General features: G+C 29.6%; 12 protein-coding genes and 1 pseudogene across 18 annotated transcripts; 9 read left to right on the top strand and 4 right to left on the bottom strand.

The window, feature by feature from the left end:
• The first annotated feature begins 6,305 nt into the window (after positions 1–6,305).
• LOC114182708 (paired amphipathic helix protein Sin3-like 2) lies at positions 6,306–8,303 on the top strand. Its single transcript, XM_028069640.2, has 5 exons — positions 6,306–6,455; positions 6,795–6,974; positions 7,073–7,232; positions 7,332–7,430; positions 7,931–8,303. The coding sequence occupies exons 1-5, from the start codon at positions 6,445–6,447 to the stop codon at positions 8,051–8,053; spliced, it is 573 nt and encodes a 190-aa protein (XP_027925441.2). The 5' UTR covers positions 6,306–6,444; the 3' UTR covers positions 8,054–8,303.
• Positions 8,304–11,326: 3,023 nt separating this feature from the next.
• Positions 11,327–14,369, top strand: LOC114182742 (ABC transporter B family member 18-like). Its single transcript, XM_028069676.2, has 6 exons — positions 11,327–11,502; positions 11,804–11,941; positions 12,018–12,174; positions 12,371–12,472; positions 12,571–13,014; positions 14,042–14,369. Exons 1-6 carry the CDS (start codon positions 11,492–11,494, stop codon positions 14,231–14,233), a joined length of 1,044 nt encoding a protein of 347 aa, XP_027925477.2. The 5' UTR covers positions 11,327–11,491; the 3' UTR covers positions 14,234–14,369.
• An 11,740-nt stretch (positions 14,370–26,109) lies between these two features.
• On the top strand, positions 26,110–35,887 carry SNL2 (SIN3-like 2). 2 transcript variants are annotated; one of them, XM_028066534.2, is made up of 23 exons: positions 26,110–26,451; positions 26,576–26,663; positions 27,200–27,415; positions 27,526–27,706; positions 27,780–27,878; positions 27,985–28,158; positions 28,243–28,525; positions 29,259–29,395; positions 29,842–29,917; positions 30,014–30,043; positions 30,265–30,458; positions 30,551–30,705; positions 30,915–31,042; positions 31,173–31,427; positions 32,256–32,924; positions 33,025–33,107; positions 33,276–33,896; positions 33,977–34,074; positions 34,161–34,299; positions 34,376–34,528; positions 34,640–34,803; positions 34,972–35,083; positions 35,420–35,887. In XM_028066534.2, the coding sequence occupies exons 2-23, from the start codon at positions 26,578–26,580 to the stop codon at positions 35,555–35,557; spliced, it is 4,191 nt and encodes a 1,396-aa protein (XP_027922335.2). In that variant the 5' UTR covers positions 26,110–26,451; positions 26,576–26,577; the 3' UTR covers positions 35,558–35,887. The 2 variants fall into 2 exon arrangements, with proteins under 2 accessions (XP_027922335.2, XP_027922334.2); XM_028066533.2 differs by having other exon boundaries at positions 26,111–26,451; positions 27,985–28,161.
• A 1,571-nt stretch (positions 35,888–37,458) lies between these two features.
• LOC114181489 (uncharacterized) lies at positions 37,459–40,236 on the top strand. The gene is made up of 3 exons (XM_028067959.2): positions 37,459–37,649; positions 38,040–38,106; positions 39,159–40,236. The coding sequence occupies exons 1-3, from the start codon at positions 37,470–37,472 to the stop codon at positions 39,974–39,976; spliced, it is 1,065 nt and encodes a 354-aa protein (XP_027923760.1). The 5' UTR covers positions 37,459–37,469; the 3' UTR covers positions 39,977–40,236.
• Positions 40,237–44,110: 3,874 nt separating this feature from the next.
• Positions 44,111–45,505, top strand: LOC114180251 (putative galacturonosyltransferase-like 10 pseudogene; annotated as a pseudogene).
• Positions 45,506–48,790: 3,285 nt separating this feature from the next.
• Positions 48,791–52,798, bottom strand: LOC114182468 (seed maturation-like protein). The gene is made up of 5 exons (XM_028069343.2): positions 52,318–52,798; positions 50,825–51,095; positions 49,946–50,044; positions 49,573–49,787; positions 48,791–48,998 (listed from the first exon to the last, which is right to left on the bottom strand). The coding sequence occupies exons 1-5, from the start codon at positions 52,722–52,724 to the stop codon at positions 48,923–48,925; spliced, it is 1,068 nt and encodes a 355-aa protein (XP_027925144.1). The 5' UTR covers positions 52,725–52,798; the 3' UTR covers positions 48,791–48,922.
• A 9,408-nt stretch (positions 52,799–62,206) lies between these two features.
• Positions 62,207–68,864, top strand: GMII (golgi alpha-mannosidase II). Its single transcript, XM_028066628.2, has 4 exons — positions 62,207–63,011; positions 64,262–64,411; positions 64,740–64,772; positions 65,658–68,864. The coding sequence occupies exons 1-4, from the start codon at positions 62,469–62,471 to the stop codon at positions 68,391–68,393; spliced, it is 3,462 nt and encodes a 1,153-aa protein (XP_027922429.1). The 5' UTR covers positions 62,207–62,468; the 3' UTR covers positions 68,394–68,864.
• A 2,866-nt stretch (positions 68,865–71,730) lies between these two features.
• On the bottom strand, positions 71,731–77,828 carry LOC114180377 (uncharacterized). 2 transcript variants are annotated; one of them, XR_014994225.1, is made up of 15 exons: positions 77,515–77,828; positions 77,308–77,405; positions 76,541–76,641; positions 76,359–76,437; positions 76,189–76,249; positions 76,063–76,109; positions 75,646–75,738; positions 75,403–75,493; positions 74,079–74,127; positions 73,661–73,777; positions 73,424–73,571; positions 72,759–72,851; positions 72,618–72,704; positions 72,399–72,441; positions 71,731–72,119 (listed from the first exon to the last, which is right to left on the bottom strand). XR_014994225.1 is itself a non-coding variant. In XM_028066685.2 (15 exons), the coding sequence occupies exons 1-15, from the start codon at positions 77,567–77,569 to the stop codon at positions 72,019–72,021; spliced, it is 1,245 nt and encodes a 414-aa protein (XP_027922486.1). In that variant the 5' UTR covers positions 77,570–77,823; the 3' UTR covers positions 71,731–72,018. The 2 variants fall into 2 exon arrangements, 1 of the variants encoding a protein (XP_027922486.1); XM_028066685.2 differs by having other exon boundaries at positions 72,618–72,686; positions 77,515–77,823.
• Positions 77,829–89,629: 11,801 nt separating this feature from the next.
• Positions 89,630–100,305, top strand: LOC114182155 (Major facilitator superfamily protein). 5 transcript variants are annotated; one of them, XM_028068939.2, is made up of 6 exons: positions 89,630–89,739; positions 89,932–90,019; positions 95,479–96,155; positions 96,635–96,852; positions 98,536–99,050; positions 99,351–100,305. In XM_028068939.2, the coding sequence occupies exons 3-6, from the start codon at positions 96,101–96,103 to the stop codon at positions 100,183–100,185; spliced, it is 1,623 nt and encodes a 540-aa protein (XP_027924740.1). In that variant the 5' UTR covers positions 89,630–89,739; positions 89,932–90,019; positions 95,479–96,100; the 3' UTR covers positions 100,186–100,305. The 5 variants fall into 5 exon arrangements, with proteins under 5 accessions (XP_027924740.1, XP_085528851.1, XP_085528850.1 ...); XM_085672725.1 differs by having other exon boundaries at positions 95,486–96,155; XM_085672723.1 differs by having other exon boundaries at positions 89,648–89,792.
• Positions 100,306–102,564: 2,259 nt separating this feature from the next.
• On the top strand, positions 102,565–105,831 carry LOC114180908 (GDSL esterase/lipase At3g27950-like). Its single transcript, XM_028067203.2, has 5 exons — positions 102,565–102,823; positions 103,776–103,976; positions 104,114–104,286; positions 104,552–104,822; positions 105,569–105,831. The coding sequence occupies exons 1-5, from the start codon at positions 102,565–102,567 to the stop codon at positions 105,829–105,831; spliced, it is 1,167 nt and encodes a 388-aa protein (XP_027923004.2).
• A 7,529-nt stretch (positions 105,832–113,360) lies between these two features.
• On the bottom strand, positions 113,361–114,783 carry LOC114181253 (uncharacterized). Its single transcript, XM_028067658.2, has 2 exons — positions 114,416–114,783; positions 113,361–114,013 (listed from the first exon to the last, which is right to left on the bottom strand). The coding sequence occupies exons 1-2, from the start codon at positions 114,519–114,521 to the stop codon at positions 113,802–113,804; spliced, it is 318 nt and encodes a 105-aa protein (XP_027923459.1). The 5' UTR covers positions 114,522–114,783; the 3' UTR covers positions 113,361–113,801.
• A 2,630-nt stretch (positions 114,784–117,413) lies between these two features.
• LOC114180330 (uncharacterized) lies at positions 117,414–120,459 on the top strand. The gene is made up of 4 exons (XM_028066625.2): positions 117,414–117,755; positions 117,880–117,978; positions 119,777–120,113; positions 120,236–120,459. Exons 1-4 carry the CDS (start codon positions 117,607–117,609, stop codon positions 120,308–120,310), a joined length of 660 nt encoding a protein of 219 aa, XP_027922426.2. The 5' UTR covers positions 117,414–117,606; the 3' UTR covers positions 120,311–120,459.
• A 5,984-nt stretch (positions 120,460–126,443) lies between these two features.
• Positions 126,444–128,423, bottom strand: LOC114181683 (cytochrome P450 82A4-like). Its single transcript, XM_028068205.2, has 2 exons — positions 127,394–128,423; positions 126,444–127,243 (listed from the first exon to the last, which is right to left on the bottom strand). The coding sequence occupies exons 1-2, from the start codon at positions 128,324–128,326 to the stop codon at positions 126,614–126,616; spliced, it is 1,563 nt and encodes a 520-aa protein (XP_027924006.2). The 5' UTR covers positions 128,327–128,423; the 3' UTR covers positions 126,444–126,613.
• Positions 128,424–137,620: the final 9,197 nt, after the last annotated feature.

A 137,620-nucleotide genomic window follows, 5' to 3' on the forward strand; every position in this document is an offset into this window, starting at 1 on the left:
TTGGAATACTTAACACCTCACATGCTAGTCTACATAGATTTGGATAGCATTCTTGTCGATCCTTCCAATAGCTAAAACATCTAACTTTGGAAAATACTTTGGCTCAAGTGGTGTTTTAGTGAGATACATATCCAATTCAAACTTGCCAGTTACATTCACATTTTAGCTTACATAATTGATATATTCCTATAACAAAATAATGCAAAAATAAAAATTGGTTAAAATAAGGATAAGATACTAATAAATAACAAAATTAGTTAGGAATAATGACTAACTTATATTATATGGATTAATCTCTTGGTCTTCTTCCATGTTCAAATGTTCTTCTGTTAAACAAGTGAGTTGAGAACGTGATGCATTAGATGAATTTGACCTCACACTAACATATTCTTCCAAAAGTTTGTACATCTTTCCTTTTATATGATTAAGCTTTTCATCACAATTGAAAGGATCAAGCTTTTAATAATAGAATCAGAGCGCTTCAAGTTTCATCTGTGGGCCAAGAATCATGGCGATTGAATGAATGGTTATATTCACTCTAATACTTGTCAAATTTATCCATCATCCTTTTTGTCATTCTTTCATTAAGGGGTCATCACTTCTTAGAGTATTCGTTAACAACCACTCAATTTTCCATACTTTCATAAGATATTCATCAGAGGTCGGATAATATGTGTCTGAAATCAAATTGGTTATCTTATAAAATGGCCTTAAAAATTCTCACATCCTCTCATCTTTTTTCCACTCGTCAATTGTTGAAAAATGTTTAAAGTTTCTATCACGTATAGTGAAACATCCAAAAGCTCAATGATACTTAAGACCACTTTCAAGCATCAGAAAAGTAGAATTCCATATAGTAGGTATAGCTAACCTTAAGTTCACTTTAGTATCAATACCCCTTACTTGAACAACACATTCTATAAATATTAGTTTTCTTGCCCTTGACCCTTTCACATATTTAATGCTTCTCTAATTTTGTGCAAAGCAACTTCGGCCACTTTTAAACCCTCTTGAACTATCAAATTCAAGATATGAGCACAATACCTCACATGAAAAAATTCACCCTCACACAATAAGTTATTTTGATTAATTATTCACCCAATTTAGAGACCAATTATAATTTTTTATTCATAATAGTGACTATTTTAGTAACCAATAAGTTTTTATTTTGTAAATTGGTATCTAAATTTGTCATTATAGTGACTAACAACTTTTGGTCACTAAAATTAGTTGTTAATGAAGCATTTTCTTACAGTGAAAAGCCTCCACGATGAAAACCATAACCTCCACTACAAACCCACTCCACCTTCGTTTGTGTGTCATCGTTCCGTCAAAGAGGTTCGTCGTCACCGCTAAAGAAGTTCTCTAGGACCTCTACTCGCTACCGTTGAAGCCCACTTTTTGAGCACCTCCTTTCTTTGTCAACACTCAATGTTGAACTAGTAAGTGATTTCTTCGCTTTTTTTATGTGTGTTTTTTGTTAAGTGTGTGTCTTCCTTGCGTTCTTTGTTGGTAAAATTTGCTTTTTCTTATCATTCGTGTACAAGTACTGTTGCATTGTTATGTGATTGTGTAGCTTTTCAAAACGTGTCTAGAGTTGCATCCTCCTCCATTGTTTCTCACGTTTCACATTCCTAGGTTCTATTATTATCTTCAAAAATTATTTTTAATATGAGCCTATAGTTTTGTAGTATGTGTATGTCTTTTTATTTTTTGTATGTTGGATACGTGATTAATTATATATTTAAATATATTGATTTATTTTGTTTGATTTGAGATTTTTTGTTGCATTGAATTAGTCTTAGTTTCCCATTTGAGATTTAATACAAAAACTATTTATTGTCTTCAAGTTTTTTGAAGAAATTGCATTTCTTAAAAACTAATATAAAAGGAGACAGTACTAATAATTTATAATTATTTAATCTTAAATTGTCTGGTTGGACAATTTAAGAAGATTCATCATTTTTTCATAGTTTATTAGTGTGTATATTCAAATATATATATATATATATATATATATATATATATATATATATATATGAATATACATGTCTTAAAATTTATGAATATTTATCAACTCTATTTTGTGTTGATCTTTGGGTACATATTTGATTGTGATTAATAATCATTTTCATTTCTTATAACCTGAAGACCAATATAAAATGCTAGAAAAATTTTGTAAAATTTAATATATATTTATATCACTAGTGCAGAAATGGTATATTACAACAAGATATTACAATACTTACACGCAAATCGATATAGCACAGTGCGCAGTGACATTTTTGAAAATACTGAGATATTTATTACATCGGTTATCAAGAAAACCGATGTAACACTAATTTTTTTCAAGAAAAGAAATTGAAAAATCATATTTTTGCATAGGTTTAAACAATACTACATCGGTTCTAGCTGTTAACCGATGTAGTACCCTGATAAATTGTAGTCAGCATGGTTTCCCCCTCATTTCTTGTTTTCTTCTTCGTGCTTCATTGTGCGCTTCTTCTTCCTCTGCTCCACTCCACCATTGAAACGTGAACTGCTCCTCCGCATTGAGGTTCTTCTCTCGCCGTCCAAGCAGCCCTTGCCACCATCATTCGTTCAACCACCGTAAACCCTTGTTCATGCAACCACCGTCACTCACGCAACCCTTCGTTCGGCCACGCCGCTTCTCTGGTTTGGAACTCTGCTTCCATCGCATGGCCACGCCGCTGGAGCTCCGTCCGTCGTTTCGCCTCTTGTAGTCAGACCAGTCGCGCCTCTTGTCGTCGCTTCTTTGAGGTTGTGGTTTGGTCAGAGCGTCGTGCCCCTTGTCGTCGCTGCTTGCCCTCGCGCAACCGCTCTCCCTCCACCACAGCACCATGTCGTCGAGGGGTCTCCTACGTTGTTTGTGGCCTCACGCTGCCACTTGGTGTGGACTTTTTGGGAGGAGGTTTTTCGTGAAAAACCCCGCTGCCGCGACTTATCCCTGCATCCATTTGTTGTTGTCGCCCTCTGTTGGGTTGTTCAGGGCTGTGTAAGTGTTGCTTTACTTGCATTTGGTGGTCTGAAGGTTCAAACACTCTCACACTAGGCAAAAAAATTCATTTGCTATAACGGTTAGTTTTTTAAAATTTTATATAATTTTAATTTCTTATATTTATTGATATTAAATTTAAATCTTAATTGAATATCTAATTAAGATTGTATTTGGTACTGTGTACTTACGATTATTATTGAACGTGTTGGTTGAGTCCGAAGGTGTTCGACCCTCGGTAATGTTTTTAGAAATTAGTTTAAGTATTTTTCAATCAATGATTTAAAGATGTTTTTCAATCATTAAGAAAATCATTCTTATAAACTTCAATTGTTTATTTGGACAGTTGGGAAATATTGAATGCCTGTATGAACGAGCTTTTTATGTTGTGTAGTAATGGATCGAAATTGGGTGCATGCTAGTCGGATCACTGATGTGTATGAGAATGGGGTTGAAGAGTTTCTTCAATTTGCTCAACGAAATGCAACACTCGTGAATGAAAAATATTATTGTCCTTGTGTTAATTGTTTAAATGTTAGACGACAATAATTGAGTTGATAAAAAAAAATGAATCTTCTTTATATTCCTGTACATATGACTTTTGTATTGGGACAAAGAAATGTCACACTTAAAAACTTAGACGTGGAAGAAGATTTATAAAGAGTTCATTTTTCATGATTTTAATTCCGTAAACAACTCAAAAAAATATAAAACTTGGAAAAAAAAAATCATACATTTACCTCACCAAAAGGGAACTTCCCTCGATCTAACACGCACCAAAGTGCAAAATGTCTAAATTTAATATCTAATATTTTTTTATTTTAATATACTGCAAATTAATTTTTTAGACACTCAACTTATTATAATTTATCCGGCATATGACTTTTCAACTAATTATTAGGAAAATTAATAATCATACTATATATAATTCCGAAATGATTGATATATAAAAAAATTACGAACTAAAACTGCCAAACGATTTTTTTAATATATTCTAATTATATAGCGTTAAAAAATTATGAAGATTCCATTTTAATCTTTCAGATTATTAGATATAAGATCTCTGTCACGTTTTAGATTGTCAACATAATTCATGTTGAACCTGGAAAATTCATTTAAGATGATAAAATCGTTCAATCATTTTATATAAAGAAACCCAATTATTTTTTATGACTTAGAAAATCATATTAGTTCTTATTTTCGCAATCTTAGAAATTAAAATAAAATTGAATCACAGATCAAAGTAAGTTTCATTTAATCGTTATAACGGATATATATAATGATATTCATCAATAAACCAAAATATATTAGTAATTACAACAACTAAAATGCTTATTTTCTAATATATTTTTTTGGTTACAAATTATTTTCCAAATAAATACCAAAACGTATAGTTAAATCATAATTGATAATTAATAAAGATTAAAGGAAGTTTTGATTTCAACTTTGTTTCTTAGCAATTATCTCGACTCTTTATATATATATATATATATATATATATATATATATATATATATATATATATATATATATATATATAAAATTAAATGTCTCAGGGTCATTATATTTTATTAGCCAAATTGTTAAAATAGTCTAATTAAGACAAATCTTAATCTGATGATGGACCAAATTAGAAATGTTGAAACTTAAGAAAAAGTAATTGACAAACATGGCATAAAAGGTTTTGATCTCCACTTGTAAGCACATACACGTATTTATGTTTTCTTTCCCTTCATCTTCATCAGAAGAGACAATCAAGAAAAACCTAAGGTACTCTAGGGTCAGAAGATCGAATACCATCCGGTACAAGAAAATTCTCAATTAAAAATCAATTTTCGTTACAAAAAATAGTTAACCATTATAGTGACCAATTTAGATACCAATTTACAAAATTAAAAATTATTTGTTACTAAAATAGTCATTATTATAAGTAAAAAATGATAATTGGTCATTGTATTGGTCACTTTTTAATTAGAGACAAATTTAGAAACTAAGTCATTTTGGTATCCAGAACTTAAATAGCTAACTTTTAGTAACCAATCTTCTTTGGTAGCTAAAACCATGATAACTAATTTTAAAGACCAATTTAGTGACCAATTATAATTTTTTTTTATAATAGTGACTATTTTACTAACCATTAATTTTTAGTTTTTTAAATTAGTATCTAAATTGATATTTATAGTTACTAATTATTAATGATCACTATTTAAAAGTTTTCTTGTAGTGTTTGATCTGTAGTGTTACGTATGGTCAATCAGGTTTTGGGAATTGCTCAATTAATTTAAGGATTTAACGGTTTTTCATCTTTTATAAAGTAATAGCATATTTTCACTCTCAATTCAACTCCTTCTCCCTCTTTTTTACTATTTGATTAGTTAATATTCGATAAGTCTTTAAAGTATTTAGAATATTTACAAATAACCCTAAACTATATATAAAAGGGTTTAATTTAACCATGATCTTGTAAAGTTTAAATAAGGGTTGTTTGGTGTTTATTTATGATAATCTGAAACAATTAGAACACAAACAATTTCTATAAATCCAACAAACACAATTAAAAAGAAATACGAGATAAGTAAAGTATTCTTTTAACCTATAACATATTATTAATGGTTAAATATTGTTTTAGATCATGTTGGAGTCCCACATCGACTAGAGATAAGGAAGTTCCCCATCGACTAAGAGATAAGGTCAATTCACAATATATAAGTGGGTGCAATCCTCACCTTACAAGCCAGTTTTGTGGGGTTGTTTTAGACTTAAAATCCACTTCTAATATGGTATCAGAGTCAAGTTAAAACCTATCCTAGCGAGATTTCTTGGACATTATGTTCCACCCACAATCGGGCCGCTAATGGACCACCCACAAGGAAGTTCTAAATCGACTAAAAGATAAGGTCAATTCATAATATATAAGTGGGTGTAATCCTCATCTTACAAGTCGGTTTTGTAAGGTTGAGTTAGACTTAAAACTCACTTCTAACCGTCCCTGAATGTCAGATATCAGATAGAAAACGTGTGTTTAACACGTACAAAAAAAAAATCAATGTAAATTTGTTAAAAAGACTCTATTCATCCATTTTTAAAGTTTACTTCTAAAATTTGAGAACCAAAATATATCAAAATTTAAGACACAAACAAATTTTAATTTCACATCAAAATTTCAAAAAGACATATATAATTAATATTAACATTAACTATAATTATTAATGTTAACTTATTTTACACATCAGCATCCAAGAAGAAAACAAAATAACGTATAGAAAACGTGTGGATTCGGCTTGAACAGTAAATGACCCACAGGATGAAGTGGTCCAGATAAGACACCCCACTCTTCCAGCAACGTTAAAACAAGCTAACACACACTCAGCTGTTCCATTCTCCTTCCATCACCACTTTTCTTTGCCCCATTTTCTTCTGCATCTGCTATGGCTAACGGGTTTGTTTTTTTTTCACTTTTGCATGCTGCTCTTCAATTCTTGTGTGTTTAATTTCACTGAAATTTACTTTGATTTATGGGTTATCTCATGAAATCATATAGCTTTTCATAGAAATAATGGATTCGTTATAGTAATGTTGTTAGGGCTAAACAATTTGATCTTTTCTGGAAAAGTGAATTTCTGCTATACCCTTTATAGAATCTGAACATTGATTCATTGAACTGAGGAACATTTGATGTGTTGCAGTTATTAGCTTGCTATATATACATACATACCATTGTTGATATTTAGGGTATTTGAAATCGTATATATACGTATTTGTTTTTGTGTGCATGAAGCTGTGGAAACAAACGAGGTCTTAAAAGTGGCAATGGAGGTCCTGTTCGTAGGTCTCAGAAGCCGGTGGCCACTGTGAACGATGCCATTTGGTTTGTGAGTGAACTCAAACACGAGTTTCGAAACCAAAAGGAGAAGTTTCGCTTGTTCCATCAGTTCTTGGTCGATTACAGGGATGATAGGTGAATTTCTTCTGATTAAGCACATTTTAATTATACTGCGTTATGTTATGGGTTTGAAAACGTGAGCTTTTTCTCAATTTGTTATGTGATTTTTTCAGTATCAGCTATGCTACTCTTGTGGGGAAGGTGAAGGAGCTTTTGAGAGGGCACAACAAATTGATTATGGGTTTTAACTATTTCATAGAGAAGGACTTTTGGATTGAACTTGACGACGAGACTGCACCACATGATGAAGAGCAGTTCATGAACAAGATAAAGGTGAAGGAACTTTTCATGCAGTAACTTGTTTTTTTTTTTTTTTTCTACTGATATTGTTGATTTGCAAACCCTAATTGATAGAACTATTGCTTTCGACAGAACCGATTCCAAGATGATGAGCTTGCTTGCAACTTAATCTTGGACACTATATCAAAGTACAAGGAAGGGCTAAAGGACATTACTGAGGTTTCACGTGAGGTAATTCATATGTTTTTGCCATTTTTAGTTTTTTTGTTATGATTCTTTTTTGTTTAATTAGTCGGATGGTACCCAATTTTGTTCAGATGTGTCACTTTGGTATCCGCTTTTAAAAATGTGTCAATCTAGTCCTAACTTTTGAAAAAACGTCTTAATCAAGTCCCTTTCAAACAAAAATGATTAAAACCGTTTACTCAATTCATGACTTTTACCACTAAATTTGAATATAAATATCAATAATTGATTTTGTAAGTCATTTTAGATATCAATACCGTTAACGCAGTTATTAATTTTTTTCTGAGAAGGACCTAATTGAGGCATCTTTTCAAAAGTTATGACTCAATTGACATTTTCGTAAAAACGGGTACCAAACTGACATATATAAATTAAAATGGGTATCATCTGACCAATTAAACCATTCTTTTTCCATTTCGCGTCAAAACATTTTTTGTTAATTGTTTACTCTCTCTTTTCTTACAAAGTATATGTATAATTTGTAGCTTGCCATCTACATTGAGGGCAATGAAGATCTGGTGGAGGATTTCACTAGACTCTTAGAGCGTCATGGTTGTGGAGATGTTGTTGATGAGGATGAAGGTGGAAATCCAGCAGACAACATTTGATCAAGTGGAGTTGAAGGAGATATGAATTGTTTTTATGTTGCATGTTTAATAATATATACTTTCTTGTTGGACGCTGATTACAGCGGTAATAATAATTTTGCCGTGCAATTTTTTCGACAAAAATTGCAAACATTATGACATAATGTTTCTGGCAAAAATTACAGACTTATTTAGTTTGGGATGATATCTCTAAAAATAGCTCTATTTATATAATATTTCTATGTTGATTTCTTGGTTATGCTTAAGTGAATGGTCGCTTGAGAATCGATTTGGATGAAGTATATATATTTGTTTCCTAATGCATTTGCATGATAACATTTGAATCAAGGTTCATAAATATCATTTTCAAACTAATATTTATAGCTCCTATTGCCTTTTCTACCAACTTCATGTGTAGGGTTTTTTCTGTCTCTATTTTTTATTGTGTATTTTGGAGGAGCAGAATAAGTTTATGACTATTGTTTTAGTCTCATGTGCATCTTCTTTAGAATCTTTTCAATCTTGGATGGATCTTTAATTATTGGCTGTCATGTTTTGTAAGGTTTCGATGCCAAGTTTTTGCATCATTTTGTATAGGTTATTGTTCTTTTTGTAAAAGGGTTAGAGCTCCCCATAAGTGTTATTCTTTAATTTATTCATTTTTTGCTGAAAAAAAAAATGAGAAACACACAAAGAAAGATTCCATTGCAAAATTAAACATGTGGCATCTATATTTTGTTAGTCGTCAATTGATCTCGAGTGTTTTAGCGTTTTCTCTGATATTATGAAATTGTTTTATCTTTAGTGTAGTTGCCATAGATTTTGAAAAACTCTATATGTAATGTATTTCCTTCCACCTTGGAAATGTAATTACACTTCATGAATAATATTCATTTTTCTCAAACTCCTTTCAACTCTTTTTCTCTCTTCTCTATTCTTCTCGTCAAATGCTTCTTTCTCAGACCTTATTAGTTGTTCTTATTTTTTGCTTTCATCTGTCTTGATCATAGGGATAATCTCTGTTAACGTCAAGTGATTTTTTTTAAGGTAGAGTATATGGTTTCTAGCGCAATTGTTTCATATCGTTTATTGACAAGTAAAATGATAGTAGTTTAGTACGTATGTATGAGAGAAAAAAGCTCGTCATATGTGGATATTGGACTCTGATAATTTTATATCAATATTAAAGTTATATTTGATTTGACTATATTATTTCGACCCATTTAAAATTAAGTTCAGATTTTCTGTTAATTTTTTTTATTACACTAATATGGTATATTAAAAAAGATTTTAACATATTTTAAAACATCAAAATAATTATTCACCGGTATATTTCGAAGATTAGGCAAAAGAATAGTAAAAAAAATTATTAGAAAATCAAATTTCTTTAAAATTATTAATAAAAAAGTCTCTGTTTTTGTAATGTTAACACCTAGCACATTTGACACACTTGAACAATTTTTTTTATATAGAAAAAACAAATATATTAAATAGAAGTAATTGGATTATCAACCCATAAAGTAATACATGAGAAAAAAAATATATATAACTTGTTCCATCCATATGTTATTGCGATTGTCATTGAACTACAAAAAACCAAATTTTACTTGCAGTTCATATCCGATAGTAATTTCAAAAGCTATATCAAAAGAATCCACCATAGCATAGTTCCAAATTTTTCATCATAGGCTTTGTGATTTTTGATTCAGCATCTAAAAGATAACCTACAACAATGAATAAAACACAACCAGGACACTGGTATTTTGACACCATCCTTTTTTGTATTACCATTTGATATTATCTCTTGTAACTATTTATTTTCTCTTTTTTCTAAAAATATAAAAATCAACTTTTGTTAAAACTATTTTACCATTATACAAGTTGTCAAATGGTCGTCAAATAATATCAAACAACCTTTTTTCTTATAATGAACAGTTCCTAAAATCACTGTAATTTATGTGTTGATCGAGTAACAATGGTGTTCTAGATTTTAGAAGAAAAAAAATGAGGATAAGTATGTTTTACTCATTTATTAAGCTAATCATAATTTATTTGTCTTTGAAGAGCATATGATATGTTTTCTTATTATGAAGGCAAAATATAAACTTTATACATCAACCGTAACTTATATTTATTAAACCCTAAAAATTAGCCGAGTATTGTTGGAAAATGAATAGATTTAATTATTTCAAACTTTTATTTTGTGTTTATTAGCTGGCAACTGGTTATTTAAACTAATATTAATTGCATTAAATGTTTTTCTGTTTTCGAGTTAAATGGACTTCAATTATTCTTAAATGCTTTTTTGACACTATTAAGCAATACACAAATTGTCAACTCCGTTTCACACGAACATTTATGATTTATTAATATCTTTATGATTTATTAATATATTTTTATTGTTTTATGAGTTATTAATATCTTTTTATTGTTTTATGTCTTTACTGTATAAATGGCTAAACATGAATTTTGTCTTTATCTTAACTTTTATATATTTTTATTTTCAAATTTAAAAAATGAATGAATATAATTCTCTCAACTAGTTGGTGTTAACTTCTTTTTATGTACTACACACTATTTCATGCTAACATATGAACACACATTTCAAACGATGTAAACAATTAAAATGTCAATTCGATGTTTGACACGTCAACAAAATCTAATGCAATTAGGTTAGCATATATTCAATCAATATTTTTGGGTGTGAAATTTTTGCTTTAATTATTCTTTTTGTCAACTTTTTCATCGAAAAAATGTCAAGTTGATCTTCTAGTTTTTTTTAGTTTCAATTTGGTCTCGATGTTTTAAAAATTAATGCAATTTAGTTATTTTCATTAAATTTCATAAAAACCTAACATTAGGATCACGTCAGTTACACTACCAAAGCAAACCATCTTTATTCACAACTTCAATTTTGATACAAAAACATTGATTTGATTCAGAAAATTTAACGAAAAATGATCAAATTACATTATCATTTTTTAAAAAATCGAGATCAAATTGAGACAAAAAAAACTTAAGGACTAACTTCATATTTTTAAACGAAAATAGGAATAAAAAAATAATCCCAAAATTTGTATATAAACTAGTAAGAACATTGTATTACTTTACTGTTATATAGTTTATTCTCATGCTTGAGAGTTTGTATAAACACAAAATTAAAAACATAATTTTTTTTTTCTAATATTGTTCATACTATTATTTTAAATTATTTTAAATTTTATTTTAAAAATATATAGTATGGGCCGGGCTTGGTAAGTAGTAGTAGTAGTAGTATTTGACCCGAACACATGGATGAAGTGGCTCAGACAACAACAACAATAATTTCTGACAACATAAATTGACACTTTGCCCTATTTTGGACAAAACCTTAAAACACAGTACTTCACTGTTCCGTGCTCCTTTCTGTCACCAAATTAATTCCTTTCTGAAATTGCGTGTCTGCCCTATTTTCTGAAGATGGAACAAGGGTCTGTTTCTTCTCTCCTGTGCTCTTCAATTCTGGTTTATCATCACTTAACTCAGAATTATGCTTGATTTAGCTTAAATTGACTTATGATTGTTCTTCAATTCTGCTCAAGTTGTATGTGTGTGAATTCTAACAAACAAGTAATAATGAATCAGTGGATAATTTTGATTTAAGTTTGGAATACCGATTCATGTGGCCTCTATAGTTTGGAAGTTGATTCATTGATAGAACTCTTGATATGGTTGTTAAGATTCTACGTGTCTAAGAGTGAATGTGTTTGTGTTTTGTGCATGAAACTACAGACAAAACCAAAGCACTCCTCAGAGACCTTCCATGGATGATGCCTTGTATTTTCTGAATAGAGTCAAAGAAGTGTTTCGGGACGAAAAGGAGAAGTATGACATGTTGATTCGGATCCTGAAAGATTACAAGGAAGAAAGGTAGATTCTCTCTTTGTATGTGATGATTTTGAAAAGTGAAGTCTTCTCTGATATTTATTTCTCTTGCTTCTTTCAGGATTACCCCTGCTGTTGTGGCTGCGAGGATGAAGGAGTTACTCAGAGGCCACCACAGTTTGATTTTGAGATTCAACAAGTTCTTGCCAAAGGAGCATGAGATCAAACTCAAGCACGAACCTCGTCCAGAATTAGTCCGTTTAGTTGACAACATAAAGGTGAATTATCAGATTATCATATGTTGTTGCTTATTTATGTTTTCTCGTATCTCTCTGTCCATGTCCGTATCCGTATCCAGGTTTTATAGCATACGTATCGTATCGTATCCGTATCGTATCTGTGTATCATATATCATATATCATATGAACGGTTAGTTTTTAGTTGTGATATTGATAGGTTTAGTGCTTTCAATAGGAACGATTCAAAAATGAGGAGGGTTCTTACGAATCATTCGTGATGAGTATTACAACCTACAAACTAGACCATCGAAAGACAACTTGTGATCTTCATGATGAGGTAAGTGTGTTGTCCTTTCAAAGGGCACCCTTTTTATTGTTCTCTAGAAAAGATATACTTTTGTTGAATCTCTTTAATGTTTACTCTCTTTTCTCTAGATTGGTGTCCTTTTAAAGGACCACCAAGATTTGCTTGCGGAGTTCAGGAGATTAATCCCTAATTATGATGCAATTGACTATGACGAGAGTGTTCATGATGAAAAGCCAAGACCGAAGTGCAAGCAAACTTGTTTAGGTTGTTTTACCGTACTGTTGTTTTGTACAATAATGTGGTCACTGATATTTGTTTACTTTGTCTGGTCTCATGATGAGATAACAAAGAAAACAAAGATATGTTCGTTTTGCTTCCTAGGTTTGGTTCTCATCACCTTGGTCGCTAACATGTTCCACAAACCCTATAACGTTGTTTGCGTGAGAGAGTATTTAACTAAAAGGGTGAGAGGGAGAATGCTTTCGAAGATTCTTGCCATTGGAGATGGATGGTTCTTTCAGAAGGAAACTTTCAAATGTGATCTTTGCCATAGATCTGCCGAAGAAAGTGTGGTATGTTTTGATTATTACTTTGAGCTAATTTCTTTGTGCATTATTGCATGCATGTCATGAATGTTATATTTAAGGAACAAAAAGTTGCATATATTAATGTGAAAATACAATAAAACAATGTAATCTATGCGTTATTTGGGTGAAAATCTGCATACAATATAATACTTAGAAATCTAACAATCATATATATATGTCTGGTAGATTTACTTTCAAGCAAGTAAATTGTACAAATGATGTTTCCCTTTTTGATTATGTTATAATTAAGAAAGTTTCCTTCATTACTTATTCATTTTAGCATAAATGGATCACTTATAATGACATTTTTCTTTGAATTAAATATGTGTTTATTGTTTAAATTTGAACGTGAAGTTAGAATTGACGTTGAATAAACACGGCACTTTTTAATTCAAGAGCGTGAAATTTTTTTGTGTTAAACAGCTTTTTAAGATGACACATTACATTTTAAATGTTACCAAATAATCGATGATGTTGGTTTAAAAATATTATATTCATTCATTTTTTAAGTTTATAAACAAAATATATCAAAATTTAAAGGGTTAAATATGTTTTTGATCCATAAATTTTTAGTGAAAATTAGAATTAGTCCTTCCTCGAAACTTTGGTCCAATTTAGTCTTTCAACTTCAGAATTATGTGAATTTAGTCCTTTCAAGCAAAATTTGTTAAGTTTATTTAACGTTTCAAATGTATTTCATGATAGCATTTGAAATACTTACATCATTTGACACATTTTTGCTTCAATTAGCTAAGAAACTATCATGAAATACATTTGAAACATCAAATAAACTTAAAAAAATTTGGTTTAAAGGATTAAATTCACACAATATTAAAGTTGAGGAATTAAATTGGATCAAAGTTTCAAAGAGTGATTAATTCCTACTAATTCTAATTTTCATAGAAAGTTGACGGACCAAAAACAAATACCAGTATCACTATTTGTAATAGCGACTCTTACAAGTATTTCTCTTTTCCACTTTAACTTATATATGTGTTATTTCATGCTACAGGTTAAGCCTTTCAATGGAGAGAAAATGAGTTTAGTGGTTCAAACAATTTGTGCAATGGGAATAGGTTTCAGTGTGGGTCTTATGTTTTCATGGAAAGCAGCCATTGCAGTGATAGTTGTTCAACTTGTTATCGTTGTTTGCTTCTACAAAAGAGATGTCCTCAAGAACATGATGAAGGTCCATGATGATTGAAAACAGTGAGAATCATCACAAACATATTTGAAATTTGGCAATAAATTGTAGAAACCTTTTCAATTTTTGTGAGATTGACTTTTTTCATGTTTGAATCCTATGTTTAGTTATATGCTTGCTGAATGATGAATCCTAATTACTAGATCATGAAAGTCTTATTATTTATTACTATTTATTTTGAGTGTGATTAATGATTTGATTATTCATGACAATATATATAAGTTATTTTAGTTAAAAACCATTTTCAATGTGTTAAAAGTGTTTGTTATGTTGATTTGTGTTAAAAAAATATTTATTTTAAAACAAAACTACTGATAAATCGCAATCTATCAAAACATTAATTTTATATATACACGGGAAAATCATATTTTTCTTTGAACAATGGAAATAAGAAACGAAAAGCAGTGGAAAAATAGCGAAACCGTGGACCCAGGTGGGAAAGCAAATATCATTTTCTTTTGTTGATTTTTTTGTCATAAACTTTGTTTTTCTTTCTAAAAACCACAAATACATTTTATCCAGCAGTAATTAATTCTTATTTTAGAACGTGAAATATTCATAAATAATAATTATTTTTATGTAATTAAAATCAATAACAAAAAAATATTTTTTAATGTATAAATTGTATTTAAATTTTATAATTAATACTTTTAAATTGAGAAATTGATTTTTAAATTCAAATTCCATGAAGTTTAAAAAAAAAGCTTTAGTTCGAAATATAAGCAGAATAGCTTTAAATAATTGAAAAAAGTTATTTTTGTATTCACTAAATATGAACACATTATGTGAAATTCATTTCTTAACATGAGAAGATAAAAAAGATGGACATATTGCAAAACTAGAAGTTATATATATATATATATATATATATATATATATGTGAAAACAAATTTTCATATGCTTCCCTTTCAACTAAACACAGTCTCTTCTTTCTATTAATACAAGTTCAGTCTTCCTTTTTCACTCAATCTTGATCCTCTCTTTTCTCGTCTAAATCTTTATCTCTTCTTGAATCACATGGCATATTTGGGTTTGTGGTGAAGCTCTCTTCAAATCTATCCAAATAATTTCTTTCTTTGAGTAAATTGATATTCTGACCTCCACTTTCTTTTTCTGTTCTGGGATTTTAGTTCCGCTTTGATCATGATTAGAACCATAGTTCTTTTCTGTGTTCTTAGGTTTTGGTTCCTTTAGTTTGAATTGGGGTTTTACAACTTAAAAATTATCCTAGGGTTTCTTCATTGTTTCAATCTTTGTATACGTTTGAGGTGAAGAAAGTTATTTTTTTTCGATGGAATTAAATTGTCTTACATGTTATAATTTGATAGATTGAATTGCTTGAATTGTTGTATTTTAATGTGTTGAATTGATGAATACATGAGAAATTTTAGTATTTTGTGGTTCTGGTTTTTTTATGTTGAGGACAGATGAAAATTAGCTATTCTAGTTTAAGCGAAAATTTTTAACTTAAGCGAAAGTCCTTTCACTTAAGCAAGAGAAATCTAGCGCAAACGAAAATAACCAAAATTTCACTTTGCTCTCTATTTGAATTTTAGCTCAAGCGATAATTTTTAGCATAAGCAAGAGCCATTGTCACTTAAGCGTGAATCTTTAGTTTAGGCGATGAAGCCAGTGAAACTCTTTTTGTTTTTTTTTTTATTTTAGCTCAAACGAGAATCTTTAGCTTAAGTGAAAGCCCTTCTTAAAAATTTAATTTTAGTGATTTATTGCATTTAGGAAATGCAATCCTCAATTCCATCAAATCAAATTTTTTTACACATATTTGTTGTTTATATTTTATCATGAATGATTCTCAATTTCTAATAGAATAAAATTGAATTGGCTATGAATCTATACAACTCACATTGAAATTCATTTTTTTCTACATAATTATTGTTGTTTTCATTCAATCTCTTTTGTTTGGATTTTACAATGATAACTATAATTTTCTTAAGCTTTCTCATATGTGAATTTTAATACCACAATACAACATTTCAAAAACAATTAATGTGTTCAATTATACCATTTATGAAATATTTAAATATTTTGATATTTTCTTAAAATATTATATGATCAACTAAAGAGTCGAAAAATAAAAGAAATTGATAAGTATTATCTTATTTCTTCGTGCAAAAGAGACATGAATACGATAAAAACTTAATTAGTAATGTGGTCTCTGTATTAAAGTCTTTGATTGATTTTGGTCCATATATTTGTTTTTTATTAAGTTGAGTTCCTATATTTTTTTCACTCAATTAAGTCCTTGTTTTTCTTAAAAAAAATCTCAATCTGGTTCATTATATTAAATTGGTGTTAAGGTCGTTTTGGAGGTGTCACGTGTCAAAATTTAAGTCATCTCATATCTTAGAACCCCTTGGTTCTCTCTTTTTTTTCTCTCTACATCTTCCTCCACCTTCCTTTACTTCTCGCCATCTTTACCCACCTTCCTCCATCTATCTCGACTTCCCATCACCTTCCAAACACAAGGTTAGCCACCTTAAACCCTAAACTAGAAAGGATTCGCCCTAAACCCTAAACTAGAAAGGGTATAAAGGGATTGAATTCAAAAACTTTATATCAATACTTGTAATTAAGAGGTGATGGGTAGTGGAGAGACATTACAGAGGTGGAGGGAGAAAAAAAAAAACTAAAGAAACTAGAAGGGTTACAAGATAAGTAATGACTAGACAGGGAATGACTTAGATTTTAACATGTAACACATTCCACACGGTGTAAACACCAATTTAAAAGAAAATACCTAACTTAGTTTTTTTTTTGGTACACATGACTCTTTCTTTACTTAGAAGAGCTCAACATATGTCATTGCATTTAATGAAAACTTTTTCATTTTTCAATAGTGACTTCTAAATTATACAATTAGAAAGTGACTTTCAATGATTTTTTAAAAAAAAACTTATAGATTATATAATGCAAAAGTAAAATATAACTTGCACATTGTGTAATCAAAAACAAAAGTAACTTTCAAATTTTATAATAAATTATGAATTACACAATCCAAGAATTTTTTTTATAAATATATATATATATATATATATATATATATATATTCAAATTGTCCAATCTGAAAGATTATTATGCAAAAGAAAAAACTTTCAAATAATTTAAAAGTTAAAAATATTTTTTGAATTGTACAATGTTGAATCTTCTTTTATGTGAAAAAAATGCAATTCGAGAATTTTTTTAATGCAAAAATAAAAAATAAAAATTTGGACCGTGTAATCCAAAAGTATTATTGATTTCCTGATTGCAAATATGAAAAGTTTTCAAATTGAAAAATTTGGAAAAAGAAAACTTTGAACCAAAAGGGTAAGTGAGGATTCTCATATTTAGGGAGGTGGAGAAGGAATGCATAGGGTGAAAAAAGAAACATGGAGTGCAAAAAGAAATCCCTCAAAATGAATTACAACTCAATTCAGCTAAGTTGGGCTCTTAATAAATTTTGGAAAGGAAATAGGGGCCAGATTACTTTTTGTAGCTCCATGGTTTCTTCTTACACATTTGTGTCAATGTTGAAAAAGTTTATATGCTCACATTTTAGATTTTCGGATTGTTAAATTTGAAAATGTATTTTAAATTTCATAATCTGAAATATATTTTTAGATTTAAAAATATATTCCAAATTATATAACCAAAAAATACATATAATCTAAAAGTACATTTCTTATCTATAATTCAAAATACATTCATAAACAATACAATTTAGAGATATAATGTGTTTCCAAATTACATAATTTAAAATATATTTTTGAATATAAAAATATATTCTGAATTTTATAATTTGTAAAAAATTTTCACTTATACATATTTTAAGTTTGCATAGCACATTTTAAAATAAATTTTAAGATTATACAATTCATGTTCACTTTAATATTTATGGGCGATATAAATTTTTTTTTCACGACTATACAAGTGCTTACGAAAGTAATAAAATATATTATTAATAAAAAAGTATATTATTTGATTCGAAGTTTAACATAATTTCATTTGATTAAAAATTATCTGAAATTTTGGCTTGCGACAAACTAAATTGGGATTAATCCAAAATAATAAACAAAGGTACTCCAAATATAGATTATACGATGAAGAAATTTTTAAAATAATTGAATCAGGTTATTAACGTTAAAATCTTTTTATAATTTATACATTGATTACTGTACCATTAAATTAAATTATTTTTATTTATATAAACCAAAAAGAAAAATTATCCCTTTTAATTATAATTCATATTATTTTTAATCGCTGCATGAATTTAAAAACGTCACGCATTAAAATACGTAAGACTTAATAACCTTCTTTTAGTTGTATCATTTATTATATTTTGCTTAATTTGGTATTATAATATTACTAAAAAAAATAATTAACGTTTAATTAATTTTAAAATGCAGTAATATTTCATTAAAATGAGAGGCTTATTAAATCTTAAAAGATCAATTTATTAAGTTTTAAAAGCTAAAAGACTTTATTTAGTATATTTTATTAATAAAATGATTGATTAGAGCAAAATAAATAAAATAAATAGAAAATCATTAATCCAAAATATTAAAAGTCTACATATGAAAAGCAAAAAAGAATTAAGATGCATGTATATAGAGAGACTAAAATAAATGCACCTAGAGAAATTGAAAAGTGAAATTTGTAGACTAAATAAGAAATACTCTAACATGCGTAATCACATGCGTAAGCAATAATGTTAACAAATCGGATTCTATTTTTTCATTTTAAAATTTGGGAGACTCTCGGAATTTAAAATTTAGGAAACTCTTTAATCGGAATTTAAAATTCTATATTTTTCTAAATTAAATTTTGAAATTTGTTATTTTTCTAAATTGAATTTTAAAATTCGATACTGAAAAACAGCATTGAAGGAAAGAGAACACTAAAAATTACGTCGTTCAAGTTTGCTTATGAAAATGACTTAAGATGTTGACATCGGTAAATACGGTGGGTAAGCACTAATTACCGTTTACTTAGTTAATTTAATTATATATATATATATATATATATATATATATATATATATATATGGGTTAAATATGTTTTTTGTCCCTCAAGTTTCAGCGAAATTTGAAATTAGTCCCTAATTAAAACTTTTGACCAATTTAGTCCTTCATCTTTCAAAATGGATGAATTTAGTCCTTTTAACCAAATTTTGTTAAGTTTATCTGACGTTGCGCATTTCATGATAGTATTTAAATTATTTACATGACACATTTTTGCTTCAATATTAACTTAAATATTATCATGAAATGTGCTTGAAACGTCAGATAAATTTAAAAAAATTTGGTTAAAATGACTAAATTCACGCATTTTGAAAGATGAAGAACTAAATTGGTATAAAGTTTTGATGAGGGACTAATTCCAAAATTCACTGAAACTTAAGGGACCAAAAACATATTTAACCCTATATATATATATATATATATATATATATATATATATATATATATACACACTAGACGTTGTCACACCTGTGTGTGTATTTTTTAAATATACATGATATTATATTAAAAGGTGATAATAATATAATGTTTTTAAGTTGATAAATAAAATAAAATTATATTTATTAAAAATAAAGTGAAATATATCAGAAAAGATGAGAGAATAATTGTTGATAAATAGAAAAAGAAACAGATATAAACAATTTTAGAAAAAAATTATAAAAATAACGGTCAATTTAAAAAAATATAATAAATAATTATATTTTAAAAAATAAAATTGATATTTTTATACATATTATGCAGGAATATAGTAAACATTCAATAAATCCAATAATTTTGGTGGTGCAGAAAGAAAATGGGAGATACAGAAGAAAACCCCTACTTCTATAACGGGTAATCAAGGCCCATAAACAGATTTGGATGGCTTTTGGGTAGGAAATAATTGTTTCCAATAGTTGTGTACAAAATAAAAAAAAAAAAATTTATTTTTGTATAAATTGACAAATAAGAAAACAAAACATTGTTAATTAAAAATGAAAATAAAGACTGAAAATGTTAGACAATCAATAATCAAATTAAATATATTGTTAAAAAATGGTTATCTATTTGTTTACATGAGTGTTGTCGTGCATATTTAGTTTTAACAAAAATATAATGAACTGGTAAAGTCTTTCTCATAATTAGTTGAAAATTGAAAAACGTGGTTCTAGAATATTAAAAATATCTTATTAAATTAAATTAATAATTTATAAGTGTTTGATGGAATTTTTAATTGAAATGGTTAATAAATATAAAATAATAAAATTAGACATGTTAATACGGTGTTACTCTATAAATCTTATTTTGTGATAAAATATATTTTGAAAGTATTTTTAAGTAATTAATTATATTTATTTTACTATCAATTATTATATTTTATATTTTATATTTACTATTAATCTTGTACTATATCTATTAACATTTAAATAAAGCAAAAGTAGCATATTTTAAAATAACTATAACACTTTTAGTATGTTAATCAATACATTCCTTTTCTATCATTATCAATATCTTATTTAGTCTAAAAATAATTCCTACTTTAGGTATAAAAAAAAGTTAAAGAAAAAACACAGTCAACCATTATAAACGAATGGAAAAATACATAATAGAATCATTTCTTATGCAGAAAACAGAAAACTATGTAATTATTTCTACATAGAAAACACAGACATTATTTTTTAATAAAGATAACATCTTTATTTGAAAATTGAACTACGAATTTATCTTATACCAAACATTTCCTTAAAATTGAACATACATTAAAGGAAAAATACACTTATAATACCAATGTGAAAATCGAGATATATTTGTGAAAATATAAACAATTTATCTGCTTTGTCTTTAAATTTTTAAGTTTGACATATATATCACTAATAAACAACTATGAAAGATTTTAATTTAGAAATATAATGCAATTTATAACTAATCCATAGTGATAACATATAAATCTAAACAATGGCATTTTTCAATGAATAGAAATCTCATGTTATTATATTTATAAAAATAAAGGGACTTTATTAACAGCTAAAAATGTTATTTTATTTTTTTAATCATAGAATTTGATTGAATATTTTATTAGTACAGGAAAATAATAAGGGAAAAACAGTAATATACAGTTTTTTTGTCTTAACGACATGGACGGTTATCAATTTTATGATGGGTTAAATATATTTTTGTTCCTTCAAGTTTTAGTAGATTTTGCAATTAGTTTTTCTTTGAAATTTTATACTAATTTAATATTTTATTTTTTAGAAGTGTGTGGATTTAGTTCTTCTTACCAAATTTTGTTAAATTTATTTGACATTTAAAACGCATTTTGTGATAATATTTGAAGTAACATTAAAGCTAAAATGTGTTGAACGGTGTAAAAAATTCAAAATACTATTATGAAATGCGTTTGAAACGATAAATAAAGTTAACAAAATCTTGTTGAAAGGACTAAATTCACTTATTTTTTTAAAATGAATGACTAAATTGGTTAAAAATTCTGAAAAGTATCTAATTTCAAATTTCATTGAAACTTGAGGAAAAAAACATATTTAACCCTTTTATAATCATAATTTACATAAATTATACACACACACCAGAAAAAGAGTAACAAAAATTAGCCCAGTTATGGAAGATACTTGTCATAATATTATTTTGTGTTTTCGACACGTAACTGGTTATTTAAACTCTATTAATTGTGTATGTTGTTATGCTTTTGTTTTCTAGTTAGATGAGCTTTCACAACTTTTAATTATTTATTTGGTTATTCACCGGAGAAGATACAAAAACTTCAACTAAGGTCGAGATATACAAAGAATTTGTGCAATCATATTAATTCTAATGGTTGAAAATAAATGAAAAATAAAACATATTTTTAATAAAAAAAAATTAAAGGCCTTGTGTTGCAAAAATTAATTTTGTATTTTCTTATTTCATGTGTTTTAAGTTGAAAATATGTTCAAAGATGTTTTAAACTTGCAAAATTACTTAGATATATACATAACATGTACTATTTACATCACCTAGTTAAACTAATACAATTATATATTATGTAAATTTTCGATTAACATAAACACATCAAATTACATAGTAGCATAATCTTTATTTACTTATGATATTCAACAATTTTCAATTAAATTATGTTTTCTCAAAATTTATTATTTATATTAAGAATTATTTTTGCATATATTATATAAATAAACTTTATATTAACACAAAATTGTTTAATGTTTTATTTATATAAATCAAAATAAACATAATATATGATTTTTAAAACATATTACAATATAAGTATTTAATTATCTTTATATTTTTGTTATTCTATTTTAACATTTGTTTTATAAATAAAATAAAATATAATTGGTTTAGTCCAAAAAATAAGTTTTTGTGCAATTGAACCTACAAATAATCAGAACAAAAAAAAAGTTTAAAAACCAATGATTAGGTCAAATGTCAAAAAAATCGATCCAGAACAATATGATCACAATCAATGTTTTTAGAAATAAAATATCTACATTTTGAATATTTAAACTTAAAAAAAATGATAATTGTATGTATAGTATCACAACAAATTTAAACATATTATGATTGAAATTAAAAGTCATACAAATTTAAAATTTAAAATCTAAAAAGAGAGAACGTTGTCGGTAAGAATGATGTGGAAAGTATGCCCTATTCCGTAGAAGAAGCAAAATTCAAAACGAAGAAGAGAATAGATAAATGAGTGAAGGACTTCCCAAAATGAAAAACACATGTTATTTTATTTAATTCAAAATTAACGGTAAAAATTTATCGATAATACTTCAAATAAACGATAAATAAAAGTGACGTGTTGATGATCAAAATTTAGTAAGTAAAATATTCGTTGATAAATTTTAATGATAAATTATAAATTTATTAGTAATTATTGATGATTACAAAAATTGTCAGTAGTATTAAGAAAAAATATCTCGATAAATATTTATTGGTACATATTCGTCGGTAATTATTGATGAATTTATTTTGTCGATTGTAATTTAATTTTTCTTCCTTCTTTTTTTTTTTTACGTGATTAAGTGTTCAAGGACCTAGAAAATAATACAGTAGATATAATTTTTTTAAAATGTTACGCGACTACTTTATTATTAAAAGGTTGAACTATAAATAGTTTTTTGATAATCGAATTTCACTTTATAAAAAACTTTTTATCTCTAGAAAACTACCTTTAAGATTTTCTCTACCTTCTATTTAAGTTTTTGACTCAGTCATACATCTTTTGACAATCAGTAACTATTAGTGGAATCACAACAGACAAACTCTACGTATTTAGCTGATCATAATTGAAAACAAGGTAATTTCAATTTTCTCTATTTCTATAAACATTTTAGCATTTTTTTTAGGTGCAAATGGGCATATGGTCCATGCATGTACCTCAAATTAACTCAAAATGAGTCTTCATTTATTTGTGATTATGGTGGCATGCTTAGTTCTTTGATATGATATTTGTGTAGATAGTTAAAGTGTCATGTGAGTTACAGAGTTCTAAGAGTAACCCTGGTTCCATGGGTGTTTTTCACATTAAGTAAGGGAAGCTAATTTAAATTTAAACATTATTATTTATGTGTTGAGATATTAACCTATTTGATTGTTAAATATTAACAAGTACAGAAGTTCAATTATAATAAACAAGTATTATTTCCACACAAAGATTTCTTCAAATTTATCGATATCTAATCTATTTGGATATGGAATAAAATAGTACATTTGGTGGTTTTAGTATTGATCCAAAAGTTTGCAACGTAAATTGGATAAAAGCTAATGAGAATGAATGTGTTGGGATTGAATTGCATTATCTGCTTTTACTGCACCATTAGTGATTTACTAAATATCAAAGCATTATTCAATGAGAAACAACACTTATATTATTTATTACTTGAAATATGTGTGTGCACAATTGATATTCAGTTATATATATATATATATATATATATATATATATATATATATATATATATATAATAGTCCTTGTTTTTTAAACACTATTTTAGAAACTTTTAAATGTTGAGGAGATACAATATTGTTTATTTTTGAACTGTGCACTTAATAAATGTTGTGATGAAATATTTTTTCATGATTGTATTTTTTACAAAATAAATCAAATTAGAAATAAGCATTTCTAAGTCTATATTACAGAAAAATATCTAGCAAATCATAAAATAAACATTTAAATACCATCTTTTCATTCACAAAAATGGTACCCAAGATATATAATATGAAGGAACCCAAATTTTCTGCCATATAGATAGTCATTTTTCAAAATTTTTCAATAATTATAACCACTAAAATTGGACTTTACGAATAGACCTAGATATTTGTGATTTTAGTAAAACAAAAACTTTTCGAATAAAAAATATTCCAGCTAGAAAAAACATGTGTCATTTTAATCGTATTTTTAAAAGTGAAAATATAAACTATTATTAAATATTATAATTAAAAATTTATAAAAATAGAAATATATATTTTTAAATAACATTATAGTTTGTTTTCTTTATTTATTTGCTGTTTAGGACATTGAAACTTAAAAATTGAATAACCCTACAATTTTTGGGTTAGTGTCTTGGAAAAAATAATAATACTTTACTTAAAAATATTTTAAAAAATGTTGCTGTATAAGTCAGCACGGAGAAAATAATAATACCTAAAAATCATTTTAAAAAGTTAATGTATACATCAAAACAATGATGTCTTATATTATTGTATATTATTTAATATTTGAGATATTGAAAGATAAGAGCCTAATGAAGCCTTGCAGAAAAATCCTCGTTATATATATATATATATATATATATATATATATATATATATATATATATATATATATATATATATATATATATATATATATATATATATTCATATATATATATATATATATATATATATATATATATAATTTTACAAATAAAAATATATATATTACTATAAAAAAAGAAGACAGTTTGATTATATTAGATGTTATATGTATTGAAGTTATATATTAATAAAAACTTTTAATGACATAGAACTGAAAACCGTAAAACGCTTATAGTTTAATTGTAAGTAGAACGTAAACAACTATAATATATGGGAAGTCTTTTGCCATTTTTTCCTGATATTTTCTTTTCATATTTTTTTACTATTTTTTTTTTATTTTTTATCAGTATTTTTTATTGTAAATTTTATATTTAAATTTATCAATATTTAAAATATTATTAAAGAAAAAATAAAAACAAATTATGTTAACTAATATTTTTAATATATTAAAGAAAGAAATAAATATAAATAATTTTTGTAATTTAAATGTAAGTATTTTTACTAATTTTATAAATGATTTTTATTTATTTAATTTTAAAAAATATTAAATTTAGAAAGAACAATTGAATATAAAGTCACTTGAAAAATAAAATTGAACATAAATGAGAATACAAAAAATGTTAGTTGAAATACATTTTCAATTTTTTTTTATAAAAAAAGAATAAACTTATTATTATTATTATAAAAATAAATATAAAAATAATACAAATATAAATGGTTTTATAATTTTATTATAAATAATTTTTATTTATTTTGATGATTTTTTATTACAAGTAATTATTTTAATTTAAGTAATATTAAATTTTATAATATAGATTTGTATATTTATTTATAAATAAATTATAATAAAAATATTTCAGACCAAAATTAAAAGTTTTTAAAACCAAAAAGTAAAACTCATAAACTAGAGAGACAAAAAGGTAAAGAAGAAAAAACTATGGGCTTGGATCAACAACCCACAATAAAGTCCAAAACAAACAAAAAAAAAAAACTCAAAACACTGAAGGAGCCTCCAACAATTGGAATAATAACAACATAAAACACGAACACTTCCCTGGTCTTCACATAAATCACCATTTCCTTTCATATATTTTCTCTTCCCCATGTTTTTTTAATTTTTGGCTTCTGACTCACAAATTTTGAGTTTAAGTTTTGAGTTTTCAGAGTTCTCCTCTTCTCTTGACCCCAATTCTCTCTTTCTCATTCTCTATGTGTATGTTTGTCTCAATTCTTGTTCCAACTTAACACAAGAGAGGAGCACAAACACACCCAACCGAACCTATTGTTTTGTTTTGTCTGATCAAACTCCTTCAGTGGTTTTCTTTCTCTTGTTCCTCGGAGATCTACTCAACTTGTTTTCCAGCAACTTTTCAAAGAAAAAAAATCTGGGAAACTCGTGAGGTTCAATCTTTTTCCCTTTCACTTTCTGGGTCATCTTTGTTTTTGCTCAATTCAAATGGTTTTGTGTCAAGAACCATGCTTTATTTTTGTTCTTGTTTTAATTGGATTGGTTTTGATTTTGCAGGGATGAAGAGGGCAAGGGATGATATGTACTCTGCCTCTGCCTCCCAATTCAAGCGCCCCCCTTTTACTACTTCGTCGCGTGCTGATTCGTATGTCTCTTTTTCCTTTTTTCAATTTCTTGCCCTACCTTTTTTGTGTGTCAATTTTGTGTTTATCCCTCTGTAATTGGTAGTTTGCCCTATTTTGTGTTGCGGTAATGGAACGTGGGCTTGTTGTTAAGTTTGTGTTAAACTTTTTGGGTTGAATTGTGCAGAGTTCACTTAGGGTTGTGTTCAGTTTAACCTGAATTGACTTTGGGATGAGTTATCTTGTGGGATCATGGATTACAAGAAATGGGTGTGGTAGTTAGGTTACTGCTGAAACAAATTAATTTGTTAAAGCTGTATGCGGGAATCTTTTGAGACAAGTAGCATGAGCAGTGTTGCAATTGTAAATTACCTCATTTTTAACTTAGAATAGTTATAGATTTGTGGGTTTTCTTGTTTCAACATTTTAATGAGATATCATAACTTTGGTTAGTTTGGACATTGAACATGTGGAATGCTTGATATCTTGTATAGATTAGCATGCCGTGATTATTAGCATTATGTGTATCTGAAAGTGAGTTTGTGTTCTGTGCATGAAGCTATGGACAAAACCAAGTCCCTGGAAGTGGAGGGGGAGGGGGTGGAGGTGGAGGAGGTAGCAACGGAGGTGGTGTTGGTGGGGGAGCAACTACTTCCCAGAAACTGACTACCAATGATGCCTTATCCTATTTGAAGGAAGTCAAAGACATGTTTCAGGACCAAAGAGAGAAGTATGACATGTTCCTTGAGGTCATGAAAGATTTCAAGGCTCAAAGGTAGACTCTTGCCTTATTCTTTCGTCTTTGCACTGTATGATGATTTTGAAATGACGAGTTTTGTAGATAAAGAAATTATTTATCTCGATCTTTCTTTTGGTCATTTGCAGGACTGACACAGCTGGTGTCATAGCAAGGGTGAAGGAATTGTTCAAAGGGCACAACAATTTGATTTTTGGATTTAACACATTCCTGCCAAAAGGTTATGAGATAACACTTGATGAGGATGAGGCTCCTCCAAAGAAAACGGTTGAATTTGAAGAAGCAATCAGTTTTGTGAACAAGATAAAGGTGAATGAGTTTTCTGGTGGTTTTACGGATATAGTTTATTCCTATCTGTAATCAATATGTTTTTCTTTTGCAGAAGCGGTTCCAAAGTGATGAGCATGTTTACAAATCATTCTTGGACATTTTAAACATGTATCGCAAAGAGCACAAGGACATTGGTGAGGTTTATAGTGAGGTAATATGTTTTATCCTTTTTTGGCGGCTTTTTGATGTTTTCTGTGTTCTCTTTAATAAATATTTGGTTGGAAATTTACACTCTTTCTTTTAAACAAAATTTCTAGGTTGCTACCCTCTTCAAGGACCATCGAGATTTGCTTGAGGAGTTCACTAGATTCTTACCAGATACTTCTGCTGCACCTTCCACACAGCATGCTCCATATAGTCGAAATTCGTTGCAGCGCTTTAATGAGCGGAGTTCTACGGCCCCAATGATGCGCCAAATGCCACCAGACAAGGCAGTAAGATTGTTCCTATCCCACTTATATATAAATCTTGTAAACTGCCTTTTTAATGATTGGGTTGTGAACATTTTTCTACAGCAACGTTATCGAAGAGACAGGCTTCCTTCTCATGATCATGATATGAGTGCTGAACGCCCTGAGATGGATGATGACAAAACAATGTTGAACATACACAAGGAGAGGAAGCGAGACAGTAGGGATAGGAGAATGCGTGATCAGGATGAGAGAGAACAAGATCTTGATAACAGCAGGGATTTGAACTTGCAACGCTTTCCTGACAAAAAGAAATCCGTCAAGAAGGCTGAAGGTTTTGGAATGGCTGCTGACTTTCCTTCTTATGAAGACAAAGATACCTTAAAGAGTAAGTAAGCTTCTGCCTTTCCTACATAGGATGACAAAGATACCTTAAAGAGTAAGCAATAATGTTATGCTTTGTGCAAATGCATTTGTTGGTTTTAGATTCATATGTTATTTTAACTTGGCAGTAAGATATCTGGTTTTCAATATGGTGCAAACTTTTGTCTTGTTAACTAGTGTGATAATATGCACAATATCGAAGCAAACTTCCTCTTAAGAAAACCAAAGAAGATAGTAAACTATACTAAAATTTCTCTGGTGTCAAACATTCAACTGTAAATACAGAGTAAATCAGTGTAGTTATTTAAAATTGGTTGTATAAGCATCACCAAAAAAATTGGATTTTAGAGTTGACCAGTGTGTGTGCAGCATTGTAATATAACATTTAGTCCATATTTGGAAACCCTTAAGTCTGGGATAACTGCCTATTTTTCAAAAGTTCTTGCAGGAAGCTAACGAAAAATAAGTGATTGTTTCTTCAAATCAGGCTAAACCTATCATGCACATAGTTTAAAAAATTCCTAAGCATGTTAAATTTGATCGTCACAATTGATTTGGGTTCATATAGTTACATTCTTAGAATTTATATGTCCTGATGGAATCTTTCTTGCTTACAAGTTTTTCTTCCCATCTATTTTAAATAGATTTGGAGAGGATGAATAGCACTGGGATGATCATATTGACCTATAGTTTCCTAACCTGTTGTTATTTATTTGTTTATTTTTTATTCATGACAGGCATGTATAGTCAAGCATTCAGTTTCTGTGAGAAAGTTAAGGAGAAGTTGAGCAGTTCTGATGATTACCAAACATTCTTGAAATGCCTTCACATTTTCAGCAATGGAATAATTAAAAGGAATGATTTGCAAAATTTGGTATGTGCCTGCTTCTGTGAGTCACATACTTAAAAACTCATGCAAGAAGGCATCTGTCTGCTTTTACTCGTATACTTCATTTTGGGTATTCTTGCTGACATTGAATTATTTTAGTTGTTACTTTCACTATTTGTTTTGGAATTTCATAATGTTTCATTAATTGAAGTATGAAGGATAGTTGGTGTTAGTTTTACTGAGAATTCTAGAAGACAGTTTAAAACATGCTTATCAATTCATTTGTACGATTGCATTAGAAACACAATATGCAGAAACCAGTTTCATATTATTAGCTTTTGACCCTTTCACCCCTTCCTTAGTTTTGTTCACTTAAATAAAAGACGAGGAGATCTAGGTGGCAAGATCTTTTTACAGGTTCTCAAATGCTTTTTTATAAGTTTTTGTTGCCTCTTGTCTTAATGTATATCATTTCAAAATTTACATTTTAGGTAACTGATTTACTTGGAAAGCATTCAGATCTTATGGACGAATTTAACGATTTCCTGGAGCGTTGTGAAAATATTGGTAATTGTTTCTCAAATTTTTCTTTTCTTTTTCTTCTCTTAATATTATTATTTCTTTTTATTTTCTCAATCCTTGAGATAATTTTTATTTTTGCAGATGGATTCCTTGCTGGTGTCATGAGTAAAAGTATGTTTATATATATATCTTACCCTACTTGTGTTTATGCATTTTTTTCATTTCTAGTTTTGAGGAGGACGGAATTATCATTATCTTCTTTTAAGAAACCATTCAAATTTAAAACCTAATGTTGAATCATGCTGAGTATTTTAAATAGTAGGGGGAGGGGGGTGTTGTTTCTCCCCATATATTAATGGTCAATATTGATGTTGCAAGTATGTTGATTTCAGAGTCACTATCTACTGATGCTCATTTGGCAAGACCGTCAAAGTTGGAGGACAAAGACAGAGAGCACAAGCGTGATATGGATGGAGCCAAAGAGAAGGAAAGATACAAGGAGAAATACATGGGAAAATCCATTCAAGAACTTGACCTTAGTGACTGCAAACGTTGTACTCCCAGCTACCGGCTTTTGCCTGCGGATGTATGCAACTTCTATTTGATTCCTTTACTTTGTTGGCTTTGTCAATAATGTATTATGTTCTATAACTTGGTTTCTCCCCTCACATTTTGCAGTATCCAATTCCTACAGCTAGTCAGAGATCTGAGCTTGGTGCTCAAGTATTGAATGACCACTGGGTATCTGTGACTTCTGGAAGTGAGGATTACTCTTTCAAACATATGCGAAGAAATCAGTATGAAGAAAGCTTGTTCAGATGTGAAGATGACAGGTAAAACTTATGCAGTTTTTTTTTGTCTTCATCTCTTGCTTTCTTTAAATTAACTTTTTATCTTCCTTTTCTGGGATCCAACAAATTTTCTTTGTTTCCATCATCTCTGCTGCCTCCTGATTTCAGTGTTCGTTTTGGAGTTATTACTTTGTCAAAGATTTGTGTATTGAATCATAGGATGATGATATATTTTTTTATTTCTGATGTAGATATGAGCTGGACATGTTACTGGAGTCTGTGAGTTCAGCTGCTAAACGAGCAGAGGAATTGTATAATAACATTAATGAAAATAAAATAAGTGTGGAGACCCTGAACCGTATTGAAGAGCACTTCACTGGTATGTGTGAGAATAACGTCAATCTAAAGTATTATAGAATTTTAATATATATATATATATATATATATATATATATATATATGTTATTAGATCTTTATGAATTGATTTTGTCTGAGGTTACGAATTGCAGTTCTAAATTTAAGGTGCATTGAACGACTCTATGGTGATCATGGTCTTGACGTAATAGACATATTGCGGAAAAACCCAACCCATGCCCTGCCTGTAATATTGACTCGACTGAAGCAGAAGCAAGAGGAGTGGAGTAGGTGTCGTTCAGATTTCAATAAAGTATGGGCTGAAATTTATGCTAAAAACCACTACAAATCACTGGATCATCGTAGCTTCTATTTCAAACAACAAGATTCTAAGAATTTGAGCACAAAATGTAAGTTTATTTGCTTTTCTTTCTGTTTATATTTCATGTTGATTTGATTATTTTGACTTGCCACGAGCTCCATGAACAAGCAACAATTTGAATTAAAGGTTACATGGGTTAGTTGGGCAATTTTTTACATTTTAGATCAAGCATTGAGACTATATGATTGTGGTTCTGTAGCTACGACGTCTGCCATGACAAATATTGTGTACTGGGTACGAACAATAGATATTTTAGAGCTAGCTATTGTATATGCGTGACAAAAAGTGCTTGTAATTCTTAAATCGTAATTACCTACACATACTGCAACAATTACCAATATTGTGACACTGGCTGCTTTAATATAAATGATAAATATTTTGAAGCTAACCATTGGCATAAGCATGAATTAAGTGCTTATGAACGAAGTACAAAATTGATTCTAAAATGGTCATGTATTCTACTCTTCAAGTTTGGCTTAGTCTTACCCAAGTGTTATTTAGAAAGTTTGAGATTGGAATATCCAGAGTGCCTTCTGCTTAATGTTCTTTGAAACTGTGTTAAATTAGAAATATTAAATCACAGGCTGGGTCTGAAAAGTAAGAGATAGATAGAGAGTGCATATAACTGTAACTCATGGCTGTATTAGGCTGAAAACATACTTCATGAAAAACGTCTAATTACCTCCAGGTATACCAAGCAGTTGCTATGTTTGTTGCAGATCTCACAGGTTTTTAAATAAACGAGTTACAAATTGTTCTTGTCAGGCAGTTCTTTTTAAGTTCTCACACACATCATTGCATGGTTCAGTATTATCTTTTTAGTCAGTTCTAAGATTCTATCTTTGACATTATACAGCTTTGGTTGCCGAGATTAAAGAAATTAAAGAAAAACAGCAGAAAGAAGATGATATTATTCAGTCGATCGCGGCTGGAAATAAACAGCCTCTAATTCCTCATCTGGAATTTGAATATCCTGATGCTGCTGGAATTCATGAAGACCTGTATAAACTTGTTCGATATTCATGTGATGAGTTATTCTCAAGTAAAGAGTTGTTAAATAAAATTATGAGGCTGTGGAGTACCTTCTTGGAGCCAATGCTTGGTGTTCCTACCCAGTCTCATGCAACAGAAAGGGCGGAGGATAGAAAAACTGGGCATAATGTTCGCAATTTTGGTGTACCAAGCATAGGGGGTGACAGAAGCCCTCATGCAGACTCTCTTTCAATGAATTCAAGGTTACCAAAATCGGATAAGAATGAAGCTGATGGTAGAATAACTGAAGCAAAGAATGTTCACCGGGCTAGTATAGCTACCAATGATAAAGAAAATGGATCTGTTGGTGGTGAACATGGTTGTAGGGATGATCCATTGATGGATAAAGGACTGAAAAATGTAGAATGCAATGACAAAGCCTCCGGATTTAGCAAACCGTTTACCTCCGATGATCAAGGAGCTAAAAACAGTGTATCAATTGCAATTAGAGGAGAAAACAGCCTGAACAGAACGAACTTAGATGCATCACCAGGTAATAGACTTGTAAAATCAATGCACTCAATCAATTCTTTGACATTTTTGTTTTAGTTAATGTTATTATTTTAAGAATTCTAAACTTGTTTATTTTCTAGCGCGTGCCCTTACTCCATCACGACCAACTGATGTTGATGATTCTGTAGCCAAGTCTCAGGTTGCTAATGTACCATTGGTGGAGGTATGGGTTCTCAATCGAGGCAGATTTAACATGCTTTAGAAGAAACGCTTAGTCAGTTTTTGATCTATTTGTTTTTTTTTTCATCTTCTTTCTACCTTTACTGAAGCCAAGGGATTTTTATTTTTCTGTGATTGATAATGCCTGTCTCTGTTTATCTTCGTATTTCAGGGATGTGACATGGCAACTCCAGTACCTGTGGCCAATGGTGTTTTAAGTGAAAGCAGTAAAGTTAAAAATCATGATGAATCTGCTGGGCCTTGCAAAATTGAAAAGGAAGAGGGAGAATTATCACCAAATGGTGACTCGGAGGAGGATAACTTTGTTGCCTATGGAGATTCAAATGTGCAGTCAATGGCTAAGGCAAAACACAACACTGAAAGAAGAAAATATCAGTCTAGAAACGGAGAGGATGAATGTTGTCCTGAGGCTGGAGGTGACAATGATGCAGATGCTGATGATGAGGACAGTGAAAATGTTTCTGAAGCTGGTGAAGATGTCTCAGGCAGTGAATCGGCTGGTGATGAATGCTTTCGAGAAGATCATGAAGAGGAGGAAGATATCGAACAAGATGATGTTGATGGTAAGGCTGAGAGTGAAGGTGAAGCTGAGGGGATCTGTGATGCACAAGCTGGAGGAGATGGCACATCTTTGCCATTGTCAGAAAGGTTCCTTTCATCTGTGAAACCTCTCACAAAGCATGTATCAGCGGTTTCATTTGTTGAAGAAATGAAGGACTCAAGGGTGTTCTATGGAAATGATGACTTCTATGTGCTTTTTAGACTTCATCAAGTAAGGATAATTTTTTTCCTGGCTTTGATATTGAAATATCTTCCTTGGTGCATGTCATAAGCTCTTTTTGAACTTGGCAGACTCTTTACGAGAGAATCTTATCAGCAAAAACACATTCAATGAACGCAGAATTAAAATGGAAAGCAAAAGATGCTAGCTTACCAGATCCTTATTCAAGGTAAATTTTCACGATTTATTCAAAGTCCCCCCCACCAAATGAGTGTTCATTGTCCATTTGGATTAATTGTTCGTACTCTCTTATAGATTTATGAATGCGTTGTACAACTTGCTTGATGGATCTGCTGAAAATGCAAAGTTTGAAGATGAATGCCGAGCAATTATAGGGAACCAGTCATACGTGTTATTCACCTTGGACAAGTTAATATACAAATTGGTTAGACAGGTATATTGCCTCGTCTCATTTTCTACTTGCTTTTGTCTTGTTTTCCTTTGAAGGTTCTAATTTACCTTTTCTGCAGCTTCAAACTGTTGCAACCGATGATGTGGACAGTAAGCTTCTCCAATTATATGAATATGAAAGGTCTCGGAAGCCTGGGAAGTTAAATGATTCTGTATATCATGCAAATGCTCATGTCATCCTTCACGAGGATAATATATATCGGATACAATGTGTAGGTCCTTTGCGCCAAATCTGAAACCAAAAAAAAGAAGAAAAGTCAGTTTTCTTAACAGGAGCTTGAGTTCTTGAGGTTAATATTAATTTTTTTGTCATCTTATTGCAGTCCTCTAGCCCCTCACGACTATCCATCCAGTTTATGGACAATATGAATGAAAAGCCTGAATTGTTTGCCGTTTCTATTGATCCAAATTTCTCCTTTTATCTGCACAATGATTTTCTGTCAGTCTTTCCAGGCAAAAAGGAACCCCACGGCATCATTCTGCATAGGTACAGATTCACCAAGATTAATCTTTTTGGTTTATTACTTCTCTTTTCTGTAATGATAATTGGGGTATTTGTTGTGTAAGCATGAGTAATCTTTAGCGACATGGAAATATTGCCTACCTTTTCAACTAGGTAACACTGAGTTTCTGCTTCTTATTTTGTTATATTCAGAAACAAACGCAAATATGGAAACTTAGATGAGCTTTCTGCAATATGCTCTGCCATGGAAGGTGTTAAAGTAATTAATGGATTGGAATGCAAGATATCTTGCAACTCATCCAAGGTATGCTGTCTTATAAATACCTTTTGGTTTTCCCTTTTTTGCAAATTACTGCTATATTTACAACATCATGGACATAATCTTTCTTCCTTTATGCTCATCTTCTCTCTCTTGATAATGATATAGTCCCACCCCGGATTTAAGTTGTAGTTAGTGTTGCAGTGTGAACCAAAAAAACAATGGTGTGGATTTAAGAATGTTGTCTGTCTATCTAGTGTGCCATTCAAAGCACCACACATTGACAAGGCTATTGAATTTATTCTTCTGCTTTGGAATTTCTGAGAAACCAATGGTTGGAACAATGTTTTGTTTTTGCTTATTGGCAAGTTTCATCTGCAGATTTCTTATGTTCTTGACACACAAGATTTCTTCTTCCGGCCGAGAAAGAAGAGACGAATGCCGCCGGCAGGGACAACAACCTCCCAGTTTCGTAGGGACAGAGAGGAAAGATTCCGCAAATTGTTGGCATGCTCGTAATTTATATGTTCATGAATATTTGGTCTCTAACATCTCTATTGAGAAACAGCTGAAGGGACTCACATAATTTGTTGTTTATAAGAGTCTTGGTGAAGCAACCTAGGAACCCTTGGTTCACAATTTTATCTGTTGTCATAGGAACTTGAATTCTCACATGTAAGTGAAGGAGGGGAATATAGATGGGATGTGTAATATGTTTATGAGGTCTCATGTCATGTGCCCTCCTTTGTAAATAGTTTGCTATATATCTGTAGAATATTTGTTTACCAAATTGTTCATTAGTTGCAACAGTTACTTCACCCTAATTTTATACTTGATACTCTTCTTTCATTTTTCATGTTTTGTTTTTTTGCTGTTTTGCTATGTGTTTGCACTTTTATTTTTGGCCATTTTGCTTGTAACACCAATTCTTCGTTGTTGGAGAATAAAACTGTGACGTTTTTGGTTTGGACAAAGACTACACAATGGGGACCAACACGTTTCAATCAAACTTTTGTAGTTAGCTTTAACTGAACCTATTTTTAAGTGCCTTTGTTTTAAAATTCAGTAACAATGATTTTGAAAAGACTAATCTTGAACCTTTGAATATCACCTGTTGAAAATTTGAACTGAGTTGTTAACAAGATTTAAGATATCTATAGAAAATTACTGAACATAGAAGAGTTGTTTTCTTTTCAATAAACCAAATAGGTTGATCTCCTTTTTGTAAGACAAAAGTCAAACAAAATTTCTTGTTATCACTCAAAGTAAAATATAATTATTTTGTCATAATAATTCCTTGAATTTATGTTATAATTTTTTTATTATTTTAACAATCTTTTAAATTTCTTTTTTATTCCTTATCATATTTTATTTATTATATCAAATCAATAGTTTTTTTTATCTGAGAACAAAAGGTAATCGTAAACAAACGATAAAGTTGATGCAGATAATAACAAATGATTAAATTAAAATATTTAATTTATTGGGTACTTAAGTTTATAAAAGAATATTAAATATGGAAGATAAAAAATCAATGAAAAAAGTAAAACTATTCATTTTAATTTTATCACCTTCAATTGCAAGGGAAACAAATCACACTTTTTATAGTCACAAAACTGACATTCTCTGTACCTTAATTTGTGAATTAGAATTTGAGAGTGCATACTTTAAAAATATAAGTTAATCCTACATTAAAATATAATTTATAAAAAATTGGTTTTCTATAAGATATTTTATTACTTCTTTCAATTTTTATTTATTTATTTGCCTCTATTAACTAGTATGAATAATATGTGTGTTTTTATTAGTAAATAATGAAAAATATTTTTTAAACCTCAATAATCAGGATAAGTTTGGTAAACTGAAATCTTTTTAAAATTTAATTGATATTATTGGTCTTTGGAGGAAGAACTACTTAATTTTGAAGGCTCTAACAAGATTTTTTTTTTTCTAATATAACCCTCAATTGGGACTTAAAATAAATATATTTCTTTTAGCAGAAAACGGTAGATCCCAATTACACAAAATGTTGACATTTATAAAAATAAAATGGTGACTGATAGGTTTTATATTATTGTAATTATTATACTTGGTTATTGATTGATTAGAATAGACTAGTCTTGGATAAAAAGAACAATAGTTAATTATAATATTTCTAAATTTGAATCAGCTAATTTATCCACTATTAATTTATAGTTATATAAGATGAACTTCTATCAAGAGTATATTATCTGTTCAACTAAATTATCTGTCATCTGAGAGTACCTATTATCATTTGAACTTAGTTGCTAAATTTTTTCCAAAAAACCTTAAACAACACAAAATCAATGTTGTACTGTTTTTTTTCTTTTAGCAGGAATAAAGATCTAATGTTTCTGTTCCAACCAATGTTCTAATATCATGAGGTTATGGTGATTACTAAGCCACGTTGATGCAATGCAAACACAGGAATAGAAGAGAAATCAAACCATCTTTTTGTAACTTCCACTCCCTCCCTATCTTCCTCTCTCTCTCTCTCTCTGGCCTCCCTTTTATCACAATCTATATCTCATTCATTTCAATGGCTTCTGCTTCCATATCTGATCATTCTCTCTCCACGAAGAAGAAAAGGGTAACCTTTATTTCTCTCTGACTATCCCATTTCTCTATATTTCTTCAAACTATTTTCTCAAAGGATATTTTTAACCTGTTGGGTTAAAGATGAGATTTTTTTTTTTTTAACCCATGAAGGCATTGATACATTGCATTGCTTTCTCTTTTGTCGGGTATCAAAGGGTAGCAATTTGTTCATTCATTTTTTATAGTTTTTGGGAAAAAATCTTTTTTTTTTTCATGGTTTGGAAAATTTTAATTTTCCCATTTCATTGGCTTTTTGTGTTGTGAATGTTCAGATAAATGGTAGCAACGTTTTCTGCTTTTGAAATTTTCATTTTTTAGCGTGGTTTTGTGACTTTTGTTTTGTTTTCATTTTTTGTTGGTTTATGGCACTGTGATTGTTCAGACAAATGGCTCCGCGAAACTGAAGCAAATCAAGCTTGATGTTCGGCGTGAACAATGGCTTTCTCGAGGTACCTCTATGATCTTCATTTTCACCTGCAAATTGTTCATCTAATAGATGCTGTTTTCATGTTCTTCATTAATCCATCATTGAAATTTAATTTACTGTATTGTTTTTATCCCTTTTCTGATCAAAGCATGAATGCTGAATGTCTGAACAATTTGCAGATTCCTTTTTCAGCTAATTCTCTGCAAATGACACCCTTTGTCTCTTTTGCTTGCTGCTGCATTTGTATTGACTGTATTGGTTCCATCTATGGTTTCTTAATCTGGGATATGTTTGGATTAAAGTTTTCAAAGTACCTTTTTTGCCTATTCAAACTTTAATAAAACCAAGCAATTGAGATCTGATACAAAAAGAAAAAAGTCACCTAGTTTTGTGAAAATGTCCTGAATTGCTTCAAAATATCACCAAAGTACTTTTAATAAGACTTGGACATGTTCCATTTTTTATAGAGTAAATTACACTAACCACTTCAGGGGTTTCATGAAATCATACAAACTTTTCCTGCATTTTGCTACCATGTAGCTTAAGTTGTGAGGTGAAGAAGATACATGGATACTGTCATATTTCATTTCCAACAACTTTCTTGCTCTATCAATCTTCAAGGTTGCAATTTCTTGAATGTAATTACACACATATAATTATAAATCTTCTTTGTATGAACTTTTAAAATGTAGTCTTCAAACTGAGAGGATCTTCATAGCTTTGCATGGTTAGGTTTGGCAGGGTCAGTTCATCTCATCTGACATATTTGAAGCATCATGTGACAATGTTTCGAATTTCACTATGAATATGAGAGCCAGTTCATCTCATCTGACATATTTGAAGCATCATGTGACAATGTTTCGTATTTCACTACGAATATGAGTACGTGAAATCTAAAACAAAGTAAAGCTAGACTGAATTTTATTCATTAAAGGAGTGTAAGAATGTTCATATTATCATACTTTAACTTAAAAGAAGGTATAAACAGTACTTAATGAACTGTTTTAAAATCCTTTGGAAGTTACTGAATTTTTTTGTTCATTTCTCTGTCACTGTTACATTGTTTTGTGCTAGTCAAAAAGGGAAGTGAAGTTGATGCAAATGAAAGGGTTGATCATTGCCGTACATCAAAGAACAATGCCAGTGAAGAGAATAAATCATTGAAGGAAAATAGAAGGAAAAGAGGAGAGGATATTGCAGGTTCTTGCATCCAGGGTAATGATTCAGGATCCATTATAAATAACTCCATTCAAAATAGTTTTGATCTTGATGAGTCAGGGAGTGATTTCTCCGGGAGTAGCAGCAGCAGCAGTAGTATGAGTGCTTGTTTCTCAGACAATGTCAGTGACAAAGAAGTGGATGAATGCGTAGATGACTGGGAAGTTGTTGCTGATGCTTTATATGCAAATGATAATCTGTGTTCTGTGGTTTCAGAATCTTCTCCAGTTCAAGAACCTGTCAAGAATATCACAAAACCAGAGTTCAAATCAGCGGTTCTTGAATCACATCCGAATCACCGAGCATGGAAGCCTGATGATGTTCTCCGGCCTCAGGGTTTGCCAGACCTCTCAAAGCAACATGGCTCTGAGCTAAACACAAACTGGCATGGTAACCACAAAACTGTACCTTGTTCATGGCAAACAATAATGTCACAACAACCTCCTCAATGTCCGATCTGTTATGAGGATCTAGACATGACAGACTCATGTTTTCTTCCTTGTTCATGTGGGTTTCATCTCTGCCTATTTTGTCACAAAAAGATTGTTGAGGCAGATGGCAGATGTCCGGGCTGCAGAAAACCGTATGATCATGCCTATGTAAATGTTGGATTCAACGTAGGAGTCAAGGTTTTCCACTTTGCACAATCTTTCAGTATGAGTACAGGGTGCTAGGTTCTAGATGACAGATTTTTGTTTCTGGAAAACATCATGTAAATGTTATGTTTCTCCTATCACTTGATTCATGAGATCAAGTTTCATCAAGAGTATGAGTATAGTGAATAGGTAGAGGTTTAACTCAAGCAGATAAATAAGTTATATCTTTTGGTAAGTTTGATTTGCATTACCATTGTTTTTTTCATATGTTAATGCAGAAAACGTAGTTAACTTTGAAGATTGAAATTTGAATGAGTCTTTCTTTCTTGTTTGGTAGATATTATTAGATTGTTAGTTACAATATTATGTGTTAGTTTTATGGACTTAGACCCATCTATTTGTAGTTTCCTATTTATAAGTTCATAAATTTATGTGTTCAGAGCTCATTAAGGATTCATTCTATGTCTCTTTTTCTTTTATATTAACACGGTATTAGAACCATGAGTTAGAATCTACCATAACGAAGTTGGTTGTTTGTTAAGTCTATTATTTCATCCAAGTTATCAAAACATCATTAATGTGTAGTTTCATAATTTAAAACTATATGTCTTGGTGAGGGAGTGTTGGAAGTCCTATATTGATCAGAGATCAGACCAATTTACAGTGTATATATAAGTAGGTTTAAGTCTCATCTAACAAATCGATATTGTAAAACTCCGATATTGTAAAATTATGTTAGACTTAAAATCTGATTTATAGTATGGTTATGCTCAACTTCAATTATATGAAAAAATAAAACTGATTTTTTTTTATTAAGTTCATGTAAAGTATATGCTTAGGTGCTTACATATTAAACATGGTTCTAGGTTTCCATAAGTAATTTGTATTAAAGTAGCATTGGCTAATAGCAAGAACTTTTTTGTGGCCAAAACTAATGTTGATAGACAAAACTATAATAGGACCAATATTTTGTTCAATTCAAGAAACTGGGTTGTTAGTGTTGTCTATTATTCTTTTTTATATTTGTGCAGTTAGACATTGACTAAGCACAACAAGTCTTGCAACTAGCCATGTTATGTCTAATTAATTATCGATAAAATCAATGAATATTTTATGTTATTAACATCTTGATTAACATACATTAGTCCATTCTATCTTATGATTAAATTTAAGAAATCATATGACTAAATCTTTTAATCATGGTTTAAGACCTAACATGAAAGTTAATCTTTCTACTACCATAGTTTTAGACAGACATTCCATGTTCCAGTTGCAATTTTTTCAAACATATTAGTTAAAGAATAAAACTATATTTTCACCCTCTTTATTTTGAGGATCCAACAAACATTCTTAGTGAAATTACACTTTTATTTTTCTTTTCATTTTTTATCTATGGTTTTGATTTACTACTCTCTTTTTTCCACAATTTTACTTTTTACATTCAGAAATTTCCGAGTTTTTGACAATTGCTTGATTTTTGTTTATATTTACTTTTTACTTTACATTTAAATGGACTGAATACTTTTTTATAGTACATTAAATGGGTATATTGATTCTAATATTCTCAATTAAAAAATAAATAAAAATAGGGATTTACTAAACTGAACAACTAAAATCGAGAAAAAAAAAATTAAGAATCTAAAACACGAATTGGAAATTAAAGAGGAGACAAAATTGCAATTTAGATTTATTTTTTTTAAACTAGCTAAATGCTTTTATTACGCATAAATATTGAGTTTATAATTTGAAATTTTATATTATTATAACTTTCAATAATTTATAAATTAATTTCTATTTTTTATAAATATATGTTAATAGAAATATTCTTTTTACTATAGATATTAACAAATATTCGAACTATATATTCACAAATATGATTTAACCATGATAGCTTGTAAATATATTTTTCATGTGTAAATAACTTAAATATGTACACAATTTTATATAGTAATAAATATTTAAATTATACTTTTATTAAAAAGAACATGTTTCTGCAGTAGATAAGATAAAATTATAAACACTTATATATATATATATATATATATATATATATATATATAGTTCACAATATAAATGATCTAACATTAATTTTGTGTTAATTATGAAATCCTAAATTAAAACACTCTAATTTATTTAAATCGAAAAATAGTTATTCATTAGTCCTGTTAAAAAAATCCATGTTGAGATAATTTGATTCACCAAAATACATATCGAAAAAGGGTTAATTATATGATATAATAAAAATAATACTAACATTACATATCAAAAAAAATGCCACTTTCATTTTTATAATATTTAATAAGCATAAGCACGCAGCACGTCGAAATGTACATAAAATTAGTCAGACAAGTACAATGGTTTTCCGTTTGTACATCGTTGACTGTTATGCTTTGACTTTTGACGAATTTTTGTGGCATGAAATATATAACTTAAATTCTAGAAAAGTGTAATATAAAACACGTTTTGTTGCATTGGAAACAGGCATGGAAAGAGACAAGAAAGAGTGATATATTATTTTAACTGTTAAAAGTTTAACATCCTTTCAAAAATCAATTAAAAAGATTCACACACTCAATCATGGCCGTAAGTTTAAATTCAAAAATCGAAGACTTTACATTTTCTTATTTTTAAGATTACTCTCTAAACTATCATTGATATATGAATTATTTTTGAAAAAAAAAAAACTTCAATAAGAACTTCTAGAAACGAGTTTGTAAAAATATTTGTATAACTTTTTTTTTTAATTTTTAAAAGGTAAAAATATTTTTATTTATTATCCCTAACAAGCTCGGTAAAACCGAAAGAATGTTCTTCTTTCGTTTTGAATCATAATCTTCTACATGGTTGAAGAATATTTTTCCATAGTGGAATATTGATTTTCTCTGAAGAATATATAAGTTTATTTTATACGTTTTTATCTTTAAAAGACGTTCAGATAAAAAGAGGAAAAAATATTTAAACTGTCTTAGACCTCGAATTTTAAAGGTTAAATATGTTTTTGGTCCCATCATTTTTAGTTAATTTTGAAATTAGTTCATTTTAAAACTTTAGACCAATTTAGTCCTTTATTTTTTGAAATACGTAAATTTAGTCTTTTTAATCAAATTTTGTTAGGTTTATTTGATGTTTCGTACACATTTCAGAATTATATTTGAGTTGTTTATATTGTTTGATACATTTTTACTTTAACGTTAAGTCAAATACTATTATGAAACACGTTTGAAATATCAAATAAACTTAACAAAATTTGATTAAAATAACTAAATCTACATTTTCGAAAAATTGAGGATTAACTTGATCCAAAGTTTCAAAATTGACTAACTCCAAAATTTACTAAAATTGGACCAAAAACAATATTTAACCAAATTTTAAATTATACGATACTATTGGTATTGTAAGAACTGTGTAATTCTTGTCTTATAAATTAATTTTTTAAGATTGAATTACACTATGACATTATCAAAATTATCTGAACTTTATCTACTTCAGACAATTACCATTGATATTTATTTAGTGATACACTTAATATCATCTGAACTTTATCTACATCAGACAATTACCATTAATATTTATTTAGTGATACGATTAATATATGTATATATCTTTGTGAAAAAATATATTAAATATCCACAATAATTATAGATAAAATAAATTTAAAAAGTATAAATAAATATAAATCTCATTTTAAACACCAATTTTATAAAATTAACTAAGACCCGAAATCTATTTCTTAAAACTCAGATAAAAACGTGAAGATGGGAATCAAATTTGAAATTTCTTAATATGGTTGATGAACTTGGACACGTTCCTTGTATCCAACCAAGAATATTAAATTAGATACGAATTGTGCAAATTAATAAATAAAGTGTAATGTACTGTGATGAGAATTCAAAGCACGTGGTCACAGTGCTATCTGACTTCAATGCATTATGAACCAAACGGAAAGTGGGAACCGGTTTTTGTTTTTCACTCAAAAAGTGGAAACGTTTTAGCATCCAAAGTTAATTCAACCAATGTTTTTCATCTTCACCTTTTCGATCATACAATAATTCAACACAAAGGTAATAACAATAGTAGAAACACATAACAAGAAGGTTCCTTGTACAACTTCTTTTACTGGGTAACACGACATCCCAAGAAAACGCGTTTATTCACCAAAAAACGCGTTTCAGTTCTTGTGTTCCATTTGTTTATATATGTATATAAAAACATACCCTTTTGCCTTTTCTCTTGCTTTGTCAAATCCAATTCTCTCAGTTTCTCTTTTCTCGATCAATTTTGTTCAAAAGGGTAGTGGTGAACAGTGAATAATAGTGATGTTTCTGTGTAGAGTTTTTGTGCTTGTGTTCTCAGCTTGCTTTCTTCTGTTTCCAGCCAATGGAATTAGATCTTTTGCTGGTTATGAAACTGAGGTTGAAGTTGGTTCCTTTCTGCAATTCAGAGAGGCCCCAGAATACAGAAACCAGAAAAAGTGTACTACTCTGCTTGATTCAAGCAATGTTCCAATGGCATCATCATGTGATCCTTCACTTGTGCATATTGCAATGACCATTGATTGGCACTACTTGAGAGGGTCCATTGCTGCAGTTCACTCTGTGTTGAAACACACTTCCTGCCCTCAGAATCTGTTCTTTCACTTCATTGCATCAGATGCAAGATTGGAGAGCAGGGATGAGTTTGAAAGGATTGTTCAGACCTCCTTTCCTTCCTTGAGATTTGAAGTCCATGTGTTTGAGGAAAGTCTTGTTAGCAACCTCATATCTCCTTCCATTAGGGAAGCACTTGACAACCCTCTTAACTATGCAAGAAGTTACCTGGCGGATTTGCTTCATCCCTGCATTGAGAGGGTCATATACTTGGACTCTGATGTTATAGTTGTTGGTGATGTTCTAGAGCTTTGGAAGGTTCCATTGGCAGGGTCAAGGGTGATTGGTGCTCCTGAATATTGCCATGCAAACTTCACCAGATACTTCTCCTATGAGTTTTGGTCCAGTGCTGAGTTTTCTGAGGTGTTTGAAGGGAAAAGGCCTTGTTACTTCAACACTGGGGTGATGGTGATGGACTTGTGGAGGTGGAGAGAGGGTGATTACACAAGAAAGATTGAAAAGTGGATGGAGATTCAAAAGGAGAGAAGGATCTACAAGTTAGGGTCACTCCCTCCTTTTTTGTTAGTTTTTGGTGGTGATGTTGAGGCTATTGATCATAGATGGAACCAGCATGGTCTTGGAGGGGACAATGTTAGAAACAGTTGCAGAACTTTGCATTCTGGTTCTGTGAGTTTGCTGCATTGGAGTGGTAAAGGGAAGCCATGGACAAGGCTTGATGCTATGAAGCCTTGCTCAGTGGACTTTCTCTGGGAACCTTATGATCTCTATATACCCTCTCAGCATAAGAGAATTGCTTCTGCTACAATGCATTCAACATTTTAGCACATAATTTTATATTGGTTTATCTGATTCATTTGTTCTGATATATATTTTTTTGTATAGACAGAACAATCAAAAGATTTTGTAATGTTTGTTCATACTTTTTCAATAGTTTAGTCACAGAGAATGTATCACAGGAACATGTTGATGCAATTGGATAAACTGAGTTTAGTTTTCTGGAGCTAAGGCACTGATGCTCTGAAACAACTAATAAGCACTGTTTAGACAAAATTTAGATGTACTTTCTTCCAATCAAAATTGAAGTTTTAATTGGATAATTTTCACGAAATAAAAGTTTTCGTTAAAGGATTATGTAAATTATAAAGAGAAAAATTTACTTGAAGAATTTTATTATGTTGTTTGTGTTGCTTTTCTATCAAAAAATGAAATTTCATTTTCATTAGTTGTATTAAATCATTCTCTCAAATTTCAGTTACGATTAAAGAATAGCATAAAAACATTTCTTCGTTTAGCTTACGAGTTACAAGGACGTATAAGTTAAAAGGAAATGAGATAGGCATTTAATAGATTATTGTTTCGTATATTTTCTTAATTAAAATAAATGAATGAAGTTATATAAGAAATAATCTTATTACTTCTACCTCAAAGTTTTAAGAAGATTATAATTTTTTACTTTTTCTTTGTTGTATATTGTTCATTTTTTTTAGTTTAGTCACTACAAAATTCTCAATTTTACACTTGAATTCTTGATAATCGTTTTTAAGTGTAAATTTCTTTATACATGGTATTACTCAAGGATTATGGTTTGATATTATCCAAATGTCGATAAATAAATCAAATCAACTCGATCTAAATTCTTCTCTAATGAACTAACAAACTCTTAATTGTTATATGAATTAGCATGTTTTATTATTTATGAATCCATTATAAGAACGAATTTGATGAATAGTTCATTTATTTTGTGAATTAATGTCATAAATATATTTAAATCACTAAATTTCTTTTTAATATATATATATATATATATATATATATATATATATATATATATATATATATATATATTTCAATCAAGAATTTGTGTATTTCTCTCCAATAATCATATTTTTTATTTAGAGATGAAATGGTGGATAAATAAAAAAGATAAAATAGAGAAGCAAATAAATGAAGAAGAGAGTGGATATGAATGAATGTAAATTGCAATAAAGTAAATTACCATGGATATGAAGGATTATTTATATTTTTACTCCTTTTGTTTTGTGGTAGTTACAATACAAATAAAATAAAAGAAAATTTACATAAATGAAGTAACGCGCTTTTAAGTGCCTGATATACCAAATGTAACACTTCTTTCCATGTTTTGTGGTAGTTATTATAAATAACTTCTTTCTCAATCTAGTTTCAGATATTATCTTAATTGCACTTTTCTCTATCTTAATTACACTTTTCTCGATGTCTCTCTGTCTCGATCATGCTTCTCATTATGTCTTGATAACACTTTCTTCCGACCCCCTTCCTCAATCTTACACGTTTCGATACATTTCTCTTTACCATTTCATTCACTTCACTCCCTTGTGTCTATACGTTTTTGTTTATTCGATTCAATTCATTTTTCGATGTCCTCAACACATTGATATAATTGTCCTTAAATAAAAGTATCTTTTAATCATGATTATTTTAGTAAGAAACACGATTTGCTCAAAATCACTTTCATACAAGGATTCTTAAAAGAAATTGATATTTTTAACTTAAAATCCTTCAAAATAAAATACTTTGACTAGTAGGACAATGACTTGTTTGAAAAAAAAAATCATTAATTGTCCAATGTATAAATAGTATAAAGAGTGAGAAGTGAGAAGAAATGAAAAAAAAAAAGAGAATAAAGAGAGGAGATAATTAGATAAAAAAAGAAAAAACTATTAGAGGATAAAACAATTGACTTGATGATTTTGGATGTTAAGAATAGATTTAAGATGATTAGTTGATTAAGTTCACGTTCTAATTCAAAGAGTATAATTTCATGATTAAATAATTGATTATTAAATTAGAATGTTTGTTGAGGAATTATTTTGAAATAATTTAAAATGAATGCAACAATAGTAAATAATAGGAATCTGAGTAATTTACAAGGGTTTAAAGGGGGAAGAAAATAGTTAAAGTTGAGTCCCATCATTCGTTGTCATTAGTTTGTCAAGACCACAACAAACACACCCGTTAAATAATATTAACTATTATATCAGTAAATTAAATTATCGTGTTTTAATGTAATAATTTATGTAAAATTTAATATTTTCATAAAAAAATAATATAAAGACAAAATATCACAAATATTACCTAAAATATAAAAGTTAAAATGTGATTAAATTCTAAAACTATTATAAGAGGATGTTGGTCTAAATTATTGCTCCAGTGTTACAGAAAAAAGATATTTATTTTATTGTGGGTCACAATCCTTTTCTCTGAAAGAAAAGATGCTAGTTATTACTTAGCTGTAAGTCATAGAGAAAAGAAAAGATACAAATATGATTATATGACATTACAACCCTACAAAATTAATCAACTATGGCACATGTCAAAACATAGAATATTGGAACAATGAGTCTGCTTTCACACAACAAAACCTAAACAACATTGGCCAAGCCAAATTAACATCACGTGCTTCATTTGGAATTGTAGTTCGATGGAGGGATTTTGATTTAGATACTCCAAATTTAAAACCATTTTTTAGTTTTTTTTAATATTGAAAAAATAATTAAATTTGTCCTAAAAATGCGGTATATTAAAAGTAATTTTAACTCTCTTGTATAATTTGTATTATTATTACCTTTTATTTTTTATGAGGTTGTGAAATATTTAGGAATTATTTGGATAGGAAGAAAATTATTAAGCTATATTATATTTTGAAAAGATGGATAAATCAATCCTTTAAAAAAGTGCACAAATAGACAATACAAAACAACTAATCCCTATTAAATTATTACATTTTAAGAATTTTTTTCAAATTCCTCCTACGCATTGAATATGTTGTTATGCAAGTGATGCTAAATCTAATTGTCCTCAAGGTTCTGAGTTCAAGTCAATTTTTTTTTTCATAACTTAATTATGTATACAATATAAATAAAAGGAATACATTTTGTTGTGATCATTTTTAGAGTTATTTTTTAATTAGATAATTTTATCTTCTAATATTATAATAATTACATAAAAAGGATAATATTTTGTAACTGATATCTAGTATATATATCTGAAAGGTGAGAACCTATAACCCTCAATATTCATTCTTACATCAATGATTTAGATTAGTTTTACTCAATCTAATATTAATTATTTAAAAAAATAATAATAACTTCATACAACCTAAGAATATCCTATGAAATCTTTTCTTCAAATAGACTAATACTAAGATCCTTGCATAACATCTTAAGCAGAATGAGAATGGTGCTGTATTCACATTCAACCGACTGGGGCATCCTTTAATGCTTGGTATGATGAATCAAGAGAGAGAGAGCCAGAAGCAAGGAGATTATTTATTTCACACTCAGACTTTTTTCATTGAACGGAAAAAAATTTATGAGAAGGGAGAAGGGATATAAATAAAAAAAGAGGAAGAAAAGAATATACATGTCTATCACCTTCTCTATAACAGTCCAACAACACAACTTAGATGCAGTCTATTTTCCAACCCTCTCAAGTGGTGACCCAATAACATACACCTGCCAACACAAATAAATCTCCACATCATTACACACAAGACTAAATAATCTAAAGTAACAAGGACTCTACTCATTAAGAAAAGTCTTACAAAATGTATGGACGATTTTAAGAATCATGCATATCATTGTTCATAAATTGGGTCAAATTTTGAGAATCATGTACATCATTGTTCATAAATTGGGGCAAACAGGCCCGTTCAATTCAACCAGTTTAGGCTAAAGTCACCAGTCCATAGGGACGAAAAAACAATGGTCAAAAACCAGTAAAAGAAACGGTTTTGAATCAGGTTTTGTAAAACTGTAGGACAGTACTTTGAACCTTATATGCTTTCATCTAACATATTTTTTTAAATTTTATATTAGTTTATTAATAAATATAAATATTACATACAATAAAAGATCATTTCTTTATTATTGATTCGAATCTTATTTGAAATGTGAATGTGGTGTTTTCACCGGTTCAATGGATAATCCAGTTTTGATATCATTAATGTATGTAATCAATTTTAGGAAATGAATTGCTCGAATTTACGCTAACAGTTCAAATAGAACGATGAAAATAAAATATACTAACCAGAAAAGCAACTTTGCTAGGTAATCCCGAGAAGTGGCTAATGTATCACTAAACTCCTCACCACTGTCTGAGTGATTGTCCATGTTTCCTTCCACTGATTGTTCCGTTACATTAGAGCTAGCATCATCTACAAAGAATCTTCTCAATATGTTCCGAACAAGTTGGTTAATTATATCCTCCACTTCTACTGATGAAGGCCGAGACATTTGAGTCACCTGCCACACAAGTTACACAGCACAAGATTCATAAAGTCAAACAAGTGACAGTGACTGAATTAATGGAAATGAGGGAGAGAGAGAGAGGAGGGAAGGGACTTCATGCAAACTTTCAACTGCAAGGAAATACAAATTAAACACAAGCAGCGATACATTACCATATCAGGATCTAGAGACCGAAGATATTCCAACAAATTGTTCCAGTTTCCCTTGTCATGTTCTAATTGCATCATTTCCTTCTTTTGGGCATTCAGCTCCTGAAAACAAAAGGCAACATATCTACGTCAACTTTCATTCTTTGAGCTTTCCTATTAAATGACCCCAGAGTTAAAAAACACTTCTTCCGTCCATTTGGAGCACTGACTAAAGAGACTGAAAGTAAAGCCAATCCTTAGACTGTCACAAAAGGATCAGTGCCTTCTTACCCATTAAGTAGATTATGCCATTGTAAGCTTTCAAAAGCCAAAAGAAGCATTCCTTTTAATTCTTGCTGAAAGAAATTTCCTTTGTGTTGTCTTACCTTAATAAGTCTCGAGGTACTTGAAGCAAGTCTCACTATACTTGGGGGCTATTTGGATGGAGGATTTTAGAGCAGAGGCGTAGGAATGAGTAAGTTTTTCTTCATTTTTTCGTAAAAATCCCCCTTGATTGCGAAATTTTATTAAAAAAAATGACAAAAAAGAACAAGTTCCTTCATTATTCATTTTAAACCATCATCATTTCATAATTCTCTCAACTTAAAAATGAAAAATTATCTACTTCCCTTCCCCTCCATATTCCCCCATCCAAAACAAAAGTGACTATCAATGGAAACCTTGATGTTCCACGTATAATTGGAAGGAACAGAAGAATATATTTTACATGTTCTAAATAATAGTTCATTCATCAAATATGAGATCCTTGTTCCAAATTCCAAGTACTCCAACTCAAAATCCAACTTACAAGACACACGCATAAGAAGCAAACATTTACAAATGCAGCTAATCAACAGTCACTGTGTTTAGAAAATTGGACTAAAGAAAAAGAAAAAGGGCTACCTTCGTCACACTTGTCAACTCAGACTGCAACTGCTGGATGTAACTCAAAGCTTGAGGAGGCAAATCACCGAACTCTTTCAGGCTACCGTTGCCACTGCATTTTTCAAAATGATTAACAACCTCCATTTTCTCATTACCCTCTGCTTTTGCTCCATCCTTCACCTCCAAAACCCCCGAATGCGTTCCACCATCCGACCCCTCATCCCTGGTACCAGATATATCCAGATTCCTTGTCAGAGACATCCTGTACTCTGCATTCCACAGAGTATACCTAACAAGGAAAAGAATAAAAGTTCAATCAAAACAAAATCCTTCAATCTAGCACATAAACTATCAAGTGATTGCCCCTCCCAAAATCACATTTTCACCGTGTTATTATCTTAAAAAACATTTAACTAAATTTATCATACATTTTTTCATTGTTCAATCTGTCTTGAACGTTGACGGATAAACTCCCATGAGACGAAATCAATTTGTGCACTTTTCCCATAACTTCTACAAAAATTCTCTTATCCAACTTCTTCAAAATTCAAGGTGCATAGTTTCATTTTAAATTCTAGGAAAAGTATAAATTTTTTTCTTAATATAAATCTCCATAACCACTTATAGAATAACAAAAAAAGGTATGCATTGATCTTCCCCAGTTTTGTTTATGCAAGAAACTCAATTTATAAAGAAATGCAACTCAATTCGTTTTCCCTTCTCCTTCATAAGTGCTTATAAACTATTTTTTCCAAACAAAACAAAGACTTGGAAAAAAAAAAAAAAAAAAAAACCCACAAGAAACTAAATTGACTTGAACCTTCCGTGAGCTAATGAGCTAAAATGAATTAAGCTCGTGATGATATAAGAGAAGTAGTTCAGTTCATGTTACCCTCTTATTTTATGAGATACATCATAAAATGAATTTTGTTCTCTTGTAACCTAAAATCAATTCGTGCAAATGTCGTTTACAAGATTTCTCACATCTAACTTCTTTGAAACATGAAATACACAAGTTGATTTAGCCTTGTTAGCTCACAAGAACGGTTCAATTCACTGTACCTTCTTATTTTCTTCTTTTATAAGTGCTCAAACATGAAATACATAAAATGAAATAAGCTTATATCTCGTAATCTAAAATCAATTCATATACAGATTGATTTGAGCTTTATTTTCTTATTTTCTTCTCTTACGAGTGCTAAAACATGAAATACATAAAAATAAAATGAATTAAGCTTCTCTCATAATCTAAAATCAATTCATGTACATGTCTATTACAAAATCTCTCTCTAAGTTGATTTTAGCCAGTTAGCTCACGAGAAAAGTTAAATTCATTTTAACTTCTTATTCTCTAGGTCTACGAATGTTTAGGGAGAAATACATCGAAAACAATAATCTTACACTTGAACAGATTTGGCCACGAAATTGGTACTAGAGTAGCAATTAAATTGAACGATAAATGAAATCTCAAACAAATTAATTAGAGAAGAGAGTTGTTGTTCGTTCGTTACCCGGTGACGATGGAGGAGAAGAGGAGGCGGTGGAGGGGGTGTTTGGAGACGGTGACGGTTACGGCGAAGTGGTCGGAGGGAAGAAGGCCGAGCATGGTGGAGATGGTCTGCTTCATAGAGTCGCGCGCAGCGGGAGACACGCCCTTGGAGATGGCGGAGTTGTCGAGGGGCTCGATGCGGCGGAGCATGGCGGCGATGACGGTGAATCCGCGGTCGAAGTTGCGTGTGGAGACGGCGTCGTCAGAGAAGCCGTCGACGACGCAGTAGAGGAGGAAGCGGCGGCGGCGTGTGAGCGGAAGGAGGTGAACGGAGGAAGGCGGAAGAGGAGGAGGCTTGGGAGGGAGAAACTGAAAGAGTGACCGGTCGGTGACGCGGGGGTGGATGACGGGCCGAAAGGAGAGTGCCATGGAACCGTGCAACCGCGGGTGAGGTAAACCCAGCTTATCTTTCTTTCAATCAGCGTTTTTATTCACAGAGTGATCTTCTTCTGTTTCTGATTTGTTATTACTTCTCTACTCTACCAAACGGTTCAGTTCGGTTCGATTCAACCGCTCTCATAATGAACCGGATTTGCAACCGTCCATTATTAATTTTAAGGAACAAACCACCAATTTAATCTCCGAGATTATCTCTCGCAGAATTATTCATTATTTCTTTGAACTAAGAGATTTTTTTTATATATATTTTAAGGTTTTATATATTTTTAAAAAAAAATTCATTTATTTTGGTATTTTTCTCATGTTTATTATAATCACCTAAGTCTTACTAGAGATCAAATCGAAAATAAAAAAAGAGAGTTGATTTTAAAAATATAAATAAAACCTAAAATATTTATTTTTACATAGTATCACGGTAGGCAGGTATAACTAGAGACGTTAAATTAACCATTTATTCTAATTTAGTATGTAATTTAATTAGTTTATTTTAATTTAATAATAATCTACTTAATCAGTTTTAATTCTAGTAATACAAATTTGACATGCTTTTGAGAAAATAAAAACTGTAAGTATATATCGTATTGACCATTCTTTCCAGATTTCTTGCTAAATTTTATTTAAAATAAAATTTGTTGTATAATTTTTTTATACAATTTCATACTTTTTATAGTATTTTTTTAGTTTTCATTGTACAGTATTTTTTGCTTTCTGCTGTTTGTTGAGCAATTAAGTTTTGATATAATTTTCATTAAAATATGAATTAAAAAAATGTTCTCCATTATTGCAAGTTGCCCCTGATATTTGACATAATTACAGATTCCCCTTTACACCGATTGTTCTGAATTTGAGAAGAAGAATCTTCTGATGCTTGCTCTTTCTTGCTTCCCAACCCCAAACTACACATCCAACTCACAATAATTAATGAAGAAAGTACGTAGAAATTGAAAAAGAAATAATAGTCTATTTTGTAAAATTGATTTTAAAATAATTTAAATATAATTATGGACATATAAAGCTCTTTACAAAAAACTTAAAAGGGTGTTTATAAAGATATAATTTGTGATTTTAATTGTAGTGAATATAATATTTTGCTAGAATATTATTAGTTTATAATTATATCTATTACACATTAGTAAGTATCGTTTCTGGGGATCAAAAGAAATTAAAGATCAAGGTTTTTCTCCAAAAATTAAAAAAAATATATATATAAGGAAAGGATAATTATGTTTGATAACACAGAAGAAGATGATGATGAAATTAGAATCTGAAATTTTGAAGGGTTGAATCATTGAAAGAAAGAGAGTATATGAAATGAAAATGAAATGACATTAAAAGGAAACAAAAAGTAGGCATCTAAAGTAGGTCCCTTTACAATTCCAAACACCAATAAAACTCACTGAATACTTCAAAATGGACCACTTTTCGAATCTCAAATTGTGGCTTATATTCATTGCTAACACCAAACATCACAAATAAAACAATTTTAATTTTCAATAAATAGTAAATTTAATTTATACAATTTTAACATTTTGTTAAAATTAAGTAAGTTATTGAAACTTGATAAGGTTTTTTTTTTTAATCTCTAGAATTAACTTATTTTTATTTCATTCTGTAATATGAATATTTAAGTGATAATTATATCGTGAGAAATGTTAGGAATGCATGTTAATTAAAATTTATTAAAAGTGTTTCGCGTACAGGGACCTAACACCTATCTAAAACACTTAATTTGTCTTAACTTCCTTCACGGGATGCTTAAGTAGTTCAGATCCATTCGAGTAAAAATAATTAATGTTGTAATAAATGTGAAGTAGAAATTCCTACCAACTTACCTTGGCTTCTATTTATAGTTGGCTCCTATTTATAGTTTTTTATATGGCCTGTGATGACCCAATTGCTTCTCAAACTTGACTACTGACTTGTTTTACTTTAATATTTAGGTTTTACCTTTGGTCTGCCCAGTTGACACTGTTGGACATCTTGCTAGCCGATCAGCCATGTTCTTGCACCCCAATAGTTGGATGAGAACGGCAAATCATGGCCGATGTTTGTCGACACTCACATTGAGAAGGATTTTAATGTGATTTTCAATTACCTATGATCGACTGACAGTAGCGGGCGACCTTCGGTCGCTTATCCTCGAACCGCTCAGTTGTAAACTCTCTAAAATTACTCTAAAGATATTATCACATCAACAACCCACTGAATTGTCCGTCTGTAACAGACGGCTTTGAACCACTTATCCTTGAACCGCTTGATCGAAGATCTGGCCAAAGATGTTAATAGTTCATATGATACAAAAAGTTAGCAACATTTAAATCCCACAACATTTTATGAATTTTTTTGGTAATTTTACACTTTTCAATGAATTACAATTTACGACCTGAGACAAAGTGCTAGAATAAAAAAAGAGTTCCAATAGGTTGAGAACCATATTATTCAATACAATTATCCTCCAACTATTTTTATTATCTTTTAGTCATGATTTAATTAAATATCTCAATTTAATACAATTTTTTTCTAGAACAAAATGTTACCAGATAATACGTTTCTAGCATTCTTCTGATACTATAAAAATTATAATTTGAGTGTTAGATTTTAATTCGTAACTCTTCTCCCATTGATACCAGTGGTGATAATTTGAATTTTTCAAACATGACTTTGTACAGTGATTTATTTGACCTAAATCACAATTTCAGCAAAAAAATTTAATGATATAGCAGTTTGGCAAAAGGGTTTTTGTTTTCTTTCTCTCTCAAAAATTAAATGTCAATTACGTAACATGAATGTAGTTGTTAAAAGCTGTCGAGTAGTTGTTTAAGTTTTGAATTTTCCATCTTTAAAACTAAAGTTCATAATTGTTTCTTATTATGTACTTCAATGAATTTCTGAAAAGAAACGTTGATGAAAAAAAAAACACTAAAAGACTTAATTTTTTTTAAATATCTATATTAATTAAAGATAAGATAAGCATCCTCTTATAAACTAATTTTGTAAAATTAAATTAAATTCAAATTTTATTCTATGAAAAATAATATTAAAATTTTAAAAATTGTATATCCATGCATATTAGATGTAGTATATTTTGAATAAGTGTTCAAATTCCTTTAATTAGTTGTTTATATACTATATAGGAAGCTTAAAACAACACTGCATCAAACTTTATTTAATATATATTTTAAAATAAAAGTTTATTAAGTTTTAAGTCTTTTATGAATTTGATTATTTATAACTGAGTATGTATTAAATTTTTTATATTTTCAATTGATTTATTTTGTCAGTTATCTAAATGATGTGATTGTTACATTGGTTAGTTACATGAAATATAAAATGATATTTTTATTAATGTATAAATATTTTTTATTATTTTTATTGAGAATGTATTACATAATGATATCGTTATATTTTTTTGTAACTTCTATGATAAAGATCGCCAGCATCTTATTTTCCGATACATTTTCTATAAAATTTACTTGTTGTGTTTTATGTTAACTTAAACCACAAAATCTTATATTTTCAACCGATACAATAAAGTAATATGAAGAAATAAAATAATAATTGTGCCACCACTTACTAAGAAAGTTAAAAATTAAAAATTAAAAATTAATTAAATACTATATTTTTTAATATTCAATAAAATAAAATAAATTAACTAAAAATATGTTATCATATATTTGAAACTTCCGCATTGGTTTCTTTTTCATAATTTACGTACTTACAATCACATTATTAATAAATTTTTTTATGTTCATCTTGTAATTTTTACGGTTATGCAGCAAGCGATTAGGCCCATTAAAAAGTTGTGATTAGACTTTAATTTGAGCACATTCAACAGTGTTCTGATAAAATATAACATGATGGGACAACAAGTTCATGTGTTTACCGTTCTTAGTGTCTTTAACTAAATAATTCTAAGTAGTTCATTATCAATGCAATTATAATAACATGATTAGAAAAACAAAATTTAATATTAATCAGTGGTATGTTTGTAGTATCGATTTCCTTTAATCTTATCCATTGATAGGTGTAAAGTTGATTTAATACTTGAAAGTATTTTATGTATAATTACTTAATGAATTAGTTTTATATAATTCAACACTTATAGATTAAATTTATGTATTTCTTGTGTGAGATTTGTTTTTAGAGAAAGAAGCATGTTTGATATATAATTTTGGATTTTACGATCCTTATAACGAATGTTGTTTCAGATATAGAAACGAAGTACTTATCTCCAACATTCAATTTATCCTTAAAATCATTTTGTACAACTTTTTTACCGTTCGATCTCTCATTCTTTCTCTCGTTCGATTTCTTTTAGCTTTTACACGTTCGGTTGTCCAGATAATCAAGGTACCTGTCTAAAGCTCTGATGCTTAAGTCAGATAAAATCTGTTCAGGTTAGTGCAATTAATATTGTAATAAATGTGAAGTAAAAGTCCTCAGGAACTTACCTTGAGCTCCTAATCATAGTTTTTAATATGGGCTCGTGATTGGGGTTATCTTAATCATGGCTCAAATATTTTTTAAACTTGATTACTGACCTGTATTACTTTAATGTACTTATCTTACTGATTTAGTTTTTGTGCAACCGCCCGACCGGAGGGTCGTGCGTCCTAGTGGAGGTCCCCATAATTGTGTTATGGAGACAAAGTTCAATTGGAATGAACTTTGGGGATCGTTCGGTCGCGAGCTCTCTTAAATCACTCCGGAAAAATTGTAATATTAACAATCCAAGGGATTGTTCGCCTATAGTGGGCGGCCTTCGACTGTTTGTCCTTAAGCCGCCTGACCGAATGTCTGACTAGAGATATCAATAAACCATACAGTACAAATGTTAATGGATATAATAATTCATGAAGTTAACCATGTTTAGAAGATATTTATTCTTCTATAAAGTAATCAAGTTTGTTAATGGAAAATTAGTTTTCAATAGTCAAAGAGTTTCTTTTAATTTGATCTAAATTCATCTTTATTTGATCTCCTTGATATAAAGCAAAAGGGATAAAGAAGAGAAGACGGTGAGATTTGAAATTAATAATTTTTTTAAAAAAATGTATGGTAATTTTAATTTAATCATAAAAATTAAATAAAATTAAAGTTATTTTTCTTAAAACTAAGTTCTATTTCCCACATTCACATTTTCCTTTTCAAGTAAGTCTCACCATGTTATTATCAAGATTGCAATTTAGTTGGTTACATTTATTATTAAAATATAATATAGTTTATGTTAAAAAAGTTGTATATCACACTTATTTTATTTAATAGGAAACTCTTACCAACCATGTACGTGAATTCTGAACTTTTCTATATATATATATATATATATATATATATATATATATATATATATATATATATATATATATATATATATATATATATATTTGTGTGTGAGTATTTATTTATATGTACGTATCAATCGCCGTTTGAATAATAATTAGTAGTTACTTTAGAATATCTTTATTAATTTATTAACAATTTAGAGAAATTGGAAAAAAAGATTTTAAAAAATTAAAAGATTTATTAGACCATATTAATCTCTTTTTTTTTTCTGTCAATAATGTTATTGATAAGCGATGTATTTACTTTTTTTTTTCTAATATTGAATTTTTGTCAAATAATTTAACTAATTTATTCTTAGTGAGATCTGTGCATTTTTATTTCACAAAACTTTAATATAAAGTTTATCCAATGAATTGAAATTAATATGATCAGAACAATGTCATAATATATGGACTTCGAGACTAATATATTTTAATTACTAATTTATTTTTAATTTATTAAACTACATATATTATATACTTAAATTTCAAAATCTAAATTTAAGAGACTGAATTAAATTTATAAGGGTTAAATATATTTTTATCCCTTAACTGAAAAAATTAAAATTGGTTTTTTTTCAAAATTTTTAACCGAAATTTCTTAAGTTTATTTCACATTTTAATGTATCTCTCGATTAACATTAAAGCAAAAATGACGTATCAAACTATATAAATAACTCAAATGTTATCATGACATGTAAACAATTTAAATGTTAACATGACACGCGTTTGAAATGTCTAATAAATTAAACAAAATTTAGTTAAAAATGCTAAATTCATACATTTCTAAATATGAAAACTAAATTGGTTCAGAATTTTGAAGAGAATAATTTTAATTTTTATCGAAAGTTAAGATACTAAATATATTTAACATTTTTTTTAAATATTAAACAAAAAATCTTAATTTTAAAAAAAAATTAAAACCTTCTAGAACTAATGTTAAGTAAGAAATTAAAAGACTAATACAATATTCATTTTAAATTTAAGATACTAAAAAGAAAATGAAATTAAAATACAAGAAAATATCTTTACAAACAGACAATTTATAGATTCAATAAATATCCTCTTATCTAGGCTTTTGGGTTACATTTTATTTTCTTCACCGTAGAATTTATAATGATTGAAAGATAAGAGAGTCTTAATCTGATTATAACATAGGTGGAAATGAAATATAATATATGGTCAATGATCAAATGATAAAAAATTGAACTTTCCTTTTTATCAAATTCAAAACATAAAGCCATGTAAGAAACAAACACATAACAATGTAAAAAATGTTTTTGTTTTATCTTTTAAATATTAATGTCAATCACAATATTCATTTATTTGATTTAATTTAGACCGAAGCGAAATTGACGATAAAATTAGATAATTTTTTAAATTAGCACAAACTTGATTGCACTGTTCATATCTTTGGGTGAGCCTGACCCTAATGGGCCTTTGTTAAATGCACCCCCTTTTGCTAAACACACATCTCAAAATTTCATTCTACTATTTCATTCGTTTGTAAAAGTAAACTTACTTTTAGTATGTCAAGATCAAAATTTGTATGCACATGAGCCTTTAACCAATGAGTTTAAGTATTAAAAAAAAACATATTTACATGTTAAAAATATAAATATAAATATAAAATGTCAGAAAAATTAAGTATGAGTCTAAATTATTTGTTGTATAAAAATAAAAAATTAAACATCATGTAAAAGAAAAACTTATAAATTTATTGTTTAAAAACTTTTAGTTAAAAATGATATCAATTTTTTATATAAATTTAAATGAAATCTATTATATATATATATATTTAACTCTATCCTCTTAAATAAATAAGACAAATCTTTTTTGTTTTATATGAAAAGGTCTTTCATGAGAAAGTAGAATAGGAAAAATGTATTTCTCAATAAAAGTCTTTCATATTATAAATGTAAAAAAGAAGACTTCATGAAGTGTGGAATGTGATATGTGAAGTTATTTAAACCAAGTTTCCTTCTTAAATATCTTTCAGTCATTCTTTGAATTGACTAGACTTTGCATTAATTTTTCTTTCTCAAGAAAATGCTGTGATTTTCTGAAAACATAATAAACCAAACATATGTTAAAACACTTATAATTCTTTTCTTCATTTTTTCCTTTCTGTGTTAGAGAAATTTGTCCAAACATATTAAAAGTGTCAAAAAGTAATAGATTATATATTAAAAGTAAATTGTAATTCAAATCTTTTTTGCTTAAGTTGTCCTAAGTTTCAATTTTAGTTAATGACTTTTGGTTTTGGAAATAATTTATTTAGACTCCATGTTATATATGTAACAATCAAACTAGGACAAATATAGAAGCACTAAATAAAAATGCATGTATATAAATAAATATGCATACATCATATAAAATAATTACCAAACATATGGGTTTTGTTTTTTGTTTTTTCGAAAAGGAGAGATAAATTTCCGAAAATCTAAATATACGTGTCTCATCTAAATGTGTTAATATACAGTCATCAATATTACTAAAATAAACACAAACAAAACGAAGTTACACATAGTTACACGAAGTTCAAAATATTGCAACAAAATGTTTTTGTCCAATACAATACTTAAGCCATGAAGAATTATCAAAGTCGAATAAGATCACTTGAGTGATTAATCAATGAAGAAAGATTTTGTTAAATAAGATATCTAAATGAAGAATGATGGTTTGTAAGGTTATAAATAAGAACTTAAGGTAATGCATTGTAATTTTATTTTTCAAATTGTGTTTGTCCTTTCCCTATCTTCCTTTGTAATATTAGTATTACGAATGTTTATGGTTATTTCGTATTTTCAGAAAATAAGAGCAAGTAATAAATGACTTTGTTGTTGCTGTGGTGATTTTTTTATATATATAAGTAAATTAAGTTTATCTTTTCTTGATTATAAATAAATAAATTTATTTTTATTTAATGTTGGTGATTTAATTTATTTTCAATGTTTGGTGATAAAATCATAATTCTTTATACTAATTTTCAAAGAGAGATATGAAAAGTGATATTTAAAATCAAAATTGATTAAAATAATTTTAATATATTAAATTTATAGGAAAAAAAGACTTAATTAGTGATTTAGTCGTTTAATTTGTTTGTTTGGTTCATTTTAATCATCTTATTATTATTTTTTTAGTTCAATTTGGTCATTTAATTATTTAAAAATGTCTAGTTTCAATATTTTCATTAAGTTGACGTTAATATCATGTTTATGTACATGTCATGTGTTATTGTATGGAATTTCTATTTTTATTTTTAAATTTTTTAATTAAAAAAATAAAAAGTAAATTGGCACATGTCATACCATGGTCGTACCATGTGTCAATTCGTGACATTTTAAATTTTTTTTTTAATTTATTTTAATTAAAAAACTCTGTCACGTGACATGTTATGGTTGTGCCACATATTAGACTAACTTTGACGGTTTGCAATTTAGTCATTCTATCTATACAATCTTGATTAAGTCTAGTCCCCTATTTTTTAAAATGATTAAATTTTATCTTTTTCGTTTGAGACCAAATTAGTAATTACAACTTATATATAAGTGTTAAATTAACTTTTCAGAATTTATACATCAAATTATTCTACCTAAATATTTAAATTATTCTATTTTTTACATGTATAAAAAATTTCAAATATAAAACAATTCAAATGAAAAAATGTAAAAAATAAATTTGATATATAAATGATAAAAAATTATATATATAATATGTTTCCTATACTTCTAAATACTATCTTGAAATAAATATTAAAAACATAGAATCATTTAAAAAATTGAAAGATGAAGATTAAAAAAGTAATTTACGGACACACAAACAAAATTTAGTTCCTTGTAAGTTATTTTAAAAATAAGAAACATAGAAGCTCTCCTCCAGAGAAGTTATAACAGTTTTCTTACTCGAAACTATTTTTATTTGTCATAATTCTTGAAGAAAAGTAATTTTAGTACATTTTTTTCAAAAGCAAAGAGTTTTTCAAAAGCAAAGAGTTTTCTTAAACTCTTAAATTTTATTATTTTCTCTTCATGACCAGAGACTGCATAAGTTTCGAAAGTTCCCAAAGTCTTGCAGTACAGAAGACAACAACACAACACAACATCGGCACCTTCCAAAACCAAAACACATTGACAATTCCAAAGTAACCATCAAAATATCCTATGAATACCAATTCCATCTCCATTTCCATTTCCATTTGCACACACTTCACTCCACAACACAAACACACCCCAAAAAACACACTCCCAGGTCGAAAACTCCCATGATTTGAATTCCTTTCCTTTCCTTTCAAACCCTTTCTCTCTTCATCTTTTTTCTCACAGATCCCCACCAAAACCAACCCAAAACCTCGTTTTTTGCACAACCCAATTCCCAATTCACCAAACCAAACATGCCCTTCTCCTCTCGCCGCGGAACACCCTGGGCCTCCTCGATCCTCCCATCCTCCAACCCCAAATCCAAGGTACTCAGAAAAGGAAGACGACGCGGCTGGCTCACAGACTTCATCTTTTCCAATTTCTTCACCATTGGCCTCGTTATCTCACTCTCCTTGTTCCTCCTCATCCTTCTCCGATTCGGAGTCCCCAAACCCATCGCGACGCACTTCCGCACGCGCTCTTCACGCGCCCGGAAATCCTTCGGACGGAGGCCCCTTCCCAACGTCCTCAACACCAGCGCGCTCGCCGGTGCCGGCCCTGTTGACATCACCACCAAGGAGCTCTACGATAAAATTGAGTTTTTGGATGTTGACGGCGGCGCGTGGAAGCAGGGGTGGAGCGTGACGTACCGGGGGAACGAGTGGGACGCGGAGAAGCTGAAGGTGTTCGTGGTGCCCCACTCGCACAACGATCCTGGGTGGAAGCTCACTGTGGAGGAGTACTATGATAGGCAATCAAGACACATACTTGATACCATTGTGCAAACACTGACCAAGGTCAAGTCATATCTCATCCTTGCTTTTTATGGGGTTTGGAGTTTATATTCTTTGAATTATAAAAGATTGATTAAGTTGCAATGTTTTGCAATTATTAAGTGGTGTAAGTGTAACGTTTTTTAAACAAATCCATTAGAGTTTGTGTTGGGTTAAATAAAGGAGGGTTGTTGAGAGAAATTTGACTAAAATTCAGGACTATTAATATTGATCCTGTATACACGGTCTTTCAATTACAAGCTGACCTCATTGATTTGTACACAGTAAGCTATTTAGCGACAGTGTAAAGAGTTTTTATGTCGACGAGTTAACTGAGATCACCTAGTATGATAGGTTAGCTAACTCTGTATACATTGTCATTCAATTACAAATTTTGTGTATGACAAGTTTGTTGACTTTGACAGTAGAGTGTATTGTCTATGTAGTGTCTGTGGAAATAAGCTTGTCGACACTTTATAGCATTATGTTCCAATTACAGATTGTTTACTTTCATAATAGAGTGGATTTGAAAGTCATATTAAGGATGATTTCTGATTAGTTGGCGATATAAAAACTTCTTCGTTAACAAAGCATGATTGTTAAACACTTTATGTAGGTGTCTGCAGTTGGTTAAGTAAGTATGGGTTTTGGTTCATGAGAAGTGATGTGAGGTGCGTGTGGATAGCTTTAGTTTATTTGTTGAGTGATTTGCCATGACTGAGTGGATTTTCTGTAAGTGGGTTGTGACTTATGTTGTGAGTGAAACTGGGGGAGGTTGTATGGTACAATTTTTTCTTGGTTGAACGTTTGAAATACATAATTAGGCATTTTTAAGCTGAGAATGAATGATGGGGCACTGCATGTTTCGACAAAAATGGTATGTGTTTAAATTAAAGATTATAGTATTATTATTTAAATGTTTGATTAGATTATGGTGATTAAGTTAACAAATGCCCCACTTGAATGAACAACAGAGTAGTTGAGTAAATTTGTGTTGCTGGATTGAAGTAGTTAACTTGCTGCTTTGAAACAGTAGATTATGCACTGGTGGTGCATGTCATAGCAAAAGTGGTAGACATTGAAAGCGTTTTTTTTTTTTTTTTTTTTTTTTTTTTTTAATTTTATAACATGTTAGGATGTAGAGCAGGAGAGTATAAGCCTCAACGAAATGGAGCTTATAAATCTGTCAGTTCCATAGGTAGCTCATTTTATTTTATTCTTGTGTTTTGGAGAAAGTTTTGCTATAATATTGACTGGATGATTGGGGTATGTAGGATTCTCGCCGGAAGTTCATATGGGAGGAAATGTCGTACTTAGAGAGATGGTGGAGGGATGCACCTGATGAGATGAAGGAATCCTTCATCAATTTGGTGAAAAATGGACAGTTAGAAATTGTTGGAGGCGGCTGGGTGATGAATGATGAGGTAATGTTATGTTGATTCTGACATTTGCTTGTTTACCGTGAATAGCATATATGTATATGTTGATACTTCGTTCCTGTTGAGGTAATTATTATGACATGAGAAATTGTGGAAGGTAGGTTTTGTGATGCTTTTCATCATATTATTTTGTTGTATAAGCTTTTAGAATTTAAGGACCTTCTAGTTTGCTCTCTTTTTAATGAAGTTTATGCACTAGGGACATGCATGTCTATGGAATGTCCTAATGAAAATTCCTGTAAACAAATATGATTACAGGTGATTTTATTGCTTATGGAAAATTGACTTTTTAATGGTTTTCTCATTCCTGCAGGCCAATTCCCATTATTTTTCTATAATTGAACAGGTATGCTGAAAGTTTTGTCAATTTCTACAATTTTTATTAGTTATTTATTTGTTGTTTTTCTATAACTTTTTGTAGTTTTAATTAAGAAAAAAGGGCAGTCTAATTATGTTTAGGTTGTCCTGTTTAGTGCATCATTATTCATGGTATTGGGCTGGCATGCTGATGGATGTAAATGCTTCTAGGCCTTTTCAGCTCTATATATGTAAAGTTGTGTTCTATTTTGTCTTAAAGGTGATTTGTTCTTGTGAAGATTTTTTGTTTTGTAATGTTATTATTTTAAAACTAGAACTGTTAGTTAGTTTGTTGGAAATTGGAATGCACTTTATCATGTACCTATAATATAGTGGTAGTCAAAATTTAAGACCATTGTTTTGCACATTTTGTAGGTAACTTAATCAGGTCTCATAATGTGCTATGTAGATTGATGCAAAAGCATGTCATACACACACACACACAAACCCAATTTTTACGTGCAATATTCTGTTGTATGAGCTGTATTTTATGAATTTAATCTATTATTATAATTGCTATCTCAAGCATCAAGTTAGTGCTTGCAAACAGTGATGTCAAATAAGTTCCAATAACACATAAAGCCTAGGGTACTTTGTATACTATAAATTTCTAGAGAGCATTCCTTTTCTTAATACTCCCAAACTCATTATTATTGAACTGCATTCTCAAGTTTGGGCAGTGGTGCACGTGCACTTGGTATTCATTAATTAAAAGAGAAAACTATGTTTCAACTATGTTTCCTTGTTTCAGCTTGTCCATGTTTTTGTGATTTCTCCATGTGTTTGTGATTTCATGTGCATATCAAACTATGATCTTTTCACTTACGATTTGTGTATTTTGTGTGTCCTTAATCTTTAGACTATTGTGTAACAGGTTACAGAGGGAAATATGTGGTTGAATGACACCATTGGTTTTGTTCCGAAAAATTCTTGGGCTATAGATCCATTTGGTTACTCGTCTACTATGGCATATCTTCTCCGTCGCATGGGTTTTGACAATATGCTTATCCAAAGAACCCATTATGAGGTGAAGAAGGAGCTTGCATGGCATAAAAAGTTAGAATACATATGGCGTCAAAGCTGGGACACAGATGAAACCACCGATATATTTGTCCACATGATGCCCTTTTATTCATATGATATACCTCATACATGTGGCCCAGAACCTGCTGTTTGTTGTCAGTTTGATTTTGCACGTATGCAGGGTTTTGTTTATGAACAATGCCCATGGGGGCAATATCCTGTGGAGACCACTCAGGAAAATGTTCAGGAAAGAGCTCTTAAATTGCTGGATCAATACAGGAAAAAGTCAACTTTGTACCGAACCAATACACTTCTTGTTCCTCTTGGAGATGATTTTCGGTATATTAATGTCGAAGAAGCAGAAGCACAGTTCAGAAATTACCAAATGTTGTTTGATTATATAAATTCAAACCCCAGTTTGAATACGGAGGCAAAGTTTGGTACTTTGGAAGACTACTTTGTAACTCTGCGAGAGGAAGCTGAGAGAATAAATTACTCACTTCCTGGTGAAATAGGATCTGGTCTGGTTGAAGGTTTTCCTTCTCTATCAGGTGACTTTTTCACTTACTCTGATCGGCAACAAGACTATTGGAGTGGCTATTATGTTTCACGACCCTTCTTCAAGGCTGTTGATAGGGTACTAGAACAGACACTTCGTGCCACTGAAATGATGGTAGCTCTAATACTTGGCTGCTGTCGGAGATCACATTGTGAAAAGTTTGCCATGGGGTTTTCCTATAAGTTGACTGCTGCTAGAAGGAACTTGGCTCTTTTTCAGCATCATGATGGTGTAACTGGTACTGCAAAAGATCACGTGGTTATGGACTATGGAATGCGCATGCATACTTCTCTACTGGACTTGCAGATTTTTATGTCCAAGGCGGTTGAGGCTCTTCTTGGAATCCGCTACGATAAATTAGACCACAGTCCTTCCCAGTTTGAGCCAGCAATAATCAGATCTAAATATGATGCTCAGCCATTGCATAAAGTGATTGGTGTTCATGACAATTCTTACCAATCAGTGGTCTTTTTTAATCCTTTGGAGCAAACCAGCGAAGAAGTTGTGATGCTAGTTGTTGACAGTCCTGATGTTACTGTTGTTGACTCTAACTGGAGTTGTGTTCAGAGCCAAATTTTGCCTGAGCTGCAGCATCATAATAGCAAGATCTTTACTGGGAAACATCGACTTTACTGGGAAGTTTCTGTTCCTGCTTTGGGATTGGAAACTTATTATATTTCCAATGGTTTTGATGAGTGTGAAAAGGCCAAGCCTGCAAAGTTGAAAATCTTCTCTAAGTCTAACTCAATTGCCTGTCCTAAACCCTATTCTTGTGTGAAAATAGAGGCTGATGAGGTTGAAATTGAGAATCAGAATCATAAACTAACTTTTGATGTAAAGTATGGGTTGTTACAGAAGATAATCTCAAAAAACAATTCTCCAAATACTGTAAAAGAGGAAATTGGTTTGTATTCCAGTTCTGGGGGGGCATACTTGTTCAAGCCCAATGGTGATGCCCAGCCAATTATTGAAGAAGGTGGGCAATTGCTGGTCTCAGAAGGCCCTTTGATGCAGGAAGTATACTCTTATCCAAGGACAACATGGGAGAAAGCCCCCATTTCTCATAGCACCCGAATATACAGTGGAGAGAGTACAGTCCAAGGGTTTGTCATTGAAAAGGAATATCATGTTGAGCTTCTTGGCCATGAATTCAATGATAAGGAATTGATAGTTAGATATAAAACAGACATTGATAACAAGAAGGTTTTTTATTCAGATCTAAATGGATTCCAAATGAGCCGAAGAGAAACCTACGACAAGATTCCTCTGCAAGGCAATTACTACCCCTTGCCATCTCTTGCATTCATACAGGGATCAAATGGTCGTCGGTTTTCCGTCCATTCCCGGCAATCATTAGGTGTGGCAAGCCTTAAAAACGGATGGCTGGAGATAATGCTCGATCGCCGGTTGGTCAGAGACGACGGTCGTGGTCTAGGACAAGGAGTGATGGATAACCGTGTGATGAATGTTGTCTTCCACCTAACGTTGGAAACCAATGTTTCTGCCACACCAAATTTGGCTTCCACCCCATTCCCTTATAGCCCTTCTCTTTTATCTAACTGTGTTGGTTCTCATTTGAACTATCCATTACATACATTCATTTCCAAGAAACCACAGGACAAGTCTGAGAAGCCACCACCTAGATCATTTTCTCCTCTTGCTGCTCCCTTGCCGTGTGACTTGCACATAGTGAACTTCAAGGTTCCCAAGCCTCTAAAATTTTTGCAGCAACCACTTGAAGGTCCTAGATTCGTGCTAATTTTGCACAGACGACATTGGGATTCTTCATACTGCCGGAAGGGAAGAACACAATGCACTAATCTGGGTGATGTGGCTGTGAATCTGTTCAGCATGTTCCAGGATGTTACAGTCTCAAAAGCCAAAGCAACTTCCTTGAATCTCTTGCATGAAGACCCTGAAGTGATGGGATTCTCAGAGCAATTTGGAGATGTTGCACAAGAGGGGCATGTAGCCATATCTGCAATGGAAATACAAGCTTACAAGTTGGAATTGAGGCCACAACAATAGAGTACTAATTACTGAGTGGCTGCTTCTGGTTTAAGCTGAACCACAGGGAATTCTTGGACTCATTTAAGATGAATTTTTGCTGAATTTTTTAACTGCACTGCCCCATTGATGATAGGGATGGATTATTCTTGGACTGCTTTCTCACTGGTGCAGGTAAGAGAATTTCCAAGCAAAGAGGAGCTACATTGGTTGAGGAAGCGTGACAGTGGACTTTTGTTGAGTGCTGCTGTTGTGATAACATGAATGAGAGATTGTAGCATCTGCGGCTCCTTCTCTGTTTTTGTGCTTTGCTGTAGCATTTGTTTACCTTTTTCATGGACCTGAAAGATGAGTTTTGCTTTGTCCACTTATGTTATTGTATATCATGTCTCTAACAGACTAGGTACATGTACAGATTCATACCTCTGTGCTGGGGAGAGTGTAATCTTTTTTTGACTTGAGCTCAACAATTTGCAAAACATACTTCGTATCCTTCACAACTATTAAAATAATCTGGAAAAAAGAAGGATGAAATAACCATTAAGGAACACATTGAGTACTTCTTTGTCAGGTCTTGATGTCTGGTGTAGGAATCAATAATAGAAAGTTTTTACTGAATGTACATTGCATCAACAATTGCATCAACAATTATGGTGTTCTTAACTAGTATTTTATTACATTGGTATTGATTTTGGTTTTTTAGTATATTTTGGTAAAAGAATAAGGCAAAAGTCAATCTTTCATGTTTGATGACACTAGTATTTTGTTTTGTGATGATTTTTCACATAGCGATACAATACAATACACACAATATTACAATTATGCTAGATACTAACTTCCCTGATCTTGACTTATACTCCTAGAACTCTCAAAATACTCTTTTAACATATCTTCTTATAGGTAACTCTATTTGAGTACAATTGAGCCACATGCAACCAATTAGACTCATGCAAGGAAAATGACATATTTTATTCTATAAAATGGTAGAAAAAGAACTTACACTATTTATGGTTATGATCAGATAAAATTGTAAAATTTTTTGCGACGAATACAAAAGTGATATCTAATTAAATAACATGTTGAAAATGAGTTAGATCTCTCCAAATAGAGGTAGAAGAAGATTAAAATAAATAATTTTTTAGAGAGATAAGATTTTATAAAATGAATTCAATAATGGAAAAAATTATTTATAACTTAGACTTTAGTAAACTATTTAAGTATCATTTTATTAAACTCTCTACTACTTAAATATTTATTTTCTAGATTTTCACAATTTTAATATAAATGTTATAAACATATAATCCTTAAAGTTGAATAAATTTTTTTTTCAATGTAAACTCACCTTTTTTTTTACTGGTATCTATATTAAATTAATGGTTTTGTTAACAAAAAGTTATTACGAAAACCTCTTAGTAATAATATTTCTAATACTATATTTTGTTAAAATAATGCTTAAAAACATTAGCTATTTTTTTTCAATTATTTTCTTAAATACATAGACATGGCCATTTTAGACGATTTTGATTTGACTAGAAAACAAGTAATGTTCAATAAAAAAAAACTTTTTAAATATTGCATACGAGTAAGATTCAAATTAAATATTTGAATGATTATACTAATTTTTAACGTCAAAAGTTTTTGTTATCTTTTTAGTGTTTTTATTAGTTAAATAATAGGAAAACTAATAGTGGTAATTTATGAAGATCCCCTTTTAAAACAAACATATAAGGTGAACACTTTATAAAACATATTAATGGGGATAGCAAATTTTTTTATTATATACTAGTGTAAATATAGACACACAGGAGGTATCGCGTTTACGTATTTTTTAAATATATGTGATATTATATTAGTAAGTGATAATAATGTAATGTTATTAAGTTAATATATAAAATAAAATTATATTTATTAAAGATAAAGTGAAATATATAAAAAATAAATAAAAGAATAACTGTTGATAAATAGAAAAAAAGAGAAAAAGCAGGGATTAAAAAACTTATAAAAGTAATGGTCAATTTTCAAAAAATTAATAAACAATTATATTTCAAAGGGTAAAATTGATATTTTAAAATGTAAACAAAAAAGAGGGAATCCTCTTTGTATATTGTTATAAATATTTCAATAGGTTCAACTCCATCACTGATAAAATACTAATAACTAATAATTTTCTATTAAAAAAATAAATATAAATATAAGAAAATTATATAGTTTGATTATAGATAATTGTTGCTTATTTTTTAAATTATTTTTATTTATTTAATTTGGAAAATGGTTAAATTAAAAAGAAAAAGAATAAATAAAAAACGGCTAGATTTGAGAAAAGGTCACATAAAAGGTAAAAGTGAATATATATATATATATATATATATATATATATATATATATATATATATATATAAAGTGAAATATTATTTATATAACAGTATATTATGTTAGGGGTTTTAATAGCAATTAAGGGGTGGTAATGGCATGACTATAAAATGTTTTCTTCCTTACCCATATTGGTTAGGCTATTGCTTCCTACAAGTCTATATTTTGTTTTTGCACCTCCATAACTTTTTTAAATATTAGATATACCCTTATACTGGATAGAAGTGATGGTGGTAGAGGAAAAAATGGTGGCAAACGTGTATGTGGCCGTCAGCAAAGTGAGTGATGATGTTCATCAAAACGCTTCATTCTCTCTTCACCCAACACTTAGACCAAACAGCAGAAAGACAATACAACAGAGAGGATGAAAAATGCATAGAGAAAGCACATACCGGAGATTCATAAACCTTTAAAAGATGATAAAAAATGCTATAGAAAAAACCAATATTTAAATATTTCATTTAAAATGAAAATTTAATAGAAATATTTCTATAATAAAAAATATAAAAAAAACTGTATACAAAAAGAGGTGTAACTATGACATTGATTATTTTCACAATAATAATATAGAATTTTCCTAATGTTTCCCAAAAGCGTAACTTTGAAAGTCTTTTAATAACATTTCAAATATAATTTCCTAGAAAGTATGACCATTTCAAAAATAAATCATTTTTGTCATTACACTACAAAAAGGTGTAGAAAAGAAAATATGGGATGTGCAGGAAGTAATCATCATCATGTAATATCAAGAAATTCTTCTTTACTTTTCGTGTAATCTAAAAATTAAGCATGACTTTCTATAATTCAATCAAAAGACAAAAATACTTTCGGGTTGTATAATTTAATCAAAAGACAAAAATAACTTTTGAACGGTGTAATTTGAAAATAATTTAATTTTTAAATTGGTGCAGGTGACATCAATTATCCGGTGACAGATGTCAAGTGGATCAAGTCACAATTAAATCGTAACGCTTGAATTCTTTGACTCTTAAGAAAAAAGAGTTGTACCCTGAATAATAGTTATAACTTTTGATCAAGTAGTAAGCGCTTGATCCTAATAATTGGAAAGTGATTTACACATTGTTCCATTTGTGTACATAAAATAAGGGGAAAAAAATATTGTAATGTACATAACTCCATAATTAAGCCAAAATTCCTTACTCTTCTTGTATGTTGTATCTAACCTTAACCTGCATTCCTAGATCAAGCAAACTGTAGAAAGAAATGGTAAAACCAAAATGCTCCAAGCCTCTATTTTTTTAGGACTCACTTCAGATTACAAGATGATTTCTTCTTGCACACTCACATTAAGAGTCTTGTTGGGAAGAACAATGCAGTTGAACACTACCACTTCATCTTCAACAGTTACAGCTTCCCCTGAATGATCATTATCACAGAGGAGAAAAGGAAAAAGGTCACAACTGAAATGGTGTTTATAGGACACAGTTCTTGAAATACTTTTGGCATTGTTTTCCAATCCAGATTAGAGTTTTACCTCAGTAATTAGCAAAATGGAAGTTTTCATAAAGTTCAACACAGATTAATAAGGTAAAACTTCAATTTTATATGATTAACTGAAGAACATCACCAGAAGTACCTACCAAAACTGTATATCAGTTTTCTTCATAAACAAAATAAGAAAGCAGAAGTTTTTACCTAGGATGGTTGTGCCAAGTCTTGCATTGTAGTTACCATCAGCCTGAATCATTCAATAGGTGAGCCACAGTAAGCAAGAGTGGTTGTAATAATTAAAATTCCAAATGTCTCAGACATGTTGATGGCTGAAATGAAACTTTTCCTTTTGTTCAAAATTTCTCTATATTTTTATGCTCTTCAGCAGTTGCACCAGTTTAATTAAAAATGTACTGAACTTGCCTGCACATGTGACCATCTTCCAAGTGATGACTTCCATCCAATAATCGAGTTTGTGACGAAAGCATTTTCCTGTCAGAAGAAGAATCACTTTTGCTTATATACTGTAAATACTTATTCACATCTAACCTTTCAGTTCCTTACCATAATTTCAACATCATCCAAGATGATACAACCGCTTAACCTGACGCCAGCACCTACACGAACATTTGCTGAGATAGAAACATTGGGACCAATCTGTTCAATAAAGAGAAGAAAAACTTACATTATATTTCATGTCAAGCATTTGTTTGGGATCTAATTGCAAGGTATGATGCATGAGTCCCACAAAATAAGTCTCCAACTATTACTACAGCGCTACTTGCTTTTGTGGTGTCTTTCACCTAAAGTTCTTATTCAGGTCCATATAAACAGAAATTCTGGTTTTCTCCACAATTTTGTTTCATTTCACGTGCAGCTAACATTTTTATAATTGCAATAATGAAATTTGCACTGTGTATTCAATCTTGGATTGAAAGTCTGAATAAAAATCTTTCCAACATCATCTGTCCAACAAACAGTTTACCCTAACAAATAAATTCTTAACTTGAAAGGAATCAATGCACCCTTAAAAAAACCATTTGGAAATATTGTATAAATTCTAGTCAAGTATTTTTTCCCTTCAAGAACAGATCTATATAATCTTTAGTAGGTAACTACTATTTTAGACTTTAGGAGTTTTCAGCAGAAATGCATAAGGTACTACAGCAAATTTAATTTTTGTATGTAAAGGTAAAGTATTTACAATTTTGAGAAGGCAATGGAGTTACCTTTGCAGATGGATGAACTTTTGCAGAGGGATGAATATATACATCACCAGAAACTGTTGCACTCTTATTACCATCTCCACAGGCCAAAAGATCAGGTGAAGTATACCGGAACTGAGCAAGATACAATTCTGAGCATTTCAATGACATTCTGTTCATGTAAGTGTATAATATAAGTTAAACCTAATGATGGTCCCATATTAAATCTTCAGACAGTGTTAAGATACAATGCAACCCTACCCTGGAGTTTTAATTTGCTCCCAGAAATCCATTGTCTCATACGTATATAATTGCTTCTTCCCAGCTAGAGGTGATAATATATCTTGATCCAGTCGTACAAAATCTGCAGGAATATTCCTGAAGGGAAAATGTGTCCATAAGCCTCTGAAGACATTGTAGTTTTCAAAGAGGAAAAGAAGTGCAAAGAAAAGGGGGAATCCTTTGGAGCCAATGTGACAAGTAGAGGAAGAAAAGCAATGAAGGCTAGATATTTGTCATACACTGAGCAAGATTAACTTAATCCTTAAAAGAGAAAATTATAGTCAAGTGTAGAGACTCTTCAACATTTAACTCACATCTGAACCAACATCCATGCACCCCATTAAACATAGTTTTGAATTCTTTTCAAAATAAAATAAAAAACAGGTAACTAATCAACCTTGTGGCAGATTGGAGTGTTTCAAAGTTGGAGAGACGACGTAGATTAGCTGCAAAGGTGTCAATAAATCAAGTCAATTTCCAATGGTTCAGCTTTACTGAAAACAGCAAACAAAATAAACAAAGTCGATAGATAAAGTGAAAAAACCGAAAGGCATGCAAGATTTTCAAGTTCTTAGACATGAATGCCATAAATAGATGTTAGAAATATGTAAAGCTACAAATACACCATATATAGCAGAGCCAAGTTAAAAAAAGTTGTTCTTCAGTATGCAGAGAACCTTCTCATCAAATGATATTATGAAGCATCCCATTTTTTCTTTTAAGGAATAACTATAAGAAAGATAATAAATGACAGAATAAAATAGGTTAAACTATGTATTTCATCGTTACATGGGTCACCTTGTCCCAATTTAAATTTGATTTCTGTATCTTTTTTGTCCCTATAAGTGCTAAAGTTTTCAAAATAGACACCAGCCTTTGTATTGCATAACCCCATCATAACGTGGTAGTTACACATTTTTTATTAAGATATATATTGGTCTCTATACAGTTCGCACAATTTTGATTTAGTCCTTGTGTATATACTTTTTTCTCTAGTCCTAAGTTGCGCAAAAGATTTCAAAACCTATCAACACAGTTCTTGCAATGAAAAGGGTATCCAACATCTGGTAGGTACTAATAAAACACAGACCCTAAAGAACTTCAATTTACAATTTGATAAAAAAAATTATTTGTAGTGAAAAGTTATATGGGTTCACCAATTACAGGAGCCGGTCATATGCTACCAAATGTGTGTGAGTGTGTCTATAAGTGAACAATATAAACAGTGATTGAAAATAGAATCATTATTACTAACATAAAATTTCTCAACTTTTGCAATTTTGTGTCTTGTGCCTATATTGTTTAAAGTCAAAAGGTTGAAGCCAAGTTAAATCTTGTCTATCAATGAACAAATTCATGAGGTACAAACCTTTTAATGGTAAAGCTTTCTAAGTTATGATAAAAGTAAGGTTTTTGTCTTCCCAGTTCATAACATATACCGGTTTATACAAACTTGTTTAAATTTCTGAAGGTCAGAGCCAAGTTAAATCTTTGGTATCAGGAATCAATTAATGAAATACAAGCCTCTTACGAGTGAAGCTTTCTAAAGTTCAATTGACAAAGATCACCTTATGCCTTCTTGATTCATAATATATACCACTTCTATGCAACACTCATTAGTTAAAATTCTAAAGGTTGAACCAAGTTAAATCTTACTTTTCAGAGAATCAATTCATGCAACACAAGTTTTCCAAGATGAAACTATATTGAAAGAGACCAACCTATGCCCTCTCGACCAATATATACATCGTCGATTGCAGTAAATATATTAGGGGTGAAAACGTACACACCACAATTTATCAAATTGCTGACCTGCAATTACACAGGGACTAGTTTTGTTATGGTGTAGAAGCAGCACACACATACACACACACACACATTATACCAATCAAGATCCCAATTGAATTGTGCTTTTTTTTTCTTAGTAAAAAAATGAAGAGAAACAAACCAAACCGAATACTCACAAATGTCTCAGGTTTCTCTGTATAATGCAGCAACTCATTAGTGGTTGGATCAGCGACCAACTCACCGAATTGGTTAGCAGATTCAGCTGAAACCTACACAAGACATCAAGAACCCCAAAAAGAGAATGAAAGTGGTTTTGTAAAGAAACACAGCAATGATCTTTATGGATATGTATCATCTGAATGTATTTAGAAAGCCCATAGACAGAACAACAATGAAGCCCTTTTCCCACTAGGTTGTAGATGAAGTTGTCATTATCAAACAATGCCATAATGTCCTAATGTGAATTGTGTGAATAGAAAAAACATTGATCTCTAAATCCTTAGTCTGTCTCTGCCTCTATTGATAGGGAGATTTTACCACTTTTTTTGTACAATAAGTGCTATTTAAGTATACCCATTTTCTTATGCACCAACCTTGATCACCAACATTGTCCCCATCCCACCATATCTTTTATGGGCATCTGCAAAAAGGAAAAAAGAAATATTTCAGTAGTGACATACTTCTGAAGAACTACCACAGTTTAACAGCCACATACTTACCAAGCATTGCTGGTAGTGGAAAACTGCAGCAAACATCACAGTTTAACAGAAATATATGTGACTGCAATAAAAATGTGGCCACTATGTTAAAATTTATACATTTATCATTCCAAAGGTAATCAACAATATAACATAAAATGGTAAAAACAGATAAGAGCAGTGTTTCTAACTGGGCTGTCGTCCATGATAATATCTCTGAAGTAGTAAAGGCCACCAGCTGAACCACGCGGTTTATCCTCTTTCAAATATCTAGATTGATATCAGTAATAAGCCAAGGTCAGGTCAGGTCCAGAATTTAACAAAGTTAAACATACTTTCTCTTATTAAAGCTGCATACTAATGCACTTTTCACCTTACTGGTAATTTCAGCTCATTTGAAATTGAAGAAACATATAGTGCAAATTCTCGCTCCTCATAGAATCCAACAAGATATATATGAGCCAAATTGGGTATCTGTAGAAGTCAACACTAGTAAGTAAAACCACTTCAGACCTTGTAAGTCACATGTCCCCTCTCATCTCCTTTTCATCAGTTTTTAAGGTGATCTTCGATTTGAATTTTCAACAAAACCAATGAAACCATGTATATTTATACACACACAGAAAAGTATGCAAGTCAATATTGAAACTGAAGTTACTTCTAGTTTTCTTTCCCTCAATTTGATCAGATAGTTTTAGACTAATGTAGAACGCACCACATTGAAATTGGATTTCATTGTGGTCTTTCATTCTCAATTTGATCAAATTTGTGTACACAAACATCGACAGCATAACAACCATAGAGTCTTAGTATCCCATTAGGCGAGATTGAGATTGGCTACATGGATCATACACTGGCCTGCGTGAGCGCACACACACACACAAACATAAATTGAAGTTCCTTCTAGTTTTTTGTTTTTATTTTCCAACTTGATCTAATTTGAATTTTAGAAGATAGACTAACGCATCATATACACACATATTTGAACTTTAGAGTTTAAACTAATGAAGACCATTTGTAATTACACACACACACAAGTATGCAAGTCAACATTGACATTGAAGTCCTTTTAATTCATTTTCCCCTGAATTTGATGAGAAACAGTGAGAGGGGTAATTGAGGTGAGGCAAAGAAACAAACCCTTTTGCAAGCAGAAATAGGATGGTGAACCATTGGCTGGCCAGCCAAAGGGAAAAGGGGTTTGGGAATATTGAAGGAAAGAGGCCGAAATCTGGTCCCTGCAAACACAATTGGACAAAGCCATGTAAGATACTAAGAGAACCCCAAAATTCAAAACTGGAAAAAGACACTAACTTTGATCAGAAAACATGCAAAGATTTCAAATACCTTTGGTTGGCCCACCCACCATGATCACAGCCACCACCTTCTCCGAGTTCTCCATGGCCAAAGCACAGATCTTTACACTCAAAATCCGAGCTTCAGACTGATAAGAACAATGGGGTTGATTGAATTATGGGATTCGAGACACAGGTGAAAGTGTTGGATCCAAGGTTGTGCTGTGTGACTCAAATTTCCACGGTTTGGACTTTGTACTATTAATCAGTTCGGATCAGATCAACATAGAATTACGATCATAAATGAACTATGAATGCAATTGAATTGAAGTTTGATTTAGTTAAACATTTTGGGAGATAGACAAAACAAACATGCACGCGAAAAATTTAAAATATAAATTAAAAAAAATGTTTTACAAGTTACTTTATTGATATTCTTAAAAATAGGAAATAGCTTATAGAATTAATCAGTAAAGCAATTTTATAATGGTATTATTAAATTGCATAATGATAAGTTTACTTCTCCGTCTCAACATGATTATAGTTTCGATTAAAAATAAAAATAAAAACAAAAACTAATTGATGTTCTTAAATTTAAATAAATAGTGTTTTTTAACTATCCCAAAATAAATTATGTTAATGTCTGTATCTTTGTCATGTAAAAATAATGTACTTTATAAATAGAATGAAATTATTTTAAGGAATTAGTATATTTATTGTTGATCGTAATATTCGTAAAAAAATAAAATAACAACCCTTTTTGGATGGGGAAAGTATTTTAAAATTTATACTAATACTGATTTTGTAAAATTTATAATGTATAATTTTCTATACACATACTGTATTTTAAATTTATACAATTGAAATTGTAAGATAAAAGCTGCGTTTAACTATTGATATATTCTTAAAAAGATATCTGTTGAAATTCAATTTAGAGATAAAAAAAAAGATAGTAGATTGAAAGTGATAAGCAATTAAGAAGAGTAAATATATATAGATAAATATAAAAGAAAGTTAATTTGATAGTTGAGAGAAATTTTTGACCAGTTACAAAGTTACTACGAATATTTATAAGCTTTCCAAAAAGAAAAATAAACAACATTAAAAATGTGTGAAATATTGTGGCATGAAAAAAAATATATTATCTATTTTTATATTATATTAGTAGAAATAATAATCATATTATTAGAAGGATTTTGTTTATAATGATCCTTATGTTTTATATTTATTAATATTTTCTATTTCTAACTGAGAATCTCTCTTATAATATAATAAAGTAGAATATCCGAAAAATAAATCACATCTTAAAATCCCAAGCTTTAATTTCGTTACATTAAACTATTAACATAATTTTCTTAATGTTTATTTGACATTAGGAAGTAACTTAATCTTTTAAATTTTGTGATATTAAATGAGTTTTCAATATTAAAAGGAGGAAAAATAATAACTTTTAATTTTAAAAGGTTTATCTCACACCACGAATCTTACTTTGATGTTGTTGCAATCACGAATGAATGATTTTCTTTGTACTTTCTTCTTATTTTTTATATTCTAGAAATTATTTTGAAATACATTTCGAAAACTAAATTGTGAATACAAGAAAAGGAAAAGAAAAAACATGAAGTGTAAAAAGGAAAAAAAAAAGTGTAAACAAGTTGGGCCTTGTAATGTCGACTGTTGGTCCAGCCCAGAAACCACCATCAGCCCAATAAGAAATTTCAATAAGTCTTAGACCCTTACACAATGCCCTTTGAAGCTTGATTCTAGCCTAGAGATTTGAGGTGAAGTTGTTTAACCTTTGTATATTTAATTAGATTTTTTTTATAATAAATTTAGTATAATTTTTATCATAAGTTTAATATTTTCCTCTCATATTTTATATTCATTTATTTTATTTTTTATTTTTAATAATTTTTATGTAAAATGTAAATAATAGATGAATTTTGAAATATTAATTTAATTGAGATATTAAAATTCATAATAATATCTGACGTGATTTTATATGAGAGATTAAAATTATAAAATCTACAAAATCCATAAAACTTAAAAAAAATTCAATAAATCTTAAAAGATAAAAATTTAGAAACACACGGTGAGTGTAATTATTTCTTTTTTACCTACCTATGTTTACTTCTATTATCTTCTTATTCGTTAACAGATGAAAAGTGACAATATTATAATGCATTGCTTATAGCATAAACATCATTAAAAATAATATAATCATTAATCACATCTTTATAATTAATTGATAAATATATTATATTGATTAATATTAGAAACGACATAATACATAAATAAATCTACGTATTATAACGGTTCTAATACGAACCAATGTTATGTATTATAATTTTGGGAATACCAATAAAGGATATCTCTTTACTTTTTCTCCATTTTTATATTGTTATTTCCATAAGTCATTACTCCATGATGCATTGTTATTACCATGTAATTCACTTCATTTTTTTATATATATTGTAATTATGGTTTTAGTGGTATTATTTGGAATTTGAAGTTTGTAAGTAAATATTGTAAGTTTCAGAATCACTTTGTTTAAAAAAAGTAAATAAAAATTGGTGTTAACCAAAAATTTGAAAATATCATAACTTGATAAAAATGTTAAAAAAAAAAACTTTATCATATATTTTTTAATAGTACTCAAAATTCATATGTGGTTCTTTTGATGAAAAAAATGTCATATTTTATAATTTTTTATTTTTTAGAATTTATTGACTTTTCTTTTACATTTTTTGCACTTGGTTCCTATAATTAAAATCAATTTCATCTCGTCATTTAATAACAACCGATATAAAAAATACATATTTCTGTTGATTGTTAGGAACTAATCAATGAATGAGATATGCCTATTTTTACATCACCATTTGATCGAAATTACCATTTTTTTTATTTTTTAAGATAATTATTATCAAAACCAATACATTTTTATTTATAATAATTTGTCATTTGACAACTTTTTGTAGATTGTATCATTTATCCAACAAAAAAAAATAACGTAAATCAAATCTTAATTAAATTATAACATTTACACAACTACACTTTTATGTAAAAGTTTTACACTCACATTATTAACTATAATTTTTGGCAAAATATTTGATTTAAGAACTAATATTAGAATCAAATTCTTGAATTTCATTAAAATAATTTCTATAATATTTACCATATATTACTAAAGTACTCAAATGTTATCAAGTACTTAGAGCACACTAAAAATGAAAAGTTTATATTACAAATGTACTATCATAGTCAACTCTTACAATATATAATATCTTTTTTTTTTCATTAATTTGTAACCAACCAATACACTAACATTACCATTACCATGTAACATAATTAATTCATACCAATATTCGCCTAACACATTTAATAAGCTTTTATGTTGTTTACTTTTTTTTTCTCACATTTTTAATAAGCTTTTATGTTGTTTACTTTTTTTTTTGAAATTAAATTGACTACTTAAACACCTTAAATTGGTACTTTATGTGCCAAATTCTTTGGGATTACATTTACTCAACTTTTTTACTTCTTTTTCTAGCTTCAATTCTGAGTAAATAAGGTAAATTAAATAACCTAAATTCTTGTTAAAATTCAAAATATAAGTAAAAGCTTAAACTAGTTGGGAACAAAAGGAAATTAAAGGTTTTATAATATGCTTTTATGTTGTTTTTTACAATTTACTTTTTAATTATCTATTTATTACATAATATTTTTTTTTTATTTTTTTATCCTTTTTCCCTACATATTAAACAATTCTTATACGATTCAATCAATTCATCAATACTTAAATCCAACATTTTACAAAAAAAAAAAAAATTACTCTATTCATTGAAAAAACTAAAAGTAAATACATTCATTGAGTTTTTATTCCAAAAAATGAGTGGTTTATGATTCCTTTATTCTTAACCAGTTCATTTGATGATAATTAAATTATTAAAACTATGTAAATATTATGCTGGTAATGAAATTTATGTTTTACACATCATTTTATTTAATTTCTAATTTTTACTAATTAAAAAAAACTTTTTTTTCTTAACTTTTTTAGTTGTTGGATAATAAAATATTTTTAAAATTTTGTAATATTTTTTTAAATGTTACTTTAGCAATATTGTTTTAAAACACTAGTTTCTAAGATTTTGTATTTTATACCTTCAAAATATTTATCAAATTTTCATTTTTATCTTTTTCTACCTGAGATGACTTTATTACATATATTTTTTATTGTTCACTGTAACGTCCCATTTAATTATTAAGCAAAATTAAAAAAAACGTCACACAAGATAGTAATGTAGAGTAATCTTGGGGTCCTTAACACGACCCCTACAAACTGGGCACACCACGATGCCAACGAAAATCAGGTAAAAGTCTAACAAAATGAGAGTAGAATAGTAAAGCATAAAGCAATACATGGGTCGTAGCCCTAAAGAAAACCCATGAAGAAAAGAAACATGAAGTCCACCCCAGATGGCTAAGCAGCGGAATTGCCATTTCCTTGCTGACCGTGGGAACCTCGCCCATCTGCTCCCATCAATTTAAATTGATGATCATCGCAAGAAAAAATAGTCACATACAAGACAACCATACAACAAACAGGATAAGCTAGAGCCAACAACATTTTCATCATACAGTCAAATATACATTCACCATCCAATATTCATACAACAACCAAGCATGTTATGACCTTTCAATCAATACACTACGACTCGACTCGACTCATCCGGATACGTATAACCTGGTCGAATTCAGCGGATGCTTGCACTTATGGTGGATACCTCTGCTCACCCCCGAGCTATGTGTTACAAGTGTTACGATGGATCAATTTTCCCTCACCACAAGGTTAGCCCTTAATGAATTTCATGCCTCCTACTACTCTCACCACAGGAGTCTCTAGGTGAGACTAACTGACTCCTTAGAGTGTCAGGATGCAACCTTACCTTGAATCCTTACCTAGTTATACAGATGGGGCACCACCATGGACACCCACTAACAAGGGCCCTGGAATTACGTCCCGACCACAGAAGCACGACCCTGGGAATCCCACCTAGAGAATCCCAAGGAATTACGCACTGACACAGACCAAACTTCCTTAATCAACCAAACAGATTCAACATGCATACACACAAATATATACATACATCTCATACAGTTTCTCATGATTCATCGCCTTCGTATTCTCAACCAAGCCATACCAACTCCTTATTCTCGAACCCAGAATATGGAACTCCATCTCATATCGTTACCATGTCACATTGATACCAACCCTTTCATGTCTCATGTCGAATTCATACCAAACTCATCATTTACAATTCATGAATCATGCCAAGCATACATAATACTCCATTATATACATGTTTCTCATCATAACATTCATTCCCAAACCAATACCAATCATCCAAGAACAAACAAGCGTCCAAACATCGCACCGCCTCGCCCAACCCCTCGCTCAGGCTGAAGGGTCTCGCTCAGCCGAGACGTGCTCGCTCAGGCGAGCCCCCCTTCGCCTAGGCGAGGGCTCGAAAAAGGGGCAGGAGCACATGCAGGATCTCGCTTAGGCGAGACCCCTCTTGCCTGGGCGAGGTACTCGCTCGCTCAAAAAGTCGAGTTGGTCGCCTGGGCGACCTTTCGCGCAAAAATGGTTTTAGGCGAGTCCATGTTCATCTCGCCTAGGCAAGACTGGCTCGCTTGGGCGAGAGTAACAGGTCTTGCCACTGTTCTCCTGCAACAGTCGTACCCATCAATCCAAAACAACATACCAAATGCATTTCAAGTACTCAGAACCTCAAATCAGTCAAAGACCCTCAGTACAACAGTAAAACAGCAGTAAAAATGAAGTACACGAGTGGGTTCTAGCTTCCCTTACCTGGAAACAGGGTCAACAGAAGCCTTGACGGCACTACAACGAGTACTGCAGCTCTAGGAGTGAACTAACGAGCTGAAAACAGAAGGTAAACGGAACAAGGGCGAATTATTACTAAACCCTAACAGTGGAAAAAGCGGAGGGAGATCGATGGAAGCCATAAAATCTGGGAAAGGACACTTACGTGGAGTAGGAACAGCTTGAACGAACTTGAAACAATGAGGAGGCAAACCCTAGCAGAAGTGCGGCTGCGACTCTTAGGATGAGGAACAATTTCTGAAATAAGGGAAATGTTAGGTTTAGGGCAAGCTTCGGGACTTTATCTGTTGGGCCAGCCCTTAGGCCCACTTATAAGGGCAGACCCTTTACTTTATGGCAGAAAAGAAATAAAAGAATTTTTAATGGGCCTTACATTCACCACCTCGTAAGATGAAGTGTTATTAATTTTTTCTACTTTTATATACATAATGCTAAACATATCTATTTATGGTTATTATTTATTTTAATGAATACTTTTATTAAAAATTTATAAATTAATAAGTTAACATAATAACTTAACTTTTACCTTAAAATTTTGAAAAATTTACTGCAATATTTTCCTTATAATGTTCTCAATTCTATTTTAACTTCATAATTCAGGAATTTTGATTCTTATCACTTCAATCTTGATCGTGCGTCACAAAGAAGCTATCGACATATCAGGCAAAGAACAATTTTAATATCTTGTTTTATACTTTCTAAATTAACAATAGAGAATAAATCTTTGAAGTGATAGGATAATATTATATGAGAATTCAACCTCTTAGGGTTTATCATGATGTCAAGCTGATTTAGGATTTCTTATGAGATTAACTTTTTTTTTTTTTTATCATCAAAAGAACATATATATTAATATATACGAGATATTTGAAGTATTTCGACCCTTTAAATAAAAAACCTACAACAAATACATTGCCAGTTTGCAACACTATTATATTTTTAAGTTGATTAGATTTGTTTAAAATATTTCATAAACTAATTAAAAAAATTATTGGTAAAGTAAGATTCATTAAATTCTTTAATTTCTAACTCACCTGGACCTTTAGAATCTGTTTGTTTGAACAGATGGTAAGGATGCAGTGATTTGCAAAGATGGATATAAAAAAAATGTCATGTTCACATTATATGATTTCAAAGAAAAAATTACGACGGGATTTTCAAATTACTTATGAAATCTCATTCACTCTATTTTGCAAAAGATTTGAAATTATTTATACACGTTTTACTTTTATACCATTTTTATATTATATTATATATATATATATATATATATATATATATAAAATAAATTAATAATAATAAATAATATATATATATAATACTTAATGATGTACTGAATAATAGTTAGTAATCTATTAATTATTAAAAAGTTATATTATGATTAATAATATATATATATATAATAATTATTTTTATTACTATGGATAATATTTATAAATAATAAAAATAGGTATAATAATTATTAAAAGTAATAAAAATTTTGTTAAAATTAATATTTTTATTTTATTGAATAATTGTTTATTTTTATTTTTTTCATTGATGTTTTAATATATGTATTAAATTATAATAATATATATATATATAATAATAATTAATATATATAAAATATTATTAATATATATATATATATATAATAATTAATAATAATTAATAATAATTAAAATATTGTTAAAAAGGAATAATATATATAATAATAATAATTATTATTATTAATATATATATATATATATATTAAAATATTGTTAAATTTTAATATTTTTAATTCATCTAATAATTATTTAATTTCATTTTTATTAGTAAGGGTAATTTAATAATATTCAAATTTTATCTATTAAAATATTTTTTTAATCTATCACATCACTCAAATCACTCACTAACTTTTACAAAATTTATCTCCAAATTCACTCATTTTACTCTCTAAATCCACTCAAAAAACACACATATTATTTACTCATATTCACCCAAATTCATCCTTACACTCTCCTTATTTCCATCTTTTTATATGAACACAACCTTAGTCCAAACCTATTCATCTTAACCTTCTCTCCGACTCAACTCAGTTCGGCTTTCGACTCAAACTGAAGATCAAAATGAGTCGACTTTTTAGACCTTTGAACTTTTTTTGTTTTAACCAACGAGTAATTTTACAACTTGAAAAATTTCAATTTCTTCATTTTTTGATAAAATTTCAAATTCTACTATTTTTTATTTAAAATACTTTCTTAAAATTTCTTAATTTCAATTTCCTTTTAATTTCTTCCTTCAAACATGTCAGTTTCCTTAAAAAAAAATAAATTCTTCAAATACATGAATTTTTCTCTTGAATTTTCTCTTTCAAACACACTAAGTAACCTAATCTAATTGAACACAAACCCAAAAGTATATTTTTTAGAACTTGGTTGAATTAAGTTAATTGGATCCATTTAAAGAATCAACATATTCGTTTATATATATATATATATATATATATATATATATATATATATATATATATATATATTATTTTGTTTTTTCTAATAATGGATGTGAACTTTCTATCCACAAGATGTGACATAAGTATCAAGTTAGTTAGATCTTTTAAGAATATCATAAGAGTTCAACTTTTTAACCATACATATTTTAGAACACTTATAATTACATGAGTTATATATATATATATATATATATATATATATATATATATATATATATATATATATATATATATACCCTTAATTAGTATTCTAATTTCTTAAGAGATTAATTCCATGAGTTTCAACTATGAGAACACCTATGGTCCAATCTTGAATTTAGAAAAAAAATTGTCAACCTCTCACCAAACAATATGACAACCATAATTAATTATTTGTTTAAATAGATAGAGAAGTTTGAGAAAATAGAAAAACCATATAATTGACAAATCTTTAAGATTGTGTGGACTAAAACAATTAGAAGAGAAGTTTATAAAGAAAACATAAGTTTCTCTCCATTATATTGGTTGCATAGGGAAATGAAAAGAATAAAATTGTGTTTTTCCTTGTAAAAAAATATATTCAACCTTAATTTCAAAAATATTTTGTTGTATTATCTTATTCTAAGAAAATGTAATCTTTTATTTTGTTTATAAAATAATTCAAAAATTATAGAAAGCAAATTAAATCTATGAAATTAAAATATATGGTAATTAGGGTTGGATTTCATGAATGAAATCAATATGAAAACACTGTCAATATATTTCTAATTCTTGAATCTAGCATTCACATCACTATGTAACAAACCCTAGTGTCTTAGTGACAAGTCTAAACTTTATAAAAATTCTAATGTTTTAGACTTTTTTTTATTAAAAGTTCACATTAAGCCTTAAGTTCGGGTAATGATGTATTCTATGTCTAGATACAAAATCAATTAGTTGTCTATTATTCTAGTTTAGGTTCTAATATCGTGTCCAATGATTATATACCTATAAATATGCAATCAATAATTATCATGTAGTTAAGATCGAATATAGAACACATTATGTCCAACCTCCGTGAATATGTGAGTTAATTATTCTTATACATTCTAAGTACTAGAAAAAGAATAATGTTGAATGCCTCCCGCCTTCAAATGCTCCTTTGCTTCCACAAATTTTTAGAAGAATTGAGGAATTGAAGAATTAAGGAATCTCTTTTTAAATGTCTCAAGCCTTCTATTTATAGAATTTTTAGAATTACATTGAAATTTGTACTTGATTAAATTGTAATAGATAATTCTTTATATCTTTTAATCTTTGAAAATACTATATCTTTGATATATTCTCAAAACTATATCTTTGATATATTCTCAAATCTTATGATTTGTAATTGAAGTAACAAACTCGGTCATAACTGATTTTGTTGATATATTCTTTTAATATTCAGATTCTCCACTCATTATGTTTATAATTTTTAATCTATGAGATTTTCACTTATCTACAAAATCTAAACAAAATATTTATCTTTTCTAAATTTATTGAATAAAACCTAAAATATCTAAAAAAATAAACAACAAAAGATAAAAAATAAACAAAAATAAAAATATGATAATACCAATTATCAATATATTATATTTTGTTTTTTCTAGGAGTGGATGTCAACTTTCTATCCATAAGATGTGACATAAGTACCAAGTTAGTTAGGTCTTTTAAAAGTATCATAGGAGTTCAACTTTTAACTATACTTATTTTAGAACACTTATAGTTATAGTTAGAGGAGATATATATACCCTTAATTAGTATTCTAATTTCTTAAGAGATTAGTTCCATGACTTTCAACTATGAGAACACCTATGGTCCAATCTTTAATTTAGAAAAAAAAATGTCAACTTCTTACCAAAGAATATGACAACCATAATTAATTATTTGTTTAAATAAATAGAGAAGTTTGAAAAAAAATAGAAAAATCATAATTAATAAATATTTAAGATTGTGTGGACTAAAACAATTATAAGAGAAGTTTATAAAGAAAAGATAAGTTTTTCTCCATTAGATTGGTTGGATAGAAAAATGAAAAGAATAAAATTGTGTTTTTCGTTGTAAAAAACATATATTCAACCTTAATTTCAAAAGTATTATGTTATATTATCTTATTCTAAGAAAATATAATGTTTTATTATGTAACATTATTTGGTTCATAATATATATATATATATATATATATATATATATATATATATATATATATATATATTTGAATGCTAAATAAAGTTTGAAATAAAAACCCAAGAGTTTGTTTGAATAAATATTTCTATAAGAATTTTAAAAGGAAAAAAAATTCACGGTTGAAATTAATATATGTATAAAAATATAAAAAAAAATATAGAAGTTATCTAAAAAAGTTTCAATGAATTAACTTATACGTAAATCAATTTTATTTTTGGAGTTTTCTCTGATAAAACTCATCGTGCTTATGTTAATCCAAACATACTCGAATATAAATTGATATTAATAGTTAAATTTATAACAAGTTTTCACTTTCTTGATATGGGTTTGAATTGAATTATTGGCCCATCTTTCTTACAAGGTGAATAAACCCTTATTAGGAAAACTCCTTTTAGTTTCCAAAAGTGTTTTCTCATTTTATCACCTTCATTTTTTAAAGAAATAAAATTAAACACTAAAATATGGAAGGTTTAATAGTTATGGAAATGCATGGTGATGTTTTAGAACTTCTTTTACGTACGTTTTTTCTTTATTATGTTATAATATGAATATCCTGTGCCATTCATGCAGCAAACATTGTTTTTATCAACTACTAGTAATAGCAAAGCATTAATTATCAAGTATCAATAGAGATACAAAAAAAGAAGAAAACTTAGAAAAAATTCAAGGAGTTCAGGGAAAATCATTTCAATAGAATTACTACAAAATATGTTATATATATATATATATATATATATATATATATATATAATAATAATAATAATAATAATAATAGTAGGGACATATTTGTGTGTTATAACTTGGATAATCTTAATTCATCCAAGATTTGGCATAATAACACAATAATTTTAACTAAATTCTTAAAAAGAAAACCATGCATGGTAATTATGTATATAGAACTTTAACCAATCAAAAATAGAATATAAAATTTTATCGGAGCCAAACTTTTGTATATATGCAGATAATCAAATAGATTAGGTCAGATTAGCTCGTATTACTAATTCTAAATCACATACAATGTTCTAAAATAATTTTTAAGACCTTTAAATAAGATATAACAAAAAGTATTTTTTATCTCTGTTTTACTTAAAAAAAATCAATTATGATATTTAGTAATAAAAAAAACTATATATATATATATATATACACACACACTAATTAGCTATGATCATCATTAATTATTATTATTATTCTTTTTATTCCTACTAATTATCATCATTGATTATAAACCATCCTTCATCCTTATCATGTTTAAGTTGATTATGTGAATTTCTAATATTTCCCTTATTATCTTGTCTTGTAATAGTGAAACAAATTGAAAAATGTAAGAACTTGTGCCAAATTCAAATGAAAAAATAAATAAATTAATAAGTGTCACTCTTTTAAATATATAAATCCTACAACAATTTTTTAATTAATTAACTCTTTTGTTTGAATTAATAATCAATTAGTGAGGGCCAAGACATTTCCCTGGCTACCCTGCTACGCCAAAGAGTAATAATTGTAAAATTAATTATTCATTACTAGTTAGTAAGTAACGCTATTTTAAATATGCATTTCTATTTACAAATATAATACTATGCCTGCAATAGACACATCGCATGCTGAACTTTTATGGAGATAAACCAAAACATTTCATTTCATTTTTTCTTTCTATAAAGAAAAAAATTAGGTGGTGACAAGAATTACTATATTTTTGTCGAATTATTCTGGTATGGTTCACCATTAATTAAGCAGCAAAAAAGGAAAATTGAAGTTAGAAGAGGTTGAATCAGATCTCTGAATCAGCTTCTGCATTGCATTCCACAGAGATATATACTTTAGGATTGGTTCCCAAGAAATTTTCTGTTGAATATCAATCACAGAATTTTTGAATTTGAAGATGAATCTTTGTGCTTGTGCAGAAACCAGAGAACTACGAGGCTGCAAAGATCTTTTTGATTTCTTCTGGGGATTCAAAAGGGAGAGCATTCTTCCAAGTACTCTCTAGAGGTAACAGTTAATCTCTTCATTTTTAACAAACACTCATCATTGTCGTTTACCTGTTTGTAATTAGGCAGCAGTTAATGTTTTCACATGTAAGATATTCACTACGTACCCCAAATGAAAACCATTTAAAATAGTGTGAGAAAACTGCAAAATGTGTAATAATTTGACATGTAGAAAGTTAATTGGGTTACTTTTGATCAAGGATTTATGGAAAGATGGAAGGAACATTGAGACACCTAGGCCAAAACCTGAGTGTTCAATGCTGGGATCACTCACACAAAATGGAATCAACTCAGATATTCTGACCCCTTTTTGATTCTTTCAAAAATAGCCCAATTTGGAAGAGATAGCCAAATTAAAGACCTCCTAATTGTCCCTTTTGGTGGAGATTAAAGTTGGTGCTGCTAGAACACCACCACCTTTTTGAACATCTATTGATGACACCCTTCACAATTATTTGATAAAAAAATCCTAAGGGGGCATCACTTTCTGTCCCAAAAGCTTTTCCATTACATGCTTGTTCCATGCATCCTAGTCTGCTTTGTCAGAAAAGATAGCAATGCACTGCTCTCATTGCTCTTTGTGCAGAGATACATGGCTCTGTCTATGGCTTTCATGTTGCCTAAGCAATTTCATTCACTCACGACACAGTGTTTGCATTGTTCAAATCTTCAAACAACGTCCAATGACATCAACACTATGTGTGTTTCCTTTTCCGAATGTTTTTTTCTCTGTGGACAACACTGCTCTTAGGGATTAGATTAGATTAGATCTACCAGAGAAATAAAGCATTTGTTTGTGCATGCAGCATAAACTTGGAAAAATAGTTTGGACTATGCAGCTTTTTCTTTTGTTTTTCCAACACACCTTTTGCTTTATGGAAAAGAAAATTAGTAATGGACCAGTTGCGTAATATATGTTAATTAGTTGCATTTTTCCCTTGTGATTGAGTTCAGCCAGGACCATGAGTGATAACAAAGATATTATAGAATTTTCATCGACACAGAATCAAAAAACATACACAGTGCAGATTTTTGTCTCTGTACACAAAAGTTTGGTCTGAAAAAACTAACAAAACGAGTCTCACAGTTTAAAAATTACTGGATGATTAGGTCATTCAGTATATATTTGCATACATTTTCACAAACACTTACCAGAAAAACAAATGAATATTTGTGAAAGAGATTATCTGAATCATCAATACTCACTAGTCTTGATATATTAGGTAACAAAACAATTTAAACTTGTGCACTTTTGAGACATGAATCCTATCCATTACCAACCTCAAGGAACATTCCTTGGCACATTCATAAGATACACTTCTGATTTCCTTAAAAATATTCTAAAATATGTGTGTAGTGCAGAAAGATCACAAGCAAAGGGAAACTCAGGTGTGGTTTCTTGAATTCTATAGTTGCAGAGGTATATGGTTTGGTGTAATGTTCACAATTTGCAACCTTAATTTCATCAATAAATTAAAACTTTGATGCATAAAGTGACATGTCTGTATGCTAAGAATGAGACTCATCATTGGACAAGAAAAAGAAATGACATTTTTTTTTCTCTTTTTACCTTCAATTTGCTGAAGAGAAAAATGGGTTAGCGCACTCATGCCAACATAGTGTTCCTTTCCTAGGTGTCAACTAAGAAATTTATGCTTAAATAACAGTAGCAGTCACATGGTGCCATGGTCAAATAAATTTTGGTTTCTACTTTTTGAGTAAAAATTCTATCTTATAACTTTTTTATTTTAATTTATATATAATCTAAATTTATTTGAACCAGAAAATTATTATTATTTATTTATTTATTTATTTTTCTCTTTAATATATTTATGAAAAAGTATATCTAAATACACCCATATACCTTATATTGTTGTCAGTAAAATAAATTTATTAACTTTGGTTAATCATATATAATTTATTTCATATATAGATATATATTTGATCTCTTTTTGCTTTAGAAATTATTATAAATTTGTCGTATCCAACTCTAAGTGTCTGAGTTGATTACCTCACCCTAAGTTTATGGAAAAAATATATAAGTTTTGATTTTTATACAACATGTCCTATGAAAGATGTCCTATGAAAGGGATATATAATAAGCATTAAATATGGCTAGTTCTAAGAAAATATTTAATTGAAACTTGTAAAAATATCTAAGTCTTCAAAAGGCAAAAACCTCGTTAGAATGTTAAAGAAAAATCCCAATGCAACATAATTTTAATTAGCAAGCAATAATTCTAACATGAAGTTATTAAAAGCTCCAAAGAGCACTAAAATACCCTTAGCATCTATTTTTTTAGCTTCTTTTTACTAGTTTAATTAAGTTAAATCAATTTTAAAATTTTGTGATTTTTTTTTTCTTTTCACTTTGGAGCAAACCTCAAACGAGTTTGATAGCTAAGAAATTAAAGAGAAACTGTGATTTGTAAGAATTATTAGTTATTAAGTTTGAGAATCCCTCAAGTAATAAACTTTGGTTAGAAATATTGTGAGTACTATAGAATAATCTAAATTCTGAGTTCCCAAATCCATAAGCATATTCATTGAAGTATGATGAATTTGGCATAACAAGATGGATAGCGACTTGAAGATTGTGGTTCAAATCAATTAGTAATCTTTCAACTTGTGAAGACAATGACGTGCTAAAAGAAACCCTACTTTACCTTTAATGAAAATTCGTTTCGTATATGAGTTTCATAGAATTGATCTTTGAAAAGGAAAAAACGGAGAGAACAAAATTTTGATTTTCAATGGTTATTCTCCAATTTCATAGTTTTTTAAAAGTTTCAGTTACTAACTCACGAAAACTTCAACTTTGATCTTTTTACTTCAAAATATTCCCATCTCATTGCCCTTTTAATCTTATAATCCTTTTCACTTTTAGAAAAAAAAGATTGTAATTAATTTTTTATTTTATTTTTTGAAAAACTGAAATAATAATTTGCAAACCAAACATTTTATGATGACACGATGAGAAGATGTAAAAAACAGAAACCCACTACAGTTTCGTATGATAATTAAACAAAGTGGTGTCCATCTCACTCAAGCACCAACGTTAGAGATAGATGCATGACGATGTTATATCTTCTCTCTGATTAACCTATTTTTTTTAATAAAAAAAAGTGATATTATAAAACATTTATTGTTAAAAAAATACTGTTTCTCCTTCTATATTGTAAAAATTTCAAAATAAAATACTATAAGTTATGAGTGCTTTAATAATTTAAGAAGATAATAAATATAAAATAGAGACACGGGAATATAGCAGATAATTATTCTCTATTTAAAAGGTCAAATATTATTTAGATTTATTTCATATCAATCTTGTTAATATTAATACTGAAAGTGGTCATATGTGCTTTATATAAAGGTGCATGTGTTTGGTAACTGGTGAATATTGTATGTGCATATGTGGTAACATTTTTTTAACCGAAAATAGGGTAGTTAATACATAATTAAGAACTTTATGGTTCAATCACTTCTAATTACATAACGTTATATATATATATATATATATAACATATTAAATGAAGGTTGGTGGGAATGTTTTTTTTTTATATTATGATATATGAATAAATAAACTTGTATATATATATATATATTATGAATTATTATATGATGTATAAAAGTGTGAATATAAGTAATATTGGACTCTTTATGGAAACTGGTTTTCCTTTTAAATTATTACAATAATTTTAATTTATTTAATATCTTATTTTAAAATTTATGTGATTATAATTTTTTTTATTAATTGACACATTAAAGAGAAAAATATGTATTTCTTGAGATTAGACTTTTTATAATATCACTTTGTTTACTTTTAATATTTATTTTTGTACAAAATCATTTAATAAATATTTGAAGAAGTACCCGAGACAAATTTAATATTCATTCCATATTGAAAATGAAAATTGAGTATAAATTTTTATTTTAAAAATAGAGATGTGTATATATACATAGTTTGATTTATTAGTTGTTATGGTGTTAAAATTGTGCTATGTATATGTTTTTTAATCTAAATTTATATAAATTTCTTTTAAATAATATCAAAATCAATAGGTTCCAAATAAGACTATATTAGACATAATAAATTTTGACATCTTAGCTATATATTAACATTCCAAAATTCATTAGTCATTTACCATAATGAAAATTTATTAAAAAATAATAAAATAAAATAAAACAAATCATGAGAGGCTATATCAAATTGATGATGATAAAAATTATACTTCATAAAATATAGATAAATTATACTCATTATTAAAAAAAATCTAAATAAATACTTTGAAATAAAACGTTAAACCACTTATATGATTCCTTATGAATAAAAACAAAATTAGCTAACTTATTATTAGGACAATGATTTTCTCATGAAAAACATGAAAAATTTTAAACTATATATATTTATAACAATACAAGTACCGACATACATTATTTTTCTCTAAAACTCTAAAAAACCAATTATTGATCCAAAAAACTATGATAAACTAAAATAGAATCTCAAAATAAATAAGTTAGATGAGTAAATATTTTATTAATATGACGTGTTTAACTGTAAAAATATGATTATCATTTAATAGTTTTAGGAAGTGAAGTGTTGTTTCTATAATTTTAATACAATTGAGCTGGTATTTCAAAATTTTAAAAATGACTTCATAAATAATGAGTTTAATGAACAATTCCTTCAATCAATGGAAATTCACTATTGGTGATACCATAAGGAAAACGAAATTAATGGTTGGATTTGGAAATGCAATTTACTTCATAATAAAAATGAAAATAGAAAAAGATAAAGGGAATTTTGATGGCACAAAAAGTAGGCACACACCACTTAGGAATCTCTCTCTTTTTTTTAATATAAGCTTGATGATGATTGAGATATGCATTTTTACACGGAATATAATATATGCTTTCATAACATTGCCATTTCTCTAACATTCCTTGATTATGCATACTTGTTCAAGTGATGTAATTGGAGCAAATGTAAAGAAAATGGGGTAGGCCAAACATTGATTAGATTAAAAACTAAAGAAGAATTTAAATGTTCTTTCACGTATCTGTTCATTCAAAAAAATTATGTTTTTATAAGAAAATATTTAACTAAAAATTATATTTATAAACCCCTTTTAATAAAGTTGACAGCTTGGCTCATTCCTCAAAAAAAAAAAAATCAGATCCAAATAAAAATGAATTTTTTTTCTAAGCAAATGTTGTCTTATATTTAGCAAACAAGTTAAATCTATATATCATCAGTTGCTAGTTTCCATGCCTACATTATAACTTGTAAGCAATTAGAATACTTGAAAAATTATGAGAGTGTTTGACAATGACAATGCCAAAGAAATTACTCAGGTTAAATATAGCTCATTTTCCACGTGGAATAGTTGTGTCTTGAATTATGACAGCATCGTAGGTTGTTACTTATATTATAATTATAACATATAATAATATTCACAGTTCTCAGGGTTTGGTTACGTGGATGAGGAAGAGTAGTTTCGGACGTGTTGAAGCATGCAGCAGTCACGTGTCGGAGAGGTGAAGAGAGTGTGTGTGGAACAATCCACCCAATGTTAAGCACGATTAGTTCACACCCTTTAATGCAAATCGTAACGCCCTATGCTCACAACAGAAAAAGTCTTTAGCTTTTTGCATTTATCTGCTGTGTGTAAGACCGTTAATAAATAACCAGCTACATGGAACCAGGCAACAAACAAAGAGTAACGTTTTGATGTGGCATGTGTTTTGGTTTGGCATGCTATAGGTGCAGCTGCAAAGTGAAAAGCCTAGTGTCCCATTACAAGGAGCTAAAGACAACAATGATCCATCTCCATCTGCTATATATATATATATATATATATGTATATAATATGTGTGATAGAATGTCCAAAAGAGTTTAAAGCTGTGTTGTGGTGGGGGGTTGAGCTCAGTGCACAGTGATTTGTGACTGAAAGTGCCAAAACATGTTCATCAGGAAGCAGAACCCACTTTGCTTTGTGATTCTCTTGTTGCCCTCTTAGATTGGTGAAGTTCAGAGTTCTGGTTTGGTTGGTTAGTGCATTATTTGGTGTATATCTTTCTCATGGCGGGTGGACAGAGACAGCAGAGGCTCAATAAGTCATGCATTCTTCTCATAGGTAAGCTTTTTTTAGTCCATTTTGGAGTTTTCAACCGTCTTATTGCACTTGAATTTGCTTAGGATAGTTGCTGTTGAGAATCATGGTTGGATGAGAAGAGGGAAGTATCATAAATAATCCCAATGATGACTTTTTTGTCTCTAGTTCTAAACAAATGTGTGTTTTTCACCATCTTTTGAGAATAACTTACTGAGATGGATCTTTAAAGGGATTGGTTTGTGTTGTGATTCTTGTCTTGGGATACTATATTCACCCAAAATATATTTTCTGAGTATGTGAAAAAGGAAAACGTCCCTTGAAAACTGAGAAGCACAGATTGTATTCTAGCATTTTATAAAATATCAGAGAAAAGACAGAGTCAAGAATCTAACAAATATTACAAGTCTAGTGTTCTTCTTGCCCTTTCTGACTTTCTATTAGGCCAAGTTTATTTGGGGTTAAAGCTTAACTTTGACATGTTTGTTGGTGCACTTTGGCAGCCATTGCAGGAATAGAGAGGTTTGCATTCAAAGGGGTGGCATCTAATCTGGTGACATACCTAACTGATGTTGTGAAGTTGAGTAACTCATCTGCAGCAAAGATGGTTAACAGTTGGGTAGGCTTTACTTCCATAATGCCATTGCTGGTGGCACCCATTGCCGACGCATATTGTCACAAATATTCCACCATAATGGTCTCATCTTTTCTGTATTTTGTGGTGAGTCACCCTCCACAAATTTGCTTTCACCCATTCTTTCACATTTTTATGTATTTTTGTAGCAGGACAAAACTTAAATGCAATCATCTAGGTGCTTTTATTACTTGTTTTCTAGTTACAGTTGAACTTTCTCTTCAAAAATTTCCACAAAATAAGTCACTAAGGTGCAATTTCAATTTTGAGTAGAGAACAGTATGAAAAAAACAAATCTAAAGACATGCATATAACTTTTGTCCTTAGTTATATATTGGAGCTTTACCATAGCTCTTGATTCTTCTGGCTCCTAACTTTATTGGCCACTTCTGAATTTAAATATGAAACATGTATGTGGCTGGTAATTTAGCTGACCTACTTTGTGTAACATATGATTAGGATATCCATTGAGTCTGTAAATTGGAGTCCGAGTCATATGCACTCTTCTCACATAAGGATATTTCAGTTTTTTTTGGACCAATTAGAGAGTTTTACTACCTTTGAAATCTGATTCTCTTCACCCCACCAAAATATCTGATCCAAACTTTGATTAAAAAAGAAAACTGATGAAAAGAGTTTCATTGGTGAGGAAGAACATGTGATACTTCATCATATTAAAGAACTGGTATTTTCTTCTGCATCAGTAGAACAAATTTCACACCAGACATAAATTATCAAACACTAGAAATTTCTGATGGAATATTCCAAGCATAGCTAGGGGTAAATGCCTTTACTTGAACACTATTTTATAGCTCTGCAAGCTGCAGCAAGCAATCTTAGGTTCTGAATTTGATATGTTTAGCCTCATGTCATAGATAAATATCCATTTATAGTAATTCACACAAATAGTACACGTGGAAAATCTTGTTTTTGTGTGCATCCACTACTGGGAAATAGTAATGTTCATGTCACCTTCACTGTAGTAACTCAAAATTGATACAGTATGTTCTTATTTAGAAGCTTATCATGATTTATGTCCTGTATCGACTAGGACAAGATCTCAATAATTGAAATAGTTACTACCTCGTTTCTGTTCTAATTCTTATCTGTTGAGTTAGAAGGATATCACACAGATTAAGGAACAGGAGTATTATTGTCATCATTTATAATAAAATAATTTTTAACTTCCTAACATGACATAACATAAGGGCATGATTAAAAAACAGTAATTAATATTAGTGGAATGGATAAATGCAAATAAAGTTTTATTTCAAAGTGGACTTTGAAATGGAAATCAATGGCATGCAACTTCATGGAAGTAACTCAAGTGAAGTTGTCACCAAATATACAGTGCACAAGTAACACAAAGCAACGATAATTATATTATTATAAATTTTTTGTCTTACTTTAACTTTAGAAAAAAGCATACCACTACTCTTTTTTTCAAGTTATTAAAATAAGAATTATAGCACCACTAGCTAAAAGGCGATCATTATTGAAACAAATCCCTCGGTGAAATAACCTAAAGTTATTTACCAGTTATAGTGTCATGCAGAATTGATTTGATATCTTGAATTCATATCAATAGGGTAATTTATTCATCAGAAAACATAAGTAAGACCAATGTACACAGTGATTTTTGAAGTGCTTGACAAATTTCCATATTATTAGTATGTGGTTTTGTTACATTATGAACATGTACAGTGACATGGCAGCATTTTGTGGATGCTTCTGCTAGTAACTATATTTTGTTCTGTGTTCTTTTCTTAGGGACTTGTAGCATTAACAACAACAGCATTAGCAAGGTCATGGCATCACAGAAACAGAACAATGTCTTCTTCATTTCTCTCTCTGTCTCTCTACTTAATTTCATTAGGCCAAGGTGGATATAACCCATCTCTGCAAGCCTTTGGAGCAGATCAACTTGGTGAAGAGGAAGAATTGCCTTGTAGCAAAGATGATAAAAGTTACAACAAAAAGACCCTATTCTTCCAGTGGTGGTATTTTGGTGTTTGCAGTGGAAGCCTTCTGGGTGTCACAGTCATGTCCTACATCCAAGACACTTTTGGATGGGTGCTAGGATTTGCCATCCCTGCTATTTCAATGATCATGTCCATTTTGATTTTCTCTGGTGGAAGCCCTATATATCTATATAAACAGCATGAGGTCCTTGAAGCTAAGAAGCCCCTCATGAACATTTTTCAAACCATAAAAGCTTCTGCATTGAGATGTTTCCATTGTGAAATTACCCTACCAAATGACAATTCTGAAGTGCTGGAGCTAGAGTAAGTTCCACTTTCATAGAAACTCACATTCAGACTTAATTGCACCACTCATTCCTTATTATCACTGAAATTCAATTTTATCTCCCTGTTTTACCATGCAAATGTGGTCATCTACTGTTTTAATGGTACAATTTTGGTTCATCTTTTAACTTGACAGATGTAGCAATGCATGAGAGGTTCTTGTCAGCATTTATACTAAATATTATATAGGAGTAGCAGAAGAACAATTAAGCTTTACATTTACTACCATGACATACTCAATGTACTTAACATGATGAATATTTGTTTTTCTTGTTTTAGGCTTCAAGAGAAACCTCTCTGTCCTGAAAACTTGGAAAGCCTCAAGGATTTGAATAATGATTCTGAAAGTGGCATGTATCTGCTAAAAAATGTGAAGGTTATGGTGAGGCTTTTGCCCATATGGACAATGCTTCTAATGTTTGCAGTGATTTTCCAGCAGCCTGCAACATTTTTCACAAAACAAGGCATGACCATGAAGAGGAACATTGGTGCAGATTTCAAGATCCCACCAGCCACACTCCAAAGTTCTATAACACTGTCCATAATACTACTGATGCCACTGTATGACAAAATATTCATACCAATCACTCAGGTGATTACTAGGCAGGACAAGGGTATAAGTGTGCTGCAAAGGATGGGAATTGGAATGGTTCTCTCAATCATAGCCATGGTTATTGCAGCTCTAGTTGAGACTAGAAGGCTTGAGATTGGAAGGCAAATGAGAAATGCAGGATTGCATTCAGAGACAGTGCCTCTAAGCATTTTCTGGCTGCTGCCACAGTACATTCTTCTTGGCATCTCAGACATTTTCACTGTTGTTGGCATGCAAGAGTTCTTCTATGGTGAAGTTCCCAGGACAATGAGAACAATGGGAATTGCCTTGTACACAAGTGTTTTTGGGGTTGGAAGCTTTGTGAGTGCACTGCTGATTACACTAGTTGAAGTTTACACAAGTTCAAAGGGAATACCAAGCTGGTTCTCTGATGATATGGTGGAAGCACGTTTGGACAGTTACTATTGGCTTCTAGCATGGTTAAGTGCAGCGAGTCTGCTACTGTATGCACTCTTGTGTAAATATTACCTCAAGAAGAGCGATTCAGATAGTGAATATTGAGGGGCTTTTTTTTTTTCCTTCTAGGTCTTATATCTTATCTTCCTTTTGAGCAATAGTTTGTTGAACTACGTGACCTCATATTCAATAACAGTAATTATCATCCCTGTGTGTTTCATGTTACCAAGAGTCAAAAAGATAAAAACTTGCTGAAATTTTCAAGTTTTGAATGCGAAAAACAAAAACTATTCAATTTCAACATAACTAATTATTGATGTAAAAAGTAGAAAGTTGAGTACAATATAAGAATGATATCGAGTTCAGATTCTATTCCAGATATCTTTGTATTGTTCTCTAATAAGCATTCAAAGATACACTATATTGATATTTTCAACTCTTTTTTAATATATTTAAAATTTTTAAAATCAGTGGCCATCAATATATTTTGAAGGCACATTAGAAGAACAATATAGAAAAATTCAACAGAGAATCCATATTCAAATAAAAGTTATAAATTCATTGTCTTAAGATATTGCGTTAGAGATGATATCAATTCTAAATCTAGATTTTTTATTGGGTTTTCTTGTGTTGTCGTTTATGGAGCATTAAAAATATATCGATGTTGGTATATTAAATTTTTTGTTAATATATTTTAAAATATTAAAATTTATGTCTATCTATATATTTTGAAGACACAATAAAATATCAGTATAAAAATTTTACTAAAAAAATTCAAATTCCACAATTTCATATATGTTGATTAGACTTATATTTCATTATTATTATATATTGGTATTATATATGATAACTAAAATATCCGATTATTACATCATAACAAATTATAAATTAGCATATATTGGTTAAAATATAAGATCCCATGTAAACTACCAAACCCCTCCAGCACTATATTAGGTTTCTTCTGCATGATTGAAACAACTATAGTGTGGATATGCTTTGAAAGTGAAGAAAAACAATAATAATAATAATAATAATAATAATAATAATAATAATAATAATAATAATAATAATAATAATAATAATAATAATAGAAAAAAGATAAGTGGGTGTGGTGAGATATGAACCCCACAATGTCCTAATGTGGATTGTCCAATGTCCATAATGGCCAAAGTTAGGATTCTCAGAATTTTGTCGGTCAAATGTTTCTAAAGATTTGAATAGAATTTAACCTATTCATTAAAAGGAAGGTTCCTTAAGTACACATGCTCCTTTCATCAAGCTTCTTAGTTCATGTTCTTTTTTTGTGGATTCCTTCAAAGCTTCCACAAATAATTATTTAAAGCCTTAAATTTTTATTCTATCAATTTTCTTAGTTACACTCATGCCTCTTTTAATCTTAAAATAAATAAGTATTTTTGTTTTTATCCTTTATCTATGTTTTTAGATCAATACTTATTTATTTTAATACTTTTAATTTAATAAGTCACACATATATCACGTTACCTTATTTCATTAATTTAAAAGTAATATATTCACTAAAATTTAGAGCATTATTATCCATTCAAAATATCATTAAAAATAGATTAATTTCATTATAGAAATAATATTGTTATTTATAAAATATATAAAGAGATTCCTTCTTTTGTTTCCACATTTCAAAATATCAATTTTACCTTTTAAAATATAATTATTTATTAAATCTTTTGAAAATTGACCATTACTTTTACAATTTTTTTTTATAAAATCGTCCGTCTTTGTTCTTCTCTTTTTCTCTATTTATCAACAATTATTCTCTTATCTTTACTTATATATTTCACTTTATATTTAATAAATATAATTTTATTTTATCACCTATTAATATAATATTACTTACTAATATAATTTTATTTTATCACCTACACTTAATATCATATATATTTGAAAAATGCGTACACACAAGTGCGACAACGCCTGTGTATACGCTGGTGTTTATAGTTCAAATCATAAAATATACAAAAATTAATCTCATAATCTATTTTTTTTATTTTAATTTAGTAAAACATAGTTGTTTAAGTGAGCTTTCCCTGTTTCTGATTCACCAACAAAACAAATAACATGAGATACAGAGACTAAAAATATTAATCCACTCCCATTAAATTAATAGTAGAGTTATCCACTCAATTGAATATTTATTAATTATAAAAAAAGTTATTTTGAATGTTCAATTAAACAAAAGTTAAAAAAAAATAAAAAGAAATATTTAGAATTTCAGACAAAAATTTTTTAGTAATAAGATTTGACTAAAAATACCTAAAATTTATGAATTACTTAAAAGTTAATTAAACTTAAAAAAACATATAAAGTAGCAACCTAGCAATGGAACATGCATTTTATGAAAGTAACATACATTTTAAGGATTTGAAACGTGAGAGAAAGAAACTGTTTATATATATGTGAATATATATTCAATAACTTACTTGATTTGTTTTTGGTGTGTGATGAAACATGGGATTGAAGAGAGTGAGTTACTCAGTTTGGTGTTTTGTTTTTGGTTTGGTAGGTTTATTGATGATAGCAGCAAAGGGAGAAGATGATGATGATAAGCACAAAGAATACTCAGCAATTTATAACTTTGGAGACTCAAATTCAGACACAGGAACATTTTCTGCAGCATTTGCAATGGTTTTTCCTCCCAATGGTCAAAACTTTCCTGGAAAAATCCCTACAAGAAACTGTGATGGCCGACTCATCATTGATTTCATCAGTAAGCACAAACCAAATCTTCTATTTTACATTTTTCCTAAAGAATATTCAACAACAAACAACTAAATTTAATGTTAAATGTGTTTTTAGTTCTTCAACATGAAATCGAAATTTGATTATGTTTCAAATTTCGATATAGTTGAGTCTTTAATGGATATGTCTCTAATGAATATAGTTTTCATAACTTAATTTTTTATATATATCAAATAATGTTTTAGGTCGATGTTTGAATCTCTTATATCTTTTGACATGTTACAACTCAATTATCAATTTGGAATGTCATTTAACATATAACAAAATTTAGTGTCATTAAGTTAAAAAAATTACATCTATATTTTAAAGTTTAAGAATCAAAATATATTGAAAATTGTGACATAGATGAATTTTAATTTTACCTTCAAGTTTAAAAACTACACACATGTTAAAACCTTAAATGGTTTAATATACTTTTGGTCCTTCAAGCTTCAGTGAAATTTGGAATTAGTCCCTCATCGAAACTTTTGACCAATTTAGTTCTTCATCTTTATAAATGCGTGAATTTAGTCCTTTTAATCAAATTTTGTTAAGTTTATTTGAAGTTTCAAATGCGTGTTATGATAATATTTGAGTTAACATTTAAACGAAAATTGGTCAAATGATGTAAACAATTCAAATACTATCATGAAATGCACTTGAAACGTCAGATAAACTTAACAAAAACTGGTTAAAAGTACTAAATTCATACATTTCTAAAGATGAAGGACTAAATTTGTCAAAAGTTTTGAAAAGGAATCAATTTCAAATTTCACTGAAACTTGAGAAACCAAAAACATATTTAACCCAATCTTAAATTTTAATAAGCTAGGATGAAACTCAAATCCTAATAATAAACCCATGATTAATTTCATAAAAAAAAAGTTGGTTTCTCTGTTTATCTCTTAATTTATGTTATTTTTTAATGTGTGCATATTTAGGTGAAGAGTTGAAGATGCCATACTTGAGTGCATATTTGGACTCCATTGGGTCAAATTTCAGTTACGGTGCAAACTTTGCAGCTGGTGGTTCATCCATACAAAAGACGGGCTTCAGCCCAATTACTTTTGGGCTTCAAATATCTCAATTCATACAGTTCAAGTCCAGAACAATGGCCCTTTACAATCAAACCTCTCAGAGCAGTTAGTTATCATTCCTCTATTTTTACAAATCTAAATTAGTCCACGATGATTTTAATTTTTTTTTATTTTGTAAGAAAATAATTAATTTTTTTTAATAATATTATTGGTGCATGCATATGATGTGTTTTGCATAATAGGGGTAGATGCACCTTTCAAAAATAGGTTACCCAAGTCCATAAACTTCTCCAATGCCCTATACACCATAGATATTGGTCAGAATGATCTAAGCTATGGTTTTATGAGCTCAGACATAAAATCAATCAGATCAACAATCCCAGATATATTGAACCAATTCTCTCTTGGATTGCAGGTAATGTGTTATTGCACAAAATTTATTACAATCAAATTTAATTAAATATTATAAATATTATATATCAGTTATTTTATTTTATTTTTTTTAGTTTGTTAGTATATTTCCTATTACATATAATCTTTTTTTAATCTAAATGATACACATTTTTTTTTATATTGTCTAGTAATTTATAGAGTATAGATTCTCTGCTGAACTTCTTGGTGTTGTTCTCTACTATCCGTTGAGCATTAAAAATACACTGATGTTTAGTTTTTTTCTCCAGCAACTTTTAAATGAAGGGGCGAGGTTCTTTTGGATACATAACACAGGTCCAATTGGATGTTTGTCAAGAAAAAACTCGATGAACAAATTCACATCTGAAGACTTGGATTCTGCTGGATGCAGAAAAAATGAGAATGAGATTGCTCAGGAGTTTAACAAACAACTTAAGGACATTGTGTTTGAGCTAAGAAAAAACTTCACTAATGTCATCTTCACCTATGTTGATGTCTACTCAGCCAAATATGAACTCATAAAAAATGCAAGAAATCAAGGTAAAATACTTTACTTTTTAACTTTAAGATAAAAAGAGTGCACATTGATTTCAATAGAGATAACTTTAAAATGACCAAACTTTTGTATTAAGGTTTAATTAGTAATTTAGTTTAGACTTTTGATTGATTTTGATCTTTATATTTTTTTATTCGATAGAGTTCTTATTTTTGTAAAAGGACTCAATGTGATCTTTTCTGTTAGGAATAATGATATTTTGACTCACTTTTTTTGATTCAATTTTAACCTACCATTTCAATCATCCTTAGATCATCACATCACTAAAAAAATCAAATCAAAATAGATAATTGAAGGATGATTAGAGTGATGGGTTAAAAGTGAGTAAAAAAAGTTGGTCAAAATATCATTATCATTTCCGTTAGATTGACGTTAACATCATTTGAAAATGTCACATGTTAAAATTCAAATTTGTCACATATCAAAATCTAGGTTATTTTCTACTTAAAAGATGACATGTGTTAAAATCAGGGTCATCTCTTACCTTGGAATCTCTCTGATTTTAACACGTGACATCTTTCAAGTAAAAAATGATTTAGATTTTGACAAATAACATACCTAAATTTTGACACATACCACTTTCAAATGTTATTAATGTCAATCTAGCAAAAAAAATCACATTGAGTCTTTTCTTTTACAAAAGTAGGAACTGAATCGAATCATTACTAAAACAAATTAATGACCTAAGTATGACAAATTATTAATTAAACCTTTTAATTGTACGAGGCAGGTTTTGTTAATCCAAAGAAATTCTGCTGTGGCACTAACAGTGTAATCTATATTGATTGTGGAAGAAAGAAGATGAAAAATGGAGAAGAAGAATACTACAAATGTAAACATCCATGGAAGTACCTTAGTTGGGATGGTGTGCACTATTCTGAAGCAGCAAATAAATGGTTTTCTACTCTCATTTTGAATGGCACTTTCTCTGATCCACCACTTCCTATAGGGATGCTTGCTTCTCAACTTCAAAAACAGATATTGGGGTTTTAGAAGTAACCAATTAATGCAAAAAAGAAAATGCTATTCCTTTTTTTCTTATTGTTACTCCTTTATCATTTCTACTTTTCTTACTAATAATGGAAATTAAGAAAAAGATATTAGTGTTGTATGGTGAATTAAGTACCAAACTCTTAGATGGAAATATCTAGTCTTTGTTTTGAACGAAATGATAAAAAAAAATTATTATGAATTTTTACTATTGTTCTATTTTTTGTATTATTAAAATATATTTATACATACCGATTTGATATTTTGAAATATATTATAATGTATTAAAATGAGTGTATTTTAAAAATACAACACACAAATAATATAAAAACACAGAAATTTAAATTCTAGAAAACGAGGAAAAATAAAGAAAAAATTAGGTAAAAAGTAAAATTATTTATATTAAGAAAAAGAGCGTAGGGAAAAAATAGGAAGTAGGTAGAAAATTAGACAATTATAATTGATTTAAAAGAATAATTGAACAAATCAAAAGTATCACATTAAACTTTTTATACATAAATTAGTTTTTTTAATTAAATTTTTTTTAATTCGATTATTAACAAGAACTCACACAAGACACACATGATAATAAAATGTAAAAAATATGACTATCATCATATATTTTATTATAAAATAATTATAAAAACCTATCATTAAATATATAAAATATTTAATATAATTTCTAAACTAAATTGTAAATAATATATAAATATAAATATCATTTTAAATTTTTTATACAAATATATAAATATAATTTTAAAACATATATAAAATATAAAATAAGAAAAGTTTGGGTGAGTTATGACTTCCCTCTTTCATAACCATGATCCCTCTCGCTTGACGGAAATAAATAAAATTAAACACCATGCATAAATAACTTTAAAAAAAAAGCATTAAACATGAAAATTGGAAGATATCAATTAATTTTTATGTTGAATTTAATAGTTACTATATATTATCGTAAACAAAATTAAGCAGTTAATTAATATAATAGTCGTTGATTTATTGTAATGTTTAAAACCTTTACTATATACATACACTATAGATTGTAAATATACGATAATGAAAATCCATAATCAATACATATATTTTTTAACGTATGATACATATTAAATACTTGGTTAAAAATGTAAGAAAATTGAAATATTATTATTATTATTATTATCTTTTTTATCAAAACAAGTCCATTTTTTTTTTAAATTTGGGCCATCAATTTTTGGACTAGGTTGGGTCACATTATTAACGTTAGCTTTTATTGACCTGAAACAATGTATATTAATTTAAAACTACTGGTGAATGAAAATATTCCCAAAATATTGCAAATATTCACAAAATACAATTTTCTTTAGTTGATATTGTGATATTTTGTATGTTGAATGTTTAATTAATTTACTTACGCTAATAATATTACTTAAATTTAATTTCTCTCAGATTTAAAGTTTTAAATATTTATATATTATATGAATTTTCAATTTTAAATACTTTACATCGTTTAGATCATAAAGACGACGACACAAATTTATTTCTATTATTTTCTTCACAATTAAAAAAAATCTCTTTACTTTATTTTTATCTAATCAAATAAAGCGTTTATCATCATTACCCGTGAAAACATTTGCCATTCTTCTTAATTTACTTTATTTATACATTTTACTTAAATTCAACAAATCAATTCATGAAACTTAATTCATTGTATTACAATTATTTAAAGAAAAATGAAAAAAAAATGGTCTATTTAACTTTAATGCTTCATCTAAAATCCTTTTTTTTAAAGAATACAATCAATCTAAATCACAAAAATATCAAAATACATCAAATCGAACCCACCATTATTATATTTATGTATGCATATCTATCAAATTCAAAACCAAATTTAATATTTTAAATTATTTATGATTCTTCAAATTTGTGAATGCAACCTTGTAAACAACCTTAAAACTAAAACCTTTTGTACCAACAAACAAATGTTAGCTAAGAATGATGTGTTGTTTAATGAATATGGGTGCTCAACAACTCAGCCATGTGCACATGAAGAAATAATGGGACATGCATGTTTAAAAGATGATGTAACAACTCAAACAAATGCACATGAAGAAATAATTTGATGTGTTGCATAAAAAATCTGAGCAACAACTTCAAAAAGGAAAGTTAAGATTCATCACATACGTGGGGAATGTAATAAATATCTGTTAGGAAAAAAGTGAGTGAGATTTTCTCCAAAATAGAAAAACAAAAATCTATTATCCAATATAATTTCTATTTTTATAAGCTAAAATCATTAAATTTTTTTCTACATCGTAAACATATGAACTACGAGTCTTCGAATCTTGATGTCACATTTTCTGCTGGATTCTTTTTATCGGTTTTTTGTTGATATTAAAAATGTACTATAATGATATATTAATTTTTTTAATATATTTTAAAATATTAAATTAGTTTTTATCAATATATTTTAAAAATTCAACCGATGATCTAAATTCATTATATTTATATGTTTTCTTTTACCCATGTTGTTGAACATTGATTTATAATTTATGTTTCTTTCAAATATTATCACCTACTTTTAATTTAAAATATTTAAATTCATTATTCAAAATAATGTTGAAAGTTTCGATTAGAGATAAAATCAATTTAGAATATATAAGTGGGGGCAAAACTCACGTTACAACCAAATCCCATCAATCAAATCGCTTTTTCGAAAAATACGAGACATTTAAGTCATCTATTCCTTGATAAGAAAAATAAAAAACGTGAATGGTGATTGGATTGATGATCAAATAGAATCTTGGGTCTCGAACACTGATTCGATTGATGATAAAGAAAAAGAATTCTTGGTTCAGTTTTCTACCTTAACAATAGAAAAAAGAATCGATCAAATTCTATTGAGTCTTACTCATAATGATCTTTTATCAAAGAATAACTTTGTTAGTTTTGTGAGGTTGAGTTAGTTTAAAATTCACTTCTCAATATGATATGAAAGTAATTGGTTAGAGTCTATCCCAACAAAATTTGATGTTTATTGATTCTATTTTTCCACTCACTATCAGATCATCCCTTATGTTCGTTTAAGTTGATTTGCTGTTTGGAACAATTAAGAGCGACGAACAACTATGTATCACATTCGTTTCAACATCTTCAATATATTTTTGAGAGAGGGAGAGCGCAAATCTACAAGATATGCTTCTCATTCCATCTCGTCAATGTAGAGGAGATTGGTGGGAATAAACTGGATTTTACACAAAGTGATGCATTTATGTTCATACTTCAACCATACACTAATTACGCAACTGATGCATTAATTAAGATGGGTTCCTCATTCATTCAGTGACGATGAGAGTTAATTTTAATTTTTTAGGTAGACATATATATATATATATATATATATATATATATATATATTAATGTCTAGTCCCACATTCAATATGAATATATCTTAAGACGAGGAGGTGTGTTAAAGTTTTACATCAATTAAAAATAAGAGTAATTTAGAATAATATGCAAGTGAATGCAAACGTGATCTTATAAACCAATTTGATGAGAAGATTAGGTTAGACTTGAAATTATTTTTACCAATTAAACTAGGGTTAAATATATTCTTGGTCTCTTAACTTTGAGTGAAAATTGGAATTAGTCTTTCTTCGAAACTTTGACCCAATTTAGTCCTTCAACTCTAGATCTGCGTGAATTTAGTCATTTTAATCAAATTTTGTTAAGTTTATTTGACATTTCATGATAGTTTTTAGCTAACGTTGAAATGAAAATGTGTCAAACTGTATAAATAATTCAAATGATAAAATGTGTTTGAAATATTAAATAAATTTAATAAAATTTGGTTAAAAAGACTAAATCTACATTATTACGTTAAAGAACTAAATTAGACCAAAATTTCAAAAAGCGATAAATTTCGATTTTTACTTAAAAGTTAAAAGATGAAAAACAAATTTAATCCATTAAATTAAAATAATAACCTTAAGAGGGAGGAGGTGGTGTTACATATAAATAAATAAAAAATTGAGTACAAAAGTGAAGTCATGAGAAGGTCAAATAGAGTTGGTGACATCATTGCAATCATATATGCTTGTACGTTTTTTTTCTTCTTAAAAACAGTTTTAGTCAATAATCTTTTATTTAAATATTTAACAAATATTTTACATTAATTTAATATATATTTAAAGATAATAAAAATTAAATTAGCACATCTAAATTAAAAATATAATTATTTTATTCAGACAAAGTATTTAAAAAATACAGAATTCATGCTTAAAAAAATTAATTAAATATCAAATTTCTTGAAATTATAAAATTCCTCATTACGCCGTTGTAACAGTAAAAACACACACATACACACAAATCACGAGCATATTATTATTTAGAATGATTGTTTATTTTAATTTTATGAACTATGTTGCAATGCCCTATGAATTTAAGTAATTTTTGTAATAAAAAATAATATTAAAGTTACTAAAATAAGTGCTTATTTTAATTTATAGTGGGTATTTCACCCTTGTCTATAAAGTAAAGTAATCAATATTTGAACTACAAAATAGTAACATATTAATTCTCATCCCTAACCTAACACTCAAATCACTCAAATCACCCGAGTGTCCAAAACATTTCATTAAAAAAAAGGAAATGAGAAAAATATCTTGACATAAGAAAAAGTTAAAGTAACTTTGCCGACACTTAAAATCACTTTAATATTTGCAACAACCTAAAAAATTTAAATCTCAATTATGAAACAATCAATCATGTGTAACTTTATCTTCTCCATATGAAGTCAAACTTTGATTGTTTTACTTTCTTTTCTTCGATTCCTTCTGCCTCCATCAAGCAGCTAATTATTAATTAACAACAATCATTCTACATACTCAATTTTTTTTCAAAAAGGTAACTAATATTTTTTATTTTTTATCATTTTATTTTACACAAAAAAAAACCTACTAAAAATTTGTGCACATGTGATAAGTGGTGGATCTTGACTAAAAATTTTGAAGGATAAAAAATATATTTAGAATTTATATATTTAATCATTGTTACTAATATAATAAAGTATATATAATTTAGTATATATATTTTTTAGAAAAATGATAATTTTGAAGTAGTATCTAATATGAAATTCATTTTAAATAAAATTTTTTAATTTCATCTTTTTCACTCACGGAATATTCTTATATTTGAGAATGTTTTTCTGAAATAAATTTAAAAAGATTAATATGAAACTTTTTCACATGTAATTATTTGAATTTTAAGAAATGACTATAATTCAACAATAAGATATTTAGTATTATGCTTGAAAGTATGTGAAGAAGTAGGTATGTATTGTTTTCATCTTTACTTATATCTTCCCTTTTATTACTTTTAAAAAATGAATCTATTATTTGATTCCTCATCAATATACTTTTTTTTTAAATGATTCAAGATTAAGAAATAATTTATCAAAATCTAATCAAGAATTGAGAGATGTAATTACTAAAAGAAAAATATATGATAAGTAAATTACAATTAAAAAATGGTTATGAAGAAACATATACATAATTTTTCTTTCTATATTTGTAAAAAAAAATAAATATACAAAAAAACCCATGAGATAGAAAAAAAATACTAAATATTAAATTAATATTTGACTATCAAAAGACAAAAAAAGAGTTACTTTTTTACCTTAAAAAGTAGAAGAAAACTAATGAGAAATGAGAGCACAAGGAATAAATTTGTGCCTAATTATCTTTTTCTTTTTTCAGAAACAAAAGAAAACATACAAGAGAGGAAGATAAATACAATATGTCAAAAACTTAAAAGACAATGAGAGAAAATAAAAAATATATCTCAATAATTTTTTTTATTCTTTATTGTATTTAATTATTTATTAACATTCAATATTATATTTTATAAAAGATATAAAATTTTATCTAATTTAATTTTCTCTCAAAATAATATATTTTACTATACTTTAAAAAATTTAAAAATTTTGTGGGGCCATAACACACTACAAGTTAACTATGATCCACCTTGTTGTGGTGTAATTTAATATCGAGTATACTCTCTATCTGAATCCTACATTACTTTTTTAAATACATAAATTATGATTATTAATGATTTTCAGTTATTTTAGTATTTTGCATATCAGTTTGTGTTGTTTGAAGTGCAAGAGTATAATTAAATGAAATTAAAAAAACACTTTGACTAGAAAGATTATACAAAAGATGAAATTAATTTATATATAAATGAAAATTAATTCATGTGTATTAATCAAATTTAGAAAAGAAAAATATGAAAGAATTTTAATAAATTAATTTCAATTAATAAAAATATAATTTTTTCTCATATATTCTTAGGAAGTCATCCATTATATTAAATTGACATTGATATTATTTGAAAATGTCACATGTCAAAATCTAAGTATGCACGTGTCAAAATCTAGGTTATTTTTTACCTTGAAACTCTTCCAATCTTGACATGTGACACCTTCAAAATAGAAAATGACCCATATCTTGGTATGAGACAAACATAAATTTTGACATGTGACACTTCCAAATGTTGTTAACATCAACTTAACATAAGGGACCACATTGAATCTTTTTTTATTAGTCTTTTCCAAAAAAAAAAATAGGGACTTAATTGAGTAAAGAAATATATAGGGATCAAAATGAATCAAATGTCTAGATATAAAGATCAAATTACTAATTAAGCTTTTATGAATAAATGTATCACGTCCTCAACAATGAGATTAAATAGTTTATGATGTCACAAATGACATTGTAGAGTAGATTAAAATTGAGCATCAACACACACAATTGCGTGAATGTTTTATTTTAATTGACTCTGCAAAATATTGTTTGCCACAAATACTTTAATGCTATTGGTTGTCAAGGACATCATACATTCATTCCTAAAATGTGAGGATAAGATTGGTATAAAATTTATGAGAGAAACTTATATTCTTACAAGATCAAGATGTACTACTAGGATCGTCGTGTTCACTCGCTAACTTTTGACTACACTTTTTTTTGACAGACTAAGATATTATAAGCTTGAACAACCAAAATGTAACTTCCTTTCTTCTCTCCTTAGGTTAAGGTCTTCCAAGTCTTTTAGCCGAAGTACTTGTGACACTTAAATACCCAAATTAACGACATAAAAAACATTAAATATAATAATTAATAAATTAACACTCATATCTCACAAATAAATCTTTTTTATATTATTTTCGTGTACCCTTATTTGTATGGGTCTAAATTGGGTAAATCTTACCTAGTTATTTATTAGTTAGTTATCTCTATCTCCTTTTAGTGTAATTGAACCAACTTATGTGGTCATACTCAAATGATATTGGCTACATGATAACATCGAGATGACATCATTTGATGATGACATCTTCTAGGTTTTATATCGTACATAAACCCCTACACTTAGACCTGAGGTGTTTAATTAGAGAATTGCTTATTTTGCAAAAAGAAATTCCTTTCTTTAATTGCCACGTTGGGCCATGTTTTTGCTATGAACTAAATGCAATTGAAATTTCAAGACTAACATAATTAACCCATAATAATAATAATAATTAAATATATATACCTCCCTCTGCATTCTGCTCTGCATTCTGCAGAATGCAGACAGTTTTTTCTGATACAAAATCAAGCTGGTTGAAAGCCTGAGACACACTATTCATGGATCTCTAAAACCAATACATGAATGACTCGCTAAACATTCCAAGATCACGATGAAACACGACACAAAGCTACGCATACAAAGTTTTGGTGGTCACATCGACTTGGTGAACGCGGTTGCTACATATAAATATATTATATATATACACGAACGGATCATTGAGTTGGCTGATTCAAAGAAGTGGAGAACCACCATGTGTTCTGCACAAACCCCCCTTTATTCATGATTGAAGCAAAAGCCACACCAACACACAGGTATTGGCTTTTTCTGTGAAGAGAAGAAAAACACCGACACAACAATCATCATCATCATCAGGCACGGCGGCACATGTAGTAATATGGAGCACACCTTGCCCAGTTCAGCAACTTCCAACAATGTCCCTTTTTCTTGTTGTTGCTGTTGTTTTTGTTCGATTTCTTCGAAGAATGACCAAACTCTGATTCATTTCTGTTCAGCATCTCCCACATCACTTGAATGTCCTCATACTCACATGCCCTCACATCATGCCTTAGTTTCAGCAACCCTGAAAATTTGTTTCCCACACATTCATCTAGTTTAGCTTTTTCTGTCAACTCTAATTTCACTTCAACCATGTTTCCCCTATCTTACAAAATAAGGCACAAAAAAGAAAAAAAATGCTTAATCAAAATCTTTAACATCAACAATCTTTACAAAATCATATATTAATACTACCCTCAAACTTCATTCCATCCTTAACTTTCAAATTTTTAATTTCAAATTTTTGTTTGTGTGAACTTGCTCAGGTCTAATTTCTGAGATTTATATTTATTTCCAGAAAACACATTTTACCCTAAATTTATTAATCAACAAAGACAATTGCTCTTATACATCATACCCGATTGGAAATAGAAAAAAAAGAGACATTGATGAAAAGAAATTAAATTAAATTATCAGAGAAGTTTACCATTTTTGCGAAATCCGAAACGCGTGGCGACACTGAACCAAACCCGTCGAAGGGGGTACATCATGTTCCGCCACCAATTCACCCGCCGAGAAACCTTCATCTCCATATCTTCACAATGCTATATAATTCAAGAAAAATTGAAAGAAATAAAAATGAAAAGATTGTGAATTCCTTCACCCTTTTAAATGAAAAGGACGAAGAAGGTGAATTCAGAATCGAAAGGGTTGCATTTGACAGAGAGATGAAGAAAATTAACGAAACACGGAATGTGTTAAAACAGAGAGGAACAAAACACTAACTGAGAATTTCGAGGTGGTGTTTTTGGTTCCTCGGCGAAAGGGAGGACAACGAAGGTTGTGAGGAACCGAACGCGGTTTGTTGTGTTCATAAAGTGGTGTTTTCAACCAACTGTTGCAACCGACAGTGCCATCGTGGGTTTGCCACGTGGCGAACCTGCAACCGTTGCTGAGCTGTGAAGTGTTTCGTTAGGATTGCGACATTTGTGTGTGTGTGGAGAGCACCTATTGGTGGTTGTTTCCTTTGCTTCGTACAGCCATGTGACGATATTATTCCTACTGGGCCCCACCCAAGATTTTTTTTACTAATAATGAAGCATACGCATATTAATAATAAGCAATGAGATTATAAAGAAATTAACTTCGGAAATACAAATTTGATAAAATTTTTATTTTTATATTTACTTATTAACTATGAAATAATTTCAGAATTTTTTTTACGATACGGAAGAATATTATTTTGAATCTGTTAAGTGGGGTGAACGTTGATGGGCCCAGCACCTGAGATTTTTATTCTTTGATTTTGGGCCCAACGGATGAATGAACCAATCAGCAAAACCAAACATTTTCTATCCGTTACAAAATGTTTCTTCCAAATAGGTTCAAACAAAATGAGTGGAGAAAAAGCAAGTTTCAAAATTAACATGAGCATCTTTTTTGAAAGGTTTATTTTCTGTTTTTCAAATATTTTCTTTTTTTAACATGTTTATATATTTAATTTAAATGCATGTTTGAAAGTTTTACTGATAAAAATTAAGTATGTTAGCAATTAACATTTATTAAGAAAATTGTATGTTTAAGGAAGAATGGAATGTTCAATATAAATGGATGGAAGGAGGAGATAGATAATAAAATGCGCAATAGGTACTGAATATAATAAATAAATGTAAATTAATTGAAACTAAGATAATAGTAGTTTTATGATAAAAGTTCTTTTATAAATATGTACATGTGACATTTCGTTTTTGTATACTTTGAGATGAGATATTTTAAATACGCTAATTAACAAATTTTCTTTTATATAAGTAAGTTACTTCGAGTAAGTTTGGATAACTGTTTTGGTAAACAACTATAAAAAGTAAACATTTATTTATAAATAAAAATATCCCGGGTATAATTTTAATTTTATTAAAGAAAATAGGTTGAATATGTTTTTTGTCCCTGAATTTTCAGTGAAATTTAGAATTAGTTCCTCTTCAAAATTTTCAACCAATTTAATCCTTTATCTTTAAAAATACGTGAATTTAGTCATTTTAACCAAATTTTGTTAAGTTTATCTGACGTTTTAAGCGCATTTCTTGATAGTATTCGAATTGTTTACACCGTTTGACACATTTTCACTTTAATGTTAACTCAAATATTATCATAAAATGTGTTTAAAATGTCAAATAAACTTAACAAAATTTGGTAAGAAAGACTAAATCCACGCATTTCTAAAGATGAATGACTAAATTAGTATAAAGTTTTAAAGAAGGACTGATTCCAAAATTCACTAAAATTTGAGGGACCAAAAACATATTTAACCCAAAGAAAATCATTTGAAATTCTATACATAAAAAAATTAATTTTAGTTTTCCCAGGAACCCATTACATTTTTTTGTTTATTTTTTTCTCTTATAAATATTTGTAGAGAAATTTTATTAGAAAGAATAGTAAAATAATATTAATAATACTTACTCTAAATCTTAAAAATTACCGTCTCAGAGTTTCACAAAGAAAAGATACAAGGTTTATATTATATCAATATAAAATAAAATTTAGACTTCCACAAAATTTACGTAAATATAAATATTTAAAAAATATAAGTCGAATTAAAATTTTTTATTCTCCTCCAAATGCTGCTCCTCCATCAATATTTATATCTCCTTGTGTAAAATCATTTAAGGTCACACCACATCAACGATAGGTAAGTTATTAAAACAATTTTTTATCACGATGTAAGGGTAAGTTATACATAAAAAAGATACATTTTAATTAACATGTCATAACAATTTACTTTCACTAAAAAATTCACACAATACATAAACCAGAGATGAGATTATTTATCAAAGTATATTCAACATATCAACTAGTCTAGAGACTAACATTTGATCAAATACTTCAAATACTCAGAACTTATATATACAGGTGAATCTAAGAGAAATTATCAGGTAAGTTCAATTTAACTCAAGTCACATATCTATACATTTAACGATGTGAGAGAACTCCTCTTAAATCTTTTACCACATGATTAATATCTTAGTCATATGACTTAGGCCATCAATGAAGTAAGTATCTAACATAGATGTCAATATCTAACACTCAAATCAAACAACAATTTAAATTTAATCTCAAATATTTGATAAGAAAATTAATATAAGTTCCATCATTCTCACACTACAAAAAATTATGTATATAACGATGGTTTTAATACGACGGTTAATTAAAACTGTCGCTTTTCGCAGTATAATACGTCAATTTGATAACAGCCGTAATGTAAATGTATAATATGGCGTTTCTAACCACCATCTTTTACATTGTCATATTATTATTTAAAATTGTGTCATTTTGAAATGTCACTTTATATAAAACATTATTTTTATGAAATTATTTTCTATCTCACTTTTGTCTCGATACCTCCTTTTTTTTGGTAAAATTTTGTTCCCTCTCTTTTTTATTTCATTTTCCCACTCAACAAATATTTTCTTTTTTTTTTTGGTAAAATTTTGTTCCCTCGCTGATACCCAACAGATCACTTCACTCTCAGTCTCTGCGTTCATCACTAAGCTCTCGTCTCTCTGCGTCAAACCAAGCTCTCGTCCTTCTCTGCGTCTCATTCGCGTCTCTCCTTTCTCCTTTCTCCTTCAGGTCGCCCTAAATCACTCACCTCTCCGTTCACTCACCTCTCCATTTCGCATGTTTCTCCTTTCTCCTTTCTCCTTTCTCCTTCATTTCACCTCTTCGTTTCAGCTCTTTCTCTTTTCTCCTTCCTTCTCGACTAGTCCACGATTGCCTCCGTTCTTATTTGCTCATTGGGTTCTTCAACCTCGTTCTGAAGGAGAAAGGTTCGATTGCTCGCATTTGCGCCTCAGTCCACTCCTTTTTTGTTTATGGTATGATATTCATCAAATTAGTGTTGCCTTTTTGAATTTAGTCTTGCCAATTTTTTATTTGAGTGGCCAATTGTAGGATTAGGGTTCGCGTGGTGGACAACGACAGTTTGACATCGAAGGGCGAGGAACTCGCACCAGTTGTCTCCACCACACTGAAGCTCGAATTTCAGTTTCGGTTCTGCCTCTGAATTTCACTTCTAGTATTTTTTTTTCTTTTTTTTTTTTGGTTGGGTGCTGGTTTTCTGCTTGATTTGTGGTATTGCAGCTAACGTTTTCTGCTTGGTTTTTTGGAATAACATAATCTGCTATTGCAGCTATACTGATACTTGTTTGTTTGATTTTGTCTTCAATCAATGTTGACACATGGCTTACCAAATGTTCCATTGCTAAATTAAATCATTGCATGAAAGGGTTTATCTGCAATGTTAATTGGTGGCATTCTGTAATTATCATCAATCAGTTTGGACTTGTGTGGCTTCTATTACTATATTATTCCTTTTATCTTTAAAGCCATTCTTTAATATATTCTCCACGAGTTGTGAACACTAAATCACATTAGCTTCTTCACAAACCGATCAAAGAATCAACATGCAAATGAATTTTGATTAAAGGATCATGTATATTTGATTCTGCTGCATGAAGATAAAAAAGATATTATGGAAATGATGGTATATTTCCCTTTTGGTAACATTCTATTATATTAGAAGTAAATAAGCACTGTATATCTCCACCTTAGTGGACTTTGTTTAAGCTGTCATTATAAACAATGAAGGTTCTTGAGAAATTAAAGTCCATTATTCTCTATCTAAAAAGTAATCATATCTTAAATTTAAATTTGGCGAATCAAACCACAGCAAAGAGAGTAAGAGGATTTTCTCTGTGATGCATCTTCATCGTGTCTCTTTATCAGTCTATAAATATGGATGCAGTAATTGTGATTAAGGTATAAGGGTGTGTGTGCTTGACTGAGAAATAAAATAACAAGTTTCTTAGATCTGTGCATGGAGCTTTGAATACAGAATGAGTTTTGGTGACCCCAAAGGCTTCCATTACTGCATGTTGCTGCGGTTTAAAATCCTGCAACAAGTGGTAATGGAGGCTTCCATTAAAGGCATATGTTCATGTTTTATTATCATCTTAAACATCCTCAATAATAAAGTTATGATGTTTTGTTGCGATTATACTGTAGTTCCTGTACAACTTCATTTTGCAGATAAACATAAGCTCCACAATGCAGTTTCTAGCTCTTAAAGTTACTGGTGATATTGATATTAGTTATAGCTTGTTTGGTGCTGGTTATTTTGTTTTTTCCTTTCTGTGATTTTGGAGTATAAAAACATATGTGATCTTAAGCACACTATCCATGTTTTGTGTCTGCCTTGGTGTGGTTCTGCCATCAATTTGGTTGCTTGGTGCTTGTGATTAGTTGTGATTTCTGCATTTTGTCATGTTCTGAAACATGGTGATTTTTTGTGATCATAATCTGTATTTTTGACTGAAATGTATTAACGAATACATTTTTTTTTTTTGTGGTTCTGCATACTAGTTATTCATATTGGTACATTATTGGTGTTGATTTTTGTATGGATCTGCAACAATTTTTTCTTTCTAATCGGATATTACATGGCATGAACTCCAATTTGATATATACTTTTTGTATTCATTATCTTCTTGAACACATCACTAGATTTCACATTCATCAACTAGGTTAGTAACATAAGTAACATACTATACAAAAAAGAAGAAGATAATTGGTGTATCACCAGATTTCGCATTTCATGTTCTCTGTTGCTGCAATATGATTAAAATTTGTGATCTTCGACTCATCCTCCATCCCATTCTGAGTTAATGTTGTGATGGATAGAATAAATTGGAAACTGAAAAATTGATGAATTGATGTTGAAAATCGACTCATGTTCTCTGTTGTGCTGCAGTATGATTAAAGTTGAATTATTATTCCTATTTTTATGCAGGAAAAAAATTGATGAATTGATGTTGAAAAATCCGGAAACTGCATCTGAAATATCTCCAAATGATCCTATTGGTGTCATATTTGGAAAAGAGCATCCAGGTCGGGTTAGAGAACTTTTGTATGGCGCGTGTCCTACTCTTGCTTTTCAACAATCAACTACAAGAATAAGAGGAATCAACTTTGCTTCACCTAATGCAGCTTCACCACATGATGAAGACAAGTTTGTGAAGATTGAAAATGAACTTGCAACTGTCAAGAACCAAGTGCAAACACTGCTTGCCTATATTGCTTCTAAAGAAGATGTTCCAGAACATGTAGCTACAATGGTTGCTGGTTTGGTATGTCCATCTATTAATGAGTTATAATTTACATTAGTAAATTACTTAAACTTATTGTGTGGGTCTCATAATTTATTTCAATTTCAATTACTCATATATACTGTATTATTTCTTCATTGCAGGCACCAGATATTGAAAGTGGTGTGCCATCTCCGCATGAAATACTAGGATCAAGTGGTGGAAGCAAAACATCTTAGACTTAGGACTTTTAATGTTGTCTTTTTTTCTTAGATGCTTGAATATTTTGGTACTCTTAATGTTGTCTTTTTTTTCCAAATGCTTGAATTGGTACTTTGGTGTAGTTATGCTATATTGACAATGAATCAATTTAGTTTATTAATTTCTATTTGATAGTACTATAATTTTTTATAGTTTTTAAAGTAATCATGAAAAAATAATTTTTCAAATTATGAAAGTATAATAAATATTAAAAATGAATAAATAATTAAATATTAAAATTACGTCACTTGATACATTTGATAATGATGTAATTAATAACATAATTCATTCTAATTAATTGAACTCGTGACATTTTAAAATGTCATAATATAATGATAATAGTGTCAGTTTAAAGCGTTGTTTTTCACATTATATTTGTCATCCAGTAAAAATATTACGTCAGTTTTAACTGACGCTTTTTTCCTCTTTAAACTGTCACTTTATACGTTGTATAAAATGACGATTGTTGCGGCACTTCATATATAACCGCCGTATTATACTTTGTGACGACAAGAATTACGACCTTTTAGGAAACCGTCACTCAAGTAAATAACGACAGTCAAAAATGACGTAAATTACAAAAATAAACGTCGGTATTTACATATTTTTTTGTAGTGTCATATGAATTTCAAATCATCACACACATTCTAAACATACATCTTGTCTCAATCAAAAGCTCATCACACATTCCACATATACATCTTTTCTTGATCAAAATTCATCATACATTATCATTCATGTATATTTCATATTAATTTAAATGCTAATAAATAAAAATAAATCTTCATTGCACTAATATAATATTCAAATAACTCATAACATTCAAATATTATGGGTTTATATATATGTAACATTGGTCTTTCACATATAAGGCATTTGAAACCACTTTTATCCCATGAGCCTTTATTCTTATATAGTGTTTAACTTTGTCTATTCTATCCAATGTGAGACTTTTGAATCACACTTGGACTATTCTCAACAATCTCCCTCAAGGGTGAGTCCGTTTTTTTTCTTCATATGATATATTTCCCCTCAGGTGTATGGTGACCCTTTTTTTTATGGTTATGCGGTCAATCACTTTGGCGACCCCTTTTGTTATGGTTATGCAATCAGTCACTCCGAACCATCTCGGCTCTGATACCAGATTGTTGGGTTTATATATTTTTCACATATAAGGATTATAGTCATTGAGAGATTGTGATTCTATATATATATATATATATATATATATATATATATATATATATATATATATATATATATATATATATGACACTGGTCTTACACATATAAGGCATTTGACACCACTTTTATCCCAAAACCTTAAGACAATGTTATGTGGCTTTATTCCTATATAGTGTTTAATTAACTTTGTCTATTCTATCCAATGTAGGACTTTTGAATCACACTTGGACTATCCCAACAAAATATAACAAAACAATGAAATATATACCAATTTTACCATTTTAAAATATTTAAAACTCGTTTCTTTGGATTTCATAAAATACTCTTTCCCTTTGCCAACATTTGGCTAGCTTAAGTAATTAAGCACATGTTGAAATTTCATCTGCCAAAATTTTGTTTGCTCAACCAAAGCCCTCAACACAATAAGTGAATTTTGGCTCGAGAAATTTTTGCTTGCGTAAAGGATGACCACTAGGAGATTTTATAAATGTAGTTTTTGTTGAGCAAGAATATGGCTTGCCCAACCAAACATTGGAAGAGACTAGCTTAACACAACTTGACTCGCCTAGCAGTCAATCTTCTTTGATGACAAAATCATAAGAAAAAAGAGGAAAAAAAAAAGAATTTACTTTGTTTGGAATTTTGATTAGATGAAAATGTTCCTAATTAGGTAATTTTTGCACTAGTGTAAGCTCTCCACTATAAGAAAACTCCTCAATAATAACCAATCCTAGTGACCAATAATTGTTAGCAACTATAATGATAAATTTAGAAACCAATTTACAAAAGTAAAAATTATTGGTTACTAAAATAGTCACTCTTATGAATAAAATATTATAATTGGTCTTTAAAATTAGTTACTAACTATGATGCACGGATACTTCAATTTGGGTCACGTATCCATTTATGACACGTATCGTGTCCGATACTTTAGGATACTTTAACGATAATTATCAATGAAATATCTAATTTATAAAGTCGTAGTACATTACAATAAAAGTTTTGAATAATGACCAATTTTAGTGAAAAAAAAAATTAGTCACTATATAGTGACCAATTTGACAACTAAAATAGTTTCAAAAAATTATAATTGGTTTATAAATTGGTAATTAAAATAGTTTCAATAATGAATGGATTTTTAAATTGGTCACTAACATTAACTACTAGGTATTGGCTACCAAAATAATTAGTCTCTAATTAGAAAATCTGGATTCACACATTAACAATCATATATTTATTATTTATTATGTTTGTAAGAATTATTGTAAAATTTTCAATATTTATATATGACGTATCTATCACGTATCGTATCCAATTATTTTGAAAATAAACGTATTGACGTATCAGATACGTGTCGTATCCTATCCGATACACTATCGTATTTGTACATCATAGGTTACTAAGGTTTTGACTATCAAAGAAAATTGGTCACTAAAGTTTAATTATCAAGGTTTTGGCTACCAAATTAATTAATTTCTAAATTAGTCTATGATTAATTAGTGACCAATTTGGTAACCAATTATAATTTTTTATTCATAATAGTGACTATTTTAGAAATAAAAAAATTAATTTTTTAAATTGATATCCAAATTGGTCACTTAACGAGTAAATATTTTTTATTTTTAAAATTGATTTGTAATTGATGATTTTCTTGTAATGTACTTAATTATGAGGATATGTGACCAAATTCTAAAGAAAATGAAATATGAAAGAGAAAAATAGAGAAAAGGAAAGAAAGAAAACTAGAAAGGAAAAAAGAAAGTTGGCAAAAACAACATTGATATTATAATAATAATAATAATTATTATTATCATTATTATAATAGAAATACATGTGTTATGTACATATATGTTCACTTTTCTTTTATAATAATAGAAAATAATAAAATTATTATTATTATTATTATAAAATTAAATATAAATAATTTTTATTTATTTTGTAGGTAGTTTTATAAAAAAATGTTAAGTTTAATAAACATCCACATCGAAAAAATAGTTAAATTTTTTAAAAAATAGTTAGTTAAAGATAAAATTAACAAAATAATTATTTTAATTTTAAAAAATTATTATTTAAAATGTAAAATTGAAAAAAAAATATGAACAAAAAAAAGTTCTTTCATATATAAATTTAAATTATACAACCCAATTACCATTATTAAAATAAAATAAACTATAATTTTTGACTATATAATTACAAATAAAAAATGTAAGATATTACTATTATTTGTAAGTTCTATTAAATCTGTTGACATGAATACTAGAAAATAAAAAAGATATAAACAATCAAATTTTCTATAATTAAAAAAAAACAATTAGTAATCGAATTTTGATATAAACTTTATCTTTTTCCAATTTTCACATACTAATTATAAGATTTTTATGAAGAAACTATGAATATTAAAATATCTTCTTTTGATTTCGTTGACCTAAATGCTACGAAGAATGAAGAACAAATAGGTTCAAACAAATTAAGTCTTCAATAATTCTAAAAATGAAAAAATTAATTACTTAAGTCACCAAATTTTGCTACAAACAAAGTTGATTTATTTTTTATTAATTAATTATTTTTAAAAATTTACTTTTCTAATTATAAAAACATTAAAGGTTAATTTTAAAATTAAATACTTTAAAATCAAAAGGATGAAAAAATCCATTGAGAAGTCTACATTTTTTTTTCCTAAATAGCATACTCAACCCATTTTTTTACTCTCAAATAATTGTACAAGTAACAGTTTATTATAGAAGTTTAAAAAAAAAATTTAACATAATTCAGTTAAATTCATCTAATATTAATTTGGAAACATATCTTCTATTCTAATTTTAAAAAGTTAAATATGTTTTAATCCTTGACTTTTATGCAAAATTGGATTTTGTTCATATCTCAAACTTTAAATTATTTTAATTCCCAAACTTTATTAATGAATGTAGTTCCCATGACTAAAGAACGTTAAAAATTTAAAAATTCCTTGATATAGCGCAAATGAGTCATTTGTGAGATTAGTAAATTCTTTATATCGATTGGTGATGACAACTACATCCATTCAGTTTTAAAGTTTAGAGACAAAACACTATCAAAGTTTTGAGATATGGACAAAATACAATTTTACTGTGCAAAAGTTTTAAAATGTTGGATGTGTCAATAAAAAGAAGTATAAGTAACTTCTATTTTTCTATTACTATAAAAGTTAAAGAAATAATTATACCACAAGTCAAAAATAATAAATAGAATTATTAAAAATGAGTAAAAATATCGAAATATGAGACATAAAACTATTTGATTGATTTTAATTAATAATACATCTCATAAAGGTTATGAAAAGAGGGAAATTATCTTGGAGATAAAAGTAGACTTCATGAATTAAACAAACCAAACAATTAGATTAGAGAGAAAAAAGTGTGTAGGGGAAGAAATTTTTTTTATAAAACTAATTATATAAATATATTACCTATATCGATATCCATACTTATTCAATGTAGAAATTCTTTGCAAAATGGGGACGAGTTTATTTATCATCACTAGTCTTCCTCCAACACAACTTACTCAAAAGTTATAATTTTTTAAATAAAATTAGTGCAAAATTACATAATTAGTAGTAAAAAAAACCTAGAAAATCAATGCAAACATAAATATATAAAAGTTCACATTCATCAAGCCATACCAAACAAAATATTCATTTTTATCTCCACTAACTCTCTCGGTCTAATTCTCTAATATTAACCTTAATATCCCAAATCCCAAAGTTGTTGATAAAAATTATTTTAACTCTCTCCACTAACAAAATACTAGCAACTAACATATGTCAATAAAAAGAAAAAAACCTCCTAAACAGTGAGAAAAATCTACGTGCCTTTACCAAACCTAGTTTTACTACAAAACTTGTTCTGCCTTAACAAAAACATGTATCAATATTCTATATAAGTTTGTGATCGATAATATTTGGATCTTTCATAATTGGTCATTGTGTTAAGTAATTGCTTTCTTTATGTTTCTCCGATCATCGCAACCTTTTTATTTAAGCTTTTATATCCAAATCCTTTTTTATAGAGTTCTTTAACCTTCTGCTTGGATAAGAGATTTTAATAATTTCAAGAAATGGAAATACATAGTATTTGAATTACTTACAATTAAATTATTTTCATTTCTTAAATAGTTTATTTTGATGAAATAATTAAAATATATTAGATTTCAATTTTCTTGTTTGGATAAAGCAACTGAATTTCTATTTTAAGGCAAATACAACTGTCCTTAACCCCAAGTTGAGTTAGCTCAACCTTGGATACCGAACGACTCGTTTAGACGATTGATTGACTCCAAAATATTTGATTGGGCCGACTAGGCTTGAACTTTAGTTGGGGTTGACTCATCTCGACCTTTAACTATGGTCAATTAATTTAAACTTTCACTCCTAGTTGATTGGGCTCGACCTTCAGCAAGAGCCCAATTAGGTCAAACTTTGACACAAGCCAACTCAACATGACCTTCGCCTAGGCCAACTTGGGTCGACCTTTCCTTGTACCGACTATGCTCGACTTTCGGCTTGATTGACTTGTCTCGACATTCGGCTCGACTAACTCGGCTGAACCTTCGATTTGTATGATATAAGTTGTGATTTTATAATATTTGAAACTCTCATAATTATTTATTGTGTTAAGTAATTGCTTTGTTGATGTTTCTCCAATAATAAAACTTTATGATTAAAACTTTTATTTCCATTTCCTTTTTTTTTTTTACATAGTTCTCTCAGAGAATATGTTTTTAATATACAATTTCTTTTATTGTTTCCTTTTAAATTATAACTAGTTCTCTACTCATTATTATTTTTTGTCCATTTGTTCTTTTATATGTAAAAATTGATTTTTATATTTTTATTTTAATCTAATTTTTTTATAGCACAATTTATGAGAGAAAGAATTGAAATTACATAAATAAACCACAAATATTACAAAGACTTTGAACACAAATCCAAAAATAGTATGAATACAACCTTTTTAAACAACTTATTAGAGAAACTATAAAGATAGCAAGTACTTTGAACAAACTAAAAGGAAATATACTTTGAACAAAAATCCAATGTGATCATGTAGCTAGAACAAGGATTAATGGCTTTCACAACAACTAAAAGATAGACGTGGTTTAATAAGAATCTTAAGTGGAGTAGCCTTGGTGTTGGTTAATCCAAAGGATTCTGCCATATCAATAGGATAAGATGATGAACTTAGAATTTCAAAAGAATGCAAAAAAGTAGCAAGAGTAAAATGCACCATTTGAAGGCCAAAGGATACTCCTGGACATATTCTTCTACCACTTCCAAATGGTAATAGCTCAAAATGTTGACCTTTGATGTCAATATCTTTGTGAGTTGTTAGAAACCTTTCTGGTTTGAACTCCAATGGATCTTTCCAAACATTGTGGTCTGTGTGAATCTTCCAAAGATTTGTGATTAGACGAGTTCCCTTTTTAATGTTATAACCACTTAAAGTACAATTTTCTGTAAACTCACGAGATCCTGAAAGAGGACTAGGAGGATACAATCTCAAAGTTTCTTTGACTATGGCTTGGAGATATGTTAACTTACTTATATCTGACTCACTAACCAATTTCTCTTTTCCAATTTGAATGTCTAGTTCAATTTTAACTTTTTCCAATACAGAAGGATTTTTCAAAATCAAAGATATTATCCATGTAAGAACAATATTACTCGTGTCCGCTCCTCCTGCGATCACTGACTGCAAATCAAATAAGTCACCCTAAAGTAAGTTATTTAGGAAAATATAAAATCTGATTGGAGAACTATGTTATATTTGTATGTATGCATAATTTTGTTGAAGTTTTTCATTTTGAAAGGACTGTAATGTGTAAATTAAACATATACATACCAGCACAGTGGATTTGATCATGGTATCTGCATCAAACCCATCAACAGTTCTTCCATCAAACAAGGAAATCATCACGTCCATGAAATCTTGAACTTCATCCAAACCCTTCTTTTGTCTATGTTCCTCTAACCACTCACCTAAAACAATATCCAAATCTTTGGCAGTTTCTTTCATTGCTCTCTCATGGCCTCCAAAATCAAACCATCTCAACCAAGGAATAGCATCTCCCACTGCGAACACACCCAACAGACGCATGAATTCATCCACAGCTTTCACGCATCGCTGTGCCTTCTCATCGTCCATGTTTTCACCGCCAAAAAATCTCTTCCCAACGACCATTCGAAGGACCATGTTGAAAGCCAAGTGGGAAAACCATTGGTTCAGCTCCACCAAGGCATACCCAGACTCACCCTTTTGGCTACACCAAACATTATACAACTCTTTGATCGAGTTCTGAACTTCTGAGACACGAACATGCTCCAGTTGTTCCACTCGACGAGAGGAAAGGATCTCAAAAGTTGTAATCTTTCGTAGCTCGCGCCAATAGGGACCGTAGGGTGAAAAGGCAAAGATGGCTTGGTTGTAGCCCATGAGTTCCATGGCGACAAGCTTGGGGCGAGAGGAAACCACCGTGTCGTTTGTGGTGAAACATTCCTTTGCTATTTCCCAGTTGTTGATTACCAAAGCCTTTTTGGAACCGAGTTTGATGGTGAAGATGGGTCCATATTTTTCAGCCAAAGCACCCAACATTCTATGGGGTGTCTTTGAAGCACTCAACAACGGAAGGTGACCCAGTACTGGCCATGCTCCTGCGGCTGTGGGAGCCTCTTTGCATGGAAACAATTTGAAGTTATTGTACAGAAATAAACAGAAGAGGGTTAGAGACAGAAGTCCAATGGTAGTGGAATTCATGTAACTTAGAACAAAATCCATTTTGAGATTTTGTTAAGGTTGTGTGTCGTTGAGTGGGAATGTTTGCTTAAATAGATCATTGATTGCTACAGAGAGAAGTGAAAGGATCAGGTTGATGGCTTAATCAATGGATGTGATGAACTCAGGTAAAAAAGTGATATTTTTATAAAGAAAGAAAATGAGTTCGATTTTTTCAAAACGTGTTTGAAGAAACACTTTTCAAAGATAAGGTTTGAAAAAAATAAAGTGACTACAAACATAATAAAGTACTCGACAAACACATTTTCTTTTAAAAAAATATGCAAATTTATTTTTAGTAAGAAAAATTATGAACGTAGATATTTTTATATTGTTTTAGTAATTGAAAGATGAACCTGTATCAATTTGATTTCTTAAAACATATTGTTAACTACATTTTTTTTCTTGGAAATACTCATTAAAAATCAGTAGAAAAGATTAAAATATCTTACGTATAAAATTTTAATTATATTCAAATAAATCAAATAAAATAAAAATTATATTTTACTGGTTAATATTGCAGCTCACATAGATAGTTTGAGTATCAACCTTATCCATCCAAAGTCACACAACTAACACAAGGATCACATGTAGGGAGTAGAAAAAAAATCTAATTTTCTTGATCTAATCCACTTTTGCTCCAATCCAATCCATTTATAGTCCATTTTATTAAAAATTCAATCCATTTAAAATCCATTTAATGGATATGGATTTCAATCTAATCTACATTTTATATATTTTATGGATTGAATATCCATTTTATAAATCAAGATTTTTAAATATAGATAATCCAAACAATCCAATCCAAATTTTCAATTTAAATTTTTAGTTGGGTTAGACTAAATGTTGAGATGGACTATGCTAAATTCAGACTTGGACGGACCTTGCTTGACGACCTATACAGATCGGGCAGGCCCGACGACCATAAGAGGTTGGGCGGGCCTAAAGATATGATTAGGCTAGGCGGGCCCGACAAACCGAACGAGTCGATCGGGCCCAACGATCCGAAAAATTCGAGTGAGCTCGATGACCCGAACAGGGCAGGCAGGCCCAATGACCTGATGAGTCAGGTGAGTCCGAAGACCCGAACGGGCCAAACAGGGGGCCAAATGGGCTCGAAGACCCGAACATGCCAAGCGGGCCGATGACCCGAATGGGTCAAGCGGGCTCAAAGAATCGAACGGGTCAGGCAGGCCTGAAGACCCAAACAAGTCAGGCAGGCTCGAAGAATCGAACAGGTAAGGCGGACTCGAAGACCCGAATGGGTTAGGCGGACCCGAAGACCCGAACGGACCAGGCAGGACCAATGACGAAAACAAGTCAGGCAGCCCAAAGACCCGAACGGGTTAGGCAGGCCCAAAGATCCAGACGAGCCCGACGACCTGAATGGGCCCGAAGACTCGGATGGGACAGACAACCTAGACGGGCCTGGCGACCCGGACGAGCCCGACGATCCAGACGGTCCCGACGACCCGGACGGGTCTGACGACCTACACGGACCTTACAACCCGGATGGGCACGACGACACGAACAGGTCGAACGACCTGAACGAGCCTGACGACCTACACAGATCTTACGACCCAGATGGCACGACGATACGAACGGGCGCGTCGACCCGGACAGGCCCTACGACCCAATCTATGTCCACCCCTATTCACATGCACAAATTTTATGAAAATACACTATTTAGTTTCTCATTGAATAATTTGTACCACGTTCATGTAAGGAACTTAATATTAAAACTAATAATTTTCTTAAGATAAACATAAATATGTTAAGTTAGAATCACTTACGATGTTCCAACAATTTCAAAAATAATTAAAAAATATAGTGAAATAAAATCTAAATTTAATAAAATTAAAAACAAATTGAAAGAAAAATTATTCAATTTTGAAATGTTAAATAAATAAGAAGACGATTCAAATATAATATTAGGCGTTAGTATTCACATTAAAATTTTATAAAAAAATTAATTATACAATAATTTAGAAATTAATTTTTTTAATAATAAAAATTTTAATAATTAATATTTAATTACTAATTTTTATTTGATAGTTAAATTCTTGGTAACTAAATTTTAAAAATAAATTTAGAAATTAATTACAATTTTTTATTCACAATAATAATAATTTTAATAATCAATAATATTTTATTTCATAAATTAATATATAAATTAATGATTATATTAATTAATAATTTTTAATCATTAAAATTAACTGTAAAAAAGCATAAATATAAAATAATTATGTAAAATTTTAATAATATTCAAATACATCAAATCAAATAAAAATATCATTTTGATAAATAATATTGCGGCTCACATGGATAGTTTGATCGTACCCATACCGAATTCATCACATGTCGAAAAGGACGACAGGGATCACAAATATATGAAAATAGGCATTCAATTTATCATTGAATAAATGTTCATGTAGCCTAACCCTAAAACTAATATCTTTTGGAGATAATTATAAGGTTGAAGACTTAAATAATTATTTGGTTTTAGTATTAATTTGGTTTTCTCAATTTGGTTTTATATATATATATATATATATATATATATATATATATATATATATATATATATATATATATATATATATAAATTTAGTTTTAATATTAGTCAGTTTTATTCGATTTGATATTTTTATTAAAATTTTATTAAGATAATTATTATTATATTTTAAAAAATAATTTATTTATATACTTATATTTAAATGTTATAATTATGTGTAGTTATAGACAAATATAATATTTAAATGGAGAGTTTGGTAACGTTAATAAAAAATAAAAAATTAATCAATTTTATTATAATATATATCAAAATATTTAATCATAAATATATTTGTGAAATATATTTAATCATAAGTATATTTAAGAATATAATTTATATAATAAATATAAATTGTAAAATTACGATAATATGAATATTGTTTGATGTTATAAAATTTAGATTTAGTAATTAAATATCGATATAGTTGATACTACTTTTAATACACAATATCCAAATATCTTGTTTTCTCATACTAACTAAAAATAACAACACCAATTTGTTTAACAAATGCAACTTATAATTCAAATACTTGAGTTAAAATTATATAATTGAGATAGAGACTTTAGGTTTATTTGTTGAATGATGATAGTAAAGAAAAATACCAATGTGTGCCCTTTCCAAATATACATTAGAATGGCAAGAGAGTGGTGTTGTAATTTCTTTGGTGAGTGGTATAAATATATGTGTAGTGTTAGAATTATGATGCTTGATTTAGTCCCACATCGCTTAGAATAGTGAGATGTGGTTCTCTATTTTACTATATAAGAGACTCTGTGTAAAGCTTTAAGATACACCAAAAATACAAATACTTCCTAGTGTAGTCGTGGACGTAGGCATACACATTGTAGCCGAACCACGTTAAATTCTCTGTGTCTATTTTTCTCTCCTTTATTCTTTCCTTTATTGCCTTGTTCCTAACAATTGGTATCAAGAGCCATTTTTTCTTAGTATGCTCTGTGGTTGCAGCATTGTCTGATCTTCCACATCAGAAAAGATTTGGTTTCTATTTTTTCTTCTTGGGGATCTCAGTTTAGAGAAGTAGTGGGAGCTTTGGTCAAAGGCAGCAGGAGCTTTGGTCAAAAGCCGCAGTAGGAGCTTTGGTCAAAAGCAGCAGGAGCTTTCGTCAAAGCAGCAAGAGCAATGGCATTGGAAGAAGGGAAGGTGAGGATTGAGAAGTTTGATGGCAGTGACTTCGGGTTCTGGAAGATGCAGATAGAGGACTACCTGTATCAGAAGAAGTTGTATCTACCCTTAACAGGGCAGAAGCCAACTGACATGGCGCAGGCGGAATGGGATTTATTAGATCGGCAGACACTCGGTGTGATCCGGTTGACATTAGCCAAGAATGTTGCGTTCAACATCATGAACGAGAACACAACCGTAGATTTGATGAAGGCATTGTCAAATATGTATGAGAAGCCATCTGCAGCCAATAAAGTTTATTTGATTCGCAGGCTAGTCAACCTAAAAATGGGTGAAGGTAACTCGATTACTAATCATATTAGTGAATTCAATACAATTATTGCGCAGTTGACATCAGTGCAGATAACATTTGATGATGAGGTGAAAGCATTAATTTTATTGTCATCTCTTCCGGAAAGTTGGAGTGCAACTGTTACTGCAGTTAGTAATTCTGCAAGTAATAGTAAGTTGAAGCTTGATAACATTCGTGACTTGATCTTAAGCGAAGATGTTCGCAGGAAAAGTTCAGGGGAATCTTCCAGTTCTAGTTCCGGTTCAGCATTGAGTACTGAAACTAGAGGAAGAAGTAGCCAGAAAGGTCGTAATCAAGGCCGAGGCAGATCAAAGTCTAGAGAGAAATCAAAACCAAAATTCCGGAATGATATCACTTGTTGGAATTGTCAGAAAAGGGGTCACTTTACAAATCAATGTAGGGCTCCAAGGAAGAACAACAACAAGAGGCAAGATAGTGATCAATCAGCAAATGCAACAACTGATGAAATTGAAGATGCACTATTATGTAGTCTAGATTGTTCTATTGATTCATGGATTATGGACTCAGGTGCGTCATTTCATACTACACCTTCTTTAGAACTATTATCTAACTATGTTCCAGGAAAGTTTGGGAAGGTCTACCTTGCAGATGAGAAATCTCTTGATATTATAGGAAGAGGTGATATCAATATCAGAACCTCTAATGGAAGTGTGTGGACTTTGAAGAATGTCAGACATATTCCAGCCTTAAAGAGAAACTTAATATCTATAAGGCAGTTGGATGATGAGGGGCATTACACCACCTTTGGAGATGGACACTGGAAAGTAATGAAAGGTAATCTTGTTGTTGCTCGTGGAAAGAAGCGAGGATCTCTTTACATGATTGCAGATGAGGATATGATATCAGTTGCAGAAGTTGGCAACAGTTCCTCTTTATGGCATCAAAGACTTGGGCATATGAGTGAGAAAGGAATGAAGCTCATGGTCTCAAAAGGTAAAATACCTAACTTGAAGCATGTTGACGTTGGACCTTGCGAACATTGTATCTTTGGAAAGCAGAAAAAGGTTAGCTTCTCCAAAACAAGTAAGTCGTCTAAAGTTGAAAGACTAGCACTAGTGCATACAGATGTTTGGGGGCCAGCTCCAGTGAAATCTCTTGGAGGTTCACAGTATTACGTAACCTTCATTGATGACTCTACAAGAAAGGTATGGGTTTATTTTCTTAAAAATAAATCTGATGTGTTTTCTGTGTTTAAAAGGTGGAAACAGGAGGTTGAGACTCAAACAGGTTTAAAGATTAAATGTTTGAAGTCTGATAATGGTGGAGAATATGACAGTAATCAATTCAAGGAGTTTTGTTCAGAGAATGGGATCAGAATGATCAAGACGGTTCCAGGAACACCAGAACAAAACGGTGTGGCAGAAAGAATGAATATAACCTTGAATGAGAGAGCAAGATGTATGAGAATCCAGTCAGGATTACCCAAGGTATTTTGGGCAGATGCAATAAGCACAGCAGCCTATCTCATAAACAGAGGACCATCAGTTCCTTTAGGCTACCAGTTACCTGAAGAAGTATGGTCTGGAAATGAGGTAAACCTTTCACATCTGAAAGTTTTTGGTTGTGCTTCATATATTTTGTTGAACTCTAATAGTAGAGATAAATTGGACCCTAAGGCAAAGTGATGCTATTTCATTGGCTATGGATCTGACATGTATGGCTACAGGTTTTGGGATGACCAAAACAAGAAAATTATCAGAAGTAGAAATGTTACTTTTAATGAAAACATGTTCTATAAGGACAGGACTGCAGAATTTGCAAATGCAAATAAAAGGCCAGAGCAGGTATCATTAGAAGAAGTTTCAGAAAGTGATGTAGCCAACAGAAGGCAGAATACAGAAGTAGAGCCTGAGTCAGAGTCCGAGTCAGAGTTTGGGTCAGAACCTGAACAGATAGTAGAGTCAGTAACTCCTGAATTACCGACTAGAAGGTCTAGCAGAACCATTGTAGCACCACAAAGGTACTCCCCTTCATTGCATTACTTGTTGTTGACTGATGCTGGTGAGCCAGAGCATTTTGCTGAGGCTATGCAGGGAGGTGAATCTATTAAGTGGGAGCTAGCAATGGAAGATGAGATAAAGTCTCTTCAGAAGAATAAGACATGGTCTTTAACCAAGCTTCCAGAAGGAAAGAAGGTTTTGCAAAACAGGTGGGTCTATCGGTTAAAAGAAGAACCAGATGGTAGCAAACGATATAAGGCCAGACTCGTAGTGAAAGGGTTCCAACAGAGACAAGGAATTGACTTCACAGAAATTTTCTCTCCTGTTGTCAAGATGACTACCATCAGAGTTATCTTGAGTATAGTAGCTGCAGAAAATCTTCATCTGGAGCAGTTAGATGTGAAAACTGCATTCCTACATGGAGATCTTGAGGAAGAAATCTTTATGGCACAACCAAAAGGTTTTGAAGTACAAGGCAAAGAGAATCTTGTATGCAAGCTTCATAAAAGTTTGTATGGGTTGAAACAAGCACCGCGACAATGGTATAAGAAGTTTAATGAGTTTATGAGAAACTCAGGATTTCACAGATGTGAAGAAGATCATTGTTGTTATGTGAAGAAATATATTGATAGTTATATCATTCTTGCCTTGTATGTTGATGACATGTTGATTGCTGGTGCTAATATGGCAGAAATTGACAGGTTGAAGAAACAATTGTCAGAAAATTTTGAAATGAAGGATCTTGGTCCAGCCAAGCAAATTCTTGGTATGAGAATTTCCAGGGATAGATCTAAAGGTATTCTAAATTTATCTCAGGAAAAATATATTGAAAAATTGCTTAGCAGGTTCAATGTTGGAAATGCTAAAACCAGGAATACACCTTTGGGAACTCACTTAAAGTTCTCAAAAAGGCAATCTTCTCAGACAGAGGAAGAAGAAAATCACATGTCTAAAGTGCCATATGCATCTGCAGTAGGGAGCTTGATGTATGCTATGGTTTGCACCAGACCTGATATAGCACATGCAGTAGGAGTTGTGAGCAGGTTTCTATCCAATCCCGGAAAGGAGCATTGGGAAGGCGTGAAGTGGATATTGAGATATTTGAAGGGCACTTCAAATATGCATTTGTCCTTTAAAAGAAGTAATCTCACTTTACAGGGGTTTTCTGATGCAGATTTGGGAGGTGATTTGGATGGTAGAAAGAGCACAATAGGTTATATTTTTACGTTGGGTGGCACAGCTATCAGTTGGAAGTCCAAACTTCAAGGAAGAGTCTCCCTTTCAACCACTGAAGCTGAATATATAGCTATCTCAGAAACAGCAAAAGAGATGATATGGTTGAAGAATCTTCTAAAAGAATTAGGAAAAGGGCAAGATGAACCTTCATTGTTCAGTGACAGTCAAAGTGCCATTTGTCTTGCTAAAAATCCAATTCTTCACTCCAGATGCAAACACATTGAATTGAAGTATCATTTTATCAGAAACTTGATAAATGATGGAGATTTGATTTTGTTGAAGATTCCAGGTGCAGAGAATCCAGCTGATATGTTAACCAAGACTGTCACAACAACTAAGTTGAGGCTTTGCATTGCCTCGACTAGCCTTCGAGAAAATTGATGATGAAGGCACTACACTAGGTGGTAATGTAAATCAAACCCCAAGTGGGAGAATTGTTAGAATTATGGTGCTTGATTTAGTCCCACATCGCTTAGAATAGTGAGATGTGGTTCTCTATTTTACTATATAAGAGACTCTGTGTAAAGCTTTAAGATACACCAAAAATACAAATACTTCCTAGTGTAGTCGTGGACGTAGGCATACACATTGTAGCCGAACCACGTTAAATTCTCTGTGTCTATTTTTCTCTCCTTTATTCTTTCCTTTATTTTCCTTGTCAGGTTTTACAGAGGGGGTTTCACTGGGGAGAACAACACCAATGAGATTTGAGCCTAACCACATAAGACACTGACACCACTCTCAACCCAAAACCTTAAGGCAATGGGTTTATGGGTCTTGATTCTTATATAGTGCTCTACTTTCTCATTTCTGGTCAATGTGGGACTTAGACTCACACTTGGATTCCTAACAATCTCCCCCTCAAGGGTGAGTCCCTTCAACCACATTGATACACTCCCCCTCCAGCGGAAGCATCCCAACCACGAGTACTCCTTTTCTGCCCTTTTCTGTACCGCCGTTCTTTTTCTTAACGGGACACGCTTACCTGGAACCCTTATCTGGGACCCTTGCCAGGAAGACTTTCGATACTAGGACCATACTGGTACTGCACTCGTCTGAGCCGGCATTAACCATCGGCTCTGATACCACTTGTCAGGTTTTACAGAGGGGGTTTCACTGGGGAGAACAACACCAATGAGATTTGAGCCTAACCACATAAGACACTGACACCACTCTCAACCCAAAACCTTAAGGCAATGGGTTTATGGGTCTTGATTCTTATATAGTGCTCTACTTTCTCATTTCTGGTCAATGTGGGACTTAGACTCACACTTGGATTCCTAACATGTAGTGCAATTCATAAGCATAAACAAATCCAATTTTGAACATTTGAGGTAAAATATCAATAATTCAACTATAATGAGGTGAAGTATTTGACATAAAAGTCATAACTCATAAAAACTCAAAAGAGTGACACATGTCTAGATAATAACCATATTAATTTACCAGTATCTTTGGTATTTTATTCATACAATATATGTAAGTATGAATTAATAATCATGTGATAAATTGACAATAAATATATGTTTGAGATGAATACTCGAAGTTTTGACAAATTATACTATACAACTCTCATAAAAATTATGACCATAAAAGAACCAAGAGATGTTTGATAGAGTAGGCGTTCTTTGTACCATAGGACACCAATCAATATCTATCCATTAATATACCATATTAGCATTAGCGTATATCACAGTCCACACATTTTTAGAACAAAATCTAATGTCAAACAACAAATTTTAGCAACTTATAATACTCGTATTTAAAGAAGAATCTTGACTAAGTATGAGAAGAATAATTATCAACATGTAAATTTGATTAGTTGTCCTTGTTGAAGCATTGTAAAAGCTTCCAGAATTGACATTAACTGTCAAATTTATAAGATAAAAAGATATTAGAATAAAGTTAATCTTCCATCATTCTATAGTATAAGCATAAAAATTCAAACATTCAAAGTAGATACCTTCAAAAGTGAATCCTTAATTACTAACAGTGCGGGTATCTCAAGCCATATTATCCTTGATTGTTTTTGGCAGCCTTTAATATTTTAT

Source organism: Vigna unguiculata, chromosome 4 (genome assembly GCF_037176805.1).
Source record: "Vigna unguiculata cultivar grain cowpea cultivar isolate G323 ecotype 2 chromosome 4, ASM3717680v1, whole genome shotgun sequence".
NCBI classification, from domain to species: domain Eukaryota; kingdom Viridiplantae; phylum Streptophyta; class Magnoliopsida; order Fabales; family Fabaceae; genus Vigna; species Vigna unguiculata.

Bases quoted from the DNA above. Each gene is read 5' to 3' on its own strand.
- LOC114182708 (XM_028069640.2), top strand. The intron at 6,975-7,072 runs GTGAATTTCTTC...TGATTTTTTCAG, and splicing joins GTCGATTACAGGGATGATAG to TATCAGCTATGCTACTCTTG. The intron at 7,431-7,930 runs GTAATTCATATG...TATAATTTGTAG, and splicing joins TTACTGAGGTTTCACGTGAG to CTTGCCATCTACATTGAGGG.
- LOC114182742 (XM_028069676.2), top strand. The intron at 11,942-12,017 runs GTAGATTCTCTC...TGCTTCTTTCAG, and splicing joins AAAGATTACAAGGAAGAAAG to GATTACCCCTGCTGTTGTGG. The intron at 13,015-14,041 runs GTATGTTTTGAT...TTCATGCTACAG, and splicing joins GATCTGCCGAAGAAAGTGTG to GTTAAGCCTTTCAATGGAGA.
- SNL2 (XM_028066533.2), top strand. From the start codon at position 26,578: ATGAAGAGGGCAAGGGATGATATGTACTCTGCCTCTGCCTCCCAATTC. The intron at 26,664-27,199 runs GTATGTCTCTTT...CTGTGCATGAAG, and splicing joins ACTTCGTCGCGTGCTGATTC to CTATGGACAAAACCAAGTCC. The intron at 34,804-34,971 runs GTACAGATTCAC...TGTTATATTCAG, and splicing joins CACGGCATCATTCTGCATAG to AAACAAACGCAAATATGGAA.
- LOC114181489 (XM_028067959.2), top strand. From the start codon at position 37,470: ATGCAATGCAAACACAGGAATAGAAGAGAAATCAAACCATCTTTTTGT. The intron at 37,650-38,039 runs GTAACCTTTATT...GTGATTGTTCAG, and splicing joins TCTCCACGAAGAAGAAAAGG to ACAAATGGCTCCGCGAAACT. The intron at 38,107-39,158 runs GTACCTCTATGA...GTTTTGTGCTAG, and splicing joins TGAACAATGGCTTTCTCGAG to TCAAAAAGGGAAGTGAAGTT.
- LOC114182468 (XM_028069343.2), bottom strand. From the start codon at position 52,724: ATGGCACTCTCCTTTCGGCCCGTCATCCACCCCCGCGTCACCGACCGG. The intron at 51,096-52,317 runs GTAACGAACGAA...TTTCCTTGTTAG, and splicing joins TTCTCCTCCATCGTCACCGG to GTATACTCTGTGGAATGCAG. The intron at 49,788-49,945 runs GTAATGTATCGC...CTTGTGTGGCAG, and splicing joins GGTCTCTAGATCCTGATATG to GTGACTCAAATGTCTCGGCC.
- GMII (XM_028066628.2), top strand. From the start codon at position 62,469: ATGCCCTTCTCCTCTCGCCGCGGAACACCCTGGGCCTCCTCGATCCTC. The intron at 64,412-64,739 runs GTAATGTTATGT...TCATTCCTGCAG, and splicing joins GCTGGGTGATGAATGATGAG to GCCAATTCCCATTATTTTTC. The intron at 64,773-65,657 runs GTATGCTGAAAG...ATTGTGTAACAG, and splicing joins ATTTTTCTATAATTGAACAG to GTTACAGAGGGAAATATGTG.
- LOC114180377 (XM_028066685.2), bottom strand. From the start codon at position 77,569: ATGGAGAACTCGGAGAAGGTGGTGGCTGTGATCATGGTGGGTGGGCCA. The intron at 76,438-76,540 runs GTGAAAAGTGCA...ATATCAATCTAG, and splicing joins GAGCTGAAATTACCAGTAAG to ATATTTGAAAGAGGATAAAC. The intron at 76,250-76,358 runs GTTAGAAACACT...TTTTTATTGCAG, and splicing joins TTATCATGGACGACAGCCCA to TCACATATATTTCTGTTAAA.
- LOC114182155 (XM_028068939.2), top strand. From the start codon at position 96,101: ATGGCGGGTGGACAGAGACAGCAGAGGCTCAATAAGTCATGCATTCTT. The intron at 96,156-96,634 runs GTAAGCTTTTTT...GCACTTTGGCAG, and splicing joins GTCATGCATTCTTCTCATAG to CCATTGCAGGAATAGAGAGG. The intron at 96,853-98,535 runs GTGAGTCACCCT...TTCTTTTCTTAG, and splicing joins CATCTTTTCTGTATTTTGTG to GGACTTGTAGCATTAACAAC.
- LOC114180908 (XM_028067203.2), top strand. From the start codon at position 102,565: ATGGGATTGAAGAGAGTGAGTTACTCAGTTTGGTGTTTTGTTTTTGGT. The intron at 102,824-103,775 runs GTAAGCACAAAC...GTGCATATTTAG, and splicing joins ACTCATCATTGATTTCATCA to GTGAAGAGTTGAAGATGCCA. The intron at 104,823-105,568 runs GTAAAATACTTT...TGTACGAGGCAG, and splicing joins AAAAAATGCAAGAAATCAAG to GTTTTGTTAATCCAAAGAAA.
- LOC114181253 (XM_028067658.2), bottom strand. From the start codon at position 114,521: ATGGAGATGAAGGTTTCTCGGCGGGTGAATTGGTGGCGGAACATGATG. The intron at 114,014-114,415 runs GTAAACTTCTCT...ACAAATTTTCAG, and splicing joins TTTCGGATTTCGCAAAAATG to GGTTGCTGAAACTAAGGCAT.
- LOC114180330 (XM_028066625.2), top strand. From the start codon at position 117,607: ATGTTTCTCCTTTCTCCTTTCTCCTTTCTCCTTCATTTCACCTCTTCG. The intron at 117,756-117,879 runs GTTCGATTGCTC...GGCCAATTGTAG, and splicing joins CCTCGTTCTGAAGGAGAAAG to GATTAGGGTTCGCGTGGTGG. The intron at 120,114-120,235 runs GTATGTCCATCT...TCTTCATTGCAG, and splicing joins CTACAATGGTTGCTGGTTTG to GCACCAGATATTGAAAGTGG.
- LOC114181683 (XM_028068205.2), bottom strand. From the start codon at position 128,326: ATGGATTTTGTTCTAAGTTACATGAATTCCACTACCATTGGACTTCTG. The intron at 127,244-127,393 runs GTATGTATATGT...TTTGATTTGCAG, and splicing joins TGATCAAATCCACTGTGCTG to TCAGTGATCGCAGGAGGAGC.